The sequence below is a fragment of the Tachyglossus aculeatus genome, chromosome Y2, assembly GCF_015852505.1.
Source record: "Tachyglossus aculeatus isolate mTacAcu1 chromosome Y2, mTacAcu1.pri, whole genome shotgun sequence".
NCBI classification, from domain to species: domain Eukaryota; kingdom Metazoa; phylum Chordata; class Mammalia; order Monotremata; family Tachyglossidae; genus Tachyglossus; species Tachyglossus aculeatus.
The window spans coordinates 574866-710739 of NC_052094.1; the positions used below are offsets into that span (position 1 = coordinate 574866).

The 135874-nt window shown below is 47.7% G+C and overlaps 3 protein-coding genes and 1 long non-coding RNA gene across 5 annotated transcripts; 3 read left to right on the plus strand and 1 right to left on the minus strand.

Annotated features, from left to right (window-relative positions):
• Window positions 1-1276: 1276 nt before the first annotated feature.
• GFOD1 (glucose-fructose oxidoreductase domain containing 1) lies at window positions 1277-101995 on the minus strand. 2 transcript variants are annotated; one of them, XM_038768111.1, is made up of 3 exons: window positions 101913-101995; window positions 87658-87779; window positions 1277-4196 (listed from the first exon to the last, which is right to left on the minus strand). In XM_038768111.1, the coding sequence occupies exons 2-3, from the start codon at window positions 87695-87697 to the stop codon at window positions 3277-3279; spliced, it is 960 nt and encodes a 319-aa protein (XP_038624039.1). In that variant the 5' UTR covers window positions 87698-87779; window positions 101913-101995; the 3' UTR covers window positions 1277-3276. The 2 variants fall into 2 exon arrangements, with proteins under 2 accessions (XP_038624039.1, XP_038624038.1); XM_038768110.1 differs by lacking the exons at window positions 87658-87779; window positions 101913-101995 and adding an exon at window positions 72743-72995.
• Window positions 101996-105328: 3333 nt separating this feature from the next.
• On the plus strand, window positions 105329-115661 carry SIRT5 (sirtuin 5). Its single transcript, XM_038768091.1, is given in 12 exon segments — window positions 105329-105354; window positions 106857-106994; window positions 108137-108187; window positions 108190-108269; window positions 110263-110470; window positions 110473-110487; window positions 110817-110904; window positions 113259-113312; window positions 113481-113604; window positions 114348-114463; window positions 115557-115564; window positions 115567-115661. Coding segments are annotated over 11 exon segments (903 nt in total). The 5' UTR covers window positions 105329-105354; window positions 106857-106900; the 3' UTR covers window positions 115632-115661.
• A 6130-nt stretch (window positions 115662-121791) lies between these two features.
• LOC119946683 lies at window positions 121792-128248 on the plus strand. Its single transcript, XR_005456451.1, has 2 exons — window positions 121792-122057; window positions 126162-128248. It is a non-coding gene; the product is annotated as an uncharacterized LOC119946683 (long non-coding RNA).
• A 1618-nt stretch (window positions 128249-129866) lies between these two features.
• On the plus strand, window positions 129867-134937 carry NOL7 (nucleolar protein 7). The gene is given in 8 exon segments (XM_038768115.1): window positions 129867-130070; window positions 131216-131274; window positions 132504-132561; window positions 132879-132916; window positions 133399-133465; window positions 134247-134368; window positions 134452-134529; window positions 134679-134937. Coding segments are annotated over 8 exon segments (693 nt in total). The 5' UTR covers window positions 129867-129882; the 3' UTR covers window positions 134762-134937.
• Window positions 134938-135874: the final 937 nt, after the last annotated feature.

Here is a 135874-nt window from a genome sequence, read left to right on the forward strand (position 1 = left end):
CTCCATCTCGTACCAAGGACAAATAAAAGCCCAGAGCAAAAAGCCTCTAATTAAACCATCATAGATGTTTTTTCAAATGCCTCACTGCTGGGCATTTGCTGCATCACCTCTAATCCAAACCAACTCAAAAAGTCCATATTTAAGGGCCGAGGAGAAGACGGTCCCAATTGTGATATCTGACCTTCTGACCTCATCTCCTGCCCCTAGGAGAAGACACTGCAATGCCTCTAACTCTCACGGTCGACAGGATGGAATCGTATTCTCGGCCAGACATCAGAACCATAAGGTCTGTCCTCTCCTGACAAAGAGTAGGACACCTCCTTTATCAGCAGCTGTGTCCCAGGGCTTCCAGAAAACTGTGAGGAAGGACCCAAACACTGTTGAGGCCATTTCTGCCAGCAGTCCAGGCTGGTGGAGCCCAGGAGAAGAAATTCCCATGGGGAAAAGCTTTCTGAGGCTCCTCTGTTCTGTCTTTCTGATCACTTACACGGTTACAACTGATTGTCAGCTGCCAGGTGCTTTCTTACTAGGTAGCTAGAATGCATCTTTACTCCCCGTACAGGAATCAGACACTCACACCCCCTTCTCCTCCCTAACACTGCTTCCAGAGAGCTTTGGCAGTATTCCTTGGGTTCAAATACCCCAGGTGTACAGAAAATACAGCTGGACACGTCAGGTTCAAAGCCAATGAGCTGCTGCCTTGGCTAACCAGGGTGCAATAGATTCTGGAGCCAAATAGGCTTGGATGGTTATCTGTTTGCATGTCACATATAGGGTGGTCTTAGGCTTTGGGTAAGGGCAATAATCAAAGAAGAATTCACCATGTACAGTGCTGTGTTTTCCAAATACAAGACTTCATGACAATCATTTTTTCCTGGGTAGCAAATCCAGGCATTTGGATAGCTTCAATATGGGCCTCATTCAAATTCTTCAGTTCCCGTGCTGTGTTTTGGACTGTGTTTTGGACTGATGAAATATGTATTATATAATACTCACTTCTTCCCACCCCTCTTCCCAAATCAGCAGGTTTTTTTGGTTAAGAATAATAATCACGGTACTTGTTCAACGCTTACTCGGTGCCAACCGCTGTCCTAAGCACTGGAGTAGATACAAGACAATCAGGTCAGACACAGTCCCTGTCCCATATGGGGCTCACAGACTAATTAGGAGAAACAGCAGGTACTGAATTCCCAATTTACAGATGAGGAAACCATGGCACAGACAAGTTAAATGACTTGCCCAAGGTCACACAGCAGACAAGGGGCAGAGCCGGGATTAGGACTCAGGTCTCCTGAATCCCAGACTTGGGCTCATTCCACTGGGCCATGCTTCTTCTCCCAGAAGTCTCAGGCAGCTGAAGGGATATGAATTTTATACCAATTAACTCAGCATGGCCTTTGAAAAAAATCTCCCACGTGCGATGATTCATATAGGAACATCGAACTGTTTCCCGCCCCCACAGAATAATCTCTGTTCCTAAATGCCATGACACAGAGAGATCTAGTTCTTTTTCTCACCCCCTTTCACCAGCTTAATATCTTTTTGATTCTCATCCTCCAACCTTCTGCCTGAAGATCAAAACTGCTGCCAATCCAGCACCTGGTAAATGAACCTGGGGATGGAAGGGTGCTAAATATTTGGAGGATTGTTACTGCCACTAAGCTTGTCCTTGCATTTTCAATTTGGAGTTGATCACTGAAGGAAGGGAAGCCAGAGGGCTACATCTCACATCTTTAGGTCAGTGAACCCCAGCTGTCTGAATCGGAAAACCACTGCAGAGCATGGCAAACAGAGTGCTGTACTAAGTGCTTACTATAGTGCTCTGCACACAGTACGTGCTCAAGAAATATGATTGACTGCACCTCAGTACGAGGACGCAGGGCAATCATCACTTCCACGCTTCTAAATCTATGTCCCTTTCCACTTAAAACAAGCTAAAATTGCCTTTGGAATCCAAAGATTCTGAAATCTATATTCTGGTGTAACATTATCTTGAGCTTTGGGAGGCATCTGATTGTATTATCACTTGAGCGTTCTCCCCCCTCCCGCCTGGAGGCAGAGGTGGACCAAATGACCTCTTGTAGTCCCATCCAGCTTTAGAAGTCAGATTCAGTAGAGTGTCTAAAACTCCATTACAGGTCAAAGAGGACAGCTGTTTCTATGCGCAGTCTGAACTAAAGTTTGCCTCCACTCGGAACAGAGATTTAGTGGGAGTGCATTAGGTTGGAGAAGAGAATACAAGAAAATGTTCTTTTGGATTTGTATTTTAATTGGCCTCGAGTTTCTTCTGTCTGGGAGAAGAGAGCTGGGCAGTGAGGGAAAAGTCATGAAGTTGTGTTCAGACAGTCACCTAGAGAGACCAGATCCAACATGGATTAGGGGACCGACCCTGGGGGTCCGCTTCCCTAATCTGGGTGTAAGGGAGATGACACTGCCAAAGGGGGCAATGAGGAAACCCACTGTTGTCAGTCATTTTCTCCTCCAGAAGGGGCATTCCCATAGCTCCAGTGCAAGACGAAAGAAGTTCTTGGTTTACATTTGTTTGCTGCTATCTTCACATCTAGCACAAAAAGGCCAGAGGGGAGAAAAACCGAGACCCTAGAGCCCAGTCGGGGTGGTCAGAGGAAGATAAATTCAAATAGTCATCCCATTTGAAAGGGATTAATTCCGCCCCTCCCCATGCCCCGACTACTTCCCATTACCTTCTAGCCTCCCTGGCCCAGCCGGGGCTGCCTCCCACCATCTCTCTGGATTTCTCTTCTCCCTTCTGGGCAAAGGGTTGGGAGAAGACAAGAGAGCTTGGCAGTAAAGGAAAAGTTATGAAGTTGTGTTCAGACATTCACTCAGAGAGACCAGATCCAACATGGATTAGGGGACCAACCCTTGGGGGCTGACTTCCCTAATCTGGGTGTGAGGGAAAAGACCCTGCCTGCTATGTGGTGCCTGGAGTGGGAGCAGAGGGGTCAGGCCCCTGAGCCTGGTTTCCGAGGTGAAGGGAGGCCAGGAGGAAAGAATTGGGGAGAAACAGGGAAGGCGGGAAGAAGCAGACTCATCCTGCCTTTTGCAGTAAAAGGAGTGGAGTCACCTAGGCCTCCCATCGAGGAGGGTCCAGAGCTGGAGGCGGGGCCCTAAATGCGGAAGCCGCGGCCCTGAATTCCAGGCCAACAGTTTGAGGTTGCCGGTTGCCCAGCCCTTAGGCCGTCTTGCCCAGGCTTCGGTGCCCCTCCGATTTCCCACCCCCATCCCGGCCTCCCTCCAGCGAGTAGCAGAGCGACGCTAGCAGTAGAGGGACATCCTACTGTGCCGCATGGCCTCGCTGATCAGGTAGGCCGGGCTCAGTTCCTGCTCCTCCGTCATGACGGTGATGTTCTGCCACTCCCCCATATGGCTGGACCGCTTGATGGTGTCGACCACGCAGAGGGCGTAGAGGCAGTCATCGAAGGTGGCGGCCATGGTCAGGGGCCGCCCGTCCCAGGTCCGCCTGTCGTCCTGGCCCTGGAAGGCCTGCCCGACGGCCTGCATCATCCGGACGGTGCCCCGCAGGTAGGGCGAGGGGATGTCGCTGAAGGCCTTCTCCGGCAGCAGGGAGTTGCTGAGCGGGGCAGAGTCCTGGAGGAGCAGCTCCTGGCCTGGGGCCCCGTTCCGCTGGCCGAAGAGGTCCGTGCCGGCCGCCAGCAGCCGCCCGGCTGAGCCAACGACCGCGACGTCCTGCTTGAACTCTCCGGGCACGTTGAAGTTGAGGGTCACTGTGCAGCACCCGCCCTGCTCCAGCACCATCTGGAAGGTGCAGAAGTCATTGCTGGTGATCTGGCGGATGCCCTGGATGTGGGCCGTCTGCTTGACGAAGGTCTTGAGGAGCCCGTGGACCTTGACCGCCTTCTGGCCGGTGAGGAAGGTAAGAAGGTCGATGATGTAGGTGCCCACCGAGTGCAGGCCCCCGGCCCCCATCAGGTGGTCGCAGCTCCAGTTGTATTTCTTGCCCAGCAAGCTCCTGCCATGCACCTGTACTTCGCACACCAGGAGCTCACCCACGTAGCCCTCCTCGATCAGCTGCTTCATCCGCACAAAGGAGGGCAGGAAGCGCAGGACGTTACCCATGATGCTCATGAGCTTTGGGTAGTAGTGGGCCGCCGACATCATCCGGAAGGCGTCCAGGGGCGTGGCCGTGCGGTCGCAGATAACATTCTTCCCGATGCCTGTGGAAGATGGGGAAGAGAGACAGAGAACAGAAGCCCATCAAACCAGGGTTCTTGGGGAAAAAAGCTAAGGGTGGCGTAGAACCTGGAATAGATGACCTAAGAAGTGATCGGGGTGTTGGTTGAGAGACTACATTACAGCACATTAATAAACATGTGGGAAAGGACAAGGCAACAGAGTTGGTAATAATAATAATAATAATGGTATTTGTTAAGCGCTTACTATGTGCAAAGTACTGTTCTAAGCACTGGGGTGTCCGACATGGGGCTCACAGTCTTCATCCCAATTTTACAGATGAGGGAACTGAGGCCCAGAGAAGTTAAGTGGCTCGCCCAAGGTCACACAGCTGACAAGTGGCGGAGCCAGGATTCGAACCCATGACCTCTGACTCCCAAGCCCGGGCTCTTTCCACTGAGCCACACTGCTTCTCTAGTGTGGTAGACACGATCCCTGCCCATGAGGAGCTTACGGTCCTTGAAGGAGAGTTCACTGTCTTCAGGAGAGTAGACTAGTGGAAAGACCATGGGCCCGGGATTCTGACATGTGGTAGGGAGATAAGAGATTAATTGGGAATCAGTAGGAGATCAGTAAATATTATTGATGGTTTGAGAGCTATCCTTGCACAAGGACAAGGGTTGCAGTTCAGGGTAGGAATGGAGCAAGGGATCCAAGCCAAACCAGTCTCAGCCCCCCCGCCCCCTACCAATGAGTGTTTGCTGGAGCAAAGGAGGAAGAAGCAGCGTGGCTCAGTGGGAAGAGCCTTCTAGACTGTGAGCCCACTGTTGGGTAGGGACCGTCTCAATATGTTGCCAACTTGTACTTCCCAAGTGCTTAGTACAGTGCTCTGCACACAGTAAGCGCTCAATAAATACGATTGATTGAAAGAGGCTGGGCTTGGGAGTCAGATGTCATGGATTCTAATCCTGGCTCTGTCACTTGTCAGCTCTGTGACCTTGGGCAAGTCACTTAACTTCTCTGGGCCTCAGTTAACTCATCTGTAAAATGGGGATTAAGACTGTGAGCCCCACCTGGGACAACCTGATCACCTTTCATTCATTCAATCGTATTTATTGAGCGCTTATTGAGTGCAGAGCACTGTACTAAGCGCTTGGGAAGTACAGGTTGGCAACACATAGAGACAGTCTCTACCCAACAACGGGCTCACAGTATAGAAGGGTTGTAACCTCCCCAGTGCTTAGAACAGTGCTTTGCACATAGTAAGTGCTTAATAAATGCCATTATTATTATTATTATTATTACCCCAGTACTTAGAACAGTGTTTGGCACATAGTAAGCGCTTAATAAATACTAACATTATTATTATTATTATTATTATTATTATTAGCACAACAACAAACGTCCTGATGAAACACAGGGGAAGGTGCCCAGGGGAGACTGGTAACCTTGGTCTCTGAATATCTATAAAGGTGGGCAGCCAATCCCCCTCTGTAGAGAGCAAACATGGCTTCCCCAGTGGGTTCTGAGGTCATTTTTTGGATTCATTCACTGAGGATTGGAAAAGTCCTTCCAGCCTTAAAAAGAACAGACCCTCCCCCGCACCCCAATCATCCAGTTGCGTTTAACCAGCCCCTACTGTGTGCAGAGCACTGAACTAGTGCTTGGGAGAGTACAGTAGAACTAGCAGGCATGATCCTGGCTCATTGTAGGTTGTGAATGTGTCTACCAAATCTGCTATACGGTACCCTCCGTACAGTGCTCTGCACACAGTAGCGCTCAACAAATATGATGGATTGATTAAGGAGCTAACAACCTACGATCTACCCACTCTCAGGATACCTTTTGCAATCTGGAGGAAGAGCCCTTTGCTCTGTAATAGGCTTGCAGTAAAATGCTTTCCTTGGGGAATTTAAACAGACTTTAAATTGCTTTTATCTTCCCTGCCAATCCAGAACACTTTTCAGGTTGGCAGACGCCATTTCTGCAGACCTTTGGATTCTCTGGGCCTTCATCCACAGAGTCCTGGCTTTCTTCCCACCACCAAGTGGGGGCCCAAGAGTCTCAACAATTCTGTATTCTTGAGGGAATAAAATGATCTGAATTTGGTACAACTGAGGAAAGTCACAGGGAGTATGGAAGGAAAAAGCAAAAAAGGAGCATAAGAAGCAGCCTGGCCTAGTGGATAGAGCACAGGCCTGGGAGTCAGAAGGACCTGGGTTCTAATCCTGACTCCACCACATCTCTTCCTTGTGACCTTGGGCAAGTCACGTCACTTCTCTGTGCCTCAGTTACCTCATCTGTATAATGGGGGTTAAGATGGTGATCGTTAGGTGGAACAGGGACTGTGTCCAACCTGATTCGCTTGTATCTAATAATAATAATAATGATAATAATAATGATGGCATTTGTTAAGCACTTACTATGTGCAAACCACTGTTCTAAGTGCTGGGGGGATACAAGGTGATCAAGTCTTAATCCCCATTTTACAGATGAGGTAACTGAGGCTCAGAGAAGTTAAGTGACTTGCCCAAGGTCACACAGCAGACATATAACAGAGTTGGGATTCGAACCCATGACCTCTGACTTCAAAGCCCGGGCTCTTTCCACTGAGCCACGCTGTGTCTCTATTAGCTTGTGAAGCAGTGTGGCTCAGTGGAAAGAGCCCGGGCTTTGGAGTTAGAGGTCATGGGTTCAAATCCCGGCTCCGCCAATTGTCAGCTGTGTGGGTTCAGTGTTTGGCACATAGTAAGCGCTTAATAAATACCATTAAAAAACCCAAAAACCTTCCCCCAACAAGGGAACAGATCTGGCACTTCGAACTGAGGCTAAATCTGGGGAAAAAGGAAAATCAAGGCATGGCTACCAGCATCACCCATTTATTTCTAGACCTTCAATCAATCATTGGTATTTATCAAGTGCTTACTATGTGCACAATACTGTACCAAGCATTTGAGAGCACAGAATTAGCAGATAGGTTCCCTGCCCATAACAAGCTTACAATCTAGGGTGTTCACTGGGAGACCTGAAACTTCAGCCTTTGGGGATGAAGTGAAAATGCCGAATTTGTCTCCTCCTTACCTGGTGGGTAAGAGAAGAGTCTGTTCCTAGTTCTTCCATCAGTACTATTTATAGAGCACTTACGTGGAGCAGAGCCCTGTACCAAGCACTTGGAAGAGTCCAATAGAGACGACAATCGATAACTGTGATCCCTGCCCCCAAGGCCAATGCCATCCTGAGCTCAGGGTTGGGGTTTAGATCATATCCTCAGGCAAAATGTACCTTCCTTCTTCTGAGACCAAAGATCAAAAAAGTCTCTTGGACATCAAATAGCTCTTGGGGAAGCAATGCTGCCTGGGATTAAGTAAAAGAATCTGAAACATATGGATTACATTTGCCTCCAAACAAACAGGGGAGTCCACAATGGAGACTGATTGGGGCAGGGGCAGGGAGATAGTGAGGGGCATTCTGGAAAGTGTTTTGTGTCAAACCCTAAACTGCTCAAAAGCGGCTCACGATACCTCAAATCGCTTCCCCCCAAATCTAATAGGTTGTTCCCAATGGCATCAGCTATGAACCCTGTCTGGCTTCTTTGGCAGCTCGGTGTACAGAATCTCAACATTCCCTGGGAAATGAACTTCCCGAAGCAACACTGGCTCTGCCACCTCCCTCCTGGGTCTTCTCAAATTCCACATATGTTCCGGGGGGCTGCGCCCTCCCAGTAGCCTGGAGGATGGGGGTGGGGGTGTGTGTGTGGCAGATGAAGCGCCCCCAGACCAACAGCACAATGGGTGGAGTCAATTCCACTAATTATTCCCACTAGGGAATCCAGCTTTCAGCCCAGAGAAAGGGAAGTTCTCGGCAGTGAGTGGGTCATTTTGGACAAAGTGCTTTCCCTTCGTCCCCCTCATCTCTCTCCTCTGGGCGGGGCAATGTGGGCAGATGGTGTTCCGGAAAGCTGAGCTTTTCAAGGTTCTTGGCACTCACCTAACTGTTGTCACTTTAAAAATAACCATGCAGCCTCTTAGGGAGCCCATCTCACACCCAATAAAAGGGTGGACAAACTCCATGCTTACCCAGGACATCTTTTACCTCAGGCTCTAAAAATAATCACTTAAAGTGATTCCTCCCCTACCCTTTTTTCTCCCCTCTTGGTGACAAAGCCCCCACCTGGATGGGGATAGGATTTTGCTCCCTCACAAGCTTCCCAGTGCTACACTGCACATGGGGCTGTTTTCTTCTTAGGAATAATAAGAGTACAATGATAGCATTTCACCATCAGTGGTGTCTGCTTCAAATATGAAGGACACCTACAAATCAATCATCACTCATGTGCAGAGCACTGTATCAAGCACTTGGGAGAGTACAATACAAGAGAGTTGGTAGACATGTTCCCTGCCCACAAGGAGCTTATATATCTACATATCCTCTAGACTGTAAACTCGTTTTTTTGTGGTATTTGCTAAGTATTTACTATGTGCCACATGCTGTTCTAAGCGCTGGGGTAGATACAAGTTAATCAGGTTGTCCACAGTCCATGTCCCACATGGGGTACACAGTCTTAATTCCTATTTTACAGATGAGGTAAGTGAGGCATGGAGAAGTTAAGTGACTTGCCCAAGGTGTCAAAGAGTACAAGCGGCAGGCACAGCACTCGAACCCAGGTCCTTCTGACTTTCAGGCCTGTCCTCTATCCAGTAGGCCCGCTGCTTTACACTGTGGGCAGGAAACGTGTCTAGCAATTTTGTTTTATTGTACTCTCCCAAGCACTTAGTACAGAGCTCTGCACACAGTACGTGCTCAATAAATGAAAAATTGATTATAGATAATAATAATTGTGGCATTTTAAGTGCTTGCTATGTGCCAAGCACTGTAATAATAATAATGATGGCATTTGTTAAGTGCTTACTATGTACAAAGCACTGTTCTAAGCGCTGGGTGGGGGATACAAGGTGATCAGTTTGTCCCACGTGGGGTCCACAGTCTTAATCCCCATTTTACAGATGAGGTAACTGAAGCACAGTGAAGTTAAATGACTTTCCCAGAGTCACACAGCTGACAAGTAAGCACTGGGGTAGAAACAGATGAACAGATCAGACACAGTCTATGTTTTACCTGGGATCACAAGGCAGAGGGAGAGCTGGTGTATTATCCCCATTTTATAGATTACAGAACTGAAGCACAGCAAAGTTAACCCACTTCCCCAAGGGTGAACAGCAGGTAAATGGCAGTGCCGGGATTAGAACCTGTCTCCTGATTCCCAATCCTGTGCTCTTTCCATGAGGCCACACTGCTAAGAAACCTATTTCCTGGATTTCTGTATTTCATATGTAAACACTTCTATATTTCATATATAAACATTAAACTCAGGAACCCAGAATTTAGGTACTTATTTATACCTGTCTTCAGCACTTGCACATATACATATCCATTCAATTATACATGCAATCATTTACCTTGATTACTCTGTAAATATTCCTAGGTCTGTCTCCTCCATTAGAATACAAACATGTTGAGGGCAGGGAATGTGCCAGTTTTTAGTTTGGGGCTTTTCAAGTGCCTTTGTACTAAGCGCTGCATATAGTCAATGCTCAAAAACGTCAACACTCCTGCTACTCAACTCTGCCACTTATCTGCTCTGTGGCCTTGGGCAAGTCACTTCACTCCTCTGTGCCTCAGTTACCTCAGCTGCAAAATGGGGATTAAGACCGTGAGCCCCAAGCAGGAGAGGGGCTGTGCCCAAGCCGATTTGCTTGAATCCATCCCAGTGCTTAGTAGAGGGCTTGGCACTTAGTAAGTGCTTAACAAATACCATCATTATTGATTATTATCATTATTAACAAATACCATAATGATGATGATGATGGTGATGATTATTATTACTACTACTAAGGTCTGCACTAGAAAAGTTAATAAAGTGGGTGATTGGGACAGTGTGGGAAAAGAGCCCCAAGTCTCCAGCCTGTACTAGGAGGTTCTGACCATAATGCTATCACATTCCTGAATGGGGAGGAGAGGGAGGAGAGGGAGGGGGAGAGAGAGAGAGAGAGAGAGAGAGAGAGAGAGAGAGAGAGAGAGAGAGAGAGAGAGAGAGAGAGAGAGAGAGAGAGAGAGAGAGAGAGAGAGGAGAGACAGACAGACAGACAGACAGACAGACAGAGGAGAGAGAGAGGGAGAGAGAGAGGGAGGGAGACAGAACAAGAACACCAGCATCTCTTTGCCAAGGAGGTGAGGGAAAGGTGTCACATGGGTCACCATCAGGGCCTCTGGTCCAAGATGCAGGAACTTGAGCAGCCTCTTGAAACTGAGAAGGGCTGTATCCCTGCCAGGAAAATCCCACACAAGCCAACTTATTTAACAGCAGAAATCTGCACGAACAAGAGCTGGTGTTACTTTCCCACTGTACTGCTCTCTCCTCAAGAATTGACAGTTAAACCACATGGCCTCCCTAAGGTGTTAAGTCCCTGAGGTGTTAAAAGCACCACATCTAACTCTTCTCCTCCCCCTCCACTCCCCCTCACCTTCTTTCCTGGGAAAATCTCCCAGGGCTTCCTTTCCAAACATCAACTGAAATGGGATCTTGATCCTAAAGGGGTTTCAGGTCTGGTCTGACAACGGCCCAAAACAGTGAAGAAACACCAACTGGGGAGTGTCAATGGAAGGCTTTTGAAAGAGTTATGGAAGGATGGATGGAGGGAGGCACAGGTTTGGGAGTCAGATGGCCTAAATTTTAATCCCAGATCCCACCTTGGCCTGCTGAGTGCCCTTGGGCAAGGCACTTCACTTGGGCCTCTGTTTCCTCATCTGTAATATGGGGATTCAAAACTTGTTCCTTCTCTCCTATTTAGACTGGGAGCCCCATGTGAGACAGGGACTGTTTCCCACCTGATTATCTTCTACCTCCCCCAGCACTTAGAACAGCACTTGGAACTTAGTACAGTGCTTAATAAAGACCATAATCATTAGAACACCAGGCAACGTAAATGTCTCAGCTGACAGTTTTATCAGCAGGATGAAGATGGGGCCCCTTCTGCGGTCGAACCTCTCCCTGCCAGAAGACACCACTCTGCACCATGCAATGCCACTTTATGTAAGAATGTGAACTACTCTCAGCAGGAAGGGCTGGGTGGCAGAGAGTTTGCCACATGCTCTCTGCAGGCTCCTACTGTCTATGAAAGCAACGAGTTGTCAAGAAACCACAGGTGTTGCAAATGACTGGCAACCAACACCTCCTCAGGGGGCATGGCCTTCAGGAAGACACATAAGGAAGGGTAACCCTGTGGCAGTCCAACAACTTCTTGAAACAGACCCCCACACAGCCCACTTACCCCACCTTCCTTCCACACAAGGGTCCTTCTCTTCACTCCAGGGCATGCCAAGCTGTCAAGCAGCACAGAATAATAATGATAATTGTGGTATTTGTTCAGTATTTACTGTGTGCAAGGCACTGTACTAAGCGCTGGGATAGATACAAGCTAATTGGGTTGGACACAGTGCCTGTCCCGCATGGGGCTCAGATCCCCATTTTACAGATGAGGTAACAGACACAGAGAAGTGAAGTGACTTGCCCAAGTTCACACAGCAGACATGTGCTGGAGCCTCAGTTTCCTCATCTGAGAAGCAGGGATTAAATACCTGTCTCCCCTTCCTCTTAGACTGTGCATCCCAAGTGAAACATGGACTGCGTCTGACTTGATAGTACTGTACCTACATTGGGAGATTGGCACATAGTAAGTGGTTAACAAATTCTACAATTACGATTATTAGTACAGTGCCTGTTTTTAATGGCAGTATCGTGGGCCAAGCCCACCAGCAATGAGAAAGCCAGATACGAGGCTTTCTGAGTACCAAGGACTCACAGACTCACCGAAAGCTTTCAGACAAGTCGTTTGGGAAATGATCTAGTGAGAAAATGCTAGGGGAGCTGGGTTTATTTTGCCTACAGGAGTTCCCGAGGCCCGCCCGCCTGCCCGCCATCACACCGCGCGGCCTTGCTGCTCCCGGAAGGCTCCTCTCCTCAGAGCGCCGCCACTGACGCCCGGGACTCCGTTCCCGAGAGGCCCTCCCGCCTGCCCGCCCGCCATCACAGCGCCCCCCACGGACGCCCCCCCTGCTTCCACCCCCCCACTTAGGAGGCCTTCCGTAAAGTGCCCCCCATCCCCCCGCCTTCCCGATCCGGTCCTGACTGACTCTCCCCCCACCCCCAGGTAAAAAGCCCTCGTTAGCACCATGTTACATTAACGACAACCTCATTGGCACCTCCTCAGCCCTCCCGTGCTAGTTGACTGTTGGCTCCTCTCCCCAGGTATCTCCGCTCCCTGACCCCCCTTAACAGACCCACCCTACTCCAGCACTTAATATTTTGTATCTGCTCTCTGTGACATCATTATCTGCCAATTTTATTATTGCCATAGCATATTGATTGTTTAACTACACCGTGATGCCATCGCCTACTTATATCATTGCTACTGTTTTATTGCTTCTGCATCTCAATTGTTAACCGCCCGCTGTCCTGTCACTCGCCCTGCTGACCTCACCATGAACTTTCAGGTCCCTTGCTCCCAACTGCCATTCCCATTCCGCACCTTCCCCTTCCCCTCTCCCACTCAGCTTTTTCCCTCCCTCTCCCCCACCAAGACCACTCCCCCTCACCCCCTACCAAGGATTCCTCTGTACCAGCGCCAGCCCTCCGCTCCTCCCTCCCGGCCCCCTCCCTCCCCTTCTCCCCGCCCCCACCCCATCCCAGTTCTCCTCTCCCATCGCCACCCCCCCCTTCCCGCTCTCCCCGCCCAGGCCCCCGCAAACTCATCCCAATCTAAACCCTCCCCACCCCTCGCACCCTTCCCCCTCCCTCCCCTCCCTCCACAGCTGCTGCCAAGTGTGGCCTCTGGAACCCCCGCTCCGTTTTAAGTAAGATTCCTTTCAACTTGGACCTTTTCCTTTCCAGTTCTCTACACCTCCTCGCCCTAACTGAAACATGGCTGTCTCCGGATGACACTGTCTCTTCTGCTGCTCTCTGCAGTGCAGGCCTCTTCTTCTCCCACTCCCCCAGACTCACCGGAAAAGGAGGAGGTGTCACTTTCCTTCTCACCCCCCAATGTCGCTTTCTCACTATCCCTCCTCCCCCTTCCCCTTCCTTCCCTTCCTTTGAAGCCCACATTATTCGCCTCTACCACCCCCTCCAGATTCTTGTAGCCGTCACCTACTGCCCTCCCGGCCCCACTTCCAACTTATTTAACAACTTTGACCCCTTCCTCACCTTCCTTCTCTCCTTCTCCATGCCCACTCTGATCCTCGGAGACTTCAATATCCACATGGATATCCCTAACGACTCCTCTGCCACCCGCCTTCTATCTCTCCTTAACGCTGCCAACCTCTTCCTCCATCCCACCTCACCCACTCACCAACTTGGTCATACCCTCGACCTCATCATCTCCTATCGCTGCACTGTGTCCACCCTCACCAACTCTGAAATCCCTCTCTCTGATCATAATCTTCTCACCTGCCTCCTCTCTCACACTCCTTTCCCCTGTAAATCCGTATTACTCCCTCACAGAGATCTCCGCTCTCTGGACCCCACCCATCTTTCGGAGCGCCTCACACCCCACCTCGCCGCCCTCTCCTCTCTACCCAGTCTTGATGTTCGGATTACTGCTCTCAACTCTACCTTTTCTACTCAGCTAGACTCACTCGCTCCCCTTTCCCTTCGCCGCTCTCGCACCACTAACCCCACAGCCCTGGATCACTGCCACTGTCTGCCTCCTTCGCTCTTATGCTCGAGCTGCCGAACGCAGCTGGCAAAAGTCTAAACACCATGCCAACCTCGTTCACTTCAAGTTTATCCTTTCCTGCCTTAACTCAGCCCTCTCTTCTGCCAGACAAAACTATTTCTCCTCCCTTATTGACACCCATGCCCATCACCCCCGCCAGCTCTTCCGTACATTCAACTCCCTTCTCAGGCCCCCAGTTCCTCCCCCTCCTCCTTCCCTCACCCCCAATGATCTGGCCTCCTACTTCATTAACAAAATTAAATCCATCAGGTCCGACCTCCCCAAAGTCTCCTCCCCCCTTTCTCCAACCCCCCGGCTCTCAACACTCTCTGCTACTCTCCCATCCTTCCCAGCGGTATCCTCAGAGGAGCTCTCCTCCCTCCTCTCAAGTGCTACTCTGGCCACCTGTGCTTCTGACCCCATTCCCTCTCATCTCATGAAATCTCTCGCTCCATCCCTTCTCCCCTCCTTAACTTCCATCTTCAACCACTCACTCTCCACTGGTTCCTTCCCCTCTGCCTTCAAACATGCCCATGTCTCGCCCATCCAAAAAAAACCCCTCTCTTGACCCCACCTCACCTTCTAGTTATCGTCCCATATCCCTCCTACCATTCCTTTCCAAACTCCTTGAACTAATTGTCTACACACACTGCCTAGAATTCCTCAACAACAACTCTCTCCTCGACCCCCTCCAGTCTGGCTTCCGTCCCCTACATTCCACGGAAACTGCCCTCTCAAATGCCCTCTCAATGACCTCCTGCTTGCCAAATCCAACGGCTCATACTCTGTCCTAATCCTCCTCGACCTCTCAGCTGCCTCTGACACTGTGGACCACCCCCTTCTCCTCAACCTGCTATCTGACCTTGGCTTCACAGATTCCGTCCTCTCCTCGTTCTCCTCTTATCTCTCCGGTCATTCCTTCTCAGTCTCTTTTGCAGGCTCCTCCTCCCCCTCCCATCCTCTTACTGTGGGGGTTCCCCAAGGTTCAGTGCTTGGTTCCCTTCTGTTCTCAACCTACACGCACTCCCTTGGTGACCTCATTCGCTCCCACGGCTTCAACTATCATCTCTACGCTGATGACACCCAGATCTACATCTCTGCCCCTGCTCTCTCCCCCTCTCTCCAGGCTCGCATCTCCTCCTGCCTGCAGGACATCTCCATCTGGATGTCTGCCCGCCACCTTAAGCTCAACATGTCGAAGACTGAACTCCTTGTCTTCCCTCCCAAACCTTGTCCTCTCCCTGACTTTCCCATCTCTGTTGACGGCACTACCATCCTTCCCGTCTCACAAGCCCGGAACCTTGGTGTCATCCTCGACTCCGCTCTCTCATTCACCCCTCAAATCCAAGCCGTCACCAAAACCTGCCGGTCTCAGCTCCGCAGCATTGCCAAGATCCGCCCTTTCCTCTCCATCCAAACTGCTACCCTGCTCATTCAAGCTCTCATCCTATCCCATCTGGACTACTGCACCAGCCTTCTCTCTGATATCCCATCCTCGTGTCTCTCTCCACTTCAATCCATACTTCATGCTGCTGCCTGGATTATCTTTGTCCAGAAACACTCTGGGCATATTACTCCCCTCCTCAGAAATCTCCAGTGGCTACCAATCAATCTGCGCATCAGGCAGAAACTCCTCACCCTGGGCTTCATGGCTGTCCATCCCCTCGCCCCCTCCTACCTCACCTCCCTTCTCTCCTTCTACAGCCCAGCCCGCACCCTCCGCTCCTCCGCCGCTAATCTCCTCACCGTACCTCGTTCTCGCCTGTCCCACCATCGACCACCGGCCCATGTCATCCCCTGGGCCTGGAATGCCCTCCCTCTGCCCATCCGCCAAGCTAGCTCTCTTCCTCCCTTCAAGGCCTTGCTGAGAGCTCACCTCCTCCAGGAGGCCTTCCCAGACTGAGACCCTGCCTTCCTCTCCCCCTCGTCCCCCTCTCCGTCCCCCCATCTTACCTCCTTCCCTTCCCCACAGCACCTGTATATTTGTATATATGTTTGTACATATTTATTACTCTATTTATTTATTTATTTATTTTACTTGTACATATCTATCCTATTTATTTTATTTTGTTAGTATGTTTGGTTTTGTTCTCTGTCTACCCCTTTTAGACTGTGAGCCCACTGTTGGGTAGGGACTGTCTCTATATGTTGCCAATTTGTACTTCCCAAGCACTTAGTACAGTCCTCTGCACATAGTAAGCGCTCAATAAATACGATTGATGATGATGATGAAAGGAAAGACTCCATTAGTCTTCAGATAGATGAAATAACACTCCTTATTTATGGTGAAATGCAGTTCTCTGATTCCCCTAAAAGCAGAACAAGAGGGAGGACTCTTGAATTGCCACAGAAGGAATCTAAGGTAGGTGTGAGGAAGAATGTCCTCAGGTGGAAGACCACCTTCTCCTAAGTTTTGAACTGAGTTTAACAGCCTGGAAACAGAAGAGCCTCTTGGTGTCCCAACTAGTCCCAGGACTCTATGATTTGGTGTTTGTCTGTCTGCCTCTCTCTCTCTTAAGCTCACTGTAGGTAGGGATGAGGGGCAGGTGTCTAACCCTGTTTTGCTGTACTCTCCAGAGCAATTAGTACACAGTTCTGCATACAGTAAGCATAATAAATACAATTGATCTCTCTCTCTATCTCTCTTTTCTATAGTTACAAAAGAGGAGGCTAGGTCTAAAATGCCTCATTAAAGATGATGGACTATCCCCATCAAATGTCACGACAAGTATTCCAGGCCTCACTACAAAAACAATAATAAAATGTGGGTGTTTCAACGGCATAGCAGGTTTGAAAGAGATCAGCATGTACAAGTCTACTGTGATCTGTTGTCCACACACCCACACATCACATTGAAAATTATTACAAGTATCATACAAATGTATGCACACAAACCCCATACTTTCAAATCATTTTCAATGAAATGATATGTAGGCCTATACCAGCAGCACATTTTCAATAACCGCCAGCAGTATTTCACCCTCTGATTCCTGGGGAGGAGAAAAGAATAAGAGTGATTGAACAAACTGCTTTTCTCCAGGAGATCTACTGCCTTCTATTAGCACCTATTGATCTTTTCCATCAAAACCAACACCCTCCCACTATTAACCTTCAACCACTAGAAGTCTGTGGTTTGAATATTACAAAGCAGACAAGCAAATCAATTCTGTTTATCTTTCTGCATGACTGAACTCCAGAGAGGTAACATAAGCCTCTGTTTACTCTGGGCAAGTCACTTAACTTCTCTGTGCCTCAGTTTCCTCACCTGTAAAATGGGGATGAAGACTGTGAGCCCCATGGGACAACCTTGATTACCTTGTATCCCCCTCAGTGCTTAGAACAGTGCTTGGCACATAGTTAGCGCTTAACAAATACCAACATTATTATTAAACACACACACAAGAGGCTAGCCTTATCTGGTCTAAGATACAGGCCTACTCTTCCTCCTACATAACCACTCTTTTCCCATGGCTTCACAGGTAGCAAGAGTTGTTCCTCTCAAGCTAAACTACAGAGTGCTGCCTTTAGATAAGGCTGTAGACTGGAAGCTCCTTGTGGGCAGGGAAAGGGTCACCCAACTGTGTTGTACTGTCCTCTGCCCAGTGCTTAGTATAGTGAGCTGCACATAGTACATGCTCAATAAATACCATTGATTCATTAACCTCCTCCTGCTACCACTCTTGCTTACACCCTCCTTCCTGCCTGGAACTCCCTTCCACTTCACATCCTCAGGCTCCCCAATCAATCAATTAATAATATTTATTGATCACGCACTGTGCAGAGTACTGTACTAAGAACTTGGAAGAGTACACTAGAGTTAATAGAGAAGCAGCGTGGCTCAGTGGAAAGAGCACGGGCTTGGGAGCCAGAGGTCATGGGTTCTAATCCCAGCTCCGCCACTTGTCAGCTGTGTGACTTCAGGCAAGTCACTTAACTTCTATGGGCCTCAGTTCCCTCATCTGTAAAATAAGGATAAAGACTGTGAGCCCTACGTGGGACAATCTGATCATCTTGTAACCCTCCCAGGGCTTAGAACAGTGTTTTGCATATAGTAAGTGCTTAACAAATGCAATTATTAACAGAAATAATGCCTGCCCTCAAGGAGCTTACAATTTAGCAGGGATTGGAAATCTTCCCCACCTTGAAAGCCCTTCCAAAAGCCCATCTCCTCCTCCAGCTTCATTACTCACCTCCCCACTTCTACAACTGTAACTTCATCATTTCCACTGTGCGCTTGAGGACTTCCCACCCCACCTACAATTCACCAATTCATTCCCCCACACAGGTTCCTGGTCCTAAAATCTCAGGTCTGAGGTTCAGCAGATATTCCTGCTGGGAGCCTCCATCATCAGTCCAGTTATTTATCTTGGTTATTTGGTTATTTATCTTGGTTACTTGGTTATTATTCCCGAATAAGCTAACAGGTTAAAGTGACACTGCATATACTGATAGGAGACCCTACTTAGCTTCCCAAATCAAAAGACAAATTTCTGGGTCATTGGGTTGGAAGTGTTGGGGTGTGGAAGGGGGAGAGGGGGAGAAGGCCATGGAAGTGTGAAGAGCTCAGGGGGACAAGATCTAGAGAGGAGCTATTTGATGCAGGCAACACCTCACAAAGGCTGGTCCCCTCCACCTTAATCTCACCACCAGGCTTCATGATAATCAGCTTCCACCTGGGGCTCACAGCCTAGGTAGGAGGAAGAACAGGTATCGAATTCCCATTTTGCAAATGAGGGAACAGAGGTACAGGGCAGTGAAATGACTTGCCTAAGGCCAAACAGTGGACAAGTGGTGGAGGTGGGATTGGAAGGCAGGTTCCCTGATTCCCAGGCCTGATTCTCAAGGGAGACCAGCTCAGTTCCTGGACTAAACTACATGTTCAGATCCACTCCCAGGCAGGCCTGTGACAGTTGACCCAATCAAACCTCACACCCACGGAGCCAGGAAGGAACTGAACTGTCCCCCTGAGAGAGGGGCAGGGCAAAGAGCAGTAAGGCCAGAGGAGAGGGAGATGAGGTGTCTGTTAGGCATTCATCGGGCATGTAAATGCTTGTCAGACAGTCCCATACAGGAATTCTGAGGATTCTCATCCCTGCTATTGAGTAGGGGCCCCTGGAACTCTGGTCTGTGGCTCAGTGGAATGAGCCCAGGCCTGGGAGTCGGGGGCTTGGGTTCAAATCCTGACCCCACCACCAGCCTGCTCTGTGACCTTGGGCACGTGACTTGCCCAAAGTCACCTAGCAGACCAGTGGCAGGGGCTTGGGTTCAAATCCTGGCCCCACCACCAGCCTGCTTTGTGACCTTGGGCACGTGACTTGCCCAAAGTCACCTAGCAGACCAGTGGCCAAGCTGGGATTAGAACTCATGACCTTCTGAACTCCCAGGCCCGTGCTCTAGCCACTACACCATGCTGTTAATATTATATCTACCTCATTGCTTAGTACAGTGCTCGGCACATGGCACAACAAATACCACTATTATTAGTGGTAGTATTACTATTATTATCGTTATTAATAAAATGTTTACAAGCAGTAGGATGCAGGTTTGGGGAAAGAACCCAGTCCTACAGAAATGGGGCTGGGGAAAGTGGGGCAGTTGGGTGACTTGGGGAGACTGGAAGAGTGGGAGTCGCCCCAGCCCTGGCCCTACCTAAAAAGATGGGGAGGATATCTGCTTGTTCCCTGGGGCTGCCAAGGGGAAGTGTTGGGGAGAGGAGTATAGCACTGATGTACTAATGCTTACAAAGTCCTTTGAAGGCTGTGAATACTAAGTACTCTTAACAGGGTAAAAGAAACGCCATTTCCCTAACCCAGGAGGCTTTGTAGAAGAGGGATGTATTTGTGCCGTTGAAAGGTTTTCTTTCAAATTCAAGAAAAGAATGCATGGCTTCTCTCTGAACCTCCAGAGAGATCTGGGGATCTGATGCAATCTCAGCACTACCAAATAGACTGTAGCCCCTAAAGACTGTATACTCCTTGTGGGCAGGGAATGCATCTACCTACTCTATTATATTTCACCAGAAATCAGAATCACTGGTTCTATGAGCAGGAAGTGGGGAGGTCTTGGGGTAGGGGTGAGTTACCACTAAAGGCCCTAAAACATCTATTTACTGATTTTAAAAAGTGGTATTTGTTAAGTGATTACTATATGTCAGGCACTGTACTAAGTGCAGTTGGACATAATCCTTTTCACATTTAGGGCTCACAGTCTTAATCCCCATTTTACAGATGACATAACTGAGGCACAGAGAAGCTAACTGCCTTACCCATGGTCACACAGCAGACAAGTGGTGGAGCAGGGATTGGAACCCAGGTCTTCTGACTCCCGGGCCCGTGCTCTTTTCACTAGGCCAGGCACTTCCACTTCCAAGTCGATCTGTGGAGCACAAGGAAGAGCTCCGATGAACAGTAAAAAGCACTCTGCCCTTTGGTACAAATATCCAGATTTCCAGTCTTCGGTTTTAATGACCTTTGATGTTATCTTCCTGCTCTTAATAGTCTGAAGAGGTCATTGCTTTTATGAGCTGAGCCTTAATGAAGTTTTCTTTGGAATTTTAGGGTGCCTAGGTGCTGGATTATCTACGACTAGTTGATTTAATCTTGGGGATTATTTTTTTGCAAGTTCATTTTTTGCTAAGAGAAGATGGTAAAACAGTGATCTGAAAGCCAAAGTCTCAGAGAGAGGAAAGGTCACTAACAGGAGAATATCAATTCCGAGGCTCCGGGGGTTTGGACCAACTCTGGGATTGAGAAACCAGATTGGGTCAGTCCCAGATGGGCATGGTTACAGGGAATCTAAGAGCCCCCCTGGCCCTGGGGATTGGGCAATCCCATGGGATGGCTGAACATTTCAATCCAGTCGACTAATCACCCAGCATCCCCTTCTGCCTCTCCTCCCTCCCAGACTCCCCCACCTCCCAATTGGGTTTTGCTCATTCTCAATGGAACTGGCCTTTGATTTTAGAAGTTCACGGAAATATTTTGATGATATTTGGGTTTATTTCCCTTCTTCATCCACAGACATTCTCTGATGAATACCAGTAAAATTCAGACATCTGGTCCCAGAATTATAAGGACTGTAGGGAATGTGTATTTAAACTCGCTAACACTGTTTTCCCATCTGCTTCCATTTCTGAAAGAAATAAAATCCCTACCTGGCTAATGGAAGATCACACAGGCTTCTGATTTTTATTTATCCCACTAAGAGTTTTCTTTGCCTTGAGAACATTCTTTAAGAGAACACCATCTTGAACCAAGCAGCAGTATCTACTGCTAGAAGAATACATAATCTCTCTCTCTCTCTCTCCCCCCTCTCTGTTCATCCCATCTCTCTTTCTGTCTCCGTTCACTTTCCATCCCACCTCTCTCTCATCACCACATTTACATCAAAACCAATGATTTTCAGGCCTAAAACATTATTTTTTAAGCTCACAGCTATGGTCTTGACCAAAGGTATGATCTTCCATTGAGGTTTAGAAACCTCAGAGAATCCACAACCCCATCACAGACAAAAGTTCCATCGACTGGTTCAAGGTTATTTATTGGGCATTTACATTGAGCAGAGCACTATACTGAGCTTTTGGGAAAATACCATACAGTTGGTAGATGATCCCTGCTCTCTGGGAGCTAACAGTCTAACAGGGGTGACAGACATTTAATCACAGGTAAGAGAAGCAACTGAGCATTCTCACTCACAAACTCACTAGAGAATCATGTCTCAGAGTGGCTCACTGATCAATCAATCGATTAATGGTATTAATACAGTATTTACTCTGTGCAAAGCACTGTTCTAAGCACTCAGGAAAGTACAAAAATGAAGGTGTCTCTAGATATTTTAGGGAGCTTAAACTCCTTGTGAGCAGGGAACATGTCTATCAATGCTCTTATATTGTAGTTTCTCAAGTGCTTAGTACAGTGCTCTGCATATGGTAAGCACTCAATAAATAACATTGATTGATTGATCCTTTAGGAGAAGAAAATCTTGGCCAAAGCCTCAGTCGTCATTGCACACATGCATACACACACAGGTGTGCAATTAAGTCATATCATCAGGGCCAAATTCCTGGGATAACTGGACAATTCCTCAGTTCAGATTTGAATGGAAGGCAGAGAAATATATGGGAAGGAAGAATAAGAGGAAGGAAGTCTGCTTGGTTTCAGCAGTTTAGCTTTCAACCAAAAGCCAAAATGAAATCATCTTTGCTACCCTTTGGCATCTGCTTGCTTGGAATTACAAACATCTTTGGCAGGGCAATGCAGAGGTTGGGCTCTTCAGAAAACGACCTCTTTTGTTTCAAGGGCAAGCCAGTGAGGTGTGGAAGATATTACGGCAGACTGGCAAGCTACAGCTTATCAAGATTCAGAAAATTAAACATCGATCCCTGAATCTCAACTTGGTTGAAACTCTAAAATGTGTCTCAACCAGCCATGTGCACTTGAAATAGAAAGAGTCCCACCAGGAAGAGGTTTTTTTGTTTTCTCCCACAAGCCTCCTGGAGTGTCACTCAGCCACAAGTACAGAATGTCACAGTGTTTTGGGGGAAAAACTGAAGCGAATGAGGATTTGATCTCATCAATCCATCACGGGTGCTTATTGAGTGCCTAAGTGCTAGGCACTGTGCTAAGCTCTTGGAAGAGCACAGCAGTAATATTAATCATTATAATTATAGTATTTGTTAAGTGCTTACTGAGTATTAACCCAAGTGCTGAGGTACGAGATTCAGTCTCTGTTCCACAGGGGCTCACGGTCTAAGGGGGAAGGAGAACTAGCATTTCATCCCCATTCTTTAGATGAAGGAAACTGAGGCACAGAGAAGTCAAGTGATTTGCTCAAGGTCCCATGGCAGACAATTGGAGGAACTGGGATTAGAACCCAGATCTTCTGACTCCTATCCTGTAATCTTTTCCCTTGAGTATACCGCTTCTCAGAAAGAAGCAGAAGCAGCTTCTAAGAAAAGCAGCATGGCTCAATGGAAAGAGCACGAGCTTTGGAGTCAGAGGTCGTGGGTTCAAATCCCGGCTCTGCCACTTGTCAGCTATGTGACTTTGGGCAAGTCACTTCACTTCTCTGTGCCTCAGTTATCTCATCTGTAAAATGGGGATTAAGGCTGTGAGCCCCTTGGGACAACCTGATCACCCTGTAACCTCCCCAGTGCTTAGAACAGTGCTTTGCATATAGTAAGCGCTTAATAAATGCCATAAAAAAACTAGTTCCCTACCCTCGCAGTGCTTCCAATTTAATGCAACCCTCACATGAACCACAAGGAGTCCAAAACCCTGCTCCTCTACTAATACGACCCTACTGATTTTGTTTTTATTTTGTATTTTTATCCTTGGGCTTTATCCCGGTTTTGTGCTTTATTGTTTCATCACCCCTGATGTGTCTGTCTCCAGTTCCTTCTCCCCACCCATATTTTTAGATTGTGAGCCCCTCTGACGGTCAGCGACTGTGTTTAATTTCCATCAGTGTTTTCTTCTGCAGGTCTCGGTCCAGTGCTTTGCACATAGTAAGCGCTTAATAAATATTATTACTATAGGAGCCCATTCATTCATTCATTCAATCGTATTTATTGAGTGCTTACTGTGTGCAGAGCACTGTACTAAATACTTGGAACCTGCTTGGGACAGGATGGTGCTATTTGATAGTTTGGCTTGGAGCAACTGTTTGATGCCATGCAATTTTAAAAAGGTTAAATCAGCCCACATCAGGAATTCACTGGAAAGTTTTTGTACTTGGTAGAGTTCACCTATTGTGATCAATCACTCAGTCAATCAATGGCATTTATTGAGCACTTATTGGGTACAAAGCATAATACTAAGAACTTGGGAAAGTACAACAGAGTTGACAGAGATGTTCCCTTGCCCACAAGGAACTCACAGTCTTAGAAGAGGAAGTTCCTGTTGGGAGTGATGAAGAAATAGATGAAGAGCTGAGACCTGGGTTTCACTAAAGAGACCAAGGTTATTTCACCAGAGATCAACGGCTCATGCATGACTCCCAGAAATGTATTGCTACTACTACTACTGCTTCTAGTAGTAGTAGAATTAGAAGTAGTAAACAGCAACAGTAGTAGTAATAGTAGCATTTACTGTGCATATATGTATATATATGTATATTCCTGTATATATGTACATATGTTTGTACATATTTATTACTCTATTTATTTATGTTACTTGTACATATTTATTCTATTTATTTGGTTTATATGTTTTGTTTTGTTTAGTTTTGTTGTCTGTCTCCCCCTTCTAGACTGTGCGCCTGCTGTTGGGTAGGGACCATCTCTATATGCTGAAAGCTTGTACTTCCCAAGCGCTTAGTACAGTGCTCTGCACACAGTAAGCGCTCAATAAATACAATTGAATGAATTAATGAATTTATTTTACTTGTACATATTTATTCTATTTATTTTATTTTGTTAATATGTTTTGTTTTGTTGTCTGTCTCCCCCTTCTAGACTGTGAGCCCGCTGTTGGGTAGGGACCGTCTCTATATGCTGCCAACTTGTGCTTAGTACAGTGCTCTGCACACAGTAAGTGCTCAATAAATATGATTGAATGAATGAATGTGCACCCACAGATGCAGTGCACTGTACTAAGAGCTTGGGAAGTACAAAGTAACGATGGTATTTGTTAAGCGCTCATTATACGTCAAGCACTGTACTAAGCGTTCGGGCAGATATAATCAGGTTGGACAGAGCCCTGCTCCACCTATGGACCTTACAGTCTAAAGGGGGAAGGACAACCCCCATTTCGGAGATGTGGAAAATGAAGCACATAGGAGTTAAGTGACTTGCCCATGATCACACAGGTGGCAAGTGGCAGAGTCAGGTTTAGAACTCAGGTCCTCTGACTCCCAGGCCCATCTAGATTGTGAGTCCATTCTTGGGTAGGGACTGTCTCTATATATTGCCAACTTGTACTTCCCAAGCACTTAGCACAGTGCTCTGAACACAGTAAGCGCTCAATAAATATGACTGAATGAACGAATGCTCCGTCTGCTAGGCCACACTGCTTCCCCCGCTAGTTTGTAGGCTTGTTGTGGGCAGGGAATGTGCCTGTTATATTATCTCTTTCAAGTGCTTAGTACAGTGCTCTGCACACAGTAAGCACCCAATAAATACTATTGACTGACTATAAACAAAAAGTGACCCAGTTCCCAACAACAGGCAGAGTTCATTCTAATGAAGGTGTTGGAAATAAACCTATTTACCAATAGGAGCATTTGGAATTAAATCCTGAGACGCTCAGCAGCTCTAAGGCCCAAAGAGCATGAAAGAAATGTGCAGTTCCTTCTTGAGTTTTGCAAAAGGAAAGGTGACTTGGGCCAGGACATGCTGACAAGGCTGGCTGGTGTAGCTCTCCGAGCTAGTTGCTGGATAGTTTTGGGCTGCTAACTCTAGCACAATAACCAGCCACTTGACCAAAACACAACTTAACCTGATGTGGGAAGAGCAGACAAGAGGTTGACTTCCTTTCCACCTCAGGACAGAAACCTGCTCACTGAGTCTAATTTGATTTTCCACACAATAAGGCAAGTGGCTTGGCAAGTCAGGGAGGGGGAGGCTGTGTGGGTGTTCCTCCTGTTATTTTGGAAGTGTGATTTCTGAGCTCAGGAACTGAGACAAAGTTTGGCCTTGAAGGAGTAGGAAAAGAAAGAGAAAAATGGAGGAAAAGGAGGAGAAAAAAAGACAACAGGAGGCTATGGAGGATAAAGACAATAAAGGAGAGGAAAAACAGAAGAAAAAGAGGAGATGGAGGAACAGGCAGAGGACAAGGAGGAAAACGATAAAAAGGGAAAGAAGAAGGAAGAAGGAGAAGAGGGGAAGGTATAGGAGGAAGGAGAGGAAGAGAAATAATAATTGTGGTGTTTGATAAATGCTTACTGTGATCCAAGCACTGTTCTAAGTTCTGCCTCCCAAGGGCTTTCAGTCTAAAGGGAGAGGGAGAACAGGTATTGAATCTCCATTTTACAGATGAGGAAATTGAGGCACAGAGAAGTTAAGTGACTTGCCCAAGGTAACACAACAGAAAAGTGGCAGAACAGGGATTAGAACCCAGGTCTCATAGACTCCCAGTCCTGTGCTCTTTCCACAAGAGAAGCAAGGAAAGCTCCTTACAGACATTCCTATACCTCCAAGGAACCGGCATTGGCAAGGAAACTGTTTGATTCCTACAGAGATTAAAACCGTCTTCCGCCTTCTACTCTCCAGGATCGCTTGTCAGCAAGTCGTACCAAGAACTGACTTCAAGGGGCAAGTGAAACGGCTGAAGCCTCTCCTTTTTACATTCCAAAACACCCGTTTTCAGACAACGTCTTAAATTTCAGAACTTCTGTTTATGACAGCACACGGTCAATTTCTCTGCTTTATCTACCTGTTGAGTCAGAAACCTTCATGAGCAGGCAGGATTTGGAGAGAAGGAATTTTTAGCCCCTCTCAAATTAGTACTTCCTGAGCCTGTCACAATGTTGCCCCAATATAAGGCTTAGAGATGGCTATTAACCAACTAAACCCCTAAGCCTGCAAAAGCCCTCTCCCTCCATTTCCTTCTCCTTGGTGGTGTGCTGCCACATTCCCCCAAGATGCTGGATCAGAGAAAATCTAAGAACAGGAGGATGAAAAAATGAGGGAGGGAGGCACCAAAAAGCCCCCCAACATCACTAGCTGAGGAAGCAAGGGGGGGTCCTCCTCCTGGCTGAGCAGACAAGGTTCCCCCTTTACCTGTTGAGAAGACAACAGCAATCCCCACGCTGAGGAGACAAGCCTCCTCACCTCCAGCTGAGGAGGAAAAGGGATCCGTCACCTGGCTGAGGAACAAGAGGCCCCTCTCTGGATGAGAGGGAAAATCCCCTCACCCCTGCCATCTGAGGAGACAAGAGAACCGACTCCCTGGATGAGAAGGGAAAGCCCCTCACTCTCACCAACTGAGGAGAAAAGAAGCAATTATGAGGCAAGGCCCCTCCCCACCAGCTAAGGCGGACCCCACCAGCTGAGGCGGAGTCAAGGGGGTCCCCACATGGGCTGAGGAAACCAGTTGGTCCAGAGGTTCATCAGGCCCAAAGTGCCACTTCCCTTGCTCCCTCCCAATCTCTGGCCTGGGAGGCGGGAGGCTTTAACCCAGGCTGAGGTGGTGGCCAGAGGCACAGGTGGAGGCAGGGCTAGAAGCCACGCCATGTGGCAGGACAGAGTCACTCCACTCTGGAGTGCTAGCAGCAGCACAGCTGCGTTACTTCCCAGATCCTTTCACACGCTCCTGCCCAGGAATCCACCTTTCAATCATGGTCTGTGCGCACCCCTGAATTTTCAAGAATACTCGATGACCTCCTTCCCACACCCAACAATTACCACGAGGGATGGTTTGCAGCAAACTCGAAGGGTTCAGTTTGCCTGGTCTCCCAACTGAGTCATCCCCAAGGGTTTAAAGCAACAGCACTCCTGGAGATCCAGTGCCCCAAAACAGGGACAAACACCTCAGCCCAAAGGTTTCAGGAAGCTCAAGGATCATGTGCTGACACCCAGCCCAAACTATTTAATGGTGGGGTGATGCGGCACAGAAGACTGTTGTACACTGATTTTCAGCGCTTCGTTTTCAGTCCCTAGGAATATGCACACGAGTAATAATAGCATTTATTATAATAATAGCATTTATTAAGCACTTACTATGTGCAAAGCACTGTTCTAAGCACTGGGGAGGTTACAAGGTGATCATGGGGGCTCACAGTCTTAATCCTAATTTTACAGATGAGGTAACTGAGGCACAGAGAAGTTAAGGGACTTGCCCAGAGTTACACAGCTGACAAATGTCAGAGCTGGAATTTGAACCCATGACCTCTGACTCCAAAGCCTGTGCTCTTTCCACTGAGCCACGCTGCTTCTAGTCACGAGTGTGACCAGAAGTTATAGACTAATTTCACCTTGAAGAAATAACCCGGGGAGAGGAGGAAAAGCACAAAGTAATATGCTCCAGAAACGGAGGCATTGGCTGTGAACCATTCAAAGTGCATTTTTGCCCCCTCGCCCCAACAAACCCACAGCCCACTCTGGGTTTTCCTCCACACCACACTCCAGTCCAATGAAGGCAGTGATTCAACCCTTTGATGCCATGAATAAGGTGGTTAAAATCTCATGATGCCACAAAGGATGATAATAATTATGGTATTTGTTTAGTGCTTACCCTGTGCCAAGCCCCGTTCTAGGCACTGGGTAGATACAAGGTAATCAGGTTGTCCCATGTGGGGCTCACAGTCTTAATCCCCATTTTACAGATGAGGTAACTGAGGCACAGAGAAGTTAAGTGGCTTGCCCAAGATCACACAGCAGACAAGTGACCAGAGCCGGGATTAGAACCCATGTCCTCTGACTCCCAAGCCTGTGCTCTTTCCACTAAGCCATGCTGCTTCTCAAAGGATAGGACTGCAGATCCCAGAAGAAGCAGCTGGAGCCTCAATGGACATAAATAATATAAACCCCTTCTTTAGGGTTGCTCTTCTCAACTACAAATTTCCATTGCAAGGACTGCAGGCTTCTGGGAGAAAGTCACCCTTAAACTTTTGCAAAGGGATGTGTGGGATGAACACTTGCCCGCTTCTAAAAAAAAAGTGATAGTATTTCTTAAGCGCTTATTAGGTCTCGAGCACTGGGGCAGATACAAGCTAATCAGGTTGGACACAGTCCTTGTCCCACATGGTGCTCACAGTCTTAATCCCCATTTTACAGATGAGGTAACTGAGGCCCAGAGAAGATATGAGACTTGCCCAAGGTCACACAGCAGAAAAATGGTAGAGCTGGGATTAGAACCCAGGTCCTTCTGACTCTCAGGCCCGTGCTCTAGCCACTCTGCCATACTACATAGCATCCAGTGGCTCCCATCTCTTTAAAGCCTTGTCACCTTGTGATCGGTTCAAAGCACAGGCCTTCTATTTCCACATTTCCGAGAACAGCACCGCCAGGTGAATAGCATAGAAACCGAGTCAAGAGCTTTCCTTTCCTAGTCACCGGTGGTTGGTCCCAGAAGCCTCCCTCCCTGAGAAATAGGGGGAAAAAAAATCCTCAGCCTTTGGATTTTGATCCTTTCCATCTTGGTAGGAAGTGAATGTTTTTCCAGATCCCACTGATCTGATGCCTTTGTTGGGACAAAAGGTTTCCCAGGAAGCAGCATGGAACTGGGAAGGATGGGAGACATTTGAGCTTCCCCCCACCCCTTGTTAAAGGAATTTTGTGTGTGTGTAGGAATCATGTGGCCTGACAATAAATTGAGATGATTGAGCACATGCTACGGGAATGGATTTTTAATGTGGCTGGTTGTTCCACCCCAGGAGCGATGAGATGCAGCTTGGTTTAATTGCCTATTCTGAATGTGTTGCAAGGCTGTATCCTCTTGATAAAACAAAGCACAAACAAAGCACTGGAATAGCTGCAATGCTTATAAAATCCTAACATGTCTCTCTCGCTCTCTCTCTTTCTCATCATCCCCCACCTTTTCTCTCCCTCCTTGCCCTGCAGCGAACACCTGAGCAACACTGCGATGCTGTGACAGTGCACTCAGTGTAGACCAGACATCACATGGAGATGAAACATTCTAGGGGCAGCATTTCCCAGGACCAGTTTATAGAAGCTTACTAAATGAATCTGAAATATTTTCGGCTTGAGCCTCCAGAGGTGCAAAAGACAGAAACAGTGGTATAGCATGATAAAGCAGGACGGTATGCAGGAGAACCTAGATAGGGAGTTTGGGACAAGGAAGACACTAATTTCATGCTCCTCATGTTTGGAGATTTTGGAATTGTGCTGAAATGTCCAATTACTGTCTAGTACAACTTCCCCGGATGAACAGAGTACTCTGAATCGCTTAGCACAGTGCTCTGCACACAGTAAGCACTCAATAAATATGATTTAATGAATGAATCAGCTAACAATCTAAAGCTTGTAAAAAGATGAATTTCAACTGTATGCTTAATTTCTAGTAGTAGTAGCACTTAGATGAACAGAGTACTCTGAATCAGCTAACAGTCTAAAACTTGTTAAGAGATGAATTTCAACTCTGGGCTTAATTTCTACTAATAGAATTTATTGAGTGCCTACTCAGCGTAGAGCACTGTATTAGGTGCTCGGGAAGTCCAGAAAAACAAACGGACATGCATTAATTCATTCAGTCATATTTATTGAGTACTTCCAGTGTGCAGAGTGCTGTACTAAGTGCTTGGGAGAGTACAATATAACATTGTAACGGACACATTCCCTGCCCATGACAACCTTACAGTCTAGAGGGATGCTAATAAAGATGCAAGTAAGGTCATAAAGTGTTCCTTTCTCTGGGACAACACTGAACCAATGAGAAGGGATCTCAAGTGTTGAGCCTGACACAATAAGGAACAAATCTCCTGTGTCTTGCCAGTACGAATGCTGAAGAGCAGAGCAGGAGAAAATTTCAGGTCCAACCTGATTTGGCCGAACAAGATAGAAGAAATAAGTGCCAGAAAACCACAGAAACAGATTTGGACACAGTTCAGTGTTCCCAAAATCAATGCAGGGATACATTTGAGGCCCTTGAGGCCCTCAAATGTATCCCTGCCCTTCACTTATTGTGTTATCTGGGTCAGAAGGCAAGTCCCAAGAAAAGTGGTGAATTGAAAAGTTCCTTTTCCTGAGAGGCAGCAGAGACGTGAGGGGTCGATTCAAAATAGAATCCGCTTTTCCCGAGGACGCTCACTGTGGAGCAGGGCTGCTGCAACAGGCTGGCGAAGAAGAGTTCAGCTGTTTCCTGCTCCTTGAGAGGCCCTGCTGGCTCTCTCCTGATCCCTGTGAGGCTGAACAAATATCCAGCGGCTGTTTTGAGGCAATCACATTGCACAGGGCTCTTGGGAGCACATCCTGAGGCACCTGGGAAGCCAGTAATAATAACAATAGTAATGATAGCATTTATTAAGTGCTTACTGTGTGTAAAGCACTGTTCTAAGCGCTGGGGAGGTTACAAGGTGATCAGATTGTCCCACAGGGGGCTCACAGTCTTCATCTCCATTTTCCAGATGAGGGAACTGAGGCCCAGGGAAGTGAAGTGACTTGCCCAAAGTCACAAAGCTGGCAACTGGTAGAGACGCAGCATAGCCTAGAGAATAGAGAAAGGGCCTGGGAGTCAAAAGGACTCTGCATCTTGTCTGACCTTGGGCAAGTCACTTCACTTCTCTGGGCTCCAATTACCTCAACTGCAAAATAGGGATTAAGACTGTGAGCTCTATGTGGGACAGGGACTGCGTCCAACCTGATTAACTTGTATCTACCCCCGTGTTTAGTACAGTGCCTGGAACATACTGAGCGCTTAACAAAAGCCATAAAAAAACCCATCTTTCAAGGGGGCTATCTTTCAGTTCTTCCCAGCACCACATTTCAGTGTTGGAGGCATACTACTGGGCTGGGTGGGTCAATGATCTGGGAGAGTGTATGCTCCTTGAGTGCACGGATTGTGTCTACCAACTCTATTGCATTGCACTCTCCCATGTGCTTAAGTACAGTGCTCTGCACACAGTAAATGCTCAACAGATACCACTGAGTGACTGAAAAGAGATACCCACTCATTCGCTGAGACACATGTAGGTGGCCTGACTTTTTCATGACTGTCTCCATTGTTCCAGATTTTAAATGTGATGGCTATAGAGGGTTGGAAACTAAACAAGATGAGAGTAATGATCAACAAAATAAACACGGGAATGAATCTGCTTCCTGTTAATCTGATTCCCCATGTCACAGTCAACAGTCCGGGAGTCCTCGGGGCAGGTTGGCCTTGTTTTCAGAGGGATGCTTGTTAGCTAGCTCTCAGGGAATCTAAAGAACCTTGTGGATGCAGAGTGATCCAGAGATAAGGCTTCAGAATGGGGACAAATAGAACCAAAAGAGCTGCCAGGCTAGGCGGGAGAACACATGTTACTGCAAAACCTCTAGTAGTAGAAAAGCATCGAGGCTTAATAATAATAATAGTGATGGCATTTATTAAGCACTTACTATGTGCAAAGCACTGTTCTAAGCGCTGGGGAGGGCCTAGTGGATACAGCACAGGCCTATGAGTCAGAAGGACCTGGGTTCTAATCGTGCCTCTGCCACGCATTTGCTGTGTGACCTTGGACAAGTCACTTCACTTCTCTGTGCATCAGGTCTCTCATCAGTAAGCCTTATGTGGGACAGGGACTGTGTGCAACCCAGTTATCTTGTATCTACTCCAGTGCTTGGCACACAGTACTTAAATATCATTATTACTATTATTATATCTGGGTTCAAATCCCAGCCCTGCTACTTTTCTGCTGTGTGGCCTTGGACAAATCAGTTAACTGCTCTCTGTCTCAGTTTCCTTATCTATAAAATGCAGGCTAAATATCTGCTCTTTCTCCCCCCTTAACTTCTAATCCCACATGGCAAAAGAGACTGTTTATGACCAGATTATCTGGTATCTACCCCAGCACTTAGTACAGTGCTTGGTACATAAGAAGCACTTAAATACCACAATTAAGTGTGCTTACTCCCAATTTGCATAGTGTATGGTGGGCCGAGCTAAAATTAGAGTCTGGATTCATAACCAAACTTCCTTAGTGTATTTAGTTGTGTTTGAAGACTCTGTTCTTGGCCAGTAATAAAAATTAAGCAGCTCCTCATTTTGCACACTAGCACAAAATAATACAAATGGAGAAGCCCTCGGTTTCTTATCTAGAGCTGCAACGGCCTGTGGTTCTTGTGTAATGTGTACACAATCTTGGGCTCACCAACTCAATTCACCATATATTCTTCCAAGCACTTACTAAAGCAGCATGGCTCAGTGCAAAGAGCATGGGCTTTGGAGTCAGAGGTCATGGGTTCAAATCCTGACTCTGCCAATTGCCAGCTGTGTGACTTGGAGCAAGTCACTTAACTTCTCTGTGCCTCAGTTCCCTCATCTGTAAAATGGGGATTAAGACTGTGAGCCTTACGTGGACAACCTGTATCTCCCCAGTGCTTAGAACAGTGCTTTGCGCATAGTAAGTGCTTAATAAATGCCATCATATATATATATATATATACATATATAAAGTGTGATGCACCCAGTGGGTGCTCAATTAGTAACACTACTACCACCACCACGGCTTCCCATGTGCCCAACGCCTCATAGTGAATGAGCAAAATTACCCCTGCCCATCTTGCTCTCTTGGATTTTCCCTCTACGTCCTCCCTCCCACACACACTTTCTTCCAAATGATGTGCTCCTCCCTCTCTGCACGAACATGCTCTCCCTCATACAAACTCCCACCCGCCCACAACTTCGCCCTCCACCTGCATCCCCTTCCAGCTCAGATATTTCCAGCTGAAATTTCATCAGGGGACTCAGCTTTCAGTGGTGATTCCTTCAATAGTCTGAAGAAAAATTCAGCCTAATTTGGCGCCTCAGAATAAATGTTGGCTGGTTACTTTCCATGCATACCTGATGCAGTCACACAGGAGAAACTAAGCCCGTGAAATACTTCCCTGATTCATCTCCTTTTCCAAGAGGTCCTCCTACTATTAAAACTTTTCTTCAAATCCAAACCTTGGCAGGGGCTGGTTCAGGCAGAAGCTCTTGTTATGCCTAGTGATATATTCCAGGTGGAAACACTCACCCTCTGCACTGAACACTAGAATCCTCTGAGGGGAGGGGTTATTATTAATAATGTCATTAACAATAATAATTCACAATAATAGTAATATTTGCTAAGCACTGGGGTAGATACAAGATAATCAGGTCAAAAACTAGAAACACAAAGAAGTTGTCACTGAGAAGCAGCATGGCTCAGTGGAAAGAGCACGGGCTTTGGAGTCAGAGATCATGGGTTCAAATCCTGACTGACAATTGCCTGCTGTGTGACTTTGGGCAAGTCATTTAACTTCTCTGGGCCTCAGTTACCTCATCTGTAAAATGGGGATTAAGACTGTGAGCCCCCCGTGGGACAACCTGATCACCTTGTAACCACCCCAATACTTAGAACAGTGCTTTGCTCATAGTAAGCATTTAATAAATGTTATTATTATTATTATTATTATGTTAAGCAATTTGCCTAAGGTCACACAGCAAATAGGTGGCACAGCCAGGTTTAGAACCCAGATCCTCTGACTCTCAGTCCTGTTCTCTTACCACTACTCTTTCCAGTTCTATCTCTAAAGTAGGCAAACCCACATGAGGTAAGTACATCCCAGCTACTTTCCACAGACTCAATGGAAAATAGGAATGTAGCTGAAAAGGCCAGTCTGTCCCACGTCATTCTTGCCAGCTACATGTGAACAATGGATCGTTGGTATTTATTAAGAACTTACTGTGTGCAGAGTCCTGTATTAAGTTCTTGGGCGAGAACAGAACAAAAGAGCGGGTTGACACTAGCCCTGCCCAAGGGGAGCCTTATGGTCTAGATAATAATAGTAATAATAATAATGATGGTATTTGTTAAGCGCTTACTATGTGCAAAACACTATTCTAAGCCCTGCGGGGATACAAGGTGAACAGGTTGTCCCACGTGGGGCTCAGTCTTAATCCCCATTTTACAGATGAGGTAACTGAGGCCCAGAGAAGTTAAGTGGCTTGCCCAAGGTCACACAGCTGACAAGTGGCAGAGCTGCGGTTCAAACCCATGACCTCTGACTCCCCAGCCTGTGCTCTTCTCACTAAGCCACACTGCTTCTCTAATCAGGTGCTACGTGGGGCTTAAGGTCTAAGTAGGAGGGAGAACAAATATTTCCTTCCCCATTTTGCAGATGAGGGAACTGAAGCAAAGAGAAAGTGAAGTAACTTGCCCAAATGGTAGAGCCCCAGGATTAGAACCCAGGTCTCCTGACTTCCAGGCCAATGCTCTTTCCACTAGCCACATTATTTCTTCTGTCTGTTGTGTGGGCATTATGAGTTCTCTTAATAAGTAACTTTTTCAGACTCTTCAATTTCTTTACCAAACTTCTAAGCCTTTTTTTTGCTTCAGCTGTATCTTACTCTAGTCTTTCACCCTGTTTCCCAGCTTGGACCTTCCTCCCATCACACATCAGAGACACCATAGCTCTTCCCACATTCCAAGCCCTCCTAAAATCCCACCTCTTCCAAGAAGCTTTCCAGGAGTGAATTCCTAGCACCCTGAGCCTTATCATCCCTTCATCCAACTGTAGCACTTGTTAACTTACCTCCTCCTCAGCACTCGTGCATATATGTGCACACAAATATTTATTTTGGCCACTCTAGTTGTAAATATTTTTAAACTCTAAAATACACTAAAGTGTAAGATCTACATATGGAGGGTCATATTTCTTACCATTGGCTGTGTTAGCTTCAGACCCACCCAAAAGACAACTGTTAATAATGCTTATCAGAAGTGAAGGGAAGGGGACAGCTGACAAATGCCTTTTCCGCAAGATGGAGCAGATCGAGTTTTTGGTCCCAGTTCCACCACTGGCCAGCTGTGTGACTGTCACACAGCTTAAAGGTTGTCACTTAACCTGCCAGCTGTGTACCTGTCACACAGCTTAAGGGTTAAGTCACTTAACCTTTCTGTGCCTCAACTTCCTCATCTGTAAAATGGAGATTCAGAACTTGTTCTCTCTCCCTCAGATTGGGAGGGACACTTGGGACAGGGACTGTGTCTCTCTGATTATCTTGAATTTCCCCCAACACTTAGCACCGTGCTTGGCATATATAACATGCTTCATAAGCACCCTTGTTATTATATTATTTGACAGGCAGAAGCCTTCTCACGGCCCAGGGCTTTGGGTAAGACGGGTAGCCCATCCCGGAGAGTAATCATCAGTGTCCACTAGGGTCTACAGAAAAGAAACAGCAGCAGTGTCTCCTGGGCCTCTCTGCACCCCCTCAAGTCATGTGCCATGACTGAAGGCTGTCGATCCGATTCTTGTAGCAGGAATCCGCATCCAGATGCCAATAAGCAGTTTAAACAAAAAGTAGACTCTTCACAGACACTCTCAGTACAGGTGACTTTAAGCTGGAGAATCTGTTCTCTTGGACTCCTTCCCCCCACTCCACTTCCACCAGTGAGCCAGGAAAAGTCAGCGATCTTCCAAGGTTGCAGGTTTAGTGCAACCTTTAGTGCATGGATGAGTGATTTTAAGCAGGGAGGCTGTCTGACACCTAGATACAGTGAGGCTTGTGAGTGGGACACTAATTTATCGCCTACTCAAAGCCACAGACAGTCCCCAGGTGTCAGCAATACCACTTCCGGAGCATGGGAGCTGAGCAGAAAGCCCACACCCTTGAGGGGTGGGATAGTATCTACCAAAAACAGTGTACTCTTCTGAGCATTTGGTACAGTTCTCTGCACACTGAAAGCGCTCAATAAATTACACTGGTTGATTGATACCATGGATCGCAGGCTGGAATATCAATATAAAGCTGAGTATGAATGAAAATACTAATCATAATTACTGTAATTGTTAATCACTCATTATGTGTTCTAAGTGCAGGGACAGATACAAGCTAATTACGTCAGGCACAATCCATACCTTGGTATAGAGCTAATTTATGTCTCTACTCTTTGGTTGCTAATAATAATAATAATAATTATTATTATGGTACTTGTTAAGCACTTACTATATGCCACTCTCTGTTCTAAGCGCTGGGGTAGATCATCATCATCATCATCAATCATATTTATTGAGCGCTTACTATGTGCAGAGCACTGTACTAAGCACTTGAGAAGTACAAATTGGCAACATATAGAGACAGTCCCTACCCAACAGTGGGCTCACAGTCTAAAAGGGGGGAGACAGAGAACAAAACCAAACATACTAACAAAATAAAATAAATAGAATAGATATGTACAAGTAAAATAAATAAATAAATAGAGTAATAAATATGTACAAACATATATACATATATACAGGTACTGTGGGGAAGGGAAGGAGGTAAGATGGGGGGGATGGAGAGGGCGACGAGGGGGAGAGGAAGGAAGGGGGTCAGTCTGGGAACGCCTCCTGGAGGAGGTGAGCTCTCGGTACGGCCTTGAAGGAAGGAAGAGAGCTAGCTTGGTGGATGGGCAGAGGGAGCGCATTCCAGGCCCGGGGGATGAAGTGGGTCGGGGTTCGATGGCGGGACAGGCGAGAACGAGGTATGGTGAGGAGATTAGCGGCGGAGGAGCGGAGGGTGCGGGCTGGGCTGGAGAAGGAGAGAAGGGAGGTGAGGTAGGAGGGGGTGAGGTGATGGAGAGCCTTGAAGCCCAGGGTGAGGAGTTTCTGCCTGACGTGCAGATTGATTGGTAGCCACTGGAGATTTTTGAGGAGGGGAGTAATATGCCCAGAGCGTTTCTGGAGAAAGATAATCCGGGCAGCAGCATGAAGTATGGATTGAAGTGGAGAGAGACACGAGGATGGGAGATCAGAGAGAAGGCTGATGCAGTAGTCCAGACGGGATAGGATGAGAGCTTGAATGAGCAGGGTAGCGGTATAGATGGAGAGGAAAGGGCGGATCTTGGCAATGCTGCGGAGCTGAGACCGGCAGGTTTTGGTGACGGCTTGGATGTGAGGGGTGAATGAGAGAGCGGAGTCGAGGATGACACCAAGGTTGCGGGCTTGTGAGACGGGAAGGATGGTAGTGCCGTCAACAGAGATGGGAAAGTCAGGGAGAGGACAAGGTTTGGGAGGGAAGACAAGGAGTTCAATCTTCGACATGTTGAGCTTTAGGTGGCAGGCAGACATCCAGATGGACATGTCCTGAAGGCAGGAGGAGATGCGAGTCTGGAGAGAGGGGGAGAGAGCAGGGGCAGAGATGTAGATCTGGGTGTCATCAGCATAGAGATGATAGTTGAAGCTGTGGGAGCGAATGAGGTCACCAAGGGAGTGTGTGTAGATTGAGAACAGAAGGGGACCAAGTACTGAACCTTGGGGAACCCCTACAGTAAGACGATGGGAGGGGGAGGAGGAGCCTGCAAAAGAGACTGAGAAAGAACGACAGGAGAGATAAGAGGAGAACGAGGAGAGGACGGAGTCTGTGAAGCCAAGGTCAGATAGCGTGTTGAGGAGAAGGGGGTGGTCCACAGTGTCGAAGGCAGCTGAGAGGTCAAGGAGGATTAGGATAGAGTATGAGCCGTTGGATTTGGCAAGCAGGAGGTCATTGGTGACCTTTGAGAGGGCAGTTTCCGTGGAATGTAGGGGACGGAAGCCAGACTGGAGCGGGTCAAGGAGAGAGTTGTTGAGGAATTCTAGGCAGCGCATGTAGACAACTCGTTCAAGGAGTTTGGAAAGGAATGGTAGGAGGGATATGGGGCGACAACTAGAAGGTGAGGTAGATACAAGTTAACTGGGTTGGACACATCCCTGTCCCACATGGGGCTCACACTAAATCACCATTTCACAGATGAGGTAACTGAGGCACACAGAGAAGTGAAGTGACTTACCCAAGTGAAGTGATTTGCCCAAAGTCACAGAACAGATGATGATAATTATAATAACTGTGGTACTTGTTTAGTGCTTACTATGTGTCAGGCACTGTAGTAAGTGCTGGGGTGGATACAAGAGTACTGAGTTGTACCCAGTTCCCTGTCCCACGTGGGACTCACAGTCTCAATTTCCATTTTATAGATGAGGAAACTGAGGCCCAAAGAAGTAAAGCAGCTTGCCCAAGGTCACACAGCAGACTGCACTAAGCACTGGGGTGGATGCAGTCTCCTCCTTCTAGACTGTGAGCCCACTGTTGGGTAGGGACTGTCTCTATATGTTGCCAACTTGTACTTCCCAAGTGTTTAGTACAGTGCTCTGCACACAGCGCTCAATAAATACGATTGAACGAATGCAAGCATATTGGGTTGGACACAGTCCCTGCCCTGCACAAATGAAGACTTGAGTTTGTTTGCCAATGACGTGGACTGCTTTGGGAGACAAAGAGTAGGGACTGATGAACACTCGGCACGAAGCTAACCTCTCTATCTGTGTCACTAATTAAATCCTGATTGCAACCTTGCCTAGTTTGGGGACTGTCCTTTCTCTCATAGTCACATGGTCACCCAGAGCTTGAAACTGGATCCTGGGTGGAGTTCCAAATCCCATGCTTTCCCTTGATATTATTAAGGGCAGGTTGGCTGATCTTTTACTCTCCCAGGCACTTAGTACACTGCTCTGTACACTGTCAGCACTCAGTAAATAAGATCGATCTTGGCCCTGGTTTATGGGTGTATGGCAATGCGATTCCCTCCACAATGCAGATTGATTGTCTCTCATTCCAGAGAGACAAAACCCCACCCAGGATTCTGACACTTTGCCGATGTGTGGATTTCTGGGCCATCACCTCAGAGCCTATCCCATCAAGGTGGCTCTGTCTCCGGAAGTCATTTTTGACATAAGTTTGGTGATGAGTCTGTCAACCCCTGAGTGGATTCAGTGCTGGAAAGAGATTTTTCAATATGCCTTCCCCAGGTAGATACGGTTTTGATAATTCAAAACCAAAGAAAAACTAGGACATTTCTGTTGCACAAACAAATCTCCTCACTCAACTCTACTTATGTAACGAATTCCCTCTTTCTGGAAATCTGACAAACTCAGTGTGCAGTACTCTAATAGGAGTGAGCAACTTACACTAGTTATTCCAGAGCTTTGATTCACTCATATACCTCCACTCAACTTAACTTTATCCTTTTTTCTCTCAGAATTCATATTTTGATGTGAGTTACGTTAGTAAAGTGTCAGAAGCAACTACTTCTAAAAAAACTCCTCAAATGGAATGCTAATAAAAATCAATTTTCTACCATATGAAATAAAAAAATCATTTCTCAGAAACACTCACCATTTTGCATTTTAATATGAACCTTGCAAAATCCGTCCTCTGCTTCCCCCAACTGCCACTCCCACCACACCCATCTTTAACATACCAGAACTCTGACCAAGAAGAGCCCTATGAAAGATATGTCAGTGTTTGATCTTTCTGAATGAGAAAAAAAAATCTAGTGGGATTCCCAAGCACTTTCACCCCTGCCAACTTCTTTTAATGGTATTTGTTAAGTGCTTACTGTATGCCAGACACTGTTCTAAGCACTGGGGTAGGTACGAATTAATTAGGTCAGACACAGTCCCTGTCCCACATGGGGCTCACAGTCTAAGTGGGAGGAAGAACAGGTATTTATACTCCCCATTTTGTAGTTGAGGAAACTAAGGCACAGAGATGCTAAGTGACCTACCCAAGGTCACACAGCAAGCAACTGGCAAAGCCGAAATTAGAACCCAGGTTCTCTGACTCCCAAGCCTGTGTTCTTTCCAGTAGGGACTGCACCCTGGGCTGCAGTCATGGCCCAGAGGGGGAAAGGGAGGGAATCTGGCAAGAAGACAGAGTTCAGGGTCGCTTTCCGGGAGTTTTACAATGAGGGAAAGTCATTTAAAAGTTTTGAAAAGGCATTAGCTGGGCAGTTGTCTCTTAAGCATACACTTTCCTCCTTCAATGGGGGCCAGATTCCTGTTTCTCTCTGAGTATCCTTTCTGATTTCCATATGAGACTACTTGAATCCTGGAGGGGTTCTACAATTTGGTTACCAAAGAGAAACTGAGATTGACTACTGAACTGGAAAGGTCAATGACCATCGCCTCAATTAATGGTAATAATATTCCTCTGAAGTTACACTGCCTCATCTAAATTCCTTAATGGCAAATGTCTCCTTGCCCCTACCAGCATGGCTGATTATTCCATTTATTATTACAATATAATGATCATTTCCCAAAATAACATCTTACCTTGAGATCTCCAGACCCAACTGTTTCCCAAGACACCTGACTGTGGGGATTTAATATGCCCTATTTCTTTCCTCTGTAAGCTATAGCAGTTGGCTGACTCAGAAAGCCTGACAGGAAGAGGATAACCAGTTCAGGCAATTTTGTGCTTCAGATATTCAAACCGCCCACACCCCATCTTCCCAGAGGAGATGGGGCCCTATTTCTGTAACACCACTGCAGCACAAAACACACACACACACCAAGATGAGCCCTCCTTCAAAGACACAGATGTTTCTCTCTCCAAGGAGTTCCACAGACCTCTCCTAAGTCAAATCAGAAAAGAATCTAGTTCTGAGTGCCAGTGGAAAATCTCACACTATATGTAGTGCACAACAGACAACTCTCTGCCCCTGGAGTGTAATAGAACGCAACACAAATAGACCAGTGATGACGTTTCATGAGCCAAAGGCTCAATGAATGAAGAATAAAAGTCCAAGCCTGCTTACTCTATGAAATCTCTCAAAATCCTTTTCACAGTTCAACAAGGGCCGTTATTCTCCAAAGTCCTCTCAGAGAGGTGGGGCTAAGAAACTTTTCTGTGCTGGTCCCAGCCCAACTAAGATGGTCAGCAACAACACCATTACCGTGCAGACTTCGTGATGTACACAAATCATTCAATCGATCAAGCATATTGACTGAGTGCTTATTATATGCAGAGCTCTTGGGAGAATACAATATAACGGAGTTGGGAGGCACATTTCCTGCCCACGATAAGCTTAGTCTACAGTTTATACACACACAGACACAGACACACACACACACACACACACACACACGCGCGAACGCGCCCCTCCCCCCCTTAATCATTCCCACCCTCCAAATCCAGTTGGGCTGGATGTTGCTGAAACTTCTCCCATGCTGACTTCAGGGGCCTGTTAATTAAATCTTTTTCTAACACTCTACAGGCTGAGGTAAGGTTTTCTGTGAGGTGACATTCAGAGATGAGCAGCAGATGCCTAAGATTGACATTCCCTAATAAATATTTATTGCACTGTCTTCTATTCAGTGAGGGAAAGAGGCAGATATAGCCTGAAACAAGCAAGTGTTTTGTGTGTGTGTGTGTGTGTGTGTGTGTGTGTGTGTGACACAGAGAGAGAGAGAGAGAGAGAGAGAGAGAGAGAGAGAGAGAGAGAGAGAGAGATAGAGAGAGGGCTTCCAGGAACTCTGCTTTTTTTCTCCCAACAAGCGTTCCTTCACATTTTTGGGATGTTAAAAGGTATAAGTAGAATTTTAATTAATTTACTTCAGCTCCTGCTCCAGTTTGGGCAGTGTTACCAAAGAGTTTCAGGAAGGTTTAGAGGAACGTTGGGTTGAAGTTTGGTGACCTCAGAATCTACTTCTCTGTTCATATGGGCAAACACCCATAAAAATAATAATAATAATAATAATAATGGCATTTATTAAGCACTTACTATGTGCAAAGCACTGTTCTAAGTGCTGGGAAGGTTACAAGGTGATCAGGTTGTCCCACGGGGGGCTCACAGTCTTCATTCCCATTTTACAGATGAGTTAACTGAGGCACAGAGAAGTTAAGTGACTTGCCCAAAGTCACACAGCTGACAATTGGCGGAGCAGGGATTTGAACTCACGACCTCTGACTCCAAAGCCTGTGCTCTTTCCACTGAGCCATGCTGCTTCTCTGATACACCCACATAAGGTATATCTAAGTGCAGACGCAATTGTGAATGGGTGCATAACAATGTCTGAGACTAGGCAGTGTGGCTTAGTGGAAAGGGCAAGGATCTGGGAGTCTGGAGACCTGGATTTTAAATATCTCCTCCACTTAACTTCTTTATGCCTCAGTTTCCTCACCTGCAAAATGAGGATTAAATACTTATAATCCCTCCCTGTTTCTGGGCCCCATGGGAACAAAGGATGGTCTTACCTGATTATCTTGTATCTCCCCTAGAACTCAGTACTTGGCGTGGTACATAGGTGTTTAACAAATACTACTACTATTATTATATTATTATTAAGCATGCATTTCCTAAAAGGCAAGAGTTTTCATAAACACCACCTCATTAAGGGCGAAGTTTGAGTTCAGTTTCTGGGGCAATTTGAACTGAGTTTTGTGCTCTAGTATTAATTCTTTCCAAAGCCTACACAGCACAGTATCTTTAAATCACCCAGGTAATTCCAACTGCCTGCTCTCAGCTGCGCTTCTGTTACAAGGGAAAGTCAATCCTCCACTCACAGTTTGCACTGGATTTTCCTTAGAGCTGAAGGAGAGTCAAGGCCAAGTCAGAATTATACAGCACCTGTCAAGTTTGAAAGTCACCATACTTGAAACTCAGGCACAGAAACACATTTCTAAATAGCAAACCCTGGAGGAAATTAGTATTATGCAAATATACTCAGTTTTTCCGTAACATGCATTTTCACTCTGTGTCTGACAAATAGCTATTTGGGAACTAGGGGATGTGTTCTCCAGCACTCTAAGTCTGCCCCAGGTGGGGTCTGTTGGATTATGAGAAAAAATAGCACATTTCCTATAATATGGGGCTAATAATATAAGAGAAGAGGTAGTGAATCCACATTTTACAGATGCGGAAAGTGAGGAAGAGAGAAGTGAAGTGTCTTGCCCAAGATCACCCAGCAGCCAAGTGGCAAAGCTGGAACTAGTACCCAAGACTCCTGATGCCTGGCCTCTTCCCATTAGGCTAGACTGCTCCTCACTGATGAAATGTCATTTTAAAAAGAGGAAAAATATTGCCAGGTTATATGGCTAAACGTTTTGGCTCCTTGGGAACCAAGTCTAGAAAGCCAAAGCATTAAGGGACAGGGAAACTAGCAATTTCATTCATTCATTCAATCGTATTTATTGAGCACTTATTGTAAGCAGAGCACTGTACTAAGCACTTGGGAAGTACAAGTTGGAAACATATAGAGACAGTACCTACCCAACAATGGGCTCACGGTCTAGGAGGGGGAGACAGACAACAAAACAAAACATATTAACAAAATAAAATGAATAGAATAGTAAATATGTACAAGTAAAATAGAGTAATAAATCTGTACAAACATATATACAGTGCTGTGGGGAGGGGAAGGAGGTAGGGCAGGGGGGATGGGGATGTGGAGAGGAAGGAGGGGGCTCAGTCTGGGAAGGCCTCCTGGAGGAGGTGAGCTCTCAGTAGGGCTTTGAAGGGAGGAAGAGAGCTAGCTTGGTGGATGTGCGGAGGGAGGGCATTCTGGGCCAGGGGGAGGACGTGGGCAGGGGGTTGATGACGGGACAGGCGAGAACGAGGCATAATGAGGAGGTTAGCAGCAAAGGAGCGGAGAGTGCAGGCTGGGCTGTAGAAGGAAAGAAGGGAGGTGAGGTAGGAGGGGGCGAGGTGATGGAGAGACTTGAAGCCGAGAATGAGGAGTTTTTGAATGATGCATAGTTTGACTGGTAGCCACTGGAGATTTTTGAGGAGGGGAGTAATGTGCCCTGAGCGTTTCTGCACAAAGATGATCAAGGCATCAACGTGAAGTATAGACTGAAGTGGGGAGAGACAGGAGGATGGGAGATCAGAGAGGAGGCTGATGCAGTAATCCAGTCGGGATAAGATGAGAGATTGAAACAGCAGGGTAGCGGTTTGGATGGAGAGGAAAGGGTGAATCTTGGCAATGTTGCGGAGGCGAGACTGGCAGGTTTTGGTGACGGATTGGATGTGAGGGGTGAACGAGAGAGCAGAGTCGAGGATGACATCAAGGTTGCGGGCTTGTGAGACAGTAAGGATGGTAGTGCTGTCTACAGTGATGGGAAAGTCAGGGAGAGGGCAGGGTTTGGGAGGGAAGATAAGGAGTTCCGTCTTGGACATACTGAGTTTTAGATGGTGGACACACATACAAATGGAGATGTCTTGAAGGCAGGAGGAGATACGAGCCTGAAGGGAGAGAGAGAGAGAGCAGGGGCAGAGACATAGATTTGGGTGTCATCAGCGTAATTTAACATCGTTTATTCCTACCCCTCAACTCATCCAAGCATCTGGCATGAACAAAACAAGTCAAATTTGAGAATGGCTCAACTGCATGAAGATCTGTCACCCATAAAAAAAAGTCTCAGAAGAGAGTTATTGCTCCTCAAGGTCAAGAGATTCCCAATTACGGGTCTCCTTGCCTTTCCTTCACCATTTAAGAACTCACCCACCTGGACCTCTTGAGACCAATTAGCTCTAGTGAAGCCTTTTGTTAAACAACCAGGTCCAATATGTTTCAGCTGGCCATGAGAATGACCTTCTTTGCCTGGTTGGACTTCAAATCGGACTTTCAAATTGAATTGTATTTCATCTCCGCCCCTCTGCAGTTCTGTGTCACCTAAGCTCTTGAGGATTTAGCCCCTCCTCACCCCTCCCTGCTATGGCAAGGAATTATGTACATATTTTTAAATAAATATAATTTATTTTAGCACCTGTCCCTTCCTGCCTTACTGAAAACTTCTTGAAGGTAAGGGATAGTGTCTACTAACTCTTCGGTACTCTTCCAAGTGTTCAGTACAGAGATCTACCCAGAGAAGACACTCAATGAGTACTACTGATTGTGTCCCTTGATTTCTGGGCAGCTCTGTTGATCAGCCAAGATGTGTATAGAAGTTTTCCACTTTCTTAGACTGGCTGAAATTCTCAGTATGGAGGGGGCCAACCCCACAAAGGGGATTTCGGAGGTGTGTGAGTGTTGTCTGTCCGTCTCACTGAACAAAAGGTCTTAGCAGAAGATTTGTCCTGTTTTTTTTTTATTTTTTCCTAAGGATCTCCCAGGCGAAGTCCTGGTGATGAGTCACATTATTTTAATCTCCTGGTTCCCAGGAACAGATCCCAGAAAAGTTCATTCATTTATTCATTCCATCGTATTTATTGAGCCCTTACTGTGTGTACAGCACTGTACTAAGCGCTTGAGGGAGTACAACATAACAATAAATGGACACATTCCCTGCCCACGAAGAGTTCACAACCTAGAGTCACAGACTGGTCCACCGCAGCTGTGAGGGTGTAGGCTGGGAATGGGCAGAGTTCCAGTAAGGCCAGGAGGTGAATGAGTGCATTCCACGATGCTTACCATCCTGGGCATCAGATATTACCATTTTGAAGACTGGGCAGCAGATAGCTCATAGGCAAAGACGCAGCGCTCAAACCCTAAGAGCCCAACCACAAACCAAGGGGTGTGTCCTGCAAATCCCAAACAGCAATTTCTACACCTTGGTCCTGCGCTCCTCCCATACAAAGGGGCCTAAAGGGACCTCAAGACTTCAATCTTTCCCTGTAAATGTTAAGGACTCCTTGGCTAAGGGCACTATTTGTCAAAAACTGTATTACCCTCCGGGATAGATACAAGATAATCAGTACCCAAGTAGAGCTTAGAGCCTAAGTAGGAGGGAGGATAAGTACTGAATATATTTAGTACCAAACAGACTCTGGAAAATATAGGCAACTCAATCCTTTCCCACCAGCCTTGTCTTCCTTCAGCTGGATTGGCGATCAGGAAGGGAGATGTCTAAGGCTACAGAAGGCCTCAAACCCCTCAGCATCAAGTTTGAAAATGCTCTGGATGTTGGTAAAGCCCTAGTAGAGAGAAGTGTGAAGCATGTCACCATCAAATAAAAAGCTTTGCTCCTTCCAAAAGTGAAACCACTGAGATGAGCAAATTAAAGCGAGCAGGGAGGCGGTGTGCCTTACTAGAAAGAACATAAGACTGAAACTTAGGAGACCCAGGTTCTCATCCTGGCTCTATCTGTGATCTGTGGTGAAACTCTGGGCAAGTCATTTAACCCCTCAGCAAAAGGGGTTTGATTTCCTCCTCAGCAAAATGGAGATCAGATACCTGCCTCACCCTGCCTCTTAGATGGTGAACTTTGGGTGAGAAACACTGATTGATCTGAATACTTCACATCTGCCCCGATGCTGAGCACACAGTAAGGACCTAATAATAATAATGGTATTCGTTAAGCATTTACTATGTGCTAAGCACCATTCTAAGCTCTGGGATAGATACAAGGTAATCAGGTTGGACACAGTCCCTGTCCCACACAGGGCTCACAGTCTTAATTCCCATTTGATAGAGGAGGTAACTGAGGCCCAGAAGTTGTGACTTGCCCAAGGTCACAGCACACACGTGGTGGCGCCGGGATTAGAACCCACATTCTTTGACTCCCAACCCTATGTTCTTGCCCTCCACCTTCAACACTAACGTCTACACATATTCAATTATTCACTTGGTCACTTCACCCCAGAATACTGATGTTACTAACCACAACATCCCTGTTCTTGCCCCCGCTATACTTACATGATTGACTTCTGCTGCCCCACTATGCCCACAGCAGGGATCATGGCTTTGGCACAAGGCTGTTTTTACCAGAACAGTAAGCACTAAAACATAATCGACTGTTTTGACTAACAATTAAACTAAATACAGACCAGTGCAGCCTGATGGTCCTGCCCGGTTAGAACTTTGCTTATTCTGATCCTCAGAGACTTCAACATCCACATGGATATCCCTGACGACTCCTCTGCTGCCCACCTTCTATCTCTCCTTGACGCTGACAACCTCTTGCTCCACCCCACCTCACCCACTCACCAACTTGGTCATACCCTCGACCTCATCATCTCCTATCGCTGCACTGTGTCCACCCTCACCAACTCTGAAATCCCTCTCTCTGATCATAATCTTCTCACCTGCCTCCTCACTCACACTCCTTTCCCCTGTAAATCCATATTACTCCCTCACAGAGATCTCCGCTCTCTTGACCCATCCATCTCTCTGAGTGCCTCACAGCCCACCTCGCCTCCCTCTCCTCTCTACGCAGTCTTGATGATCAGATTACTGCTCTCAACTCTACCCTTTCTACTCAGCTAGACTCACTCGCTCCCCTTTCCCTTCGCCGCCCTCGTACCACTAACCCACATACCTGGATCACTGCCACTGTCCAGCTCCTTCGCTCCTATGCTCGAGCTGCCGAACGCTGCTGGTGAAAGTCTAAACACCATGCCAACCTCGTTCACTTCAAGTTTATCCTCTCCTGCCTTAACTCAGCCCTCTCCTCTGCCAGACAAAACTATTTCTCCTCCCTTATTGACACCCATGCCCATCACCCCCGCCAGCTCTTCCGTACATTCAACTCCCTTCTCAGGCCCCCGGTTCCTCCCCCTCCTCCTTCCCTCACCCCCAACAATCTGGCCTTCTACTTCATTAACACGATCAAATCCATCAGGTCCCACCTCCCCGAAGTCACTCCCCCCACTTCCCCAACCCCCTGGCTCTCAACACTCTCTGCTACTCTCCCATCCTTCCCAGTAGTATCCTCAGAGGAGCTCTCCTCCCTCCTCTCAAGTCACTCTGGCCACCTGTGCTTCTGACCCCATTCCCTCTCATCTCATGAAATCTCTTGCTCCTTCCCTTCTCCCCTCCTTAACTTCCATCTTCAACCACTCACTCTCCACTGGTTCCTTCCCCTCCGCCTTCAAACATGCCCATGTCTCTCCCATCCTAAAAAAACCCTCTCTTGACCCCACCTCACCTTCTAGTTATCGCCACATAGCCCTCCTACCATTCCTTTCCAGACTCCTTGAACGAGTTGTCTACACGCGCTGCCTCGAATTCCTCAACACCAACTCTCTTCTAGACCCCCTCCAGTCTGGCTTCCGTCCCCTACATTCCACGGTAACGTCCCTCTCAAAGGTCACCAATGACCTCCTGCTTGCCAAATCCAATGGCTCCTACTCTATCCTAATTCTCCTTGACCTCTCAGCTGCCTTCAACACTGTGGACCACCCCCTTCTCCTCAACATGCTATCTGACCTTGCCTTCACAGACTCCGTCCTCTCCTGGTTCTCCTCATCTCTCTGGTCGTTCTTTCTCAGTCTCTTTTGCAGGCTCCTCCTCCCCCTCCCATCCACTTACTGTGGGGGTTCCCCAAGTTTCGGTGCTTGGTCCCCTTCTGTTCTCGATCTACACGCACTCCCTTGGGGACCTCATTTGCTCCCACGGCTTCAACTATCATCTCTACACTGATGACACCCAGATCTACATCTCTGCCCCTGCTCTCTCCCCATCTCTCCAGGCTCACATCTCCTCCTGCCTTCAGGACATCTCCATCTGGATGTCTGCCTGCCACCTAAAACTCAACATGTCCAAGACTGAACTCCTTGTCTTCCCTCCCAAACCCTGCCCTCTCCCTGACTTTCCCATCTCTGTTGATGGCACTACCAACCTTCCCATCTCACAAGCCCGCAACCTTGGTGTCATCCTCTACTCCGCTCTCTCATTCACCCCTCACACCCAAGCCGTCACCAAAACCTGCCGGTCTCAGCTCCACAACATTGCCAAGATTCGCCCATTCCTCTCTATCCAAACCGCTACCCTGCTTGTTCAAGCTCTCATCCTATCCTGTCTGGACTACTGCATCAGCCTTCTCTCTGATCTCCCATCCTCGTGTCTCTCCCCAGTTCAATCCACACTTCATGCTGCTGCCCGGATTGTCTTTGTCCAGAAACGCTCTGGGCATGTTACTACCCTCCTGAAAAATCTCCAGTGGCTACCAATCAATATGCGCATCAGGCAGAAACTCCTCACCCTCAGCTTCAAGGCTCTACATCACCTCACCCCCTCCTACCTCACCTCCCCTCTCCCCTTCTACAGCCCACCCCACACCCTCCGCTCCTCTGCCGCCAATCTCCTCACCGTGCCTCGTTCTCACCTGTCCCGCCATCCACCCCCGGCCCACGTCATCCCCCGGGCCTGGAATGCCCTCCCTCTGCCCATCCCCGAAGCTAGTTCTCTTCCTCCCTTCAAAGCCCTACTGAGAGCTCACCTCCTCCAGGAGGCCTTCCCAGACTGAGCCCCTTCCTTCCTGTCCCCCTCACCCCCCTCTCCATCCTCCCCATCTTACCTCCTTCCCTTCCCCATAGCACCTGTATATATGTATATATGTTTGTACATATTTATTACTCTATTTATTTATTTATTTTATTTGTGTATATCTATTCTATTTATTTTATTTTGTTAGTATGTTTGGTTTTGTTCTCTGTCTCCCCCTTTTAGACTGTGAGCCCACTGTTGGGTAGGGACTGTCTCTATATGTTGCCAACTTGTACTTCCCAAGCACTTAGTGCAGTGCTCTGCACACAGTAAGTGCTCAATAAATACGATTGATTGATTGACAGATTATGAACCTCATCTTTAATAAGTGTGACCTAGATAACACTGTAGCATGATTTATAGCCACAGCTGTTTTGCTCTTGACCAAAGAGGTCATTTCTTGGCACCAAATCCCCACTTTTGATGACACCCAGGGAGAACCTCTTCTTCCTGAGTTCCAATGAAACGAGGGATGCCTCTGTCTGGAGCTGGTTCTCAATCATTCAACGAGAGACGCAGGCTAGTGACCTGACACAGCCAATTAATGGCCCTGGGGAGTTGACAAGGTTCTACACCTCTCAACATAGGGGTTGAAAGGAGTGTGAACCTGACCCAAAGAATTTCTCACAAAGTGCAATGTAGCCATGCAGCTAAAGGCACTATTGATACCGGCAAACGTCAACAGTCATTTTCACCAGTGTACACAGCTTTACACTAACCCAAACAAAAACAACGTAATGCAGAATTGCTATTGACATAAATCAGCAGTCATTATGAGTAGTGTGCACAACTTTACCCTAAGCCAAGCAAAAAAGAAAATGCAGCATTGCTGTTGACAAATACCAGCAGTCATTAGAGAAGCAGCGAGTCTTACTGGAAAGTTTGGGAGCTGGACATCATGGGTTCTAATTCCAACTCTGCAACTTGTCTGCTGTGTAACTTTGGGCAAGTCACTTAACTTCTCTGGGCCTCAGTTACCTTATCTGTAAAATGGGGATCAAGACTAAGTCCCAAGTGGGATGACCCGATAACCTTGTATCTATTCCAGCACTTATAAAAGTGTTTAGCACCTAGTAAGTGCTTAAGAAGTACCATTACTATTATTATGACAAGTTTTTACCCAACTTTACACTAACCCAAACAAAAACACCACAAAAATCCTCAGATGTTTTCTATGCCTGGACTGCAGATCTAGCCTAAAAGCTAAAGCCCAGAAGTGGTTGGGTTAATCTGAGTTACCTAACACGACACATGGAACCTGGGAAGCAAAATAACTTAGCTCATTAGTAGTAGATAATGGATTTCTTCATACCAAATTTTATTAAAACCATAAAGTTATCCACGGAGCCACATAATTTGATTCAAGCAGGCAAGGTACTGCCTGCCCCTCAAAAGTATACTTTACTTCAGATAGGACATTAGTTAGGAAGATCAACTAGTTTCTAAGCATATCTCATTGTGGGCAGAGAATGTGTCTGTTGTACTGCACTCCCCCAAACTCTTTAGTACAGTCCTTTGCACACAGTACACGCTCAATAAATACAACTGAATGAATGAATATTTCCCTTCTGGCATGAAAGCATCCTTGGAAAACTATTACTAATAGTAATTATGGTACTTATAAATAGCTTATTATTTACCAAGCATTCACTGTACTAAGAGCTAGGGTAGATACAAAATAACTTGTTTAGACACATTCCCTTGTCCCACATGGGGATTCACAGCCTAAGTTGACGAGAGTACAATTTAAATAGTAATTATGGTATATGTTAAGCGCTTACTATGTACAAGACACTGTACTAAACTCTGGGGTGGACATGAGTAAATTGGGTTGGACACAGTCCCTGTCCCACTTGGGGCTCACAGTCTCAATCACTTAACTCTCTATGCCTTGGTTACCTCATTTGTAAAATGGGGATTAAGACTGTAAACTCACTGTGGTCAGGGAATGTGTCTGTTTATTGTTGTACTGTATTCTCCCAAGCTCTTGGTACAGTGCCCAGCACACAGTAAACGGTCAATGAATACTACTGAATGAAAGACTCTGAGCCCCAAGTGGAACAAGGACTGTGTTCAACTTGACAACCTTGTAATAATAATAATAATAACAATGGCATTTATTAAGCACTTACTATGTGCAAAGCACTGTTCTAAGCGCTGGGGAGGTTACAAAGTGATCCAGTTGTCCCACGGGGGGCTCACAGTCTTAATCCCCATTTTACAGATGGGGGAACTGAGGCCCAGAGAAGTTAAGTGACTTGCCCAAAATCACACAGCTGACAATTGGAGGAGCCGGCATTTGAACCCATGACCTCTGACTCCAAAGCCTACACTCTTTCCACTGAGCGGCGCTGCTTCTCATAACAAAAAAAAGTGGGGGGGGGGAGGAAAAAAACAACTCCGTATCTACCCCAGCACTTAGCACAGTGCCTGGAAAATAGTAAGTGCTTAAATACCATTAGAAAAACAACAGAACTCCAGGTGATCCCAAAATTTATGTTCTGGATGACGATAAATTTGTGCATGAGAATTAGTAGTGAGAGCATCAGTAGCCTGAGTTTAAAAGAAAATTTCCTTCTACAATGGCTTTAGCCAGAGGGTTTTGGCACTCAGATAAACACAGATGCATATGGCCCACACATTTCTGCCCAAGATAACTCATATCTGCCTTCAGTCTTCTGTTTTTTTTTAATTTGATTAGTTGGGGGAGGAAAACCGAGTCGCCTGGAAAAATCCACTTTTTCTATCTGACAGAGAAAAAGGCCATAAGAAGCCATAAGCAAATTAGTAACCACAGCGTTATCTGCTCACTCGGTTCAAATGCTTCTCTCTGGCACCTTGGGATCTTTTTCCCCTTAAGAGGGAAAGGTGAGGCAGAAAAGTACTGTGATTTCCCTGGTCGTAGCACAATAAGAAAGGCACATTTCCAAAATGATCCCTATTCTGTTGCTCAGGCCCCTAGCCCACCCCTACCCTCACTTGGCAATGGTTGACAGATGGACTGTCCTTCTCTACTCTGACCTCTGCCAAAAGTGCGGGAAGTAATTTCTCCAAATCGCCTCACCCGGAGAAGAATGGGTTCCTTCCACAATAAGTCTGAAAAATTGAAATAATAGTTCTGGTATTTGTTAAGCACTTACTATGTGCCAAAACCTGGGGTAGATACAAAACAATCAGGTCAGACACAGACCCTGTCAATAAATACGATTGATGATGATGATGATGATGCAGCTCACAGTCAACGTGGGAAGGAGAACAGGTTTTTAATCCCCAATTTACGGATGAGGAAGCTGAGGCCTGGAAAAGTAACAAGCCCAGAGTCATCCAGGAGGTAACTGGCAGAGCCCGGAATAAAACCCAGGTCCTCTGACAGCCAAACTTGTGCTCTTTCCACTAGGCCACACTGCTTCTTAAATGCATTGCCTAAACCTACCGGGATAGAGAATTTGAGACGCCAAACCTGGCCTAAGTACATCAAGCAGAAAAGCTTGAACTAGACGACCACTTTTGGAAACATGCAGCAAAGACTACTAACAGAGAGACCAAATACTAGCGAAATTTTCTCAGTTTGAGCAAAGGCATATATTGGTCCACCCAAAGTGATCCCTACCCACAGTAAAATATTTTCATTTGGTTTTCTACAAGTTCTCCAACCCACTGCTTTACCTGGAAGTGTACAGCAAATTCTGCTAAAGATTTCTCTTCATGCACTGACACAAAGTGGCTGGAATCACAGCCTCACAACCCCCAGTCTGTTTTGTGCACAAGCCAGTCAGGACCAAAGTCACATACAGTAGCTTGAGACACCTAATCAATGCTGAAAACTCTCCAAGCTGCTGAAATTGCTAATTGATACTAACCTTTGTGTCTACTGAACTTTTCTGTTCCAAAATACCTTTTCCAACATTAACTTTTTAAATAATTGTACAGGTCCATGTAAATACCCGAGTCTATTTCCAGCTTCATTCTCCTCCCAGTTGCTACATCCTCTAGACATTAAGCTCACTGTAGGCAGGGAATGTGTCTACCGATTCTGTCACACTATTCTCTCCCAAGTGTTTAGTACCATATTCTGCACACACAGTAAGTGCTTAATAAATACAATTGATTAATTAATCATATATCACCTTTGGGGATATATCTGCTTAGATGTGTGTTAGAAGCTTGTCAACATACTCTACACAGAGGGTCAAATCATCCTTTCAGCTAAAGAAGACTCTGCTTATTATCTGACACTTTTCTAACAAACCCCATTAGGGGCTCCAACATACAAAGAGCTGTTCGTCTTTAAATGTTTCTTGACAAATCCGTTTTTGTCACCGCTTACACACACATTAACGCTGCCGCTCAGAGACCTCTCCGTCGCATCCTCTCTACAGCTCACGCATCCTCTAGAGCTCACAAAACTGTTTGTTGTCTCTCTGACACCTTCTTATTTCTGGGACGGTAAAAGGGAGGGAGGAGGCTAAGAGGATGCAATGCCCTGATGCTATTTTTCCCCCCTCTGTCACTTGCTCTTGAGCTTTACTTCATCTTGCAATTGTCAATACAGAGGGAATGTGACCTGGCTCCGTAAGCACACTGAAAGATAAGAGTCTCTGCTAGCCTCCTCATTAAGTGACATGTATTGGGTAGCATCCCTGACTTAAACTCTCTAGTTCTAGGATGTTAGCCACTGCACTTATAAACGTGGAAAAACATCTCCTCCAACAAGTGCTCCTCCCTCTTGGTAATCATCATTGTAGCACCAAGTGCTTACTATGCGCTACACACTGGGGTTGATATGGGATAATCTAATTGGACACAGTCCCTGTCCCTTGTGGAGCTCACAGTCTCAGGAGGAGGGAGACCAGATACTGAATCCCCCTTTTACAGATGAGGAATTTGAGAAGTTAAATGACTTGCCCGAGGTCACCCAGCAGGCAAGTGGCAGATCCAGGATTAGAACCCAAGTCTTCTGACTCCCAGGCCTGTATTCTTTCCAGGAGGTCATGCTGGGTTACAATTAAATCAGCTGGTTCACTGGAGCTTCAAGAAAAGGAGAGCAGGACTGTTCATCAGCTTTAGTTTCCTAGGAGGTTTGAATTTTTGACTGCACAATGGACACTTACTGGGCAGGGAAACCACCAACACCCTCCATCTGTGATAGCTATGACAGCACGTAATTCAGAAAGAAGCCTCAACTGGGAGCCTTGGAAATGTCAAACATTGCCTTAGTTTCCATCTGCTGGATTCCTGGCTCTGTCAGGGATCCAGAAGATGGATTCCACTGAACCAAAACACAACAGGAACCAGTAGAAAAGGATCATTTTCCTGTTATCACTCAATTAATGGTATGTATTGATTGCTTACTGTGTGCACAGGACTGTACTGCATGCTTGGGAAAGTACAATATGGCCATGGGTTCAAATACCAGCTCCACCAATTGTCAGCTGTGTGACCTTGGGCAAGTCACTTAGCTTCTCTATGCCTCAGTTACCTCATCTGTAAAATGGGGATTAAGACTGTGAGCCCCACGTGGGGCAACCTGATCACCATTCTCCCCAGCATTTAGAACAGTACTATGCACATAGTAAGCGCCTAACTGCCATCATTATTATTATTACAATAGAATTGGTCAATGTGATCCCTGCCCATGAGAACCTTACAGTCTGTTAGCCAAGTTAACATAAGGCCCTCTTCTCCCACCCTCACCACTTTCTCCATTTTCTCTTCCCTCATCCCAGCAATTTCTCCCACTCCATATGTCTAATGCTGGTTAATGGAACTTTGTAAATTATTGGCCTTTGAATATTTGAATTTTACCATCTCCTTGGGAACAGAAATAAATTTCTTGAAGGCAAGAACTGTGTAAAAGTTGTACAAGGAGCAAACTTTTTACTAAGAATGTTGAATAAGTCCTAGGAATGGATCATCATCATTACTGTGATCTGGCTGTTTCCCTGACATTTTCAGGGTCATTTCTAGGGTTTCAGTTTCCTTCTTTACGTTCCCAAGAAGCAGCATGACTTTATGGAAAGAGCAGAGGCCTAGGGGCCTAGGGGAACTAGGTACTATTCCAGCTTTGCCACTTGCCTGCTCTGGAAGCTTGGGCAATTTGAAAACTTTTCTGTGCCTCAGTTTCCTCTTCTGTCAAATGGGGATTAAATACCTGTTGCCTGTCCCACTAAAGACTATGACCCTCATGACAAAAAGCAACTGTGTGTGACCTGATTATCTTGTATCCACCCCAGTGCTTAGTTCAGTGCTTGGCACTTAGTAAGTGCTTAACAAATATCACTATTATTATTGTCTTCAAGACTGAGGTTCAAGTTTCTCAGTTAATACTCATGTTTTTCAGGGTCTTTTTATGTCTACAGGGCATTATATTAATGATAGCATTTATTAAATGCTTACTATGTGCAAAGCACTGTTCTAAGCACTGGGGAGGCTACAAAATGATCAGGTTGTCCACGGGGGCTCACAGTCTTAATCCCCATTTTGCAGATGAGGTAATTGAGGCACAGAGAAGTTAAGTGACTTGCCCAAAGTCACAGAGCTGACAATCGTCGGCAGTGGCATTTGAACCCATGACTTCTGACTCCAAAGCCCATGGTCTTTCCACTGAGCACGCTGCTTCTCCAATTTATTCTCAGCCTCAAACCCAAATACTCCATCCCCTCCTTGACCTTCTGTCTTTACTCCCACTTCCCTCACACTCCACCAATGTACCTTCTGGAATGGCCCATGAGCAGTCCATCAGGAGACGTCTGCTGCTGTTACATGCCAAGCTGCCAAAATAAGGGGACAAAAGTTCCCAACTGGGCAACCCACTTGTGGGAGGCATCCCGGGTAAACTGTAAACTCATCCTAAGTCAGCCTAAGGAATAAGACTTATTTTTAAAAATCTGCATATCATTGGGAGACCAGAAAGATTGCAGAGTGCTGAAAAATGTGTGTGAACTGGATCTACGGTCTAGTTGGGTGAGCTTTGCGGAAATGAGGCGTTAGTCAGAGACTGGCAGTCTGACAAAGCCAGAACTGTTCAAATCCTCTCTGATTTGTCCACGCCAACCTGAATATATTTCCTTCCCAAGACCTCAATGCTCGCTCTGCACACAGTAAGAGATCGATAAATACCACTGACTGATTGTCAAACCGGTTGAGATGAGGTGTTTGTCCTCATGCCTGTCGGCTGGAGGCTGAGTAGACAAGATGGGTGACTCTCCATTCTGGAAAAAGTCAATACTGCTCCTAGAGAAAATTCATAGGGCCTCTTTCCTCCATCTCCAAATCTGCCCACTGATGGGGGTAACCTTTTCCACGTGCTCCCCTAACTCACCTTGCCCAGCGGCTGTGCCAGGTGATTGGATTTCCCTATCCTGCCCCATTTACCCCCACGAATTCGATTCCTGGCTCCTCACCGCCTTGGACGGAGGAAGTTTGGTCAGTTCTGCTTGAGGAACAGGCTTTCATGACACGATTTGGAAAGATCACAATGAAAGAATTAGGCAGTGTTCTTGTCATAGCATGAGTCTGCTCTGGCGTAACATGATCCACAAGTCGGGGCAAGTAGATCCAATTCATGAAGAAACAACTGTGTGCACGACGTGACATTAATCAAGGTGGGGTGCTGCTAAGGCTTTCCAGCCTCCACCTCAATCTTACTGTTCTGGGACCTACAGTATTTCAACATTATGGCATTTAGTACAGGGAAACTGAAATAAGTGGCATAGGTGTGTATAACATTAGGGAACACAAAGCAACCTGGGCCTCATCCATCTAGGGTCCTTGGTAATTCAAAGAGAAGCAGTGTGGCCTTGTGGGAAGAGTAAGAACTGGGAGTCAAAGGACCTGGGTTCTAATCCCAGCATCTGGCTACTGTGTGACCTTGGGCAAGTCACTTAACTGCTCTGGGGCCTCAGTTTCCTCATTTGTAAAATGGGAATTAAGACTCTCAGCCCCACGTGGGACATGGACTAAGTCCAATCTGATTATCTTGTATCTACCCCAGTGCCTGGCACATAATAAGCACTTAACAGATACCATATTTTAAAGTAAAAAAAATTGAACTACGGAGGTTTTTAACGCCTAAAACGCTTCTGTTGGGTAAGATTTTCCTTTTGCTTTAATTTAACCAGGAGAATGATGGTATTTATTACGCATTTACTGGTTTTCAAAGCACTGTGCTGAGACGATTAGATCAGATATAGTCCCTGTTCCACATGAGGCTCATAAACTACAAGGTAGAGAGACTGGGTATCTTGCCCGCATTTCACAGGTGGAGAAAGGAGATTGAGGGAGGTTAAGTGACTTGCCCAAGGTCTCAGGACAGCGGCAAAGCTGGGATCAGAAAGTGAATCTCCTGCCTTCCAGTCCTACGTTCTTTCCACTAGGCCACGTTGACCAACCTAATCTAAAATCCTAAGCCTAAAGGGGTCCTGACAGGATAAGTTCTTTTAACCACTAAATGTCAGTCTTTTTAACCGACCGTACCGTATCTGGTGCATAAAGTTTGACATTCCGTAAAGCACTAAGGCAATCCTTAGAAACAATCCTTGGAAATGATTTCCAGGCTGAGAAGCCTGTTTTGGCACCCAACTGCTGTCAGCTAGCTCTGTTGAGCAAAATGGGTGTTGCTTCCCGGGGCCTTGTGTTTGGCTCTGAACCAGCACAGCCGTCTGTTTAATTGACCCATAGACGGATCCAGACTTGTCAGTGGAAGTGCCAGAACAGCTCCCTCCAACTCCGGGTTTGCAGCGAGGGACTTTTTTTTTTTCCTCCTACTTCCACGTTTTGACCTCTAAGTGCCATTCGAAATTCTGCAGGCGGAGACCGTCGACTCACGTGGCTCTCAACCGGGCCAAATCTAATTTCGGATAAGACTGACACTGCCTGATTACTCTTAGCTATAAGCAAGTATCATACTAGATTTGTGTCCTGCCCAAAGTGTCCCCTAAAGATTCCACGTTCTGGAATAACTTCACTGTCTGCTAAAAGAGTGAAGCTTACTCAGAAATGGAGTGTGCGGTGTGGCAGTTCAGGATAAGATGTGGGTAAAAAAGGAATACACACTGGTGAGATACCTGCAATTTGCATGAAATCAACACGATGGAGCATCTACTGCTTGTTCTGAATTAGGCACTTGGGCAAACATGATAAAAGTTAAAGATTTGGGTCCCTACCCCTGAGGAGTTTACGATCAATACTTCCTATGCTGGGAATGGTAGAAAAAGAGAGATACGATTGGTAACTGCGAGCATACGGAAAAAGGAAATAAATGAGAATAGCAAGAGTAATGGAAAAGTGAGGTCAGTGAATCAATAGAATATGTAAATCAATAATTGTCCAAGTACTAAGTGTGGCTGTTCCTCTTTTGGGTTGTAATGATACATATTGTATACAGCACGCTGCTGAGGAATTTAGGGAGTGTTCTTGCCACAGTGCATGTCTGTCTAGATCAGATACAATGGGGGCCTCAAGAATAAGTCTTGTACTATGTCAGTCAAGGTATGTGGTCTCTAGTAATAATTTATTATAATATTAAGCGCTCACTATGTGTCATGTACTGTTCTAAGTGCTGGGGTTGGATGCAACTCAGTCAGGTCAGACACAATCCCTGCCTCGATCACATGAGGCTCAAGGTCTATGTGAGAGGGAAAACTGGCAGTGAATCTCCATTTTACAGATGAGGAACAGAGAACTTAAATGACTTGCCCAAGGTTGCACAGCAGGCAAGTGGCGGAGGGGAAATTAGAACTTGGGCCTTCTATTTCCAGGCCCTGCACTCTCCTGTTCCTATTTTGGAAATGTGGGGTTCTTTGGGAACAGTGCACTGGCACTCTAGAAATCTGACTGTATGCATGCAGCAATAAAGGTGGCTGTTGAGGTGGCATGAACTGAGGTGGTGGAAAGCCTCGTAAAGGCACTGGGAGTTTTAGAAAGACCTTGAGGGATCCCAGGCCAGACCACCCAACAGCCTGGCCCAAACAGGTTCAACCTCATTTTGGGAAGGCAGGTCCCTTAGCTTCTCTGGGCCTCAGTTTCCTCATCTGCAAAATGGAGGTTAAATACCTGGTCTCTCTTCCTGCTTAGAATGTGAGCCCTATGTGGGGTCAGCCCTATGTGTCTGACCCCATTGCATTGTATCAGTGCCCTGTAACTAGTAGGCGCTTAACAAATACCATTATTCTTATTAGGGCTAGGCAAGTCCAGTCCATCCAAGCTTGTCCATTGTCCCGGTGAGGGTTGACCCTCTAGCCCTAACAGGACTGCCACACACTCATAAACAGATCACTCTATCGCTCTGAGAAGCAGCATGGCCTAGTGGATAGACCCCAGGCCTGGGAGTCAGAAGGACCTGAGTTCTAATCCCAGCTCCTCTACTTGTCGGCTGGGTGACCCTGGGCAAATCACTTCACTGGGCCTCAGTTCCCTCATCTGTAAAATGGGAATGAAGTCTGTACGCCTGACACGGACTGTGTCCAAGCTGATTAGCTTGTATCTCCCCCAGCGCTCAGTACAGTGCCAGGCACATAGTAAGTGCTTAATGAGTACCATTTAAAAGAAACCCTATGTGATCATGCAAACCCGTGGCTCCCAGCCTTTCTGCCTCAGACTCAACCAGAATTTTTCCGCCCTGTTCCACCCCAGCTCGTGATTCCCAAGCTGATCAACTCTTGACAACATTCTCCTTCCTTCTAGACTGTAAGCACATTGTGGGCAGGAAATATGTCTGTTTGCTGTACTGAACTACCCAAGCACTTAGTACAGTGCTCTGCATGCAGTAAGTGCTCAATAAATACAACTGACTGACTGACCAACCAGTCAAAGCCCCAGCAGGCAGGGAATCTACCTTCGTCTTCCGGAACTCCGCAACCATCAGTATGCTCCAAGCTAGCCACCACCCAACTGGGCCGAGAAAAAGGCAGCTCCAAAAAAGGCCAGCTCCGAGAGCTGCCACAATACAAAAAGTCAGCTGCCGTGACCTGTAACAATAATTATAATAATAATGGTATTTGTTAAGCGCTTACTCTGTGCCAAGCACTGTTCTAAGTGCTGGGCTAGATACGAGGTAATCAGGTTGGACAGAGTCCCTGCCCCACAAGGGGTTGACACTCTTAATCCCATTTTCCGGACGAGGTAACTGAGGCACAAAGAAGTGAAGTGACTTGCTCAAGGTCCCACAGCAGGCAAGGGGTGGAGCAGGGATTAGACTCATTCATTCATTCATTCAATCGTATTTATTGAGTGCTTATTTTGTGCAGAGCAATCTAAGTGCTTGGGAGAGTACAATATGGAATACAATATTAGAACCCAGATCCTTCTGACTTCAGGACCTTTCTCTATCCACTAGACCATGCTGCTTCTCACCTCGTGCTGGACCCCCAGGCCGTGAGCTTCTAAAAGTTACAGAAGTTGTTTAGGTGGGCGTAAGGGCAGGCAGGGCAGGCAGGAAAGAGGAGGCTGCTCCCACCGCATCCTAGAGTACTGCCAAACAAGTTGGGACAAGGGCTGGCTCAGGCCTGGGAGCAAGAACAAAACTCAGATCGAGTCTTAAAATCTCGATCCTGGCTAAAGATGCCTTACTGTCCCCTCCCCACCACTCCATCCCTCCCCAGGTGCCGTTCGAGACACTAATGCCTTTCCCCTACAACTGGCCCAGAGAGCAATATCTTGGTCAAAGACGACATGGATTTTTCCAAACGGATGGTGGCTACTTCACTACATCTCCCCTGCCGGGGTGGAAAGCAACTTCTCATTTTCAGTAACTAAGGGAGGGAAGGAGGCAAGATAAACAGCTGAAAGTATCAGAACTGGGTGACAGGAGTCCTAAATCTTAGGCAAGGCCCTAGCATAGCGCCCCAAGCAAGAAACACAGAAGAACTCACCAAGCCTCAGTTTCCACACCTGTGAAATGGGGACATGGAACTGGCACACTAACTGTCCACTTTATAGATAATCCTACAATCAAAGCCAAGCCTGGGTTCCCAAACAATCGAACAGGGGCATTTATTGAGTGCTTACAGTGCACAGAGCACTGTACTAAGCTCTTGGGAGAGTCGGTAGGCACCCTCGCTGGCCACAAAGATCCCACTCTGTGATCAAAATCACAAATACTATCCTCTGGGTGGGGTCTTTGAATAAAAATGGGAGGTTTGGGGCAGGAGAGGGAGAGAATGAGAAAGTGCTGCGAAAAAGTACATAGCAAATTTTGGAACCAGTATTTTTTTTAACATCCAATCAAATTAATCGTATTTCCAGGTGGCTCTTCTAGCATTAAATGTCCTCAAGGGATAACAGTAACAATGATAGCGATAATCACTTTGCATTTACCACTTTTTTTTCCCTTTTGGTTTCAGTGAGCCTTTACAAAACACCATCTCAAATTTGGAACATCCTTGGGAATTAGAAATGGAGGGGAGGAGCTTCTTGAGGGCAGGGATCTCATTATCCTCTCCAAAACGTTTAGCCCAGTACTCAATAAATACCTTAGAGATTTCATCACTTTCATTTCACCGATGGGAAAACTGAGGCTTTGAGCGATTACCTTGGACTCTCCCAGATCACAGCATGTCAGTAATTAGTCACATCCTTCCTGAGAGCAGAGCTAGTGCTCAAGGCGCTGGGTGTTGGACGCGTTTTATCTTGCCCCCCCTTTCCCCTCCTTTTAGTGATTTCAGAGCTCAAAAGCAGCTCCATTATAATCACAAAAGTTACGCCAAACCAAGTACAATTACCTGGTCTGTCCCCTCTCCCCACTTCTTCCATCCCTGCCTGCAAGCCGTGGAAAGAGGTGGGGGAAAGTTTCAATCAATCAATTGATTGCGAAGCAGTAGGGCTTAGTGGCAAGAGCCCGGGTTTGGGAGTCAGGGGACGTGGGTTCTAATCCCGGCTGCGCCACTTGCTGCTGTGTGACCTTGGGTAAGTCACTTCACTTCTCTGGGCCTCAGTTACCTCATCTGTCAAATGGGGATTGAGACTGTGAGCCCCACGTGGGACAGGGACTGTGTCCAACCCCATCTGCTTGCATCCACTCCAGTGCTTAGTACAGTGCCAGGCACATAGTTAAGCGCTTAACAAATACTATAATAATAGTAATAATAATAATAATATTTCCTGAGCACATCCTATGTGCAGAGCACTGCACTAAGCACTTGGGAGAATGCAGTATAAAAATATAACAGACACATCCTCTGCCCTCCTATTTCCACATACAGAATCCCCCCTCCCCATCAACTGTTCTGGAGGGAAACGACCTTCAAAGTGAAAACAAATGGCTCCTGCTCAAACCCACAATTTGAGCCCCGCCTGGCCTTTCTTGTATCATTTAGCCTCCTGAACGTGAGACTTCTAAAACTCCCAGGTTGTACATACATTCTGTTGCGTGCAACCCAATAGCTTTTTGAAAGTTATGCACGGCGCTATTTATTGCCAAACTTACTATGACGCCTCAAATCCTGAACCAGCGCTTAAAAAGGTGTGGTGATGTATAAGTTGAGGAAGAGGGGACTAGTATTACTGCAGTCAGCAATCAAAAACCTAGTTTCTAATGCAGCCTTATTTCTTTGCATGCAACTATCCTTAAACTAGGCCGGTTCATTCATTTGTTTATTACACCTCCAACTGCAATTTCATAGCCAACCAGTGTGCTTCTGCCAGAGGGGAGGTCTTTTTGGTTCCTGTTTGCTTTGTTCATTTGTTTGTTTGTTTTTAAGTGAAGAGAGGGTACTTAGGATCTGAGCAAAGGGTCTCAATCTCGATGCAACTCATTTGCATCTACAGAACCAGGTCTCCAAAAGCACCACACCCAAGGCATAATTTAGTACATGCATCCCCACGAGAACAAAAACCCTCTCTCCCTGAGAGTAAAGAATTCCTGCCTTCTCACCTTCCCTCCCCACTTCCCCTCTCCACCATGTTTTCTACCCTAAGGACACAGACTGCATTTGCAGAAGGCTTCGCTCTACCCAGATGGCTAAATAACTCGCTTTGGGTTTGAAAAGCAAGCTCGATACTGGATTCTTCAGTAACACAACAACAGTGCTTGTCTAAAATCAACACCGTCACTAAATACTTGTGTGTTGTCCCCTCTACGGAGGACCTGATGAGACAATATTCATGCTTCTGCTTGCAGCAGCCAAACACTTGGTGTGTCATGCTAAACTCCCTCGCTAGCTCTGTTGTGATCGGGTTTGTCTGATCTCCACTTTGTTTTCCCATCCCTTCCTCCCCCCATTTTGTACACCCTTCTTCACGGAAGAAGAATGCCCACCAAAACTTCCGGCCACAAAATCTGCCTAACAAAAGCCCTCCCCCACCCTGACCTGCCTGACAAAAGCCCTCCCCCACCCTGTTCAGGTCCGTATATGACCCCAAGAGAAAATTAACCAATTGCAAGCCTCTGTTTCTGTAAACTTTCCACTGATTTGCAACTCCTGACTGTTAGCCTTTCGTTTTGTGCCTTTGTATACTCCGGCCCTACCCCTGATCAGGGTTGCTTGATCTGGGTTCCTGGCCCCTTGCAGCCGCGCGCTAATAAAATCAACTTCTAAATTACTACCTGGGTCTCACTCGCTGATTCTCAGCACAACATTTGGAGGCCCCAGTGAGATTCACGGTGTCCCGTGTCACCGTGGAGATCCAACCTGGGAGGACCTCGGCCTCGGGGGAAGGAGACCATTTTGCTCTGACTTCTAGGGGGGCCGGCCCCTGAGACGTTCCAGGGCCCCGGAACTCAAGGCTGAGAGGTCTAAACTGTCCCTTGACGCCGACTGAACCTCATTTCGGCCTGGTGAACCCTGGGATCGGCAACGATCAACAACTTCCGGAGGTAACCTGGTTTCTGTTTTCTGAAGGGAAAGAGTGCTGGACGCGGCAGTTAGCGCTTTGTGCCTCGATTCCCCGGGCACCCCAAGACGTTGGGTCACTGCCCGATTCTGGTTCTGGTTCTGATTCCGTGGTTGTCTATGAATCTGTTCTATATGTGGAAGTGTTGCCTTTAGGAAATTCTTTTTTACGATCGTCTGTCTGAAACCTCCTCGCTCACAGACCGCCAGGCAGGTTTCCACCTGGATCGGGGACGAATATCTTCAAGGCAACTTCTCCAACGTCTACTGGAAGGATGTGTTTGGCTCCAGGTTGTTGTTTGTTTGTGTCTCTGTGCTGTAAGAATGGGAGGTTCAGCCAGCGTGCCAGAAACGCCTTTGGACTGTATGCTCAGTCACTTTAAAGAAGGATACCGGGATGGGTATGATTATGGGATTACCCTAAAGAAACAGAAGCTCACTCTATTTTGCATGGATGAGTGGCCCACCTTCGGGGTGGGGTGGCCCCCTCAGGGTAGTTTTGATAAGCAAATTGTAAACAAGGTTTGGAGAATTATGACTGGGACCCCCAGCCACCCCAATCAGTTCCCCTATATTGACGTTTGGCTGGACCTCAATACCCATCCCCCTCCCTGGTTGAAAAACTGCTCCCTGAAAAGGGGCATCCGAATTCTTTTTGCCCAACCTAAAAAAGGGCCCCCTTCCAGGGACCCCCCCCCCCCCCCCCCCGCAACAAAAAGTCCTCCAGGAGTCCCAGGAGGATGATCTTCCCCCTCCTTGTAACCTGGGCGCCCTTCGGGATGTCCCGCAGTTTGAGGGCCCGCCCTGGACTCTCAGAGAGAGTCGAGTGGCATAGGCCCCATTAAAGGTACCCAGATTCGAGTATTGGGAAGGACCTCCAAAATATGGACGGGGGAGGTCACTTATCGTTGTACGTGTTTCCATAAGCGCTTGGTACTGTGGTCGGTGCACGGTTAAAGTTCTCTAGATATTAGAAAGTGACGGGAGTGTCTGTTTGACTTGAGGAAACCAAGGTGGGAAAAGGAAAAATCTCAGTCATAATCGAGTGGTGGGAAGTCCCTCCCGGAAATTCCGGAAGGCAGTCCGATGAACTTCCAAAGTATAAGAGAAAAGAGAAGAAATTAATTATAAAAATTATTATTAAATAATTACATACCGCTGCCTATCTTGTGCTGGCGCCCACCTTGGAGGGAACGTCTTCTGGCCAAAGTACGGATCCTCCAAGGACTGCGTTTGCCAAGAATTGAACATCTATGTAATTATGAGGGAACCCCGGAATGATGGGGAATTTGTGTATGCCGCAGTCCGGCGGCCATCGGTGGGTAAATTTGTGCTGAAGGAAATAGATGAGAAGAAAGATAGAGGGGGAAGAAAGAAAAAAACCGGCACGCTAAAGTGATGTTGCAGACTCCAAAACAACAGGAAAAGCAAAGAAAGATTATGATATAAATCGTGCAGATGGCGGCAAAGTCGATCATGACTTGTTACGCCTGCAGCCGGCAGGGGCATATGAAAAGAGAGTGTCCTCAGCGGGAAAAAGAAAAGAGTTCTAGGTACATGAAGGAAAAGGGAAGAACGAAAAGGGAAGGTGAAGCAATTGCAGTTGAAGGAAATTGTCTGCTCAGGCATCTACACCCTGCGAAGCAGGTGTCCCATAAGGGGGAAATGAGGGGTGGAGAGATTGCCTCTGAAGGAAATTGTATGTGTATGAAGGTTAGAGTAAGTGTGTGTGAAGAAGAATGAGAAGGGACAGGAGATAATTTTAGTAATTCCTTCGTGGAGGGGGAAGACTAGGAGGATCAGGAGCCCATAGAACAAGCCCACCCTGAGCCCTTGACAAATTTGAGGGTGGGCAGAGAAGAACAAGATTATACCTTTTTGATAGGCACGGGCACTACCCGATCATCTCTAATCAGACTGCCAATCGGGGCCAGAATCGAGAGGGAAACCATTAGGATCTCAGGGGTGCAGGGGGAGAACTTCTCGGTCCCTGTTACAGAGACCTTAGAACTAGTGGGTCCTTCCAGAGGGAAGAATTTTTGTCCCTGAGGCAGTAGGGAGAGAATGGATCACGCAGCTACACTAGATCACCCATCTGGGGGCACGAAAGATGGGATTGTTGTTGAGAGACAGGTACTTTATCCCACACTTGGACAGCCCCTTAGCTAGCATAACCACCCGGTGTGGAACATGTGCACAGGTAAATGCGAAGCAGGGGAAGGCTGCTCCCTCAGGAGTCAGATTGCCGGGATTGCAGCCAGGAGAAAACTGGGAGGTAGACTTTACGGAGGTGAAACCCCCCGCGGCAGGCTATCGATACCTCCTGGTATTTGTTGACACTTTTTCAGGGTGGGTAGAAGCTTACCCAGTTAAACACAAAACAGCCATGGTAGTGGTGAAAAAGATTCTAAATGAACTTCTCCCGCGATTTGGTCTCCCACTGGGACTCGGGTCTGACAATGGTCCAGCATTCATAGCCAAAGTGTCCCAAGGAACTGAGGGTGGAGGCTACTAATTCTTCCTTGATTAAGTTCCTGCAGGGTCTCCAGAAAACACAGGGAACACTCCTGAAATCTGTCCAAAACGCCCTGCCAGTTCCCACCTCTGCACCCACACACGCCTTCCAACCCGGGGACTCAGTCCTGGTCAAGAAATTCACTGCCTCCAGCTTGGAGCCTAAGTGGAAGGGCCCTTACACCGTTGTCCTGACCACGCCAACATCCATCAAGGTTGACTCCGTTCCTGTCTGGCTCCATCACAGTCGAATGAAACCTGCTGCAGCCCTGACATGGAAGGCGGAAGCACAGGCCGACCCCCTAAAGCTAAGACTCTCCCGCATTTCCTCCTCCTCGCCTCCCTAATGACCCCCTCTCTCTCTATGTCATTCAACCCTCATGCCCCAAAACCCAAAAACACCTGGATGATGAAGAAGGGGGATCAGGTACTCTGGACATTCTATGCAGAAGAAGGTACATGGACCCATAACCAAGGTTTGAATGATGGCCAGTATTTCCGGTTGGATTTACGCTCCCTCTTCCCCACCTCGATTGGAGGTGCTTCCCCTTGTAGTAATCCGTTTTCTGAAGTAAGAATGTGCCCGGGGTTCCTTACAGATGGCTGGGATGCCAGGTGCCTGGATAGGTCGTCCCATTTCTGCCCGAAATGCGCCTGTGTGACCGCCACTGCAGTATCCTCGTTCCGCGGGGCAGCTTGCGGGGCTAAAGAGGGCCGTGTGGGGACGGATCCGCACTTTACTATCCAAAAGGACCCAACCCCCGGATCCACAACCTTGTTTCTCACCCTTCGCAACCCTGAGAGTAGGTTCTGGAATACTCCCCATTCGTGGGGCATGAGATTAGATGGCAGAAATAGGGCCTGGGCGGACCCTAGGATTATCTATACCATTGCTAAGCAATCCCCCGTAACATCCTACTTGCCAATCGGCCCCCTTGGGGAATTAGCTCTGCCCCCCCAAAATCCTCCCTAGACCTCGGGCCCCGTCCTTCACTGTCCAGTCCTTACCACGGGCCCCGTCCTCCATTGTCCAATCCCATCAGACACCCGACAGGGCAATTGGCTCTCAAGAGCCAGGTGAGGGGGAGCCCTCCAGCCAGAACCCCCTCATCCTTCAGTCATGGGCCTCTTACGAGCCGTTTACGGGGTGGTCAACTCCACTCGACCAGACCTGGGCCCGAGCTGTTGGCTATGCATGGATGCCCAGCCTCCATACAATGTTGAAGTGGCTGTCAACACCTCTATCTCTCCCACCTCCAATTCTGACAACTGTGAGTGGGACCAGCCCAGGTTGACTCTTGGGGATGTCCAGGGCTCGGTTATTTGCTTGATCTCGGATAACACGAACCTCCACGCTTCCCCATACTAGCCTGTCTGCTCCCTTAATGTGATGGTCCAGTCCTCCTCCGGTTCTGCTTACTTCCCCTCCCCACCGGGCACCTGGTGGGCATGTTCGGACGGAATCAATTGCTCACCGGGGTAAGCAAGGAAAACTCACCCCGGTGGCCCTCTGTGTGTGCTAGTCGCCATCGTCCCCAGAGTGTCCTTGTTGCCTGGCGCCGACGGGTGGGACCACTTTTCCCTGCAGGAGGACTGGTCCCTCCGTCATAAGTGGGCTGCCCCGCTGTTCATCCCCATTCTAGTGGGGTTGGGTTTAGCGGGTTCTGCCGCCCTGGGCACTACCGCACTGGTGCAGGGGGGGGCTAGCTACAGAGAACTCAGCACCCAGATGGATACTGACCTCACCCACCTTGAGCACTCCATTTCCACTCTGGAGAGACAGGCTGACTCCCTGGCGGAGATGGTCCTCCAGAACCAGAGGGGTTTGGACTTATTGTTTCTGAGACAGGGTGGCCTCTGTGCCGCCCTGGGAGAGGCCTGCTGCTTTTACACAAATAACTCTGGAGTTGTTCAGGAGAGCCTCTCTCTGGTGAGGAAAAATTTAGCAGACAGGCAAAGGGAGCGTGAGCGGGCCAAAACCTGGTACCAGAGTCTTTTCCGGACATCCCCGTGGTTAACCACGCTTGTGTCTGCCCTAGCTGGCCCCTTGCTTCTCCTCACAGTTGCCCTGCTCGTTGGACCCTGCTTAGTGAATCGCCTCCTAGAATTTGTTAAGTCCCGCATCAACTCTGTTAAGCTGCTCCTCATTAGGGATCTCCACTATCAATCCCTGCAAACTGAGCCTGTTGGCCGGTATGACGATGTCGCCACAAACGTGTCAAGGGTTTGACACTCTGTCCATAAGAAGTGGGGAATGTTGTGATCGGGTTTGTCTGATCTCCACTTTGTTTTCCCATCCCTTCCTCCCCCCATTTTGTACACCCTTCTTCATGGAAGAAGAATGCCCACCAAAACTTCCGGCCACAAAACCTGCCTAACAAAAGCCCTCCCCCACCCTGATCTGCCTGACAAAAGCCCTCTCCCACCCTGTTCAGGGCCGTATATGACCCCAAGAGAAAATTAACCAATTGCAAGCCTCTGTTTCTGTAAACTTTCCACTGATTCACAACTCCTGACTGTTAGCCTTGCGTTTTGTGCCTTTATAAACTCCAGCCCTACCCCTGATCAGGGCTGCTTGATGTGGGTTCCTGGCCCCTTGCAGCCACGCACTAATAAAATCCACTTCTAAATTACTACCTGGGTCTCACTCGCTGATTCTTGGCACAACAGCTCAAATACAAACATCTGTCAGAAACCAGCCCAACATTCGGACACCAGGTTTCCACTAGCTGACATGTTGCAAATACAAGAAAGTGGCTATTTTGTCACTCGCCATCTCCCAGTGACGGGGGCCCCTCATGTACCATGGAAAGGTTGCAGATATTGTTTGAATGTACACGGTTCTGTTGCCATATCTGGTATGGGCCTTCGACCCTGCAACCCACTGGCTGGGTCCAGGAACCAAACCAAATAAGGTGAAAGACTCCGCCCAGCTCTGTACCAAATCTGGAACAAATCTGCACCAATCCAGTCCCCACTGTTTTCAAATCTACTAATCACTGTGATCAGCAACAGCGGTATATAAGCCCGCTGTATCAGGCACTCGGGGCCTTTTCCCTTAAGGAAATAAGCCCACCGGGTGCATTACCCCCTATTCAGTCTTCGGCCTTACCAATAAAACTTTATTAAAACTTTCGGCAGTCACATGCTGTCTGACTAATTCTTTAGTCGCCCGGCGACTTGGTGGCCATCCAGAACAACCGCCGCCATCACCGGTACACACATTCCCACACGTGGATCCCAGGAGCCACACAAACCGGTAAACGCGGATGGGCCTGAAACAAATTAGGCTAAGAGTATGGAGAATACGCTTTTAAGTAAGAACCTAATAAAAGTCTCTTCAAATGTGGGTAGGGATCACATCTACCAACTCTTATCACCATACTGCATTCTTCCAAGTGCTCAGTACAGAGCTCTGCAGGCGGCAAGCTCTCAATAAATACTACTGACGGATGGGCTGATTTTTACTTTCTGCCTCCCCTGAGAGATTGTAAGAATCTCACAGGCAGCTATCACACCTACCGACGAGTGTATTCTTCCATAACTCCTATTGTTCGACTGAGTCTAGTATGGGTCAAGAACTTGGATTTGTACCTTGGTGCGCTGGAAATTCACCCCACCTTCAGCCCCCACAGCACCTATGCACCTATCTGTAATTTATTTGAATGTCTGTCTCCCCCCTCTAGACTGTAAGCTCCTTGTGGGCAGGGAATGTGTCAAGCAACGCACAGTAAAGGCTCAATAATCTGATTATCTGGCATCTAGCCCAGCACCTGGCCCACACTAAACACCTAAAAAGGCACACAGTAAGCGCTTAAATCCCACAGTTATTATCCTGAAGTCCTTCAAGTACACCATAGTCCCCGGCATCCCCAGCTTCCAATCAATCAATCAATCAATCGTATTTATTGAGCACTTACTGTGTGCAGAGCACTGTACTAAGCACTTGGGAAGTACAAGTTGGCAACATATAGAGACAGTCCCTACCCAACAGTGGGCTCACAGTCTAGAGCCTCTTCCAGCGGGAGAGGCTTCCAGGAGGGGTATGGGGGGGGGGGGGTCTCGGGGGACGGAAGGAGAAAAAACTGGCTGCACCATCCTCTCCCAGCGCTTGGCACAGTGCTGTGCACCAGGTAAGCGCTCAATAAGCCCACTGTTGGGTAGGGACCATCTCTATATGTTGCCAAGTTGTACTTCCCAAGTGCTTAGTACAGTGCTTTGCACACAGTAAGCGTTCAATAAATACGACTGAATGAATGAATGAATGAATAAATGCGATTGCAAAACGAATGGCGGGAAAGGAGGAAACTAGTGGGTGCCTCCTTCTCTCCTAGCGCTTGGCACAGTGCTGTGCACCGAGTAAGTGCTCACTAAATGTGATTGAAAAATGAATGTGGGGGGGAAGGAGAAGAATACTGGGTGCAACGTCATCTCCCAGCGCTTGGCACAGTGCTGTGCACAGGGGAAATGCTCACTAAATACGGCTGAAGAATGAATGGGGGGGTGGAAGGAGGAGAGCAGTGGGTGCATCGCCCTCTCCCAGCGCTCGGCACAGTGCTGTGCACAGGGGAAATGCTCACTAAATAAGGCTGAAGAATGAATGGGGGGGAGGAAGGAGGAGAACAGTGGGTGCATCGCCCTTTCCCAGCGGTTGGCACAGTGCTGTACACCGGGGAAACGCTCCCTAAACACGGTTGAAAAATGAATGGGGGTGGTGGTGGAAGGAGGGGAATATTGGCTGTACTGCACTCACCCAGCGCTTGGCACAGTGCTGCGCAGAGTAAGAACTCACTAAATGCGATTTAAAAATGAATGGGGGGGGGGGGAGGTGGAAAAGAGTGGGTGCATCGTCCTCTCCCAGTGCTTGGCACAGTGCTGTACATCGGGGAAACCTCACTAAATATGGTTGAAAAATGAATGGGGGAGGGAGGAGGAGAATCCTGGCTGTATTGCACCCGCCTCACTCGCCTAGTGCTTGGCACAGTGCTGTGCACCGGGGAAACGCTCACTAATACGATTTTAAAAATGAATGGGGGGGGGGAGAAGAGTGGGTGCATCGTCCTCTCCCAGCGCTTGGCACAGTGCTGTGCACCAGATAAACGCTCGCTAAACAGAACCGCGCTTTGCACATAGAAAGCGCTTAATAAATGCCATCAACATCATCATCATCATCATCATTATTATTATTAATAATAATATTAAATACAGTTGCAGAGTGAATGAGGAGGGGGAAAGTAGCGGGTGTCTGCGGGCTCGGAGGCGCGCGGCGCGCAGGGTGAGCGCCAGCCCGGGGGGTCGATGGGTAGGGACCGTCTCTATTTATTGCCAACATGGACTACAGCACTCTGCACACAGTAAGCGCTCAATAAATACGATTGAATGAATGAATGAATGATTAGTAGTAGTAGTAGTAGGACTGCAGCGCTCTGCACACAGTAGGCGCTCGATAAATACGATTGAATGAATGAACTGATGATTATTAGTAGTAGTGCAGCGCTGTGCACCCGGTAGGCGCTCGATAAAAACGACTGAATGAATGGACGAATGATTATTAGTAGTAGTCCGGCGTTCTGCACCCAGTAGGCGCTCAATAAATAGGACTGAATGAGTGAACGGACGAACGATCAGTAGTAGTGGTGCGGCGCTGTGCACCCGGTAAGCGCTCGATAAATAGGATTGAATGAATGAACGGACGAGCGATCAGCAGCAGTGGTGCGGCGCGCTGCACCCGGTAGGCGCTCAATAAATAGGACTGAACGACCGAACGGACGAACGACTGTGGGTAGCGGCTTGGCGCTGTGCCCGCAGTAAGCGCTCAGCGGCTAGGCCCGACTGGGGCCGGGGGCCCGGGCGGGGGGGTTCCGGGCGGGGGGGTCCCGGGGGGGGGGGGTCCCGGGCGGGGGGCCGGGACTGACCGAGGGTCTTGACGGCGATCTGTCGGGTGAGGGGCGGCGGCAGGTGGATGCAGACGAGGTGGACGCCGTGGTGGAGCAGCAGGTCGTCGATGCGGCAGGTGTGGAAGGGCACGGCCAGCTCGGCCGCCAGCTGGGCCGCCTCGTCGGCCGTGCCGCCCCACAGCGCCTCCACCGAGAAGCCCTCGGCCCGCAGCAGCGGGATCATCACCCGCGCCGTCAGGCCCGTCCCGAACACCCCCACCCCGGGGAGCATGGCCGCCCGCGCCAACGCCGCCGCCGCCGCCGGGGGGCCCCGCACACACCGCGACCCCGGCCCCGCACGACGGGACGCACCATCGCCCCTCCTCCTCCCCTCCCTCCTCTCCCTCTTTCTCCCGGCCCCGGCTCCTCCCCCTGCCCGCCCCGCCCCCTCCCCTGCACGCATTCATTCGTTCACTCACTCACTCACGCAGTCATTCATTCATCCATCCACCCGTCCATCCCTCTCGATGGGGCGCTCACTGTGCGCACGGCGCTGGACTGGGCCCGAGGCCTGCCGCTCCCGCTGCTCCTCCCCCTATCCTTCAGTCACGCAGTCATTCCTTCTTCCATCCATTCATTCATCCATCCATTCACTCATCCCTCTCGATGGGGCACTCACTGTGTGCACAGCACTGGACTGGCCCGAGGCCTTCTGGTCCTGCTGCTCCTCCCCCTATCATTCAGTCACGCATTCATTCATTCATGCATTCATTCATTTGTTCACCTCCATTCATTCTGCAACCGTATTCAATAATAATAATAATGGCATTTATTAAGCACTTACTATGTGCAAAGCACTGTTCTATTTATAGAGCGCTTCCTTGGTGCACATTCCTCTAGACTGTGAGCCCATTGCTTGGTAGGGACCGCCTCTATATGTTGCCAACTTGTACTTCCCAAGCGCTTAGTACAATGCTCTGCACACAGTACGTGCTCAAAAAATACGATTGAATGAATGAATGAATGATTTCATGCATTCATTAATGTATTAACGCATTCATTCATGCATGCATCCATTCATTCACTCATCCCTCTCTATGGGGCGCTCATTGTCTGCACAGCGCTGGACTGGCCCGGCCCTGCTCCTCCCCCTTACCCCTACTGCTGCTCCTGCTCCTCCCCTATCATTCAGTCACACATTCATTCATTCATTCATTTACGCATTATTCATTCATGCATCCATTCATTCATTCATCCATCCATCCATCCAGTCATCCATTCATCCAGTCCTCTAGATGGGGCACTCACTGTGTGCATAGCACTGGACTGGCCCTGCCCTGCTCCTACCCCTTCCCCCTGCTGCTCCTGCTCCTCCCTCTATCATTCAGCCACACATTCATTCATTCATGCATACATTCATTCAGCCACACATTCATTCATTCATGTATCCATTCACTCATTCATGCATTCATGCATGCATGCATTCATTCATTCATGCATGCATGCATGCATTCATTCATTCATTCATTCATGCATGCATGCATGCATGCATTCATTCGTGCATTCATCCAGTCCTCTCAACAGGGCGCTCACTGTGTGCACAGCATTGGGCTGGCCTGAGGCCTGCTCCTCTCGCTTCCCCCTGCTGCAGCTCCTGCTCCTCCCCCTATCATTCAGTCATTCATGCATCCATGCATTCATTCCTTCCTCTCTATGGGGCGCTCACAGTGTGCACAGCACTGGACAGGCCCAAGGCCTGCTCCTCCCCCTATCATTCATTCATTCATTCCTCTTAATGGGGCACTCACTGTGTGCACAGCACTGGACTCGCCCGGCCCTAATCCTCCCTCTTTCATTCATTCATTCCTATTGATCGAGCGCTTACTTTGTGCACAGCTCTGGACTCTCCCAGCCCTGCTCCTCCCCCTCATTCCCGTTGTTGGGTAGGGATAGTCTCTATCTGTTGCCGAATTGTACTTTCCAAGCAGATAGTACAGTGCTCTGCACACACTAAGCACTCAATAAATAAGCTTATTATTATTAATAATAGTAATGTCCACCCCAGCACTTAGTACAGTGCCTGGCACATAGTAAGCACTTAACAAATACCACAATTATTGTTATCATTAATATTATTACTATTCTCTCTCGCCACATCCTTCTCTTTCTTCCCCTCATCTGTAAAATGGGGATTGAGACTGTGAGCCCTTTGTGGGACAGGGACTGTGTCCAACTCAGTTTGCTTGCATCCACCCCAGGGCTTAGTACAGTGTCTGGCACATAGTAAGCACTTAACAAATACCATCATTAGTATTATCATTATTATTATTATTATTCCCTGCCCTGCTCCATCCTGCGCCCCAGATAACCAGCCACCTGGACCCCACGGAGTTTGCGGTCCCGTGCAGATGAGCCGGCGGCCCGGCTTGGGGAAGAAGGGAGGCTGGTCCACCTCCCCCAAGGGGAGGGTGCCATGCTCCTGGCTGCCCCCCGGGCCTCCTTCTCCTCCTCCCACTTCTCGCCCCCCATTGCGGATGGATAAACAGAGGCCTGCACACTCGCCCCACACCCCTTCGACTTTCAGCCGTGCCCTCTGCTCTCTGTCCAGCCCTCCCAGCTCCACCTCTCCTGCCCAGGGAGAGCTCTGGCCCAGATGCAACCGGCCCCTGCACCTTCTGCCCCCATCGGGTGGGCCGTCCAAGTTGGGTAGATGACCCTCCCCACACCCCCGGGAGCCCTGGGCCTGGGAAAATGTCACCATCCGCGGGAGCAGTAGAGAAGGAAACGTTTTTGCAAAGAATTCTGCTTGAGAAGCTGCCAGAATTTCTTTTTTATCCCCTCAAGAGGTTTCGCAGAAGGCAGGGTAGTGCCCAGTTATGGCACCTCCAAACAGCTCTGATGATTGATCTCTTGGTCCCTGGTCCAGGCTACCTAGGCCCTGGTCTGGGCTACCTGGGCACGGCCTGACCAGCCTGCCAACCAGCTGCCTCCCCTCGCTGCCCAAGAGGCATTCGCCCTTCTCACCCCCTCTCTTAGCCCCACACTGCCCGTTCTCCCAGTGATATTTGAAAGCCACTCACCCTGCTCATGGGCTCTACTTGGGATTGCTCAGCCCTGACTGACCAATCACAACAGTAACCACCCATCTAAAAGCAAAAATAATGATAATAATAATAATAACAATCAAGCACTGAATTCAGAACACATTCAAGAAAGGGGCTGCAGCTGGGCTTGTAGGCGAGAAGCTGCAGTAACCTGATAATGCCACTGCAGATTTTTAAAATCACCTGCATGGAGGTGGTACTCTTGTTTTATTTCCCTACAGAAGAGTCATTTTAAAATGAGGTACTGCTTTGAGGTCGGCATCCGTTCAAATTAGCGTCCTTATGAAATACAATGTAAAACGCCAGGAAGTTACATTATTATGTTGTAAAACAGCGCAGGAAGAAAAACGTCTTTAAAAAAAAAATCCCAGCACCGTTTTGAAACCAACAGTTCATATCTGCTTATTCAATATGTTTCCTTACAGTATTCTACCAGTCTAGGCAAGGTAGCCAGCTTTGCTGGCACTGAGGATCAAAGGTTTAGCCTCACTAAGGAGCCATTTCTTGCAAATGAGTACTGTGTTCCTTTCGGTTGTTTAAAAGCCTCGAGGGAATATAAGTATGCTGTAAAAAAAACAACCAACCCTGTAGTTTCTTAGTATAAAATCCTAGTGCGGAACTGACATTCCCACCTCTGAAATGTATTTCCATTTCTTGGGTAGAGTGCTTTCTTGATTTAAAAACAGCTAACTTGTTTCATTTTTATATCGTGTTGGAGGCAATATATAGTCTTCATAATGATGATGGCATTTGTTAAGCGCTTACTATGTGCAAAGCACTGTTCTAAGCGCTGGGAGGGGATACAAAGTGATCAGGTTGTCCCACGTGGGGCTCACAGTCTTCATCCCCATTTTACAGATGAGGTAACTGAGGCTCAGGGAAGTTAAATGACTTGCCCAAAGTCACACGGCTAACGAGTGGCTGAACCAGAATTGGAACCCATGACCTCTGACTCCCAAGCCCGGGCTCTTTCCACAGAGCCACGCTGCTTCATCCTGCTAGATGCATTACCTTTCCCTTCCTCTCCTCCCCCATGCTTCTCTCGGCACCCATGCTCCCTACCTCTGGAGGTCTGCCTGTCTCGTCCTCTAATTATACACGTCCCTTCAGTGTCCTTTTACTCCTCTCTATTCACTCTATCCATCCTCTTGACTTCCTCCCCACTACCTGTATTTTCTCCTTTAAGGTCTACTTTCATCATCTCCTTATTTTTTTGCCTAGCCTATCTGCCCTCATTTCTATTCCCCAGCGCCTGCCTCCAGTCCCAATTTAACTTTCTCTCAATTTCTGGAAAACATCATTGTACTGAATTACTTTCAACCACCTGCACCTCCCATTGGGAGGCCCTCACTGCCCAGCAGGGGGTAAAAAGGAAGGAAATAGGAGGGGATGGTTCCCCTTTCTGGTCCTTCCTGGGCTGGGCTAGGTAACACTTAAATTCAGGGGAAAACAAGAGATGAGTTGAGAAGCAGCGTGGTTCGGTGGAAAGAGCACGGGCTCTGGAGTCAGAGGTCATGGTGACGGGGGCCCCTCACCCCATCTGTCAGAAACCAGCCCAACATTTGGACACCAGGTTTCCACTAGCTGACATGTTGCAAATACACCAAAGTGGCTATTTTGTCACTCGCCATCTCCCAATGACGGGGGCCCCTCATGTACCATGGAAAGGATGCAGATATTGTTTGAATGTACGCGGCTCTGTTGCCATATCTGGTACGGGCCTTAGACCCTGCAGCCCACTGGCTGGGTCCAGGAACCAAACCAAATAAGGAGATAGACTCTGCCCAGCTCTGTACCAAATCTGCACCAATCCAGTCCCCACTGTTTTCAAATCTACCAATCACTGTGATCAGCAATAGCAGTATATAAGTCCATTGTATCAGGCACTCGGGGCCTTTTCCCTTAAGGAAATGAGCCCGCCGGGTGCGTTACCCCCTATTCGGTCTTCAGCCTTACCAATAAAACTTTATTAAAACTTTCGGCAGTCACATGCTCTCTGACCAATTCTTTAGTCTCCCGGCGACTTGGTGGCCATCCGGAACAACCGCCGCCATCATTTTGGTGGCCCATATGGGGAGATCCAGTAGATGTGACTGCCGCCGTCCTGGCTGACCACAGCACAGCAGGAAGCCATCGGAGTGGTGAGTTCTTTTTTTTCAATTGTTCTTGTCTGTTCTCGCGGCGGCACCCTCTAGTTCCCAGGTACACTAGGGGGGAAGGAAGGACCGACCGGGTCGGTCCGGGAAAAGGACTTCTCGTCAGGAGGCGGTCCGGGAAAAGGACCTCTCATCAGGAGGCGGTCCGGGAAAAGGACCTCTCATCAGGAGGCTGTCCGGGGAAAGGACCGCTTGTCAGGAGGCGGTCCGGGGAAAGGACTGCTCGTCAGGAGGCGGTCCGGGAAAAGGACCTCTCGTCAGGAGGTGGTCCGGGAAAAGGACCTCTCATCTGGAGGCGGTCCGGGGAAAGGACCACTCATCAGGAGGCGGTCTGGGGAAGGGACCGTTCATCAGGGGACTCCTTGAGTTGGAGAGACCACAGCTTGGGCAAGTGGGATGCCACGCGGCGCTCGGGCATAACCCGAGACAGGCACAGAGCCGTAATTGTTCTTGTCTGCACTCGCGGAGGCACCCTCTAGTTCCCCGGTACACTATGGGGGAAGGAAGGCCGACCGGGTCGGTCTGGGAAAAGGACTTCTCATCAGGAGACGATCCGGGTATTCCAGCGCCAGTGGGTTGCCACACGGCGCTCGGACATAGCCCGAGACAGACACAGAACTGGAATTGCTCTTGTCTGCTCTCGCAGAGGCACCCTCTAGTCCCCAGGCCCACTAGGGGGGACAAAAAGCCGACTGGGTCAGTCTTAACCCGAAACAGACACAGAACCTCAAAAAGGGAACGTTTTCCACCCATTATGGGACAAATTTTTCCCAGAACCCCAAAGGAGGAACGTTTTTCACCCGTTATGGGACAAGGTTCCTCAATTCCAGGCGACTCCCCATTGGGTTGCCTGCTGAACACCAAGAATAAGGACAAATTTGGTTTGGCCGATTTAAAATGCCAGCAACTGATTTTCTTGTGCACCACAAAATGGCCCCAGTATAAATTAGAGGATCAGGAGGTCTGGCCCGAATATGGGTCCGTAAGTAATAATACTATTTTCCATCTGGACTTTTATATTGCAGGCGGTTAGAGAAATGGTCAGAAATCCCTTATGTCCAAGCTTTTATGGCGTTGTCCCAAAGCCCTGAAGGAAAGAACTGCCGCATGTGTTTTTCCTGGGCCCCTCCAGGGGGTCCAACCCTAAGGTCTGATTCCTCAGATATACTGGATGATCCTCTCCTCTGCAGCCCCCGGGAATCTCAGGTACATTCGCCCCCCCCCCCCCCCCCCCCCCCGCCCCCCGCTCTGTCCCCTGAGGGAATGGGAAACACCACCACTACAGGGCCCAACCCTTTGTTATGTCCTCCTCCATACCAGTCCACCTCCTCCTGGGCCCTAAACCCTTCCAGCGCCCGGGGAGGCACACGCTAGGCCCCTCTGGAAGGAGAGGAAAGGATACTCCCCTTGAGGGAGGTTGCAGGGGAGAGGGGAAAGATAGTGCGGGTACAGGCTCCCTTCTCTTTGAGCAAATTGGAAATGGCAAAACGGAAATTGGGACAATATTCTGCGGACCCCGCGCGCTTTTGGGACAAATTCTGGAGCCTGATTTTGCAGTACGACCTGTCATGGGAAGATCTTAATCTGTTGCTTTCCTCCTGCCTGACCTTAGAGGAAAAGAGAGTAGTTTGGGATTATGCTGAAAGGGCGGGGGATGAAGCTGCCGTGAACAGCCATGGGAGGCACCCACTGGGAGCGATAGCTGTCCCTCGGTCCAAACCAGATTGGAATTATCAGGGAGACAGTACTGATAGACAGCTCCGGGATCATATGATTACATGCCTACTGGCGGGCATGGAGAAAAGAATTAGGAAGCAAGTTAACTATGATCAGGTCCGAACTGTGACCCAGGACTCTACCAAGAACCCCGCTATGTTTAGACTCAGACTGGCGGAGGTGATTCGAATGTACACCCAGCTTGATCCTGACTCGGTAGAGGGAAGTGTCATTTTGAATATGCATTTTATTAATCAATCAGCTGAAGATATCCGCCGAAAATTACAGAAGGAGCAGTTGGGGCCACAAACCCCCACAAATCAGTTGATAGAGGCTGCTTTTAGAGTTTTTAACAACCGTGACCAGGCAGCCCGGGATGAGAGGGACCGCAGGGCCAAAGTGAAGGGCAGAGAGCAGGCCCAGCTACTTGTGGCAGCCCTGATGAAGGGTCAGTCTCACCCTGGAAGGTCGCCCGATGTGGCCACAATGCTTGTCCGCGGCCCAGGGTCCGGGAAGCCCTGTTTTGTGTGCCACCGGTCTGGCCATTGGGCTCGGGAGTGCCCCCAGGCACGGAGGCCTGGTCACAGCCGCCAGCCACCTGGACCGTGCCCCCGCTGCCGGAGACGCAGGCACTGGAAGCGGGACTGCTCACTACTGGAGGCAAACACTGACCCGGAGGCTGGCCAGTTCTCGGTTGTTGGCATGTCTAAGAGTCGGGACTGACGGGGCCCAGGGAATGCCTAGGCCCCCACAGGAACCATCTCCATGGCCAAACCCTGGGTGAGCATAGAAGTGTCCGGTAAGATTATAAATTTTCTTATTGATACGGGGACCACCTATTCTGTCCTTCCCAGCTTTCTCGGTCCTACGCCTCCATCTGGAGTAAGGGTGGTGGGGATCGACGGCATCTCAAAATCTTGTCTCCAAACTGCCCCCCTAACTATGTTTATATCAGCATGAATTGTTTGAACATAGATTCCTTATTATTCCCTCCACCCCCGCACCCTTACTGGGGAGGGATATCATGATCAAGTTGGGATCGTTCTTTACATTGGTCCATCCAGTTGGCATCTTCATTGCCACAGCCAATAGCGTGGACTTACCTGAGTACCTTGTGGAAAAAGTTGACCCCCTCATTTGGGATAAAGGTCTCCCAGGCCGAACCATTAATGCAATCCCAGTCGAGGTGCGCCTAAAGGATCCCTCCGATTTTCCACATCAACGCCAGTATGCACTGCCGACAGAGGCACAGGCAGGGATCCAACCAATTATCGAGCGATTTCTTGAACACGGGTTACTTGTGTCATGCCATTCCCCTTGCAACACCCCTGTCCTCCCGGTAAAGAAACCAGATGGGACCTATCACTTTGTCCAGGACCTGCGGAGGGTGAATGCAGCTACATTCCCTATACACCCAACAGTCACGAACCCATACACTCTCCTTGCACAGGTACCGGGGGACACTAACTGGTTCTCGGTAATAGATTTGAAGGATGCCTTCTTTTGTATCCCCTTGAGTAAAGGGTCCCAGTATATTTTCGCTTTTGAGTGGACCGGACCAAGGGAAAAGTTGGGACGTCAGTACACCTGGACAGTCCTGCCACAAGGATTCCGGGATAGCCCTCACCTTTTTGGGCAACGCCTGGGCCGAGATCTCCGTGACTTTGAATTACGTGAGAGCACCCTCATTCAATACGTGGATGATCTCCTCATTTGCAGCCCGACTGAGAAGGGCGCGAAGGAGGACATTGTCCGGACACTTAACCACCTGGCCTGTTGTGGGTACCGAGTCTCCCCTTCGAAATTACAGGCCTACAAACAAGAGGTTCGATATCTGGGTCATGTATTAAGCTCTTTAGGGAAGAACCTAAGCCCAGAGAGAAAAGACGCTATCCTGCAAATCCCAGCCCCCCAGAGCAAGCGCCAGTTACGTGCCTATTTAGGAATGACCGGTTTCTGCCGCATCTGAATTCCAAACTACGGGATCCTGGCCAAGCCTCTGTATGATGCCGTTGCTGGACCAGAGGACGAGCCGCTGGAGTGGGGTGGCAAACAGATGGACGCATTTCGAACTGTCAAACGGAAACTTTCCCCAGGCCCAGCCTTAGCCTTTGCCTGACCTAGCCAAACCCTTTGCCTTATATGTAGATGAGCGGCGACATCACTGTGGCGCGGTTCTGGGTCAATCTTTGGGACCAGACTTTCGGGTGGTAGCGTATTTTTCCAAGCGGTTGGATAGTGTCGCCTCTGGTTGGCCAGCATGTCTCCGTGCAGTTGCGGCCACCGCCGTGGCGGTACAGGAGAGCAGAAAGCTGACTTTGGGCCAACCCCTTACCATCTATATATATCCCAATCGGGTCCTAGCAGTGCTAGGAAATAAGGGTGAGCGTTGGCTCACGGGAGGCCGCTTGCTGCAATATCAAGCCCTCCTTCTTGACACCCCTGAGGTTATCTTAAAGACCTGTAACTCCTTGAACCCAGCAGCCCTTCTCCCTCTTCCAGAAGATGGGGAAGGGGACTGGCCAGCCCCAGTTCACGACTGTCTAAACGAAATTGATGAGAGTTACTCTAGCAGACCAGACCTTAGGGACTTACCCCTTGAAAACGCAGAGACTAACTGGTTCACGGATGGGTCCAGTTACATGGACCAGGGAGTCCGATATGCAGGGTATGCGGTAGTGAGCCTCCATGAGGTCATCGAGGCACAGCCCCTCTCTCCAGGGACCTCTGCACAGAAAGCAGAACTAGTAGCCCTATCTCGAGCTATGGAATTGGGAAAGGGGATGCGTCTTAATATATTTACTGACTCTAAATATGGCTTCCATATCATACATGCTCATGGGACTATTTGGAAAGAGCGAGGTCTCCTCACTGCCCGAGGCACCCCTATCAAACATGCAGAGGAAATCCTCCAGCTACTCGCAGCTGTTTGGGAACCCCGGGAGGTGGCTGTAATTCACTGTCGGGGACACCAAATGGGGAATACAGAAATAATCAAGGGAAATCATTTTGCGGACACAGCTGCTCGACAGGCAGCCCGCACCAGGACCGAGGCAGCCAGTGCATTGGCTCTTGTACCAACCCTCTCAGAGCTTGCAGGTGCCCCGGTATATTCCGAGTTGGAGTTGGGCAAAGCGGACGAGGAAGGCTGCATCCTCCGGATGAATGGATGGCTAGAAACCCCAGAGAGCAAGCTCCTCATTCCCCAAGCCTCCGCTTGGAAGTTGTTGAATGGAATGCATCAGGCTACCCACCTGGGTCGGGATGCCTTACATACCCTCTTAGAACCCATTTTTGTGGGACGAGGTATGCGGGAAACCATTAAGAGGGTTTGTCGCGCTTGCCCAATCTGTGCCAGAGCTAACCCTGAGGGGGCTGTGAGGAAGCCTCCCTTACTGACACCAGTACAACGGCACGGCCAGCTGCCTGGAGAGGACGGGCAAATGGATACCGGTATCTGGTAGTCCTGATTGATACCTTCACGGGATGGATCAAGGCCTTCCCATGCCGCACTGAGCACCCGATAGAAGTGGGCAAGTGGCTCCTTAGGGAAATAATCCCTCGCTTTGGACTCCCCCGCTCTCTCCAAAGCGATAACGGACCTGCCTTCACCTCTCAAGTGACCAAGTCCATTGCCCGCGCCCTAGGGATTACCTACTACCTGCACACTGCCTGGCAACCACAGTCCTCAGGGAAGGTGAAGAAGGCTGATCACACTTTAGAATATGTTCTGACTGAGCTCTGCCTCGAGACCCGACAATCCTGGGTTCAGCGTTTGCCTACGGGTCTCCTCTGACTCCATGTGGTGCCCCACAAAGGCCTGGGCCTCAGCCCCTTTGAGCTGCTGTACGGTCGCTCCTTTCTCACTGCTGATCTTGTGGTGGACCCAGAGGCACAGACTTTGGGGCACTTTGCTTCCCAGCTGGGAGCGGTACATGCAGCCCTGCGCAGGTGTGCGGATTCTCATTTGCCAGCCCCCGATGTAGACGGGGCTCCAGTGGGCACCACCATAACAACAGGCTCACTTGTTCTCTTGAAAACTTGGCAGACGGTGGGGAAGGCAGATTTAGAGCCAAAATGGACAGGTCCTTTCCGGGTGACGCTTGCTGCCCCCACTGCTGTGAAACTGGAGGGCCAGTCCTCATGGACTCATAACTCACGCATTAAACCCTATACACCTCCTGTCCCAGATTTTTCTGATTCTCCCCAGAAGGGCACTCCTTCACAATACACCTGTGACCAAATTAGCGACCTCCGCCTCCAGCTCCGCAGGGAAGAGCACCAACCCACAGGACAGAAGTCAACTGAGGAAACTGAGGGGGACGCTGCCCTCATCTTACAGGCTCTATGAGAAATCACCCCGACCGTGACACCACTGCCATCTTGCCGTCGAGCTCACAGCTGGTTTGCGGTACACTCACACGACCCCAAACGCATCTAGTCATGAGTTCACTGCCCACTTTCAGCATGAAGCCGTTTCAGAAGACGGGCCATCGACCCTCAGGAACCCCTTAGGAATAAGGGTAGTATGTCTTTGAGGGGGGAATGATGGGGGCCCCTCATCTACCATGTAAAGGTTGCAGATATTGTTTGAATGTATGCGGTTCTGTTGCCATATCTGGTAGGGGCCTTAGACCCTGCAGCCCACTGGCTGGGTCCAGGAACCAAACCAAATAAGGAGATAGACTCCGCCCAGCTCTGTACCAAATCTGCACCAATCCAGTCCCCACTGTTTTCAAATCTACCAATCACTGTGATCAGCAATAGCAGTACATAAGCCCATTGTATTGGGCACTCGCGGCCTTTTCCCTTAAGGAAATGAGCCCGCCGGGTGCACTGCCCCCTATTCGGTCTTCGGCCTTACCAATAAAACTTTATTAAAACTTTCGGCAGTCACAGGCTGTCTGACTAATTCTTTAGTCTCCCGACGACTTGGTGGCCATCCGAAACAACCGCCGCCATCAATGGGTTCAAATTCCGGCTCCACCAATTGTCAGCTGTGTGACTTTGGGCAAGTCACTTAACTTCTCTGTGCCTCAGTTACTTCATCTGTAAAATGAGGATTAAGACTGTGAGCTCCCTGTGGGACAACCTGATCACCTTGTAGCCTCCCCAGAGCTTAGAACAGTGTTTTGCACATAGTAAGCACTTAATAAATACCATTATTATTATTATTATCATTATGAGTGTGCCTTGCTCCAGCTTTAGAACCTGGGCCCCAGTTCTGCCATTAGCATCTAATTGATTGGCCATCGCTGTTCTGACTCCATTCCTTTCTCCCCCAGATGGATCTTATCTGGCCACTCCAAAGGAAGGCTGAACCATTAACTCTCCCCCGAGGGTAGTCCTGGGCAGCCTTCAAAACCCTGGAAAGCATTAGGCCTGTAATTTCCTGACCAACACATGAGAGTTGGGAGGGGGGTGTGGGGGTAGGGGAATGGAGGGGGCCGACCGCCCAGCCCCCAGCACAGTCTGAACCAAACAAGTCTCCCTGTCACATCCGGAGGGCTTCAGCCTTGCCCAAAACACATCTCCTCCAAAAGGCCTTCTCCCAACTAAGCCCTCATTTTCCCTACTCCTCCCTCTCTCTCTCTCTCTCTCTCTCTTCTGAATCACCTCTGCACTTGGATCTGTACCCTTTGAGAACTTGATATTCACCCCACCCTCAGCCCCACAAGCACATTCATTCAATCGTATTTATTGAGTGCTTACTGTGTGCGGAGCACTGTACGAAGCGCTTGGGAAGTACAAGTCGGCAACATCTAGAGACGGTCCCTACCCAACAACGGGCTCACAGTCTAGTAGGGGAAGACAAACAAAACAAAGCAACAAAACTGAATCTTCAGAGAACCCGACAGTTAAGGGATAGGAGGCAGAGGAGCCCACGAAGGAGACTGAGAACGAGTGGCCACAGAGATAAGAGGAGAACCATGAGAGGACAGTGCCATATATATAAATTATATCCCTCTACATATGTTTAGATAGATAGATAGATAGATAGATAGATAGATAGATAGATAGATGATAGATAGATGATAGATAGATAGATAGATGATAGATAGATAGATAGATAGATAGATATAGATAGATAGATAGATAGATAGATAGATAGATAGATAGATAGATAGATAGATAGATAGATAGATAGATAGATAGATAGATAGATAGATAGATAGATAGATAGATAGATAGATAGATAGATAGATAGATAGATATAGATGATAGATAGATGTAGATATATATAGATATCCACGTACATATCTAACCCGTTCTCTTTGCACCTTGTCAAAACACTTGCTCTGGCCCTCCTTCCCTCCCTGACTGCCATTTTCAACTGCTTGCTCTCCAGTGGCTTCTTTCCCACGGCTTTCAAACAGGCTCATGTCTCCCCTATTTGAAAAAAATCCTCCCTTTGACCCTGAGGCTCCCTCAAGTTATCACCCAATCTCCCTCCTACCCTTCCTCTCCAAACTCTCTGAGGGAGTTGCCTACACCCACTGCTTCAAGTTCCTCTCCTCCAATTCTCTCCTCGAACCCCTCCAATCTGGCTTCCATCCCCTTCATTCCAGAGAATCCGTCCTCTCAAATATCACAAATGGTCTCCTTTTTGCCAAAATCCAATGGCCTCTACTACATCCTAATCCTCCTTGACCTCTCATCTGCCTTCAACATGGTCGACCACTTCCTTCTCCTGGAAACATTATCCAACTTTGGCTTTACCAATACTTTCCTCTCCTAGTTCTCCTATCTCTCTGGTCGCTCCTTCTCAATCGCTTTCGTGGGCTTCTCCTCTGCCTCCCACCTCCTAAATGTGGGTGTCCTTCAAGATTCAGCTCTGGGTCCCCTTCTAATACTCCATCTACACCCACTCCCTTGGAAAACTCATTGGCTCCCATGGTTTCACCTACCCCTTCTGTGCATCTACATCTCCAGCCCTAATCTCGCTTCCTCTCTACAGTCTCACATTTCCTCCTGCCTTCAAAACGAATCTACTTGGATGCCCTGTCACCACCATGAACTTACTATATCCAAAACAGAACTCCTTACGTTCCCACCCAAACCCTGCCTGTCCCCTCACTTTCCCATCGCTGTAGATAGCCCACCCCACCATCCTTCCCGTCTCACATTCCTGTAACCTCGGTGTTATGCTTGACCTCTCATTCAACCCATACATTCAATCTATCACTTAACCCTGTCGGTTCAACCACACAACACTGCTAAAATCTGCCCTTTCCCCTCCATCCAAACCGCTACCACATTAATCCAAGCACTTATCCTATCCCGTTTTGATTACTGTAGCAGCCTGCTTGCTGCCCTCCCAGCCTCCTGTCTCTCCCCACTCCAGTTCATACTTCACTCTCTGCCTGAATCTTCAGCACCTCCCTGTAATTTTACTTTAATGACTGTCTCCCCCACTAAACCATAAGCTACTTGAGGGCGGGGATTATGTCCACCAACTGTATTGAACTCTCCCAAGCTCTTAGTCTAGAAATTTGCATAAAATAAGTACTCAGTAAATACCACTGATCGATTGATTCCAAAGACAGCTGTACCAACAACTTTAAAGAAAATTGGAAGGCTCTTGATCACCTCAGAAGAAAGGTGATACATTTTCAGTTTGGTGCCTGAAAAGTCTGCAGATGGTTGGCATCCTTAAACATCATTTCTCCAGTTTAATACATTGCTTTTTGTTGCCTTGGCCAGCTAATAATTTGGAGCGATGTGCATAATGACAAGTCAGAGTAGCCCTTCAAACCAATTTAATGTGGTGCTGTGTAAATTAAGTCCATGGGAAAAACTGTTTTGTACCCAAATCATGACTGTGCTGCTCAATGAAATACTATTTCTCAACTGGAATAGGAGTCGGGGCGGGGGGGCAGGGGGGAATGAGATGAACCAAACAACAGAAAATGAATAGGTTAAGAGTAGAGAGTTAACTATGCATGGAAAGAACAAACTATGCCCATTTATTACTTACTACTTCTCAGACTTGGTGGGAACCAAACGTTTGACTTCATGGTCTCCACTGCCACTGAGACTGGAAACAGTTTTATCCCTTCTCTGGGTAAGGCTCCAGTTACAAGGGTATATCATACAGTTCTGTGAATAAAGTAGAGAGTCATCAGAAAAGGCCACTGACTTTAATAGCCTGGAAACAGTTTTACCCCTCTAGACTGTGAGCACACTGTGGGCAGGGGATTTGTCTGTAACTCACTATGAGTGGGGAATTTGTCTATTGTTATATTGTATTGATAATAATAATAATGGCATTTGTTAAGCACTTATGTGTGAAGCACTGTTCTAAGCACTGGAGGGAATCCAAGGTGATCAGGTTGTACACTCCCAAGTGCTTAGTACAGCGCTCTGCACACAGTAAGCACTCAGTAAATATGATCGGCTGATTCTCTGGGTAAGGCTCCATTTACAAGGGCCTGTGAATAAAGTAGAGCCTTCAGGGATGTCATTGGCTCTAATACCTAGGTGGGTTCCTGAAAGCCCTTATTTTCTTACCAGGTAGTCCAGATCACACAGTTTGGAACTATAAATCACGGCACTGAAAACACCGGCTTGTAAAGCCAGTCCCAAGAAGGTCATGCAAGGGAATAATTGAGCTAGCTTTGGAGACTTCAGGGCTGGGCCAGACCTGCCAACACTGTCTTGGAACCACTCTTGGGAACCTGGGGAATCCAGACTCTTATTTTTGAGGTATGGAATATCGCCACAGCACTTCCATATGTATCTCAAAATGATTTATATTAATGTCTGCCTCTCTAAACTGTGAGCTCGTTGAGGGCAGGGAACTCCTGTCTACCAACTCTGTTGCACTGCATCCTCCCAAGCTCTCCAAGCTCTCAATAAATACCACTGATTGATAGACAGCCCATTGGGATTCCACTGGGATATCCCAGTGGTTCTAAAGAGACTCTATGTTCTTTCCTCTGGGGAAAAGAACTTTGTCTCCCAGCTGCTTTCATCTTTGAAAAGAATAATAAAGGTGGTATTTAATTTATGGTACTCTCTCCCAAGCATCCAGTAGACTGCTTTACACCCAGTAAGGTCTCAACAAATACCACTGATTGTTTGATTTATTGAGCCCTCAATAACCGAGACACAGGGAAGTGAAGTGACTTGCCTGAGGTCACAGAGCAGACAAGTGGTGGAGCGCGGATTAGAATTCAGGTCCTCTGACTCCCAGGCTTGTTCTCTTTCCATTAGGCCACACTGCTTCTCAGGAATCCTGGCTCTGCCCCATGCCTGGTGGGTGACCATGGGCAAGTCACTTCCCTTCCCTGTGCCTCAGTTTCCTCACCTGCAAATGGGGATTAAATTCTACTCTCTCCTACTTAGACCGTGGTCCCCATGTGGGACAGGGACTATGTCCAACCTGATTTTCTTCTATCTACCCAGCGTTTAGTACAGTGCTTGGCACATAGTAAGTAGGCACTTAGCAAGTATTATTATAAATAGAAGTATAACTATTCATAGTATACTTTAGTAGTATGAGTATTAATATTAGGCCACTGGCTGTGGCCTACGGGAAAGAGCGCAGGTGAGGTTCTAATATTGGCTCCTTCACTTGTTTGCTCTGTGACTTTGGGCTGTCATCTAATACTATTAGTATTAGTGTTAGTAGTATACTTAGTAGTAGCATATAGTAGTAATAACAATATATTACTAATAATATTATTAGTAATAACAATAATAAAGAACTGGGAAGTCTTTATAAGTTCCCATCTCTAGTTTATGCTTCTACAAGCATGCTCTCCCTGAGAAAGACAACAAGCCTGATTACCAAATATTTACATTTAGATTCCCATCTGTTTAGGGTAATTTAAGGTAAGTCCAGCCAGCTGAAGGATTTTGGGATCCAAGGATTTGGGCTAGATTTTCTTCATCACAGTTCTCCAAAGGCAGGCCTGAGCTATCAATTCCTTCCCCAGATTTGGGAACTGGAGCACTGAATGGTTGACTGACTTGCTGGAGGTCACCTCTTGGATCAGACAGTTTGCCAGACCTGACTTCCTGGGATATTACTGGAGCCCTAAAGATGACCCTCCTCTTCAGGACTTGCGATCTTAGCAATACATTCCTATCTGTAACTGCTTCGTCCTAGGAGACAGCAGAGAATATCTTAAGGAAGCCAACTGTGAGAAGGTGAATTATGTATTGAGTCTCCTAACGAATCTTGACAAAAAAAAAAGGAGTCATCCATGTATCCATGTGGACTGATTCACCTGCCCCAAGTAGGCCTAAACATGATGCTCTTCCAAAGATAATGATGGTATTTGTTAAGTGCTGTGTGCCAAGCACCGTTCTAAGTGCTGAGCATGGTTCTAAGTGCTGATATTAATACTGAAAATACTGATGTGCTCTCAGGCTAGAACTTGGGAAGTGACTGAAGGTTATAAAGGGGGCACAGAGGCATTGGGGGGAAACAAAGATTAAGGAAACATTTTCAAGTGACATGAGCAATATTGTTTTATGCTCCCTAAAGACCAGTCTAGCTTCACATTGTTCTGTTATGCCAACAGAGTGGCTAAAGAGAGCTGATAAGAGATTTCTTAATGAGTCAGAAGAAGGTACTAATTTAAACTATGCTTTGGGCTACACAGCTGGCAGAAATCATGCTCAGGTCTGGGAAAAAGTGAGAGAAATAACGTTAAAATCCATAATCAACGGCAAGCCAAGGTTAGTATGGATTCTGGTGTCATAAAAAACAATGGAATAAAAGTTTTATTGGAAAAATCTAAGGGAAATGGAGAGATGAGACAATTCTCTGTATATTTTGGACCATTCGGGAAATGGGAAGAGCCTGATTCGTTGTCGCTGGTGTTTGGAGCTTGTGAGCATTAGGTTGGGCCTCTGGAAACAAGGGTGCAGTGTCTGTGATTTAGCTACCATGTACATGTGTGAGTTCTCCCCCACATCTCCTCCCTCCTCTTCCTCTCTCTCTCTCCCCCCTTTCCTCTCTCTTCCTCTCTCCCCTTTCTCTTTCTCTCTCTTCCACTGTCTCCCCCCTCCCCATCTCTCTTCTCCTCTTTTCTCTCCTCCTCCCTTCCCTCCCTAGCTCTTCCCCCTTTCTTATCTCCCCCTCTCTTTCTCTCTCAATCTCTCTTCCTCTTTCCCCTTCTCTCTCACATTCTCTCTCTTCTACTATCTCCCCCCTCCCCATCTCTCTCCTTCTCTTTTCTCTCCCCCTCCCTCACTCTTCCCCCTCTTTCTATCTCCCCCTCTCTTTCTCTCTCCTCTCTCCCAATCTCTCTTTCCCCTTCTCTCTCACATTCTTTCTCTCTCTCCCTCTCTCTTCCTACCTCTCTCCTTCTTTCCCTTTGAGTCGGCATGGAATGTTCCTCATCCCAGGAATCCCTGGGGCTTGGGCTGGCCAGCCACCCTCTCCTGCTGGAGCCCCTTGATAAGTCCCCCTTCCTGCTACAGGGGAAATGAAACGTCCCTCCCTGCAGGAGGTGTTTCCTTGAAGCTGTTGAGGTCACTTTCCATTTCTTCCCTTGTTTGACCAAATGACCAGAACTCAATGCAAACCAGTTCAACTCCTCTGAATGGGGAAGCTAAGGGGCCCCAACTCAGAGAATTCAGACTGCTTCCCAGCAAAAGATACCAAGTCAGGAATGCCTAAACCTGTGAGCCACGAAGTTACTTGATGAATATAAAAAATAGCTTGTCCAAAAAATGATTTACTGCAGGCTAATCATAAGGAGTTTGGCTTGTACAAAGTTTGCTTTTGGACTTCATAATGGAACCAAGTGCTTCTGTTTCCTGATTGGAGGCTGATAACCAGGTCTCCACCTTTCCTGTTCTCTGGAATCAAACCAACCAATTCCCTTTAAGATGGGACAGTGGAGTGGGGGGCGCTGGGTGGGGAAAGGACCCCCAAGCACTTAGTACAATGCTCTGCACACAATAAGCACTCAATAAATATGATTGAATGAATTAAAGAAAAAGAAACCCAATTATTCCACAGTACTTGAATACTAGCTCACAGGTGAGCATGAATCCATCTAGACAAAGACAAGTGAATGTCTGGTTACATCAACATGGCCCTCAAGGAATCCCCTCATTTTTTAAATGGTATTTGTTAAGCGCTTAGAATGTAAGTAATACTTACAGAGACATAGCAAACTTTAGTAGTAAACAACCCCTTAACAGTAAAGAGATCTTACAGTTACTAAAAGCAAACAAGTAAACAGGGAGATTATTTTCATCCTTCCTTACCAGTGCAAGGGAATTCACCCCTTCTAGACTGTGAGCCCGCTGTTGGGTAGGGACTGTCTCTATATGTTGCCAACTTGTACTTCCCAAGCGCTTAGTACAGTGCTCTGCACACAATAAGCGCTCAGTAAATACGATTGAATGAATGAATGAATGAAGAGAAGCAGTGTGGTCTAGTGGATAGAGCATGGGCCTGGGAATCAGAGGAACTAATTCTAGCTTCTCCGCTTGTCTTCCGGGTGACCCTTTGCCAGTCACTTCTCTTTGACTCAGCTACCTCATCTACAAAATGGGGATGAAGACGTGAGAGCCCCACGTGGGACATTGACTTAATCCAGAATGGTGACTTTGAATCTACTCCAGCACTTAGAACAGTGTTTGACACATAGTAAACACCTAACAAGTACTACAATTAAACAAACAGTTAATGGACAGCTTTGAATCTATCTGGCTAGAAGTTTCAGAATGTAGCTCAAAGTGCCCCTCTCTTACAAACCAGGTCTTTCTGGGTAAGTCTACCCACTTACACCAACGGCCCACTCAGAGCAAGTGTTCTGTCCTCAAACAAAGAGTTGGAACGCGGGCATGCTTTTTTTCTGGGAAACAAATCAATCGGGAACTCTCGTTTCAAATCAGCCTTCTGGAGCAAGGTTTCAAAATATGGCAAATGCAAACACAGAGGACAAACTATTCTAAAATTAAACATCCCCACTTAACCATTCTCCAATTATGTATGTAGCTTTAAATTATATATTATCAATTACTTATTTATTTCTATTAATGTCTGTCTCCCTCTCTAAACTGTAAGGTCAATATGGCCAGGGAACATGCCTGCCAATTCTGTTGTATTGTCCTCTCCCAAATGTTTAGTACAGTGCTCTGCACATAATAAATAATCAGTAAATACCATTGATTGATTTATTCATTGATCTAATCCACCCCCAACATTCTTCCACCTAATTTTCACCTACCAATCCACTTTCACTTTTCAATCCCCATCTGCTCTCCAAGCACTTCTGCTCCCTCCTGTTTGGGGCCTGTCTTTTCTATTTTTTGATCTCGTCATTGGCTTGGGAGGAGCAAAAAGGACAAGCCAGGGTAGAGCAATGGTGGCCAGCTGATTTGCCCATATTAGAGAGTCTAGATGGTCTGAGGCACATGGGGAATGGATAGTTAATCCCCACTTCACAGGAGAGGAAAACTTCTCTGGGCCTCAGTTCCTTCATTTGTAAAATGGGGATAAGATACCTGCCCTTCCTAAGTTTTAGCCTGTGAGGCCATGCAAGACAGGTGTCTGTCGATCTGTTATAATAATAATAATAATAATGGCATTTATTGAGCACTGACTATGTGCAAAGCCCTGTTCTAAGTGCTGAGAAGGTTACAAGATGATCAGGTTGTCCCACGGGGGGCTCACAGTCTTAATCCCCATTTTACAGATGAGGTAACTGAGGTGCAGAGAAGTTAAGTGACTTGCCCAAAGTCACACAGCTGACAATTGACAGAGCCGGGGTTTGAACCCATGACCTCTGACTCCAAAGCCCGTGCTCTGTTATCTCATAGCTACCACAGCATTTTGTATATAGCAAGTGCTTTATAAATACCACAACTTACAGAGCTCCCACAAGTAGAACACAACCATTGGAGCTACAGTCCTCTAAACTATAAACTCACTGTGGGCAGGGAATGTTTCTATTATATTGTTATATTGTACTCTCCCAAGTGCAGTGCTCTGCTCACAGTAAGCTCTCAATTCATTCATTCAATCGTATTTACTGAGCGCTTACTGTGTGCAGAGCACAATACTAAGCACTTGGGAAGCTCTCAATAAATACGATCAATTAATTTACATGGTACATCGATTTTGTTCTAATACCAGTTTATAAAGGTGACAATAGGTAGGAGGTCACTTTACCTCAGAAGCAAGATTTTGTCTAGAAAGTGAAAGAGGCGAGCACAATATGTGATAGACAGACTTCCTTCCGTACAAGCCAGTTTCCTCTGGACCAATGCTATCTGTGGTAGAAAATTCACTCAAAAGCCATAATGCAATTAATAGGAGTGGTTTCCTAGTACTGTTTCCAATGTTGTTACAGCATGGGCTCTTGAGTGCGACTGGTGATTTTTCACAGAAACAGCGGTCATCTTCCATTGATTTGTGGAGATGAAGCCCACTGGAGTAAGCGAATCCCATCTGCGTTAGACAATGTGCTGAATTTCACAGCAGACCGAGGGACTTCTCAATAATAAATATAGTTTAAGAGGCCGAGCACAGGGTGCTGGCTATAACTCCTGAGTCTCCTGCCCTTTCTGTATCCTTTGACCCTGGGTTTTCTGGAAAATCCACTTGCTCACACTATGACACTTTTTTCTGATTTTTCCTATCACGGCGCCTCCTGGTGGCTAACTCCTAGTCAAGTTTACCTAACTCTTCTTCCTCACTATTATTGTTATTATTATTATTATTATTATTAGTTATAATATATAATAATTATATTAATATTACTATAACAAATAATAGTATTTGTTAAGCACTTACTATGTGCCAAGCACTGCTATAAGCCCTGGGATAGATGCAAGGCTACCAGGTTGTCCCACGTGGGGCTCACTGTCCTAATCCCCAATTTACAGATGAGGTAACTGAGGCACAAAGAATAATAATAATATTGGTATTTGTTAAGCACTTACTATGTGCCAAGCACTGTTCTAAGCGCTGGGGTAGATACAAGGTAATCAGGTTGTCCCACGTGGGGCTCACAGTCTTTATCCCTATTTTACCGATGAGGTCACTGAGGCCCAGAGAAGTGAAGTGACTTGCCCAAAGCCCACATAGCAGATGAGTGGCAGAGCCGGGATTAGAACCCATGATCTTCTAACTCCCAGGCCCCTGCTCTATCCTCTGTGCTACGCTGCTTCTCCAGAGAAGTGAAGTGACTTGCCCAAAGTCACACAGCTGACAAGTACTGGAGCCGGGATTAGAACCCACAACCGTTGACTCCCAAGCAGGTGCTCTTTCCAGTAAGCCACGCTGCTTCTCTATTTATTCAGTGCTTACTCTGTGCAGAGCACTGTATTAAGCACTTGGGAGAGTACAATATAACAATATAACAGACACCTTCCCTGCCACAATGAGCTTTCAGTCTAGAGGGGGATAACCTATTTTTATTTTTGCTTTTTTCAATGGTATTTGTTAAGTGCTTACTGTGTGCCAGGCACTGTACAAAGCACTGTGGTAGATGCAAGGTAGGTTGGACACAGTCCCTGTCCCACATAATAATCCCTTGGTTTTCTATAGTGCTTTTATTGCCAAAGTGCTCGCACATTAATCAGTTCATTTCAGCTCTCACACCAACCCTGTGAGGTAGGGAGTGAAGGCAGGTATTATTATCCCCATTTTACAGATGGGGAAACTGAGGTACAGAGAAGTCACCCGGCAGGTTAGTGGCTCAGCTCGGCCTCAAACTCCGGCCCTCCGACTCCTACACTGTCTCTCTTTCATTTGGCCACGCCGCTTCCTCTACGGCTCACGGTCTTAATATCCACTTTACGGATGTGGTAACTGAGGCACAGAGAAGTGAAGCGGCCTGTCCAAGGTCACACAGCAGACACGTGGCAGAGCCAGAATTAGAACCCAGGTCCTCTGACTCTCAGGCCCGTGCTCTTTCCACTAGGTCACACTGCTTCTCTGTTTCCCTGTGTAAACACCGTAAGCTGCCTGTGGGCAGGGAACATGTCTATCAACTCTGCTAAACTGTAGTCAATCATATTTATTGAGCGCTTACTGTGTGCAAAGCACTGTACAAAGCACTTGGGAGAGTACAATATAACAGTAAACTGACATAATCCCTGCCTACAGTGAGCTTACAGTTTGGGGCGGGGGGGGTGGCGGGGGGGACACACGCTACTCTCCCAAGCACTTAGTTCAATGCTCTGCAGAAAGTATGCGCTCAATAAATACCAATGATGGATTGATTGATCTAAAGCAAGATAAAGGACCCAGATGGAAAAACCTACACCGTCATCCAAAACCTGCCCCTCATGCCCTACTGAGAGCTCACCTCCTCCAGGAGGCCTTCCCAGACTGAGCTCCCTTTTTCCTCTCCTCCTCCCCATTGCCCCTCACCCTACCTCCTTCACCTCCTTGTATATATCTGTACAGATTTATTACTCTATTTTACTTGTACATATTTACTATTCTATTTATTTTGTTCATGCTGTGCATATAGCTACAATTCTATTTGTTCTGACGATTTTGACACCCGTCTACATGTTTTGTTCTCTGTCTCCCCTTCTAGACCATGAGCCCATTGTCGGGTAGGGACTGTCTCTATACGTTGCCAACTTGTACTTCCCAAGCACTTAGTACAGTGCTCTGCACACAGTAAGTGCTCAATAAATACAACTGAATGAATGAATGTAAAAGTCCCACCCCTGGAGGGAACTATTTTATACTCTTCAATCTCAACCTGTTGAGCACATTTCACTCTTGCTCTTCTCTGGAGACCGAAGACTCAGTTTCCAGATTTCCCAATTGGACATTTGTCCCCTGCAATGTAGTTCTGGCGGTCGCTTTAGGAATCCCAAATCTAGATGAAAGAGTCCTTTCCCCTTAATTTCCCCAAAGCCTTAAGCCAAACAAACAAAGCCCAAGATCAAGAGACGGGCCCATTTGGAAGCTCCTGATTTCCCCCTGCGGCTGTCCAATCAGCCCAGCGCTCAGAAAAATCCTCTGCCAAGCATCGTGTCCTTTCCACATCAGGCTTTCAAAAGGGCTGATCACTGTGGCGGTGAGGCTTTTCGAAAGAACGCGATACCGAGAAGCTAAATTGAAAATGGCACCAGGCCCTGAGGGCAACAGATGTAATGAGCTCAGCAAAGGGTGAAGTTGCAGAATGTACCTGAGATTGGCTGGCATACATTTGTCTGCATTCCCTCCCCTCCCCCTGTGTACAAGGACAGAATAGATAAAATCTCCATCAGAAGCGCCACCTCTGAAACCAAAGGACAGACACACACACACACATGAAATGCCACGAATCCACCCTCCTACTCTGCTGCTTATGTAAATCAGTGTGAGCAAACCAGCTGCACTGATGATGATAAAGTGAGGCATTCTTCTCCTCTTACACTGAGAGGAGACGGGGAGGCTGGCCAGGGGAGGGAGACTGGTATAACGCCGCTGTCGAAAACAACAACCTTAAAGAGCAAGGGGATGGGAGGAGAGGAGTGTGAATGAGATTCACAAAAATAGTAATAAAAAAACAATTGGAGTGATCTCCAATTAAGGATAATCATTCCAAGCACAGTTGTTCTTCGGTTAGAATTTCCCTTTCCTAGCCACAGTTTGTCACATTCCCTGCTCTCTCCCATCACACACACCACTATTTTCTCTCAAACGCACAATGCAGGCACACAAGTAGAATGGATCTGGACCATATGTTGCCAAGTTGTACTTCCCATTCGCTTAGTACAGTGCTCTGCACACAGTAAGCGCTTAATAAATGTGATTGAATTAATGACCAGCAGGGCAACGCTGAAGTCTTGGCTACAACTCAGTAAACTGGGCTAAAATTAGGTTCTGAGTCACTGAGAAAGGAATGACGTTTTTATGTTTGCTTATTACATAAGGAGTGAGGAGAGAGAGAGAGAGAGAGAAAGAAAGAAAGACAGTGACAGAGAGAGGGAAAGCCTTTCCTAAGGCTGAGCATCGTTGCTGAGCAGATAAAAAAATGATAATCCAGGCCAATGGATCCCGAGGATTATCAGAGTCAGGCTCCTGGCAGGCTGGAGAACCAAACTGTGCCTGAAAAACATCTCTAGAACTCTCCCTTCTCTAAGAAATGAACAGGAGAGGCCAAAGGGGAGCCAGAGGACCTGGGTTCTAACCCCAGCTCTGCTACTTGTCTGCTGCGTGACCGTGAGCAAGTTACTTCACTTCTCTGTGGCTCAATTCCCTCATCTGCAAAATGGGGAATCAACACCTATTCTTCTTTCAACTTACACTGTGAGCCCCGTGTGGGACCTGACGATCTTAGTACAGTACTTGGCACATAGTAAGCACTCTGCTCTTTTCTGCTGTGTGATCTTGGGCAAGCCTTTCCACTTCTCTGTGCCTCAGTTACCTCATCTGTAAAATGGGGGTTGAGACTGTGAGCCCCATGTGGGACAGGGACTGTGTCCAACCTGATATACTCGTAGCTATCCCAGTGCTCAGTAAAGTGCCTGGCACATAGTAAATGCTTAACAAGTACTACAAATGTTGTTAGCCGTGCCCAGCATGGGGTTTGAGTACACCAAAGCACTGCGGTGGCCAGCCACCAGCAAGAGGGGTCAGACTTGCATATCCATCAGCCAGCAAATGATCAAATAATTTTTTAAGGGGATTGTATCACAAGTGCAAAATGTGACTCAACAAAATGGTCCTTCTGTTTGGGTTCCAGGTTTACAAATAGCCTCCTTGCTGCTGGCCAGACTGAGGGTGGGGGGTGGGGGGGAGGTTGAGGGGAAGCACGTGGCCCACGAAAGGGCATTAGGAGTCTTGCACACCACCATCCTCGCTCAGAAAATGTCCGTCCCCAGAGCCAAACAGAGCTCCAGGATTCCGAGATCCATGTTTGGTTACTCTGTTAAACAATCTTGGCTTGTTGATTTTGTTATTTGTGTTCTTTTGAATCCTGCTGTATGCCCCTTTTCCCCCATTTATGGTTCTTGTTAAGGGCTTACTTATGTGCCAAGCACTGTTCTAAGCGCTGGAGTAGATACAATAATAATAATAATTTTGGTGTTTGTTAAGCGCCTACTATGTGCAAAGCACTGTTCCAAGCGTTGGGAAGGATACAAGGTGATCAGGTTGTCCCATGTGGGGCTCACAATCTTAATCACCATTTTACAGATGAGGTAACTGAGAAACAGATAAATTAAGTGACTTGCCCAAAGTCACACAGCTGACAAGCGGCAGGGCCAGGATTTGAACCCATGACCTCTGACTGCCATACCCGGACTCTTTCCACTGGGCCATGCAAGTTAATCAGGTTGGATACAGACCTGTCCCAAATTGGATTCACACTCTTAATCCCCATTTTTTTGACAGATGAGGTAACTGAGGGCCAGAGAAGTGAAATGACTTGCCCAAGATCACACAGCAGACAAGTGGCAGAGCTGGGATTAGAACCCAGTTTCTTCTGTCTCCCAGACTCATGCTCTATCCACTAGGCCACACTGCCCCATTCCCCCAGAGTTTCCAGGTCCATGCTCTATCCACTAGACCATCCTGCTTTTTTTTTTTCCTCCAAGAAGCCCTTGAATTCACATCCCAAAAGATAGCAGAGGTTTTTGAGTTTGAGATGGAATACCTTTCCTGAGAGACATGCGGAGGGGCTCACAGTAGAAGGTTTTCAGAAAAATCGATACAGAGAATCCTAGTGGAAAGGGCACAGGTTTCTCATCTGGAAAATGGGGATAAAATACCTATTCTTTCTTCTCCTTAGACTGTGAGCCCCATGAAGGAGAGGGATGGGGTTCCAATCTGCTTATCAGCGCTTAGTACAGTGTTTGGCACATAGTAAGAGCATAACACTCTCTTGGACTAGCAGCATGGCTCAGTGCAAAGAGCCCGGGCTTTGGAGTCAGAGTTCATGGGTTCAAATCCCAGCTCCGCCACTTGTCAGCTGTGTGACTTTGGGCAAGTCACTTAACTTCTCTGGGCCTCAGTTCCCTCATCTGGAAAATGGGGATTAAGACTGTGAGCCCCCTGTGGGACAACCTGATCACCTTGTAACCTCCCCAGTGCTTAGAACAGTGCTTTGCACATAGTAAGAGCTTAATAAATACCATTATTATTATTTTTATTATTATTATTATAACACTCACCACAATTACTATTATTATTATTAGTAACCGGTGTGTCTACAACTTTCTGAGCAACACCAATTAAGCAATCAATCATATTTACTGAGTGTTTGCTGTGTGCACAGCCTTGTTCTAGGCACTTGGGAGAGTAGGGTGGCTCAGTGGAAAGAGCCCGGGCTTTGGAGTCAGAGGTCATGGGTTCAAATCCCAGCTCCGCCACATGTCTGCTGTGTGACCTTGTGCAAGTCACTTACCTCTCTGAGCCTCAGTTACCTCATCTGCAAAATGGGAATTAAGACTGTGAGCCCCATGTGGGACAACCTGATCACCACGTATCCTCCCAGCACTTGGAACAGTTTTTGCACATAGTAAGCGCTTAACAAGTGCCAACATTATTATTACTATTACAATATAACTAAGTTGGTAGACACATTCCCTCTCCACAAGGAGCTTACAGCCTAGAGGGGGAGACAGACATTGATATAAATTAATAAATTATGAATATGTATATTAGTGCTGTGGGGCTCAGGGTGGGGTGAATAAAGGGAGCAAATCCAAGTACAAGGGTGAAGCAGAAGAGGAAATGAGGGCTTAATTGGGGAAATTCTCTCTTCCTGTCTCCTTCCCACACCCCCATCTCTCTCTTCACCACTTTTTAGTTGTTTTTTCAGTTGTTTGGTCCTGCATCCTGCTGATAAACTTGTTCTTCCTCCAGTTTACACTATCTGTAAATAATTTGGGTCTGTCTCCCACATTAGCTTCTTAGCTGGAGGGTAGGGAACAGGTATCTCACTATTGCTGTACTCCCAAAGAGGGCTCAGTACAGTGTCCAGCTCTCAGTAGGTGCTCAATCAATGTTATTGATTGACGGATTTACGGATCTTCCTCTCCCCTTCAGTCACCACTTTCACTGCTGTTGGCGGACACAGACATGGACTATAAATAGCTCCGGCTTTTCTAAGGGCACACACTCTGAGGGTGGGGTGTATTTTGGCCTGTGAGGGATCCCCAGGACCTCGTAGAATCAGAGAAGCAGCGTGGCCTAGTGGAAGGAGCACGGGGCCAGAAGTCAGAGGACCTGGGCTCTAATCTCAGTTCTGCCAAATGTTTGCTGTCACTGTCACCTCGGGCAAATCACTTAACTTCTCTGTGCCTCAGTTTCCTCAGTTGTAGAATGGGGGTTCAATACTTGTTCTCCCTCCTGCTTAAGACTGTGAGCAGGACAGGGACTGTGTCCAACCTAATTAATTTTTTCCTACACCAGTGCTCAGAACAGTGTTTGACACTTAATAAGCACCATAAAACAAAGAAATGAAGAACCAACAGAGACTGCCCATATCCTAAAGGAATGGACAAAATCCTTGCCGCTCTGCCTCTCTTCTCTTGTGTCTGTAACAACCAGGCTCCATAAAGAAAGATTTTTTTCAATCCAGTTAGAGTTGGGCATCTCAGGAATTGTTTTTTGTTTAGCTAATCTGTTTTGTTCCGCCGCCTACATCATCCCCCTATCTGAGTCAGATAACAACAGAAGTGTCTTCACCATAGAAAATTGTCTCAGTAATGAACAGCTGACACTGAATGACCCAGAAAATTAATCAGGAATGAGAGTAAAGGGTTTCAGAGGGTGAGAGATTGAATAAGGAACAGATTCCTTAGTAATTACAGGGGAAGTTGTTGTGTCAGGGTCTCAGCGAAGGAAAACACCGTTGCTTCTCAATAATAGACCTCAACAAGGAAACTCAAAGGGAACTGTATTAGAATACTCTGCACAAAGTCTTTTCTGCTTCCAGGAAGAGGAGAAAAGGAGAAGGGAAGACAAGGAGAAAGACAAGGAGAAAAGAGGAAGTTCTTCCAGCTTTCCCACCCCTCCCCCCTGGAAAAATCATTCTATAGCTGAGGCTGCTAAACAATTATCAATCAGTGGTATTTATTCAATCAATAAATCATATTTACTGAGCACTTACTGTGTGCTGAGCATTGTACTAAGCGCCTGGGAGAGTACACTATGAGAGAAACGATAGACGAGCTTACAGAGAACGAGCTTACACACAATATACAGGTTTTGTCTTCCTAAACTCCCTACGTGGCCTCCTGTTCTTTAAAAAATCACCAATAACTGTCCATTATCTGCTTCCGCATCAAACAAAAATTTCTTACCAAATTTCTTTCTCCCAACTCTCCACCAGCATTCCCATCTTACGTATCGAGAGTTTTCACTGAACACAGTCTGTGTAGACCTCTTTAGTAGGTGGCCGGGAAGCAGTGTGGCTTACTGGAAAGAGCCCGGGCTTGGGAATCAGAGGTTGTGGATTCTAATCCCAGTTCTGCCACTTGTCAGCTGTGTGACACTGGGAAAGTCACTTAACTTCTCTGTGCCCCAGTTACCTCATCTGCAAAATGGCGATTAAGTCTGTGAGCCTTACTAAGTGGGGCAACCTGATAACCCTGTATTTACCCCAGCGCTAAGAACAGTGCTTGGCACAGAGTAAGCACTTATTACCATCATCATCATCATCATTATTATTACAATAGAGTTAGTTGATGCTCTTCCTGCCCTCAAGAAGCTTATACTCTATCTGGCTTATACTCAAATCCCGGCTCTGCCGCTTGTCAGCTGTGTGACTTTGGGCAAGTCACTTAACTTCTCTGGGCCTCAGTTACCTCATCTGTAAAATGGGGATTGACTGTTAGACCCACATGGGACAACCTGATCACCTTGTATTCTCCCCAGCGCTTAGAACAGTGCTTTGCACATAGTAAGCGCATAAATACCAAAATTATTATTATTAGCCAGGGAGACAGGCAGCAAAATAGGCACAGAGCCTATCAGCTCAGTTTACTTCTATTTATTCTGATGACTTGACACCTTTCCACATGTTTGGTTTTGTTGTCTATCTCCCCCTTCTAGACTGTGAGCCCGTTGTTGGGTAGGGACCGTCTCCGTATGTTGCCAACTTGTACTTCCCAAGCGCTTAGTACAGCACTCTGCACACAGTAAGCGCTCAATAAATACGATTGAATGAATGAATGAATCAGCTGGCAGGGCCTATCAGAGGGCAGGGGGCGGGGCCTATCGGAGGCTGGCCAGAACCGGGGGTCGTAGCCTACAGGCGGCCGGAGCCTGTCAGAGGGCAGGAAGCGGGGCCTCTCCGAGGACGGAGCCTATCAGCGGACAGGGGGAGTTTCCTATCCGAAGACGGAGCCTATCAGCGGACAGGGGGCGGGGCTTATCCGAGGACGGAGCCTATCACAGGGCAGGGGACGGGTAGAGGGTAGAGCAGAGGTGCCCTGGCCCGCCCAGCCCCGTCCCCATCTTTCTGTCCCCGCGGTGCAGGGCCCCGACGCGGGGCGGGGCGGGATGGGGTATGCCGGGGGCAGGGCACCGTCTCTCTGCACCTCCACCGTCCCCAGCGCCGCCTGCCAACGGAGTTGGAGTAGAAACGGCCGCTGCTTCTCCGGGCCCTTGGGACACTGCCGCCGCTCGCCCCTCCACCATCCATCTGGAGTGCGCCTGCGCCAGCTTGACGGACCCCCGCCCCCGGGAGGGCGGGGGCGCGCGCGCGCGCAACCGGATGAGGGCACGTCGGCCGCCGACTGACTGATGAACTGACTGCTTGGATGTGATTGGCTGTCCGCCCGGCAGACTGGCTGTCTGATTGGCTGTCGCGGTGTTAGCCCGCCTGGCTGGCGGGCTGGCTGGCTGATTGGCTGACTGCCTGGATGACTAGCTCTCTGATTGGCTGGCTGAATGGCTGAGGTTGACTACTTGGATTCATTTATTCAGTCGTATTTATTGAGCGCTTACTGTGTGCAGAGCACTGGACTAAGCGCTTGGGAAGTACAAGTTGGCAACATATAGAGACTGTCCCTACGCAACAGCGGGCTCACAGTCTAGAATAATAATAATAATAATAATAATAATAATAATAATAATAATGACATTTATTAAGTGCTTCCTATGTGCAAAGCACTGTTCTAAGCGCTGGGGAGGTTACAAGGTGATCAGGTTGTCCCATGGAGGGCTCACAGTCTTCATCCCCATTTTACGGATGAGGTAACTGAGGCCCAGAGAAGTTAAGTGACTTGCCCAAAGTCACACAGCTGACAGTCGGCAGAGCCGGGATTTGAACCCGCGACCTCTGACTCCAAATCCCGGGCTCTTTCCAGTGAGCCATGCTGCTTCTAGAAGCTTGGATGACCAGCACTCTGATTGGCTGGCTGAATGGCTGATTGGCTGACTGCTCGGATAACTAGCTCTCTGATTGGCCAGCTGAATGGCTGATCGGCTGACTGCCTGGATGACTAGCTCTCTGATTGGCTGGCTGAATGACTGATTGGCTGACTGCTTGGTTGACCAGCTCTGATTGACTGGCTGAATGGCTGATTGGCTGACTGCCTGGATGACAAGCTCTCTGATTGGCTAGTTGAATGGCTGATTGGATGACTGCCTGGATGACAGGGTCTCTGATTGGCTGGCTGAATGACTGATTGGCTGACTGCTTGGATGACTAGCTCTCTGATTGGCTGGCTGACTGACCGACTGGCTGGCTGGCTGGATGATTGATTGGCTGTCACTAGCTCACTGTCCAGCTAGCTGATCAGTGTCTAGTAATAATAATAATAATAATAGTAATAATAATAATAATAATAATAATGTTGGTATTTGTTAAGCGCTTACTATGTGCCAAGCACTGTTCTAAGCGCTGGGGAGGATACAAGGTGATCAGGCTGTCCCACGTGGGGCTCGCCGTCTTAATCCCTATTTTACAGATGAGGGAACTGAGGCCCAGAGAAGTTAAGTGGCCTGCCCAAAGTCACACAACTGACAAGTGGTGCAGTTGGGATTAGAACCCATGACCTCAGACTCCCAAGCCTGGGCTCTTTCCAATGAGTCACGCTGCTTCTAATAATGATGGTAAAGCTGCTAATAATGATCGTGTTCGTTAAGCACTTACTACGTGCCAAGCAGTGTTCCAAGTGCGGGGGTAGATACAAAGTGATCAGGTTGCCCCACGTGGGACTCACAATCTTCATCCCCATTTTCCAGATGAGGTAACTGAGGCCCAGAGAAGTGAAGTGACTTGCCTGAGGTCACACAGCAGACAAGTGGCAGAGCCGGGATTAGAACCTTGGTCCTCTGACTCCCAAGCCCGGGTTAAGCGCTTAACAATTAGCATAATTATTATAATTATTATTGACTGACTGCCTAGAAGACTTGCTGTCTGACTGGTACACTGGCTGATTTACTGACTGCCTGGATGACTAGGTGGCTGATTGGCTAGCTGTCTGACTGGCTGGCTGGCTGGCTGTACTAATCAGCACTTAGTACAGTGCCTGAGTGTTTCTTTAATGGCTGATGAGCTTTTTTTTCCTAAGAAACTCTGTAGTAACTCTCAGGCACTGTACTAAGTGCTGGGGTGGATACAGGCAAATCAAGTTGGATGCTCCCTGTCCCATGTGGGGGTCACAGTCTCGGTCCCCGTTTTACAGGAGAGGTAACTGACGCACAGAGAACTGAGGTGGCTTGCCCAAGGTTCCTCAGCAGAGAAGTGGTGGACCCAGGATCAGAACCCATGACCTGCAGACTTCCAGGCCCGTGGTAGGTGGGCTGCAGGCCGGCCATGATGGGGTAGGGGTGTCCCACAGCTCAAACCAGTATTGGTTGAGCTCTTGAGGCCAGCTTTCCATTCAGGGCCGGGCATTGGATTGGCCACAGAGGGGAGGAAGTGACTATTTGGAGGGGGCGGGAGGGTGTCTCCCTGGAGGGCTGGGTGGAGACCTGGGACTGTAGACATGGGAAGGGGGAAGAAGGCCGAAGAGAGCAGCATTGTCCAGAAGAGAGTTCATGAAAACAAGAGTCTAGAATTAAGGCAGTTTGAATGGGAGGGAAGGGAGGTCCCCACTCCCAAGCTCCCCTACCTTTCCTCTGTTGTAGCTGAGGGCACAGCTAGAAAGACCAGGTTGAAATTTAACGTGCGACCAGAGGGCACTTCAGCAGCAGAAAGTGTTTGCTGAGCTAGGTGCGTTTTCCAAGTTAGATGTGACCTCTGTGGGGAGGGGTGGACAGCAGGCTCCAGGTCAGTTTGGGTGCCGAGGGTGACCATCTGTCCCTAGCATAGTGGATAGAACACAGATCTGCAAGTCAGGAGGTCCTGGGTTCTAATTCTGGCTCCTCCTCTTGCCCACTCTGTGACCTTGGGTATGTCACTTCACTTCTCCCTGCCTCGGGTACCTCATCTGTTAAATGGGGATTGAGATTGGGAGCTCCACGTGGGCCAGGGACTGTATCCAACCCGATCTGCTTGTATTCCCACCGTTGTTGGGTAGGGACCATCTCTATATGTTGCCAACTTGTGCTTCCCAAGGGCTCAATACAGTGCTCTGCACACAGTAAGCGCTCAATAAACATGATTGAATGAATGAATGAATGAATGTAGTATCTGAATGGAAAAGTTTTAGGCTTGAAGGTTTTCTCCATCTTGAATTGTAAAAATTGTGTACCTGAGTCAAATGCCCTGTAAAATGGGAAAAAGTAAACTACAGGAAGAACCACCGGCAACAGATAATGGCTTCTGTTGTAGCCCGTTTCTGACAGTTTTCTTGAATTTGGCAAAGCACCTGTCTAATAATGATAATAATGGCATTTATCAAGCACTTACTATGTGCAAGGCACTGTTCTAAGCACTGTGGGGATACAAGGTGATCAGGTGGTCCCACATGGGGCTCACAGTCTTCATCTGTGTTTCAGATTCCCCCAGAATTCCTGAGGAGTAGGTGAGGATTAATTAACACCATCTAGGAAAAAATGACTCTATAGCATTAATCAGGCAATAGTATTTGAGTGCCTGCTGTGTGCAGAGCGCTGATCTAAGCGCTTAGGAAAGTACAGTGCAACAGAGTTGGTAGATGTGATTCCTGCCCACAAGGAGCCTTCAGTCTACAGGACTGCAGAGTAAGTGCTATAAATTCAGTGCTTACTATAATCATAATCATTATTGTTCAAAAATGGAAGTGCTGTTCTTGGGAAGTCATCAGCATGAATGTTAATACCGTACTGGAATATTTTGAGATTGATTTGTTATTTTTTTCCCCTGTCTCAAGAATTAGTGCTGTAAGCAATCCCGGTGAGTCTTTTGAAGTTTACGATGAGAAGACTAGTTTCTCAGTTGAGTGGAGAACCGAAGTTTCCTGCTTCTAAGAAATTGAAGATCCGCATAGGAATGGCCCGTCCCAGTTCAAGTAAGAAACCCAAATCTCTGTTAAGATACTGTCTTCCTAGTGAATTCTGCAGGGTGTGAATGTTAAAGAAGGTTTTAGAAAGTATGACCCTCCCAGTGGAGGAGTTCCAGGGACCGAATACAAGCCTGCTTTAATAGTTTAAGATTTATAGCCTGAAAAATGGCAGGTCCTTTTGTCTCACCGTCATATTACTGGCATCTGCTTTCAGTACCCAGGTCTACCATCTTGGTTGGCAGGACTGGAATCCTTGACATTCTTATGAATGCGTAAACCTGACAATGGGTGGTATTTATTGAGTGTTTACTATACGCAGAGCACTGTTACTAAGCCCTTGGGAAAATAACAGTACAACAAAGTTGGTAGACATGATCCCTGTCTCCAAGGGGCTTGATGCCTGTGGATTTGTTTAGCCACAGAGTCCCCTCTTTGAAATGAAAAATTTCAGCTTCCCCCGTGTTCATTCATTCATTCATTCAATCGTATTTATTGAGCACTTACTGTGTACAGAGCACTGTACTAAGCGCTTGGGAAGTACAAGTTGGCCACATATAGAGACGGTCCCTACCCAACAACTGGCTCACAGCCTAGAAGGGGGAGACAGACAACAAAACGAAACAAGTAGACAGGTTTCAATACCATCAGAATAAATAGAATTATAGGTGTATACACATCATTAATAAAATAAATAGAATAGTAAATATGTACAAGTAAAATAAATAGAGCGATAAATCTGTACAAACATATATACAGGTGCTGTGGGTAGGGGGAGGAGGTAAGGCGGGGGGGAATGGGAGGTAGGGTTGGGGGGATGTGTTGAATTAGACCCTGAGAGTTATGGAATAGAATATCATGTAAGATTCCTGAGGTTCAGATCTTCACTCCCTCTGCTTCCATTTGTGCCCTGCCACATTTGAAGGAGGATTTGAAGTAGGTCTGACGCAGAGAGAGAAGGAAAGAGGCATCAAAACATCCCTGTATCACAAGTGCCCCTAGTTGCAAAATATTGTGATTTCGGCCCATTCAAAATACAGCCTCTCCCATAATCTATGTCGTGTGGTCTTAGGGCACCATGTAATGGAAACTTGTCACAGATGCCTTAGGGAAAGTAAATTCTGTCTTATTTCTGCTGTCTCCCCTTCTAGGTATGGCAGATTTCCGAGAAGCTTTTGCAAAGGCAAAGCACGTAGCTATTTTACAGGGGCTGGGGTCAGTGCCGAGAGTGGAGTTCCAACTTTCAGGGGAGCTGGCAGATTCTGGAGAAAATGGCAAGCCCAGGCAAGTCATTCAAGCCAAACTTTGCTTTCCAAAGGCCTTTCCCGACTAAGACCTCATCCCTCTACTCCCTTCCCTTCTGTGTCACCTGGGAATTTGGCTCTGTATCCTCCTGGCACTTGCTACCCACCTTACCTTCAGCCCCACGGCACATACATACCTAGCTGTAATTTCGTTGAGTATCTTGTCTCTCTTTTTAGACTGTAAGCTCCATTTGGACAGGGAATGTTCTACCAACTCTGGTTTCTTTGTCCTCTCCAAAACACTTAGTACAGTGCTCTGCACACAGTAAGCGCTCAATAAATACCACTGATTGATTGAAAGCTCAAGATGAACAGCACAATTGACTGCTTCTGGTCCTTTGCTCATAATAATAATCATTGTGGTATTTCTTAAGAGTTTACTCTGGGCCAGGTACTGTACTAAAGCGTGGCTCAGTGGAAGGGGCACGGGCTTTGGAATCAGAGGTCAACGGGTTCAAATCCTGGCTCTGCCAATTGTCAGCTGTGTGACTTTGGGCAAGTCACTTAACTTCTCTGTGCCTCAGTTACCTCATCTGTAAAATGGGGATTAAGACTGTGAGCCCCCCACAGGACAACCTGATCACCTTGTAACCTCCCCAGCGCTAAGAACAGTGCTTTGCAAATAGGAAGCGCTTAATAAATGCCATCATTATTATTATTATTAAAGACTGGTGTAGATGCAGGATAATAAGGTTGGGGACTGTCCCTGTCCCACATGGGGCTCACAGTCTAAGCAGGATTTAATCACCATTTTACAGATGAGGAAACTGAAGCACAGAGGACGTAAGTGACTTGCCCAAGGTCCCACAGCAGACACATGGCAGAGTTTACTGATGTCGAAAAGTGCTTTTCAACCAATGGAACTAATACCGCTAATGGTACCTCGCTGATGATGGAGTCCCCCATTGAGAACCGTGGTCAAGCCTCGATCCTGAGACTTCAGGACTCAAAACTTTTGTGGAGGAATTGACTTTTGCGTCGGTGGCTTGTGCGGTGCCACTTTCCCCTACCGGTCTTGCTCCCACTGGGGAACGGCATGCGGTGAGCAAAAGGCGGGCGGGGGTGAAGAACACCTCCAAGCAGCATGGTCTAGTGGAAAGAGCCCCGGCCGGGAGTCAGGAAACCTGGGTTCCAATCCTGGCTCCGCCACTTGTCTGCTGTGTGACTTACCCTCTCTGAGCCTCAGTTTCTTCATCTGCAAACTGGGGAGTAAATATTCCTCCCTCCAACTTGGACCGTGAGCCCCAGGTGGGTCAGAGATTGTTTCCAATGTGATTATCCTGTGTTTTCCGCAGCACTTAGTATAGTGCATGCTATTTAAAAGATGCCCCCATAGGATTGCACTTGCAGTACCCATTTAGTAATAACAATAATTCAAGTTATACTACTGTTGCTAACCCGAATGGTGGTATTTGTTAAGCACTCACTGTGTGCCAAGCACCATACGAAGCACTGGTGTGGTTACGAGGCTGGACCCCGTCCCCGACAGTTTGTAATCGCTATTTTCCAGCAGCAGACCAACTGAAGAACATTCAAGTCGTCCCCAGAGCCCGGGGTGTCGGCCACAACTGGGTGGCAGCTTGGCCAGTCCCACTGGGGAGAAGCAGCGTGGCTCAGTGGAGAGAGCCTGGGCTTGGGAGTCAGAGGTCATGGGTTCGAATTCCAGCTCCGCCACTTGTCAGCTGTGAGACTTTGGGCAAGTCACTTCACTTCCCTGTGCCTCAGTTCCCTCATCTGTAAAAAGGGAATTAAAACTGTGAGCCCCACGGACAAACTTGATTACCTTGTATCCCCCCCCCCCCCAGTGCTTAGAACAGTGCTTGGCACATAGTAAGCGCTTAACGAATACCATTGTTAGTATTATTATTGGACTGCTTTGAGAGGCAAATAACACAAAGCCGTTTCACAGGCCTGGTGTGTCTCCTCGGGTTGGTCTCCTCCTCGCTTCCAGGCCCACGCTGTCTCCTCTGCAGGACCTGGCCACCCCCTTGGCCTTTGCCAAAAACGCCTCTCGGGTGTGGGAGTTCTACCACTACTGGCGGGAGGTGATGCTGAGCAAAATCCCGAACCCAGGGCACCTGGCCATCTCGGAATGCGAGGCCCGGCTCGGCAAGCAGGGGCGGCGCATTGTGCTCCTCACCCAGATCATTGACGAGCTGCACCGCAGGGCGGGCACCAAGAACTCCTGGAAATACACGGTAGGAGCCGGCCTGGCCCAGACAGGCTGCCTGCCTCCCTCTCACTGAGCCTCCTGGCTGCCGGGGTAGCAGAATGCCCTCCCTGAAGTGGTAGACGAGAGGAGAGAGACTCTGCCCCCCGTCTTCTCTGCTGGAGCCAAGGATAATGCCCCATCCCAGCAGAGAAAGGCTGAGGAGGGGGAGGCTGTGGGCTCTACTGTGTGTGTGTGTGTGTGTATGTGTATTTGTTATTCTCTCAAGTTTCTTTTTAAGTCGAAACATTCTGTGCCCTGCCTTGAGAACATTGCTTGATCTACTAAACCCTGGACTTGATGAACTTTCTGTTTTAGGGAGTTTATTCAAAACCCGATGCACCAGCTGTGGGAACGTGTCCAAGAATTACAAAAGTCCAATAGGCCCGGCTTTAGCAGGCAAAGGGTAATTAACCGCATTGTGTGATGAGATGTGTCTTGGTCATATCTTTTTTGGGTAGTCGTGGGTGGGTCGTTTCAAAGGTGACTCAGGGGTTTTAATCCCATAACTGCCGTGTACAACAGTGAGAATTAAGGATACACTCAAGGTTTTAAAAACTGTAGGAAATTAAGATTGCATAGTAATTATTAACATAAGCATGGATGGTTTGGGGGTGTTTTTAAGCCTTAAGTTTATCTTGGAAGCATAAAGTAAGCAGCTGTCCACAGTTCTCTGAGGGAAGCAAATGCTGAGAATGAAGACATCTCACGTCCTCCTTCACCCCATTCTTATTTTCCTTTGGTTAAATTATAAGCTCACTGTGGACAGGGATCATGTCTGTCAACTGTATTATCCTCCTCCTAGTGCTTAGGACAGTGCTCGGCACCCAATAAGAACTTAATAAATATTATTACTACTACTACCATTGATTAATTGGTTCTATTTCAGTCTCCTGAGACCCAAACATTAGGAGAACAGATGCTTGATAGTAGTTTCCCTCAATCTTTTCATTCAATCATATTTATTGAGCGCTTACTGTATGCAGAGCACTGTACTAAGCGCTTGGGAAGTACAAGTCGGCAACATATAGAGATGGTCCCTACCCAACAAGGGGCTCTTCTCTCAAAAGCTTCTCCTAAGGAAAAGTTCACAGGCCAACACCCAGCGATCGTTAGGGAAGCTGAAAAACAGAAGAGATTTTGTGGAGGTATTTTTTTGCCCAACTCCAGGTGTCTGTCAGGTCTCCTGTCTCTCTATGCCTCATTTCTCCTTTCATGGTTCTCTGTTTATGTCTACCTCTCATCTCTAATAATAACTGTGGTATTTAAGGGCTTACTATATGCTAAGCACTGTCTTAAATTCAAACTCAGTCCCTGCCCATATGGGTCTCATAGTGCAGGTAGGAGGGGAAAACGTGTTAAATGTCCATTTTACAGTTAAGGAAACTGAGGCATAGAGAAGTTAAGGGACTTTGCGCAAGGTCACACAGCAGGCAAGTGACAGAGACTGGGTTAGAACCCAGGTCTTTTGGCTCCTTGGCCTGTGCTCTTTCCACTAGGTAACATTGCTTCTCTATCTCTACATCTTTCCTAGCTCTTCCTCTCTGTTATTGTCTCTGTCTCACTTTACCTTTTTTCTATTCTTGGCACTCCTCTGGACCTATCTTTGCCCTTTTTGTTTTACAACTCTCTGGGTCTCTTCATTTCAGGGGCTTTTCATCATTTTGCATCCCTTCGGGTCTCGCGCCCTTCTCTGCATCTCTCTGGCTTTCATCTTGACACTGCAGGCTCCATCTGATGCCTCCTCATACTGAGGTTCTAGTTACTTGATTCCTGAAAACATATAAAAAAGGGGGAACGTAGAATTGCAGTTAGAGAACAAAAGGGTAGTTTAGCTGAATAGAAAGAGCATGGGTCTGGAAATCAGGGGACCTGGATTCTAATCCCAGTTTGGCCGCCTCCCCGCTGTGTGACCTTGGGGGAATCACTTCACTTCTCTGTGCCTCAGTTTCTTCATCTGTAAAATGGGGATAAAGTATTTGTTCTCCCTCTTAGCCTGTGAGAGCCTCATCTGGGACAGGGACTGTGTCCAACCTGATTATCCTAAATCAACCCCAGTGTTTAGTATTTAGTACAGTGATTAGCACATAGTAAGCACTTACAATATTATTATTGCTATTATGAATAATATCTTATTCATATCTTTATCTTTCCTCATTATTATTATTGCTATTATGAATAATAGATAGAATAAAATAAAATAATAGATATAATAAAAGAATAAACGGATACATAAATAAATAGGTAGAATAAAATGAAAGATAAAGATAAGGATGACTCATAAGGTAACTCAAAGAGCAAAGAGAGGTACCCAGAGGTACAAACAGAAGAAAGTGAACAGAAGAATTTATCCTTTCTGAAGCCTTATCTTAAATCCAGGCTTGCCTTGTTTTTAGAGCAATATGGGAAATGAAGACTCCAGGGATGCCGCATGCAGACAGATACATTGTCCCAAAAGGAAGACAGCCAATCAGTGCTATTTATTGAGTGTTTAATTGTGCCCAACACACTGAACTAAGTGCTTGGGAGGGTTACCATAGAGTTGGTAGCCATGATCCCTGCCCTTGAGGAATCTACAAAATAATCAGTTATAGGTCGGGGAAAACACAAAGTATCAGGATGGGTAACTAAGTGCTATGGGGGTGAGGGTGAAGTGAAGGTGACTGTCTTATTTTGATTTGTACCATGTCTTCAAAAAGGAGTTTTCAGCTTGTGTTCACCATGTTCTTTCTCCTGTGTTATCGTTTCCTGTAACTCCAGGGCTCCGGAACCTGAAATTCAAGATGCCAGGATCCCAGTAGAAAATCTGCCCCTGTCTTTCACTTGGGTTTGAGCCTCTGATTGGGGAGGGGAGAAGCGGGTGAAATCCTATCCGTTTTTTAGGCAGAACCAGCTACGTCATTGAAAGAAAATGAGTACTGTTGATATTCATTCCAAGGGCTTAAAACTATTATCCATTTAACTTTCTGTTAACCTTCCTAGATGTGAAGAAAAAGGTTGCAGTGGCCTGCTTCGACCCCACGTGGTGTGGTTTGGAGAGAATCTGGATCCTGACCTCTTGGAAGAGGTAGACGAAGAGCTCGCCCTCTGCGATTTATGTTTAGTGGTGAGTCACACCTGCAAGAGAGAGAGAGAGGGTGTGTGCGTGTTTGTGTGTGTGTTGGTGTGTGTGTGCGCGCGTGCGTGTGTGTGTTGGCAGGTGTGTGTGCGTGTGTGTGCGTGCGTGCATGCGTGCGTGTGTACGGTTGTAGAGATCAGCTATAGCCAGGCTACCCAGGGCCAAGACATTCCCTGAATCCCCACTGCTCCTCCCTGAAGCTACCATGGTCAACCCTCTCTTCCCACACTTTCTGCTCCTGGGTACTAATTGGTCAGAACTTCCCAATCACATATGCTTTTCTCCTCCCGTCCCCCTCCATCCCCCCCAAATCTGGGATTTTCTTCCTCTTCTGGTTCATTGTTCTTGTGGGGCTCGAGTCTGTTTGGACCGGAAGGGCTTTGTGAGCAGTGAAAGTGCCTTGTGCCTTATCATATTCTACCAAGCCTGTCATACAGAACCTCACACTCAGTAGGTGCTCAATAATTACCATTACTACTCCTTCTAATACCATTTTCATACCATCCAGGACCTCACACTCAGTAGGTGGTCAATAACTGGCAGAATGACTACTACTTCCAGTGCCTCTACACTCCTGTTCTGTAATGTGAGGCTCCCTGGATCCATGGAAAATCAATCAATCAGGCGTATTTAGTGAGTGCTTACTGTGTGCAGACCGCTGTACTAAGCACTTGGGAGACTCATAAGCGATGCCATAGTGATCCTTCTGGTTGGGTCTGTGCGTTCTGCAGGTGGGAACCTCATCGGTGGTCTACCCTGCTGCGATGTTCGCCCCCCAGGTGTCTGCTAGAGGTGTGCCAGTGGCAGAATTTAACATGGAAACGACACCCGCCATGGATCAATTCAGGTGAAATGCAGCCCTGCCGGAGGAGGGAAGGGGCAGGGGCCCTGAAGGCTGATAACTTCGACATAAGTCTTACTAGAAAAGAGCAATTCTGCTCATGTTTTATGTGTTGGTCTGGAGAAGCAGCGCTATCAACAGTGCCAAAACTTCTTAAGCTCAAGCGGTGAAATCACGGGAGAAAGATCGACAAACCTCTTCCCAAAGTGTGGATGTTGGTACTTTGAATTATTTGCCTGGCATTTCTTTTAAAATAACAAGATTTCTTTAAGGGCATTAAAAACCAGGACAGGCTGAGACGGAGAAGGTGAATCTCCAAAGTTGGGGAACAAAATAGCAACAAAACGTATTATCGCTAATATCAATCTTTATTGAGAGTCAGTGGTGTCCTAGGCACTGCACTGAAGCCTGCTTAGACAGCATATTGAGCAGGTGGGGTACAAGGTGCCTACTGCTTCTTCCATTCTTTCTTCTACCATTCCCAGCCCAACCCCTTCCCAGCATTCGTGAATTCGGTACCCTTCTGATCAGCGGTAGCGTAGCGGAAAGAGCCCAGGAATGGGAGTCAAGAGGCTCTCGGTTCTATTCTTGACTCCACTTTCCTGCTGTGTGTCCCTGGGCAAGTCCGTGTCCCCGCGGTGTCCTCGCTCTCCTACTTAGACTGTGAGCCCCATCTGGGAAAGGCGCTATATTTGATCTGATTATCTTGTATCTGCCCCTGCACATATAGCAAGGTGATTACCTCCCAAAAGCAATGGCTAGTGTATTTCTGGAAGTGCAAATTATTAACAACCCTTGACCTCAGAAATGGTGCTGCCATTTCCTCCCTCCCCAATCTCTAGGTCTCTGCAGCTACCCTTCTTTGCTGGAAGAAATGAATCTTTTTAACACTGGTCTGTCACTTGGAGGGTTGTCTAAAATGCAGTCGTTTTCTATTCCTTGCAACAGCCCCTGAAGGAATCAGAGGAAACAACTTTTTCCTGCTCTGTTTTGTAATGGCTTATCTTGTCAGTAAGCAGCACCTTAGTGGAGTGGTTTTAATGTTCAAGTTTTGCCCAGTTATAGCTCTTCATTCTGCTGTTCTGTATTTCTGTTTCAGATTTCACTTCCGGGGCCTTGTGGAGCCACACTACCTGCAGCCCTCGCCCGGCACGAGACTGAAACAGTTTCTTGAACACTTATCCTGGAATGGAGGAAAACAAAAAAAAATCCCCCCCAAATAGGCTTTAAGCTATTTAAGCATCTGGGGGAAAAAAATATCACTTTGAGGTAAACTGACTGCTTCAGGATTTGGTATTATTTTTAACTTAAAGGTTTTAGGTTTCACAGTACTGGAAATTCTTCTAATCAAATTATGTTTTAGGATTTAGTCATATCGATGATGGCAAAGTGTCTGAGGAGGGGAAAACTGAATTTTCCTCAGAGTCATGAAAAATCAATCTGTCACATTTCTGTGGGTCTAAACTCTAAAATGAAAAGGGTGATTGTGGTTGGATTGTTGGGGTGAAGCTGTTTGAAACTGAGCTGCTTTATTTTTATTTGATTTTTAAAAAAATTCTGTCAGCCTTTTTAGGTAATTCACGAAATATCGTTTTGGCAGGGAGTGAGCCAAGGGCTTAATAAAATGGCGTTCCTTATTCCCAATCAATGCAAAAATGCTTGACTGATGGAGAAATAAACGTGGTGGAATGAATGTACGGATTCCTATCTAGAGCTGACTATCCAAGAGATGTTAATGTGTTTGCAATATTGTATTGAGTGGTTTATGGTCAGTGTCATCCTGTAGCCACCTTGGCAAGGCAGGGAGTCTACATTCTGATCATCTTTCTTTTCTCAGGTGCTTCCTGTCCAAAAAGAGGATAATGCTTTTGGAATCGCTTTTGGATTAAGCTTTTGGAATAATAGTGTCTTTTAAGCCTCTCTGCACATGACCACTTGTGAGAATTGTTTCGTGGATCTGTGTATCACTTTCCTGCTTCCAACCAGGCTCTGACAGAATTTAAGTGAAACCCTGAAAGGATGAAAGACTGGTTCTGGGCAAACTTTGATAATTGAAGTTGTATAATGGGATAGGATTGATTACTATTAATAAACTGGACTGGATACAAGCAGATGGGGTTGGACACTGTCCCTGTCCCACCTGGGGCTCACAATCTCAATACTTTCCCCTGTTCCACTCCTTCTTCTTCTTACTCATAATAATAATGTTTGTTAAGTGCTTACTAAGTGCCAGGGTAGGGACAGTGTAATCATGTGGGACACAGTCCCTGTCCCATGAAGGGGCTTACTGTCTTAACCCCCATATTATAGATGAGGTAAATGAGGCTCAGAGAAGTGAAATGTCTTGACCAAAGCCACACAGCAGACAAATGGCAGAGGCTGGGTTAGACCCCGTGGCCTTCAGACTCCAAGGTCCGTGCTGTATCTAGTAGACCATGGTTCTTCTCTGCTTTAGAGAGAAGCAGCATGACTTAGTGGCAAGACCCTGGGCTTGGGAGTCAGAGTTGATGGGCTCTAATCCCAGCTCCGCCACTTAATAATAATAATGACATTTGTTAAATGCTTACTATGTGCCAACCTAAGCACTGGGGGAATGCAAGGTAATCAGGTTGTCCCACATTGGGCATTCTGGGGGAGATGTGTCCATGGCATCACTATGGGTCAGACTCGACAGCATAAAAACAAGACTGGCGCCAGGCACTCCCGTAGACTGTAAGCTCCTTGTGGGCAGGGAATGTGCCTGTTTACTGTTATACCGCCCGCCCGCCATCACACCGCGCAGCCTTGCTGCTCCTGGAAGGATCCTCTCCTCAGAGCGCCCCCATAGACGCCCGGGACTCCGTTCCCGAGAGGCCCACCCACCCGCCATCACACCGCGTGGTCTCCGCTGCTCCCGGAAAGCTCCCCTCCTCATAACGCCCCCATAGACGCCCCCTGCTTCCACTCCACCCCCAGCTTAAGCGACTTTCCTTACAGTGCCCGGTCCGGTCCTGACTGACTCTCCCCACCCCCAACCATGGGGAAAAAGGACTGACTATCCCCACCCCCAACCCCGGGAAAAGGGCCCTTGTTAGCACCAAGTTACATTAACGACAATCTCATTCGCACCTACTCAGCCCTCCCATGGTAGTTGGCTGTTCGCTCCTCTCCCCAGGCATCTCTGCTCCCTGACCCCCCTTAACAGGTCCACCCTACTCCAGCACATAATAGTTTGTATCTGCTCTCTGTGACATCATTATCTGCCAATTTTATTAGTGCCATAGTATACTGTTTAACTACACCCTGTGATGCCATCGCCTTCTTATATCATTGCTACTGTTTTATTGCTTCTGCATCTCTATTGTTAACATTCTGCTGTACTGTCACTCGCCCTGCTGACTCACCATGAACTTTCAATTCCCTTGCTCCCAACTGCCATTCCCAGTCCTCACCTTCCCCTTCCCCTCACCCATCCAGCTTTTTCCCTCCCTCTCCCCCACCAAGACCACTCCCCCTCACCCCCTACCAAGGATCCCTCTGTACCAGCGCAGGTCCTCCGCTCCTCCCTCCCGGCCCCCTCACTCTCCTCCTCCCTGCCCCCACCCCATCCCAGTTCTCCTTTCCCATCGCCACCCCTCTTCCCACTCTCCCCGTCCAGGCCCCCTCCAACTCATCCCAATCCAAACCCTCCCCACCCCTCGCACCCTTCCCTCTCCCTCCCCTCCCTCGACAGATGCTGTCAAGTGTGGCCTCTGGAACCCCTGCTCCATTTTAAGTAAGATCCCTTTCATCCTGGACCTATTCCTTTCCAGCTCTCTACTCCTCCTCGCCCTAAACTGAAACATGGCTGTCTCTGGAGACACGGTCTCTTCTGCTGCTCTCTCCAGTGGAGGCCTCTTCATCTCCCACTCCCCTAGACTCACCGGAAAAGGAGGAGGTGTCGGTTTCCTTCTCGCCCCCCAATGTCGCTTTTGCACTATCCCTCCTCCCCCTTCCCTTTCCTTCCCTTCCTTTGAAGCCCACATTATTCGCCTATACCACCCCCTCCAGATTCTTGTAGCCGTCATCTACCGCCCTCCCGGCCCCACTTCCAACTTCTTTAACAACTTTGACCCCTTCCTCACCTTCCTTCTCTCCTTCTCCATGCCCACTCTGATCCTCGGAGACTTCAACATCCACATGGATATCCCTGATGACTCCTCTGCCGCCCGCCTTCTATCTCTCCTTGACGCTGCCAACCTCTTGCTCCACCCCACCTCACCCACTCACTAACTTGGTCATACCCTCGACCTCATCATCTCCTATCGCTGCACTGTGTCCACCCTCACCAATTCTGAAATCCCTCTCTCTGATCATAATCTTCTCACCTGCCTCCTCACTCACACTCCTTTCCCCTGTAAATCCATATTTCTACCTCACAGAGATCTCCACTCTCTTGACCCTATCCATCTTTCTGAGCGCCTCACACCCCACCTTGCCTCCCTCTCCTCTCTACCCAGTCTTGATGATCAGATTACTGCTCTCAACTCTACCCTTTCTACTCAGCTAGACTCACTCGCTCCCCTTTCCCTTCGCCGCTCTCGTACCACTAACCCACAGCCCTGGATCACTGCCACTGTCCGCCTCCTTCGCTCCTATGCTTGAGCTGCCGAACGCTGCTGGCGAAAGTCTAAACACCATGCTAACCTCGTTCACTTCAAGTTTATCTTTTCCTGCCTTAACTCAGCCCTCTCCTCTGCCAGACAAAACTATTTCTCCTCCCTCATTGACACCCATGCCTATCACCCCTGCCAGCTCTTCCATACATTCAACTCCCTTCTCAGGCCCCCGGTTCCTCCCCCTCCTCCTTCCCTCAACTCCAACGATCTGGCCTCCTACTTCATTAACAAAATTAAATCCATCAGGTCCGACCTCCCCAAAGTCACTTCCCCCCCTTCTCCAACCCCCCAGCTCTCAACACTCTCTGCTACTCTCCCATCCTTCCGAGCAGTGTCCTCAGAGGAGCTCTCCTCCCTTCTCTCAAGTGCTACTCTGGCCACCTGTGCATCAGACCCCATTCCCTCTCATCTCATGAAATCTCTTGCTCCATCCCTTCTCCCCTCTTTAACTTCCATCTTCAACCACTCACTCTCCAGTGGTTCCTTCCCCTCTGCCTTCAAACATGCCCATGTCTCTCCCATCCTAAAAAAATCCTCTCTTAACCCCACCTCACCGTGTAGTTATTGCCCCATCTCCCTCCTACCATTCCTTTCCAAACTCCTTGAACGAGTTGTCTACACGCGCTGCCTCGAATTCCTCAGCACCAACTCTCTCCTCGACCCCCTCCAGTCTGGTTTCCGTCCCCTACATTCCACGGAAACTGCCCTCTCGAAGGTCACCAATGACCTCATGCTTGCCAAATCCAACGGTTCATACTCCATCCTAATCATCCTCGACCTCTCAGCTGCCTTCAACACTGTGGACCACCCCCTTCTTCTCAACACGCTATCTGACCTTGGCTTCACAGACTCCGTCCTCTCCTGGTTCTCCTCTTATCTCTCCAGTCGTTCATTCTCAGTCTCTTTTGCAGGCTCCTCCTCCCCCTCCCATCCCCTTAATGTGGGGGTTCCCCAAGTTTCAGTGCTTGGTCCCCTTCTGTTCTCGATCTACACGCACTCCCTTGGGGACCTCATTTGCTCCCACGGCTTCAACTATCATCTCTACACTGATGACACCCAGATCTACATCTCTGCCCTTGCTCTCTCCCCCTCTCTCCAGGCTCGCATCTCCTCCTGCCTTCAGGACATCTCCATCTGGATGTCTGCCTGCCACCTAAAACTCAACATGTCCAAGACTGAACTCCTTGTCTTCCCTCCCAAACCCTACCCTCTCCCTGACTTTCCCATCTCTGTTGACGGCACTACCATCCTTCCCGTCTCACAAGCCCGCAACCTTGGTGTCATCCTCGACTCTGCTCTCTCAATCACCCCTCACATCCAAGCCGTCACCAAAACCTGCCGGTCTCAGCTCCGCAACGTTGCCAAGATTCGCCCATTCCTCTCTATCCAAACCACTACCCTGCTCGTTCAAGCTCTCATCCTATCCCGTCTGGACTACTGCATCAGCCTTCTCTCTGATCTCCCATCCTCGTGTCCCTCCCCACTTCAATCCATACTTCATGCTGCTGCCCGGATTGTCTTTGTCCAGAAACGCTCTGGGCATGTTACTCCCATCCTCAAAAATCTCCAATGGCTACCAATCAATCTGTGCATCAGGCAGAAACTCCTCACCCTGGATTTCAAGGCTCTCCATCACCTCGCCCCCTCCTACCTCACCTCCCTTCTCTCCTTCTACAGCCCACCTCGCACCCTCTGCTCCTCTGCTGCTAATCTCCTCACCGTACCAGGTTCTCCCCTGTCCCGCCATCGACTGCCAGCCCATGTCATCCCCCAGACCTGGAATGCCCTCCCTCTGCCCATCCTCCAAGCTAGCTCTCTTCCTCCCTTCAAGGCCCTACTGAGAGTTCACCTCCTCCAGGAGGCCTTCCCAGACTGAACCCCTTCCTTCCTCTCCTCCTTGTCCCCCTCTCCATCCCCCCATCTTACCTCCTTCCCTTCCCCACAGGACCTGTATATATGTATATATGTTTGTACATATTTATTACTCAAGTTATTTATTTATTTATTTTACTTGTACATATCTATTCTATTTATTTTATTTTGTTAGTATGTTTGGTTTTGTTCTCTGTCTTCCCCTTTTAGACTGTGAGCCCACTGTTGGGTAGGGACTGTCTCTATATGTTGCCAAATTGTATTTTCCAAGCGCTTAGTACAGTGCTCTGCACACAGTAAGCGCTCAATAAATACGATTGATTGATTGATGGGGTTCACAGTCTTAATCCCCATTTTACTGATGAGGTAACTGAGGCTCAGAGAAGTTAAGTGTGAGGGATGGAACCCAGTGAAGTTCCCTCATGAGACCCCAGGAGGGAAGGCAGAAGCTATCTCCCTGGCCCAGGCTGGGTCACACCAGATACAATGAACCGGAACGAGATAAAGGGAAATAAAACAGCCACATTGCAGAACCTGCTTAAAGAAAAACAGGATGCAGCTAACCGAAAAACAGGATGCAGCTTAAATCGCAAGGCCACTGTCAGCCTGGTACACGAGCACGTGTTGGGTGCTAGCTACCGTGATTAAATTGTACGCCCTAAGTTTCCAGCCAATGGAGAAAGGGGATAGTCGGTGGGAGGAAGAGGATGCGTTAGGGCTATAAAGATAGGCTTCACACAATCAACAAGCGCACTCCCCGGCTGACGCCGTTTGAGCGACAGGGGTGGTGCCCTTTCTCACGAGAAGGAATAAAGACTCTTTCCGATCCTGACTCGGACTCTGATTTGGTGGGTAGAGGGAGACGCTATCCCACACAGTTTGGGGGCTCGTCTGGTACCCTCTCCGAAGGGGGAAAGCCTCCCTTGGCCTTGGCTGACTTGCAGGACGTCCCACTGAAATTTTCAGTGGCCCTCGGTCTGACCTGCGAAGAGCTCTCCTCTGACGAGAAAAGACCCGAGGAGAGACCAGAGCCGGGATCAGAAACAGCCATGGGGGCATGACGACGGTCACTCGTGGGAACAATTGGTCACGTAAGTCTGTGCACAGACCTAGATGGGATCTGGGTCACCGGGCAGGGTGGAGAGGTGGTTCTGTTGAGGCTGCGGAGTTGGACTCCGGCCAAGAGCACAGGAGAGAAAAGAGCCTTCTCCACCCGAGGCAGTTCTGATTGAGTCCGTTTGAGCGACGGCTCCCAGCAAGAGCACAGGAGAGAAAAGAGCCCCAGTCTCAGAGAGAGTCGAGTGGCATAGGCCCCATTAAAGGTACCTAGAATCAAGTATTGGGATGAACCTCCAAAATATGGAAAAATTATAAAATACATTCTATTGATATTTGTTCCCCTCCCCACCAGTCTAAGTCATAAACCTGTTGTGGATGGGGGAGGTCACTGTTTATCTGTTTATCGTTGTACGTGTTTTCGTAAGTGCTTGGTACCGTGGTCTGTGCACGGTTAACGTTCTCTAGATATTAGAAAGTGATGGGAGTGTCTGTTTGACTTGAGGAAACGAAGGTGGGAAAAGGGAAAAATCTCAGTCAAAACCGAGTGGTGGGAAGTCCCTCCCGGAAATTCCGGAAGGCAGTCTGATGAACTTCCAAAGTATAAGATAAAAGAGAAGAAATAAATTATAAAAACTATTATTAAATAATTAAATATTACTGCCTAACTTGGGCTGGTGCCCACCTCAGAGGGAACGTCTTCTGGCCAAAGTACGGATCCTCCGAGGACTGGGTTTGCCAAGAATTGAACATCTATGTAATTATGAGGGAATCCCGGAATGATGGGGAATGTGCGTATGCCGCAGTCTGGCGGCCATTGGTGGGTAAAGTTGTGGTGGAGGAAATTAAATTTGTGGTGAAGGAAATAGATGAGAAGAAAGATAGAGGGGGGAAGAAAGAGAAAAACCGGCATGCCAAAGTGATGTTGCAGACTTTAAAACAACAGGAAAAGCAAAGAAAGATTATGATACAAATCGTGCAGATGGCGGCAAAGTCGACGATTATGACTTGTTATGCCTGCGGCCAGCAGGGACATGTGAAAAGAGAGTGTCCTCAGCGGGAAAAAGGAAAAAATTCCATGTACATGAAGGTAAAGGGAAGAAAGAAAAGGGAAGATGAAGTAATTGCAGTTGAAAGAAATTGTCTGTTCAGGCATCTACACCCTGCGAAGCAGGTGTCCCATAAAGGGGGAATGAGGGGTAGAGAGATTGCCTCTGAAGGAAATTGTATGTGTATGAAGGTTAGAGTAAGTGTGTGTGAAGAAGAAAGAGAAGGGACAGGAGATAATTTTAGTAATTCCTTCGTGAAGGTGGAAGGTGAAGGTGAAGGTGAAGGAGGAAGGAGGAAGGTTAGGGAGATCAGAGGTTCATAGAGCAAGTCCACCCTGAGTCCTTGATAAGTTTGAGGGTGGACAGAGAAAAACAAGATTATACCTTTTTGATAGACACGGGTGCTACCCGATCATCTCTAACCAAACTGCCAATCGGGGCCAGAATCAGGAGGGAAACCAGTAGGATCTCAGGGGTGAAGGGGGAGAACTTCCCGGTCCCTGTTACGGAGACCTTAGAACTAGAATACCTAGGTCTAACTTCTCGGGAAAATTCCTTATCATACCCGAAGCTGGGGTAAACTTGTTGGGAAGGGATTTGATCAACCAGATGTCTATCCGGATCATGCCGATGGGGTCCCAGATTGCTCCCCAAAGGGTATTATTATTACGAAAGGAAGATAAGAATTGAATTGATCCAAGGGTCTGGGCGGGACCTCAAGATCGGGGAAAATTGAATATCCCCCCCCTTGAAGATTAAGCTATGGGAACCTGGGACTCTAGTGAGAGTAAAACAGTACCCCATCTCACTTGAAGGAAGGCAGGGCCTTCAGCCCTCAGATTCTGTTTCTGCAATATGTTGATGACTTATTGATAGCCAGACCGAAGAGAGAGGATGTGAGCTAAACCTCTGTCGAGCTTCTAAATTTCTTGGGGGACCGGGGACTGAGGGTCTCCCAGAAAAAGATGCAATTTGCGGAAAAAGAGGTGAAATATTTAGGCCACCTCATTAGCAAAGGTAGCAAGAAACTGGATTCAGCCTGAATTTCTGGAATACTCCAGATTCAGCTCCCCAAGACTGAGAGAATTGTGGAAATTCCTGGGACTGGTGGGCTACTGTAGGTTGTGGATTGATTCTTATGTAACCCTGACAAAACCGTTATACCAACACTTGTTAGAGGAAGAACCGGATATCATCCTCTGGGATGAGGAGGGTAGGAGCAGTTTTAACGGGTTGAAAGAAACCCTGAGGTCACCCCTGGTGCTGGCGTTACCCTCGCTGGAGAAACCTTTTCATTTATTCGTTAGTGTGGACGGAGGGGTGGCTCTGGGAGTGCTAGCCCAACAATGGGGGGGGACAGCGGAGGCCGGTGGCTTTCTTTCCAAGATCTTAGATCCAGTGGCTCGGGGGTGGAACACCTGTGTGCAGGCTGTGGCCGCCACAGCCATCATGGTAGAAGAGAGCAGGAAACTGACATTTGGGGGAAGCCTGGTTGTCAGTGTTCCTCATCAAGTCAGATCTATTCTAAATCAGAGGGCTGGGAGATGGTTGACAGATTCAAGGATCCTCGAATACGAGGCCATTCTACTCGAAAGAGATGACCTGATACTCTCCCATGACACTAATCAGAACCCAGCCACGTTCCTGGTGGGAGGGCCTGATGTGGAGCTTAAGTAAGGGGGACATAGTTGCATGGATCTGATTGATTTTCAGACAAGAACCCGAAAGGATCTACAGGAGTCTCCTCCCATCCCTGACAATGTCAATTTGTTTATAGATGGCTCTTCCCGAGTGGTGGAAGGGAAACGGAGGAATAGCTGTGCAATTATCAGTGGAGACAAAACGGCTGTGGTAGAACTGGGTGAACTTCCCAATCCTTGGTCAGCTCAGACCTGTGAATTATATGCACTAAGTCGGGCCCTGAAACTCCTGGAAGGCAGAGAAGGGAATATACAGACTCCAAGTACGCCTGGGGAGTCGTACATGTATTCGGAAAAATTTCGGAGGAAAGAGGAATAATAAATAGCCAGGGAAAAGAGTAAGCCGATACCACACTATTACAACAGGTATTGAAGCGCTGGCTGTAGTACATGTAAATGGCCACCAAAAGGGATGCTCTTTCGAGGCTAGAGGGAACCATCTGGCTGATGAGGAGGCAAAAAGGGCTGGAGAACTCGGTCAGAGAATGACCGACCCTATATCAGTCCTGATTCCTACATTTCCTTCTAATTTGAAGCCTGTATCCCTATCGGAGAAAGAGGTAAAGGGGGCCCAAGATTTGGGAGCCCAGAAGGATGAGCAGGGGAGGTGGGTTCTGCCAGACGGAAGGGAGGTCCTTAATGAAGCCGCAACAAGACAGGTATTACAGCACCTTCACCAAGGTAGCCATTGGGATGTCCAGAACTTGTGTGATGCAGTACTGGTAAAGTACATCTGTCCTGGTATTTATACACTCGCCCAGCAGACAGTCGATGGCTGCATTATTTGTCGAAGGACGAATAAGAACACCCAGCGACACCGCCCTGCAGGAGGTCGGCCTCCAGGAATTCGACCATTCCAGAGCATCCAAGTGGACTTTACCGAGGTGCCCCCTGTGGGTAGGCTGAAATACCTATTGGTGGTAGTGGATCACCTCACGTCCTGGGTGGAGGTTTTTCCCCTGGCTCAGGCCACCGCTACTGCGGTGAGTAAAGCCCTCTTGGAACAAATCATTTCCCGATATGGTTTGATAGAGAGAATTGACTCAGACCAAGGAACCCATTTCACTGCTCGGGCCCTCCAGTCTTTGATGAAAGCCTTAGAAATTTTCTGGGATTTGTATACTCCCTGGCACCCTCCCTCCTCAGGCAGGGTGGAAAGGATGAATCAGGAAATCAAGAAACAGCACACCAGTTGATCATAGAAACCCAACTTCCCCGGACAAAATGTTTACCATTAGTCCTCCTCCACATTAGGACCAAACCCCACAGGGATATAGGATTATCCCCATATGAACTGTTATATGGTCACCCCTACCCAGCTAGACTGTCCAAAGATAGATTTCTGAAAGAATATGTACAGTCTCTGTTGAGCTATTTGTTTTCCCTACAGAGGAAGGGGATTATTGCTCAAAGCCCTCCGATGGGATATCCTGTACATAAATTCCAGCCCGGTGATTGGATCCTCATTCGGGCGTGGAAGGGGGAAAAGCTGACACCGACCTGGGAAGGCCTGTTCCAGATATTGCTCACCGCAGACACAGTGGTGCAGACTAAAGAAAGAAGCTGGACTCATTATACCAGAGTGAAGGGACTTGTCCAACAACCGTTAGAGTGGACAATTGCCTCCTCAGATCCTGACCGTATGAAGACCACCATCCAGAGAGGCCCAGAGAGACAGATATCCCTCGGGAATAAGAAAGGACTAGTAACCCCGATTCTCCTCTTAAACGTGGGCTGCCTTGATCATCTGCATCCAGAGACTGCAGACTTTATGACCCCTGAAGGTTACCTCCAGTAGGGACAGTGGGTTCTCGGAGCTTGTTTTGGTTTGCCTTTTGTGGTTGGGGGTCTATTTTTAATGTGCCTGTACCTTAGGAATTGTAACTCCATTAGGCAGGACACTTCTCCTCCTTCTGGAGCAGATGTGACGAGTCCTGGTGGGACCATGTGGGCAAGTGTGAGTGGAAAGAGTCCCGACAGTTGTGGAGATGCCAGTATGATTCCACCAGTGGTGTCCTGGGAGGATCCCTAGGGGACGAAACCATGCAGAACTACTACCCCAGGCCAAATTACAACAGGACCCGACTATTTGAGGAGGAGAGAGAACAGCCAGCGCTAAAGGGTCATTATTGGATCTGCGGCCTGACCGCATATACACACCTGCCTGCAGATTGGTCAGTCAGCTGTTATATTGGCTTAATTAGACCAAAATTCTTTCTCCAGCCGGGGCAGGAGGGAAATCACTTAAGACGATAATTTAAAAGATGAGAGAAAAGAGGTCTCTCGATACTTCGTTAACAAGTACTGGGAACACAAACGGGTGGGGAGACCAGTGGCCTCCGGAAAGAATAATAAGGACCTACGGTCTGGCCACGTGGGCTCAGGATGGGAGTTGGGGGTACCAAACTCCGATTTACATGCTCAACCGGCTAATTAGACTCCAGGCGGTTTTAAAAATTAAAACTAACCAAACGGCGAGAGCCCTTGGTCTGTTAGCAGAACAGGCCACTCAAATCAGGGAGGCTGTCTTACAGCATCAGCTGGCTTTAGACTATTTATTAGCGGCTGAAGGGGCTGTGTGTGGAAAATTAAGCCTGTCAAACTGTTGTCTAAAAATTGATGATAATGGGAGGGTAGTCATGGAAATAGCTCAGGAGATAAGGAAACTAGCCCATGTTCCTGTGCAAACCTGGAAGACTCCTTTTTGTACCTCATGGATGTCTTGGTTTGGAGGCGGCTGGTGGAGACAAGTTTTATGGTTCTTGCTTCTTGCTATAAGTGGAATAATACTCCTTCCTAACTGTCTGCCCTGTATGATGAAATTAATCACTAGGACAGTACAGAGTTCAATCCAGAAGATGTTGCAAGTATCGGGGAATGGAAAATTAAAATTATGATCATGAGAGCACAAGGATGGATCCCTTAAATACTATGGACCCATCTGATTCCGATGAGCATCCTCGGGAAGAAATGATCGAGGAGGTGTATCTGCAATGGTGTGAGGAAACTTCAGGGAGGATAAAAGAAAAAGGGGGGATTGTGAGGGATGGAACCCAGTGAAGTTCCCTCATGAGACCCCAGGAGGGAAGTAAGAAGCTATCTCCCCGGGCCAGGCTGGGTTGCACCAGATACAACAAACCGGAAGGAGAAAAGGGAAATAAAACAGCCACATTGCAGAACCTGCTTACCGAAAAACAGGATGCAGCTAACCGAAAAACAGGATGCAGCTTAAATCGCAAGGCCACTGTCAGCCTTGTACGCGAGCGCGTGTTGGGTGCTAGCTGCCGCGATTAAATTGTACGCCCTAAGTATCCAGCCAATGGAGAAAGGGGATAGTCGGTGGGAGGAAGAGGATGCGTTAGGGCTATAAAGATAGGCTTCACACAATCAACAAGCGCACTCCCGGCTGATGTTGTTTGAGCGATGGGGGTGGTGCCCTTTCTCATGAGAAAGAATAAAGACTCTTTCTGATCCTGACTCGGACTCTGATTTGGTGGGTGGAGGGAGCCGCTATCGCACACATAAGTGACTTGCCCAAAGTCACACAGCTGACAAGTGGCGGTGCAGGGATTAGAACACATGACGTCTGATTCCCAAGCCCGGGCTCCTTCCACTGAGCCACGCTGTGTGTCTTTGGGCAAGTCACTTCACTTCTCTGGGCCTCAGTTCCCTCATCTGTAAAATGGGGATGAGGACTGTGAGCCCTACGTGGGACAACCAGATCACCCTGTATCCATCCCAGCACTTAGAATGGTGCTTAAAACATAGTAAGAGCCTAACAAATACCATCATCATTTAAAGGGACACTTTGTATCAATGGGGAGGCCACAGTGTGCAGTAAGGAAAGCAGTTGGGTAGCGACTGTCTCGATATGTTGCTGACTGGTACTACCAAAGCGCTTCGTACAGTGCTGTGCACACAGTAAGCGCTCAATAAATACGAATGAATGAACGAGAATGAGAATGAATGAGAAGCAGCGTGGCTCAGTGGAAAGAGCCCCGGCTTTGGACTCTGAGGTCATGGGTTCAAATCCCAGCTCTGCCAATTGCCAGCTGTGTGACTTTGGGCAAGTCACAACTTCTCTGAGCCTCAGTTCCCTCATCTGGAAAATGGGGGTGAAGACTGTGAGCCCCATGTGGGACAACCTTGATTACCCTGTATTCCCCCCTGTGCTTAGAACAGTGCTTGGCACATAGTAGGTACTTAATAAATGCTATCATTATTATTATTATCATTAATAACCTCTTAATCTAGCTAATCACAGTCTAACTTCTAGACTGTGAGCCCGCTATTGGGTAGGGACTGTCTCTATATGTTGCCAACTTGTACTTCCCAAGCGCTTAGTACAGTGCTCTGCACACAGTAAGCCCTCAATAAATACGATTGAATGAATGAATGAATGAATGAATGAATGAACCTCCCCAGCAATTAGAACAGTGCTTGGCACATAGTAAGCGCTTAATGTTATTATTAGTAGTAGTACAGTGTTGTGCACACAGTAAGCACTCAATAAAAATGAATGAAAGAATGAATCATTCGTGAGTTCACGAACAAATAAGACTGTGAACCCCCCGTGGGACAACCTCATCACCTTGTAACCTGCCCTGTGCTTTGAACAGTGCTTTGCACATAGTAAGCGCTTAATTAATACCATTATTATTATTATTTATTGAGCGCTTACTGTGCGCACATCACTGTACAAAGCGCTTGGGATGTACCAGTCGGCAACATATCGAGACAGTCCCTACCCAACTGCTTTCCTTTCGACACACTGTGGCCTCCCCATTGATACAAAGTGTCCCTTTACATGATGATGGTATTTGTTAGGTTCTTACTATGTTTTAAGCACCATTCACGAATGGTGCCTAAAACATAGTAAGAGCCTACAAATAATGAATCATCCGTGAATCAATCGGCCAGGGTGGCCTACTCCTCAGAGCAGGCCCGGTCCTCGGGGTCGGGGAGGCCGGGAGAGGACGTGGTGCAGGCGCCGAACGCGCGCACCGCCCCCACCCGGCCCGGCCGCGGTTCCGCGCATGCGTGTACCGTCGCGGGGCCGAGGACGTAGCGCCGTGGCGGGGCCGGGGGTCAGAGGTCACGAGGCGGGCGGCATGGTCAACCTGAGGCCAAGGCCCGGCCGGACCGCCGAGCCCGAGATGGCCGTGGCGGAGCAGCAGCAGCAGCAGGAGGATTAATAAGAGGAAGAGGAAGACGCCGCCGCCCCGGACCTGGTGACCTTCGCCACCACCGAGGTCCGGGAGAAGGAAAAGCAGAAACGCCTCTGGGAGAGCGAGCGCAGGTAATCCTAGCAGTAATAGTGATGGCATTTATGAAGCGCTTACTCTGTGCGGAGCACTGTTCTAAGCGCTGGGCAGCTGACACGGTGATCAGGTTGGCCCACGGGGGGCTCACAATCAATCGTATTTATTGAGCGCTTACTGTGTGCAGAGCACTGGACTAGGCGCTTGGGAAGTACAAGTCATTCATTCAATCGTATTTATTGAGAGCTTACTGTGTGCAGAGCACTGTAGTAAGTGCTTGGGAAGTACAAATTGGCAACGTATAGAGATGGTCCCTACCCAACAGCGGACACAGTCTAGAAGGGGGAGACAGACAACAAAACAAAACATATTAACAAAATAGAACAGAATAGTAAATATGAACAAGTAAAATAGAGTAATAAATCTGTACAAACATATATATATATATGTATATATATATATATATGTATATATATATATATTTATACAGTCTTCATCCCCATTTTACAGAGGAGGGAACTGATGCCCAGAGAAGCGAAGTGACTTGCCCAGAGTCACACAGCTGACAAGTGGCGGAGCTGGGATTAGAACCCATGATCTCTGACTCCCAAGCCCGGGCTCTTTCCACTGAACCACGCTGCTTCCCTCCCCACCCACTCCTCTCCCTCCTTCCCTCCCTTCCTTCTCCTTCCCTCCCCCTTCCTCCGCTTAATAATAATGGTAATTGTGGTATCTGCTAAGCATTTACTAGAAGAGAAGCAGCGTGGCTCAGTGGAAAGAGCCCGGACTTTGGAGTCAGAGATCATGGGTTCAAATCCCGGCTCTGCCAATTGTCAGCTGTGTGACTTTGGGCAAATCACTTAACTTCTCTGCGTCTCAGTGACCTCATCTGCAAAATGGGGATGAAGTCTGTGAGCCCCCATGGGACAACCTGATCACCTTGTAACCTCCCAAGCGCTTAGAACAGTGCCTTGCACATAGTAAGCGCTTAATAAATGCCAGAATTATTATTATTATATACGAGGTCCTGCAGATGGGGTCAGAAACTGTCCCTGTCCCACGTGGGGCTCACAGTCTCAGTACTTTACCCTGCCCCTCCCCCTTCTTCCTCTCTTCTCTGATTGCTGCCCCCGTTTCTTGTCCCCATTGCCGTGTCCCCCTGTGACGGGCCTCTGCCTTCCAGGGAGAAAGCCCTTCTGAAAGAGAAGAGGAAGCGGCGTGAGGAGCTGTTCGCGGAACAAAAGGTGAAACGCTCAGGATGCACATCCTCACCCCCCTCTTGAGCTTAAACCTCAGGATGGGGAGGGGGCTCGAACCCAGAGGGACGTCAAGGGGACAGACAGAGGCAGCAGTGCTGCTGTTTGATACTCATGTGTGTTTGCGGGCTACACATGTACACACGATTTGGGCTGGCGGCCGTGGTGGTGGTTGGGTCTTTTGGGCCTGAGAGCCATCTCGATCAGTCACTGTTTATTGAGAGCCAACGGTTCCCAACCTAGGTGCAAACCTTGCCATCAAGGAACTTACCGTCCAGCTGGGGAGACGGACAATTCACAGTTGGTCATGTTACTTCCTGTAGCCCCGTGGTTGAATTCTCCCAAAGCTCTTTGCCTGCTTGCCCTCTCCCCAAATTGGGGGTGTGCAGTTTTTGATGTGCAGTTTTTGTTCTGGCTACTAACTTGGCGATGATGTCTTTGAGGCCTGAGAGGCAGATGAGGCATATACATCCTACATCCTCAATATCGTAGTCAGTCATATTTATTGAGTGCTTACTGTGTGAAGAGCATGGGACTAAGTGCTTGGGAGAATACAATATGACAGATCATACAGTGGAGTGGAACCTGGTGGGTGGGGGGAGCGCATATGTGTGTTTGTGGAGGAGTCCCCTCTATTTGGAGGTAAACAGTTCCAGCGAAGCATTGCTTCTATAATTAGTGGCCCTGAGTGAGGGGAAGACATTAAAGAATCCTTGACTCACATGGAGCTGGATGGGATGGTGCATGTCTGTCTTTAGGCTCAGCGGTAAAATGGGAGGATTGTTCTCAAATGTCCCTACTGAAGTCATTTCCAATGATAGCAATTTTGGGCAGTGAATTGATTATAATAATGGTATTTAAGCACATGCTTTGGGTCAAGCACTGTACTAAGCACCATAGGGGTAGAGCTGGGATTAGAACCCAGGTCCTCTGACTCCCAAGCAGACAGTCCAGCAGAACAGCACACGTACGGGGAACTGTCTGGGTGAAGAGCACCGCAGTGACTCAAACCTGGAGAACTCCTGAAGGAGAAGTTTTGGGAGATTGGCCTTGGGCCCTGAAGCCCTGGCCAATTGACTGCTTGCTAGCCGGTCCCAGGGTTCGCCTCTGCCCCCTCATAGGACTTGAGGGCTCCACAAGCTAGCAACTTCCTAGATTTACCCAGGTGAATCACTTTCAAGTTATTCATGCTATGTTCTGGTTTTTTTGTTCCTTAAAAAAAAAAACTACTTCCAGCTTCCGTTCTAGTGGAGTTAGCAGCACCACAGCCTGAGTAATGGATTTTTTATAACTTCAAATTTCTGGAATGTTTCTGTAACATCCCCCGTCTTTTGCAATTACAATAATAACAATAATGGCATTTGTTAAGAGTTTACTTGGCGCTAGCCCATACCATAATCAGTGGTTTAAACCTGTGAAATTTGAAGAATCGGGAGTAGACTGTAATTTTGTCAGCTGGAGTCGTGGCACGTTCTACCAATAAACGGGCTCTTTGGCAGATTGAAGTCATTTGTAAAAAATATCAAAGGATAACTAGCAGGGTAACATATCCGAAATTCTAACCGTTGGTTTTGTGTCTTCTTTTTTCAGAGTAAAAGAATCACCGGAGACAAATGAAGAGAATGAGAGCTCATCCTTACTGGAAATATAGTTTCTGTGGAATAGAAACAGTAGTAGCAGTAATAATGGAAACTTCAGGCCCCCACTGTTCCTCCTCTGCCGTTTCCCCGCTCTGGAATTTATTTTAATGTGTGCCTTCCCCACTAGACTTTTAGCTCCTTGTGGGCAGGCGTTGTGTCTGCCAACTCTTGTATGGAATTCTCCCAAGTGCTTAGTCCAGTGCTCCGTACACTGCAGGTATTCCATCTAGAACATGAGTTTTTTTCCCGGCTCCGTGCTCCAGCTATCCCCAGGCCCCCTAAACACATACTTTGCTTTTCCCTCCTCCTCCTCCTCCTGCTGCTTTAGGCCCCTTGGCTTCCTCCATCTGTCTGGTCAGGCCATTCCCCACCCCCTGGCTAGTTTCCGGATTTCCCCCAGAGGGTGAGATTAATTGGACAGTGACTAGACGTAGAAAAAGTAACCAATTTTTGTCATTGTTTTTAAATAGATTTGAAAACGAAAAGTAAGGCTGCTGCAGTAAAGGGGAAGAAAAAGGGGCAGAGGTAAGGTGTTAAGTACTTCATTGATTCAGTGGAACTGTGACAGTTGGTGGGGGGGGGGCGGGGGAGGCGTTGCTGGGTGAGCACAGTTGCTGGTTCCTGGGCCCAGCCCAAGATTGGGAATCGGCCCGAGTCCCACTGTGTATTTCCTCCTAGTGCTTAGTACAGTGCCCTGCACCCAGGAAATACTTAGTAAATTCTGTTACTGTTATACTACTCTAAAATGTTTCTGCCAGCCCCCTCACTTCCTATTCTGTTCCCACACTGCTTAGAGGCTGGGGGAGAGGCTTGCAAAAAGTGGCACAAGTCTCAGCAGCCAAACCGTCCCACAGAAAGCAGATGGCAGAGAGAAGCGAGAGGCACTCGAACTGTAGAAGAGTCCGCTGTAACCACTTTTCGAGAGTCGATGCCAGCTGAATGCGACTTGGGTGTTTTTTGCCCCTCAAGTAAACTTGGTGTTCACGTCTTAGTCAAAGCCATCTCCTTTGGATTTTAGCTGGCTTAGAGGCAAACAGGACCCAAAGGCAGCTCAGTTGGAGGTTAGAATCGAAATTAGATACACACTGGGCAGTATCCAAGGGGAAGAAATTATGCTTATTGTAAAACTTTCCAAAATTATATCAAAGCCAACAGAGACCCTGTGGCCAGGAATGCTGGCGATGATCTCTAGATGGTTAATGCACCTTTAATTTAAATTGACTATTAGACTTCTCTCATGCACTGAAATTCTTTCTCCCTCCTCCACTCCCCAGTATGTCTCCAGTCTGTAACTCTAACCTATTGCTTTGGTCACCAGCACAAAGAAAAAATACATAGCCGTCAGGCTGCAGGACCATACCCTGGCCAACAAACAGATGCGAGCGGCTAAAGACTTCATTCAGAAACAGCTGTACGGACGCGGGAGCAACAGAACCACAGGTAACGGCGCCGAACTCCTTCCGCCCTCCTTTTCCCACCCACCCAAGCCACCCGAGGGAATAACAAAATCATTTCTCTTTCAGTGAATCAATTCTTCTCCCTGGCCAACAAGAAACTGCCGGTTAAGAAAGTGGCTATCCAGTTTGTGAACAAGACCTGGGGTAAGTTGGCCTCCTCAGCTTCTCCCTGACCTGTGGTGGGGGAGGGAGGGAGAGAATGAAACATCTGACCCTAAGCTCCCACAAAGTTCTTGTAATACGCTAAAATTAAGGCTCGCTCTTTACAACTATTCAATTACTTTCTGTTCTAGGGTCAGAGGAAGAAAGGAGAGCTAAGGAATTGAAAAAATGTTTGATTCACAGAAGGAACAGTGTTTCCATAAAGAGAAAATGAATAACTGATAATTGGAATGGAATCAATGCTTTATTTCAATGTCAGGCACTTTGCATGTTCCGCAATAAATGGGGCTCGGGAAGTTTTGTTTTTTTTAAGATGTAAAAAACCTTTAGTGTCATAAGTGGTATGAAAATGATTCAGATGTAAACCAGTAAAATAATGCTTTTAAAGAGTTTGAGTCCCGCATTCTTTGGAGAGTGGCTGAGCATCTGCCTGGTGGTTTTCGGTCAATTGTTATATCAGTTGCATCTTTGACTGGGACTGTTTCAAGAAAACTGGTACGTTGAAGTTTGCCATTGAGAGGGAGATAAAAAAAGAAGTAGACCCTGGCTGGTTCTTTGGTCAATTGGGAAAACCTGTAATAGAGAGCAAGGCTTTGTTCTATCAGTGGTGATTACTATGGGCAGAGCACTGTCCTAAGCACTTCATGTGGGCGACCTGTGTTAGCGGTAGTATATTGTAAGTAAAAAAACTTAGTTGAGGAGAAACCTATTTTAGAACCGCAGCAGATACAGGAATAAGTTTGGATTCTACCTACTTCAGGCATGGAGAGCTAGTTGGTGAGGAAGTTCTGCTTGTTTTACTTATTACTGTTTCCGACAGGGCATGATGCAAGTAGGTGGAATCCAAACTTGTTCCTCCATAGTGGGGCAGGAAAAGGGTGTTCACAGTGGTTCCATAAAGGGCGCTACCAGGTTTTCGACAACCGCTTCCGGGCTCTAAGGGAAAACTACCTGCCTTGACTGACTGTCAGGGCCTGGAACATACGGGTCCCTCGAGCAGGACCAGAAGACGGTCATGGCCGACACGGACAACTCTAGTTTTGAATTGCTTGCTTCTCTTCACCCTAGATGATGAGCTCTTTGGGGGAAACATATTGCCCTGCTCACCTGTTTACGGTCTCCTACTGGCACGATTCTGGATTAAGGGTAAAAGTAAAATGGACCGAGCTGCTATAAATTCATACCACTGATATCTGTAGAAGTAAATTTAATGGCTGGTTAATCATATCACTACATTTTATTGCAATATAGTACTCATTGAAACACTTAAAAATGGAAGGTGTACAAAGATTAAATTAAGACACCGTAAACTGACTAAATATTTGGT

Coding starts and splice junctions, on each gene's coding strand:
- GFOD1 (XM_038768110.1), bottom strand. CDS start 72,995: ATGCTCCCCGGGGTGGGGGTGTTCGGGACGGGCCTGACGGCGCGGGTG. Junction 4,197..72,742: donor GATCGCCGTCAAGACCCTCG/GTCAGTCCCGGC, acceptor CATCTTCCACAG/GCATCGGGAAGAATGTTATC.